At 39.0% G+C, this 144,179-nt stretch overlaps 1 protein-coding gene and 1 non-coding gene across 2 annotated transcripts; both read left to right on the top strand.

Moving 5' to 3' along the window:
• Positions 1 to 41,538: 41,538 nt before the first annotated feature.
• On the top strand, positions 41,539 to 125,809 carry KIF14 (kinesin family member 14). The gene is made up of 31 exons (XM_058274930.2): positions 41,539 to 41,604; positions 41,961 to 42,018; positions 43,481 to 44,679; positions 46,079 to 46,333; positions 47,055 to 47,142; positions 50,208 to 50,306; positions 51,282 to 51,334; positions 52,552 to 52,582; positions 53,430 to 53,537; positions 54,648 to 54,764; positions 55,053 to 55,168; positions 56,345 to 56,517; positions 57,485 to 57,632; positions 57,883 to 57,946; positions 61,039 to 61,223; positions 75,233 to 75,335; positions 76,776 to 76,936; positions 78,661 to 78,808; positions 79,923 to 80,075; positions 82,464 to 82,590; positions 95,348 to 95,441; positions 95,911 to 96,049; positions 102,325 to 102,425; positions 113,288 to 113,382; positions 115,347 to 115,571; positions 115,761 to 115,945; positions 117,936 to 118,094; positions 119,146 to 119,268; positions 122,334 to 122,408; positions 122,858 to 122,996; positions 123,383 to 125,809. The coding sequence occupies exons 3-31, from the start codon at positions 43,589 to 43,591 to the stop codon at positions 123,757 to 123,759; spliced, it is 4,932 nt and encodes a 1,643-aa protein (XP_058130913.1). The 5' UTR covers positions 41,539 to 41,604; positions 41,961 to 42,018; positions 43,481 to 43,588; the 3' UTR covers positions 123,760 to 125,809.
• On the top strand, positions 84,313 to 84,419 carry LOC131273172 (U6 spliceosomal RNA). The gene has a single exon (XR_009180331.1). It is a non-coding gene; the product is annotated as a U6 spliceosomal RNA (small nuclear RNA).
• Positions 125,810 to 144,179: the final 18,370 nt, after the last annotated feature.

Below are 144,179 nucleotides of genomic sequence, written 5' to 3'. Positions count from 1 at the left end.
ATTTTTAAAACCTCTATCAGATTTTAAATCATCAAAGGTCTTAACTCTCAAGAAAAGACTGTAAAAACTGAAATTGTTAGTCTGGATTTACTCTTAAAATTTATAGGGGAAAAGAGTTAAATAGTAAGAGATCCAGTAGGCAGATTGCCCAGGCTCTATCATACTCTAATTACTAGCTGTATGGCTTTGGATAAGTTTATTATCCTCCGTGCCTCAGTTTCCTTATCTGTAAAATGGGATAATTGTCTTTACCTCAGGTTGTTATGAACCATAAATAAGTTAAAGCATTTAGCACAATGCTTAATATAAAAGTGTTAGTAATCATTAATAGAGATAAGGACAGTTTTTAAATAGACTCAGACTTGTTTATAAATAAAAGCAGTATGGTTATAAAAATTAGACAGGTTTGCAAATCAGCATTTATAAGAGAGTATATTTAAACAAAAATAAATAATATTGGTCAATAATGTAACCTCAGAGGTCAGCTGCCTGGCCTCTGTTTCCACCACTGTGCTCACACTGGCCTTTCAGTCCGTTCTACTGACCTGTTGACCACAATTTCTGCCTGCTTTCACTTTGAACTTCTCTCTTGTGCTGGGAATTGTTGACCACCGTCTTGGAGACTCCCACTTCCTTGAGACCACAAGTGGGTGAGACAGTGATGGGGGAAAGAGCACCTAACCCCAGGCTCATTATGAGGATTAAAAGTAGTCACATACATCAAGCACCCAGAAGGAGAGAAGCCCCCTGTCAGCGCCCTTTCCCCTTACTTCCTTCTCACCGTGTCGTCTTCACACTCCTCCTACTATTTTTACTGCTTCTCTACATCTCAACTATTGGCCTTTTGCAGTGGTTTCCTCACTTCAGTATTTTGCAGACCAGAGCAGTAAAATAAAATTCTATGGAAAGCACTATGGAAAGCAATATGACAGTTCCTCAAAAAGTTAAATGGAGAATTACCATTTCACCAGGCAATCCACTTCTAGGTATATAACCAAAGAGAGTGAAAACAGGGTCAAAAACAGATACTTGTGCACCAATATTTATAGCAAGATTATTTACAATATCCAAAAACTGGAAACAATCCAAGTGCCCATCAACAGATGAATGGATAACAAAATATGGAATATACGTAATTAGAATATTATTCAGTCATAAGAAAAAATGAAGTTATAAGACATGCTGCAACATGGGACAACCTTGAAAACATTGTGCTCAGAGAAATAAACAAGACAATAAGGGCAAAAATTGTATGATATCCCTTATAAGAGATGATTAGAAATAGCATATTTGTAGAGATAGAAAGCAGGTTAGTGGTTACCAGGGGAGGTGAGGGGTGGAAGGAAGTGTTTGTAAAACTTTTAAAAATATATTAAAGGGACATGAATGGGGCTCAAGTGATAGAGCTTCCACCTACCACATGGGAGGACCCGGGTTCGATCTCTGGGACCTCCTGGTGAAAAAGAAGAAGAGAAAGCATGCCTGTGTGGTGAGTCAGTGCCCATGCAAGTGCCCACATGGCAAGTGCAAGTGCCCACGTGGTGAGACAGTGTCCGTGCAAGTGAGTCATGCAGCAGGATGATGACGCATCAAAAGAAAGGCAAAGGGGAGAGTCAAGGTGAAGCACAGCAGAAGCCGGGAGCTGAGGTGGGGCAATTGAGAGGGAACCTCTCTCCACATCAGGGGTCTCCAGGATTGAATCCCGGTGAATCCCAGAGAGAGAAAATGAGAAGAGAAGACAACACAGACAGCAAAAATAGAAGGGTGGGAGGAGGGGAAGGGGGAAAAATATTTAAATAAATAAATCTTTTAAAAATACATATATTAAAAATAAAACAATAAAATACATTCTTTTTGGAATTGGTTCCAGTAGTGCTAACAGTTTTTTTTTCCAATTAAAGAGTACTTTTTAAAAAAAGCCACCATGAACTATTATTATTTCATGAAAGGCCATGTAATAAAAACAAGAAGGAAGGACATACTTTTAAAATAGAGCCAGTTCTTCTCAAGAAAGGACAGATGGTAACCTTACACCAAAGTTATAAAATTTTATGTAATAGATTTTTGTAAAAACGTATTATACAATTTGAAATTTTAATTAGCTGAAAAAACTATATGAGAGGTACTGACTTAATGTTTTAATTCCTTTATTGACAGAGTGAAGCAAACATCTTTTACATAATACCTGAAATTATAAGTGGCTCTCAGACTCTGTAATATCCGGTGCCACTTTATAAGACATTTTCAATGCCATTTCTAACATCAAGCATATTTTTAAAAACTCAAGAATTTTTTTCAGAAAGTTAAAAAATTTGTCCTGGTTTCATAAACATCTCAACAAAGAACATTGTCATGCATTTAAACTATGACTCACAATGGATCAATTTAATTTACTTTCATACGTCTAGACTGGATCCATGAACTGTCATATTTTCTGATAAAAGTACTCTATTTCTCTTGGCAGACTGAATGTTATCCCGGTTGGGCCCACCTATGGAATTAGTACCAACATAGTCCTATTGCCCTCTGTATTCAGCTCAGCACCATCAACACAAAATTTACTTGTTAACTTAGGTAGTTAACGGTACAAGAGACGACATGTCATCTAAAGTGACTTTCCTGGTAGTCACAAGTAAACTGACTCTGGACAGAGGGGACTCTTCTGCTGCTTCCAAGGCACTCTTAAAAATGACCTCACAGGCTCTAAGGCCAGTGTGAAAGCCAACCAATGATAAGTAAGCATAGTTCTCTTGTTTACCTGTTAGTTAGTGTAAAGACCTATTTTACAGTTGTATTTTATAATGTATGGCTCATTTGTTGTCTTTTGACAGAATTACAAATAAACATAAGACAAATGTAATTTTTAAAATTGTCTATATTTTAGCTTTATGAAAAATTTGTCTATCATCCTTATTTTTTTTCATTTCATCTCAGAAAGATGAAACTTGACAAACTTATTTGCAAGTAACTGGGTTCCAGTAATAACTTCACTCGTTTTTTGAATTAGGGCAAATTAATTACTCATCTCTAGGCTTCAACTTGGCTCGTCTATAAAATGAGGAAGTTTGTCTTAAGGTTCTCTGAGGTCTTTTCTATGCTTCAAACTTTAAAATATTTCTCTCCATGTCTGGAATTTGCTTCAGAATAATACAAAGGGGAGAGGAGGATAGGTGAGGAATAGAGTAGAGGTGAAACAAGCTTGACCAAGAATTGATCATTATTGAAATAGTGGGTATATGGAAGTTTGTTATTATTTGGTCTATATTTGATGTATTTGAAAAAGTCCATAATAAAAACTATATATACATATATATATCCTGTAAATATCCAATCCTATCCTCTCACCTGTGCCTTTGTCACATATCTTCAACTTTCCACTGAACTTTCTGGCTCGAATGCTTACAATATCACCATAAATTCAGCCTGTCTAAAGGCAAATTTATCATCTTACAAAAAGTCCAATTCTGCCTTTCTGACTTCCCTGACTGCCTGTGGTGCTTCCACGCCCACGATCATGCTCAGAATTGTGGTGTCATCATTGACTCATTTCTCTCCATCCCCTTCGTATCTGCTTACTCACCAAGTCCTACCCATTTTTTCTTTCAAAATTTCCACATTTTCATGCTGCCATGAAGCTGGGGACTCTATCACCTCAAACCTAACTTAGAGTAGCTGTCTTCAATTGGCTGCTCTAGTCCTAGGATCCCTGGTCACTATCCCCTCAACATCTCTCCAATCCAGAGCAAGAGAGTATTTTTACAACATAATTTCACTCCTTCTCTGGTATTTGTTTCCCTGCTCAGAATCCCTGGCAGCAGCATCAAAAGGAGTGCTTCTGATGGGTATATGAGTCCCACCTTCTCCTGACTCCACTTCTCCCTGCTGCTCCCCAGTGTGAATCAGGTGCCTTGGCTCTCTCCACGTGCTAGAACAGTGCAGAACACGATTGCTGAAGGACTAAGGAGCTCGCCAGAATGTCCACAAACACATTCCCAACATAAATAAGTAACTGCCTGCAATCAGGACTTGATGTGTCACTGATGAGCTCTCAACTATTCAACACAGCTAAAGGAAAACAAAGAATCTGCTAATGGAGGGACAATTTTAATTAGGGAGGAAATGTTTTAAGCTTTTTTTTCTATTTTGAATCCCGGTGGTATTTGCATTGGAATTACAGGAGGATCTAAGTGCAGGGAATCAGGCTATAATAGTAAAGAGAATTCTAAAACCAGGGCAGCCTCTTAGAACTGATAAAGCTGCAATACGTGAATTAGGCAACCAAATCCATTTAATTAAATGTAGTGCTTTAGGGAAAGGAAATTGGGAAATTTATACACAGTTGTGATTTTCAAGAGACTTTCACACAGTGAGAGCAGTTTATGACTTTTATGAATGCAAAAATACAAAAGATGAAAAAGTCCAAACTGAAAATATTTTATATAAACACACAAACACACACAGAAAACAGAGAATATCTTTGAAAGGATATGTAAGAAACTGGCAAATGTGATAGCCTATGGGAAGAAGGTTTGGGAGACTTAACTTTCACTACATGTCCTTTTAAAATATTTTACAGATTTCATATTAATTCATTTACAGATAAATGGTAACTCAATTCCCTTTAAATTATTTAGGATTTTGCAAGGAGGGGAATGAGTTTCGGGTACGTATGTTCTATAAACAATATATTTCAGTATCATGTTATGGAAAAGTATAAAATTTTGTTAAGAAATTAAATAGTTTTTATACTCTGATACTAAATAGTACATATGATACTATAATTCATTCAAACCTCTACCAAATTAAATAAAATAATTTAGCCTAATGTTGTTAGAGAGACACTTTGGGTGGGAATGCATTTCAGAACTTTTTTAAAAATAAAAAGATCATTGCAAATGATTGAAGGAAATCCATATCGATTTTTAAAAATTATTAATCTATTTATTTATTCATTCATTCATTTATTTTTAGGAGATACTGGGGATTGAACCCAGGACCTCATACATGGAAAGTAGGCACTCAACCACTGAGCTATACTGTGACCTGTCATACGGATTTTAAGGTGTCCTGGGCACATCATTCCAGCAAGAGAGAAATCTGTAGTGCTCCCAGGTGAAGAAAGACTGACTTTTTCTACCATCTTCTCCTTGCTTTCAGTGTACAATGCAGATGGTAATAGAATCTAATTGAGCTGTATGTTTCCTTTAAAAATCTATAAAACAGGATTCTCAGAATTTCAATTTACATGTAATGAAGCTTCTGTAGCTTTTTTTAAAATTAAGTTTTGAGTATGGTTTCAATTTTGGATGCATATAGTATTCTCAAAGCACTAATTGAACTATTAATTTCCATTCTGTTTTGCAAAAGTCTTGCTTTTTCCAATTTTATTCAGTAACTATCGTTGTAGAAAACGTTTGTGAGACTAATGTCAACAGATTTATGTTGTTAAAAAAATGCAGGGAAGCAGATGTGACTCAAGTGATAGAGCTCCCATCTACCACATGGGAAGTCCCAGGTTCAGTTCCTGGGGCGTCCTGGAGAAGGTGAGCTGGCATGACGGGCAGGCACATCAAGCTGACACAACAGGATGACTCAACAAAGAGGCACAAAGAGGAAAGACAACGAGAGACACAGCAAACCAGGGAGCTGAGGTGGCTCAAGTGATTGAGGGCCTCTCTCCCACATGGGAGGTCCCAGGTTTGTTTCCTGGTGCCTGAAGAAAACAAGCAGACACAGAGAGCAGACAGGGAGCACAAACAATGAGGGGGTGCGGGGAGATAAATAAATAAAATAAACCTTTAAAAATAAAATACAAACACAGCCCAAGGTAGATATATACTATGAAAACCACTTTTTCCAATACAAAGATTTGGGTGCATGATCTTACAGAGGATTTTTTGCTTATATATAAATGCATTTATATGGTCAGTCTTACACAAGTTTAAAGTCAATAATGTCAGTTATACATTTATTAAATTGGCAGAAATCCAGGCCATCTAATTGCTGTATGGACTCAATCTACAATCTCTGATGGTGACAGTCTATGAGTTTCTAGAATTTAGAATCCCAACATATGCAAAGGCCTTTTATAAAGAATCCTGCTTCTTTTTTTTTTTTAAGACTTATTTATTTCTTTTCCCCCCTTCCCTTCCTCCCATCCTGCTGTTTTTGCAGTCTGTATTGTCTTCTCTTCTCATTTTGTCTCCTCTCGGATTCACCAGGATTTGATCCTGGGGACCTCTGATGTGGAGAGAGGTTCCCTGTCAGCAGCAACACAGCAGTTCCTGGTTTCTGCTGCGTTTCACCTTGACTCTCCCCTTCGTCTCTTTTCTTGCATCATCATCTCGCTGCGTGACTCACTTGCACGGGCACTGGCTCACTATGCGGCACTCATGTGGGCACTGGCTCACTGTGTGGGCACTTGCACTCACTGGCTCACCAACGTGGGCATAGGCATTGGCTTGCTGTGTGGGCATGCTTTCTCTTCTTTTTCACCAGGAGGTCCCAGGGATCGAACCCAGCTCCTCCCACATGGTAGGCGGGAGCTCTATCACGTGAGCCACAGCCACTTCCCAAGAATCATGCTTCTTTATGATCAGAAAGCTTCAGACCAACAACTTTTTTTAAAATTTATTTTTTATATTGATGTTACAAGTTACTCAGTTAACACAAGATAGCTATCGTTACAGTAAATCTGCTTTAGTCAGCAGTTATACTCCCCCCTTATCGTTCATTCCTCCATCATGATGATGGGAAGATGCCCACTCTGACTGCTTCAAGCTGAAAAGGGACAAAGCTATTATGGGGCAGAGGACTGGGACTGTTTTGCTTGCAGTTGAAGACTCTCCTAGTTTTTGAGATGGGGCTGGTTCATCTCCACTATTTTGTTAGTTGTCCAGGGAGACCAACAGCTTTCAAATACATAGAAAATGTGTCGGAGACTTGCTTGCACTTTCATTATCAACTTTTCTAACCTTGAGAAAATGGTACTAACTGGATGGTTCTGGTCAACTGCATTCCTTTATTTAGTCACTACAAAATCCAGAGTCACTACAAAAGCCAGATAGAGGATGGGCAATTGAGAGCAAGTTCACTGGGCTGCTCAGCAGCAAAATTGCGTGTATAGTGCCCCCTTAGGTTGTGCAATGAGGTGTCTGCAGGTTTTGAGGGTGTTTGTGAGAGCTGGTGAGAGGAACACTGTGGGTGCAGTTAATTCCCACCGTGCTTGGCATCCTTGGGAGCAAGGCCATTGTGAGAAGCAATGCCACAGTCCTTAGCCTCAGCATGGCCTTGTTAGCTCCTTGGTTACGGCGCTGTATATTCTCTGCATTTAATATTCATCATGCATCCTAGCATGCTAAACAGCCACAACACTGATTCCCTGTAAGCTGGTGGTGGGTATGGGTGTGTATGGGAAGGGCAGACATTATTTGACAATACCTAAGGAGAAAAATGAAGAAGTTTACCATGATTTCATGAGCACCAAGCCTTGATTTTGAGCTCATTATATTTTTCTTTTTTGAGAGAGAAAGCGGAATCCTCATAAATAAATGTGAAGACAATGATCATTTGGTTAAAAGAGCAAGAAAGTAGCCACTTACTGTAATGTTTTATGCTGTAAATGGAGGAACAGTATTTCATTACACTATTGCACTTAAAGTAAGCATGCTAAAAAGTAAAATGGTAATGACGAAAATGGATGTGTGAATTTAATTAAATTGTTATTAATCACAAATAATTGGTCAGCTAAGTATTTAGGTCACCAGTTTCTAAGCTTTTAATACTATGAAGTGAAACCAAAGATAAATATTTGTTTGAATACTGTAGTCAATGAAAGTGGAAGATGAATGAAGAAATAATCACAGGTCAAGGAAGAAAAGGCCATTAGCCAATGAAACAAACCAAATGATTCTTTTTGATTGATTTTTCTTACTCACACTAGTACAGAGGGGAAAAAATACTAGTCTAGATGAGGTTGTGATGGACTGAAGAAGATTGAAGTAATAGCACTATCTTCAGTTGACTATGGTTATTATACACAATGTAAAGTTACCACTGGAGATGACAATGATTATATTACTTCTCAACTAATAAACTTAAAATTCCTTTCTAACTATATCATAGGCACTGTTTCTTTAACAGTGAAAAGGAACAATTATAAGTCAAAAAATTATTTAGTAATTCTTTAAGGGACAAAATAAAAGCTCAGAGACTTCTGGGAAGATGATAAAGTAGAGGCCCAGCAATCAGTCCTTTTACCAAAACAACTTTTAAACATTCAGGAACTGTCTGAAACAACTATTTGAAATTCCAGAGGCCAGAGGAATACTGTACAGCACCGAGGGAGGAGCAAGAGGAAGACTCTGGAAAACTAATGTAAAGGGCAGCAAATTGCTCTCTGCATCTGGCAGTGACCAGCACCCATGCCACACTCTTGTGGCAGTCTGCCATGTGGCCCAGTCCCTGATTAGCTCCCTGGTGATGGAAAGACACAAAAACTCCCTTCGTCAAGAACAGGAGGGGGCGTGGCAGCTCATTGATCATGGCTTTTTTTATTTTTTAAGATTTATTTTATTTATTTATTTCTCCCCACCCTCTCATTGTTTGCACTTGCTGTGTCTGTTCAGCTTCCTTGTTTCTTTTTTTAGGAGGTACCATGAACTAAGCCTAGGATCTCCAATATGGGAGGGAGGCATCTAATTACTTGAGCCACCTCTGTTCCCTGCTTTGTTGTGTCTCTCATTGTGTTTTTCTTCTTACATCTCTTGTTGCATCATCTTGCCATGCCTATCTGTCACATCAGCTCGCCCTCTTGCTCATACTCTTTAGGAAGCACCAGGAGTCTCCACTCCCTGCTTTGTTGTGTCTCTTATTATGTTTTTCTTCTTCTGTCTCTTGTTATATCAGCTTGCCACATCTGCCCATTGCACCAGCTCACTCTCTTCTTTAAAAGGTACTGGGAACCAAACCACAGACCTCCCATGTGGTAGGCAGCAGCTCAGTCAGTTGAGCGACATCCACTTCCCTGATCATGGCTTTTGATTGGTGACTTTGGATCACTGGGGGCCAATCTCTGAGAGCAGCTATTGTTTCAACCCGTCCCAGAAAAAAGGCAGCAACAGCTATTGTTTCAACCCTCCTGAGAAAGGGGCAGAGATGATGGAGGTTTCAAGACACAGTGCTTCATCGGGGCTGCAGGGGACAGTTAGCTGAAGGGCTGTATTTGCTGGGAAAGCTCAGCTCTGGGAAACCTTCAGAGAAATTTTTGGCACCCTTCCTAATTTCCTCCCCAGAGTACTTTGTAATGGTCTGTGCCCCTTCATGGGTCCCTGGTCCTATTGTGACTGGGAAAGACAGAGTTGGGAAAGTCCTCTCCACAGTGACACTCCTCCCAGTATTTGCCCTCAGACAAAAGGAGCTTCAGACAATGAAAGGAAGGTAAAAACTATACAGGAGATCTGTCTCCTGGCAAACAGAGGGACAATCAAACTCCTGTAAACAGGGAAACTACAAAATAACAAACAAGCAAAAGCCCAGGATGAGAGAGAAGCCCAAATAGACAGAGAATGTCCTGCACATTGCATTTTCTTTGGAGGAGAATAGGAGGGCTGAAGCACAATGAAATCTCTGTCTTATCAACAGCTGGTTATAAAATCAAGAAACAGGCATCTAGGAATAAATTCCAGAGTTAAAATTTTAAAATATTAAAATGTTCAGTGTGCAAGAAAAGAGTACAAGACAAACAAAGAAACAGGAAATGATGGTCCACCCAAAGGAAGAGGATAGAAATACAGAAAAAAAAAAAACAATTTAGAAGATGAGAATGTGGATATATAGAACAAAGCCTTTAAAAAATGATGTTAAAAATCCTCGAGGAAATGAGAAAAGTACAGAAAAAGAACTAAATGAAAGAATGAATGAGCAATATGAGAGTCTAAGTAAAGGACAGAAACTTTTTAAAGGAATTGAAGACCACAATAACTGAAATGAAAAATACCCAGGAAGTTTTCAAGAGCAGATTAGAGTTGGCAGAAGAAAGAATCAGTGAATTTGAAGACAAGACACTTGAAATAAGTCAGGCTGAAGAGCAGAAATAAAACCAAAATATTAAAAGCAAAAATAGCTTAAGACAGCCATGGGACATCATCAGAAATAAGACCTGAGGTAAAGGTAATCATTTGGGTAATAATAAATGTCAGTATTACTGTATTGTTTAGAATCTAACTCTACCCCTTACTTCCTACAGGTGCTAAAATTCAAATGCATAAAAAGTTTTGATAAATCTCGGGTTTGAGGTATTCAATAAACAAAGATATAACTGATAACAAGTACAAAAAATGATGGGGGGACATACAGGTATATAAAAAGTATATGTGTATCTATTGAAGTTAAGTTGGTATCAAGCAAAAATTTGATTATTATTTATTTAGGATGTTGTATTAGTCAACCAAAGGGGTGCTGATGCAAAACAATCAGTTAGTTTTTATAAAGGGTATTTATTTGGGGTAGAAGCTTACAGTTACCAGACCATAAAGCATAAGCTACTTTACTCACCAAAGTCTTTTTGCCATGTGTTGGAGCAAGATGGCTGCTGACATCTGCCAGGGTTCAGGTTTCCTGGGTTCCTCTCTTCCCAGGGTTTGCTTCCCTTTCCTCAGAGCCATGCTCCTTTGTGTGCTTACTTCCTGGGGCTCCAGTCCAAAACTCCAACCTGAAAACTCCAACTCTCTTATTTTGACATGTCTTTTATCTGTGAGTCCCCATCTACCACCCTACTGACATGGCCCAATCAAAGCCTTCATCATAATTTAATCATGCCCAGATACAAACCAGTTTACAAACATAATGATTTTTGGAATTCATAACTATATCAAACTTCTACATATGTTAAACTTTAACTGCATAATAACCACAAGGAAAATAGATGAAAAAATGTATTCTATTAGAAATAAAAAGCACTCAACATGGTACAGCACAAAAAAGCAAATAAATGTAAAAGTAGGCATTAATAGAAGTGAGGGACAAAAAAGATATAAAACTTACAAAGGCTAAATAGCAAAATGGCAGAAAGGTGTCCTGTGTTATATTAATAATGACTTTAGGTGTAAATGGACTAACCTTGTTAATCAAAAGGCAGAGATTGGGGAGCAGATGTTGCTTAAGTGACTGAGCACCTTCAAAGATGGTCTTTACATAATTATAAAGGGGAAAATTCAACAGGAAGATATAACAACTATAAATATATATGCACTTAACAGTAGAGCTCCAAAATATATGAAGCAAATACCAACAGATATGAAAGGAGAAACTGCCAGTTCTACATTAAGAGTAGGAGACTTCATCATACTACTCTTAATAATATGTAGAACTATAGTCAGAAGATCAATAAGGAAATACAGGACTTGAGTGATACACTAAACCAACTAGACCTAACAGACATATATAGAACATTGCATGCAACAAAAACAGAATACACATTCTTTTCAAGTGCACATAGATCCTTCTCCAGGATAGACCATATGTTAAGTCATAAAACAAGTTTTAATAAATACAGAGCTATTGAAATCATACAATGTTTCATACAATGTATCTGACTAAAATGGATTGAAGCTGGAAATCAATAACAGAAATGGAAAATTCACAAATATATGGAAATCAAACAATAAAATCTTAAAAATCCAAGAGGTAAAGAGGAAATCAGAAGCAAAAATAGGAAATCTCTCAAAGTGAATGAAAATGAGAATACAACATACCGAAACTTAGGGAATACAGTGTAGGCGGTTCTGAGAGGGAAATTTATAGCTATAAATGCTTACATTAAAAATGAAGAAACACTTCAAATCAGAAATATAACATCAAAACTCGAAAAACTAGAAAAAGAAGAGCAAACTAAACCCCAAGGGAGAAGAAAGAAGGAAATAACAAAGATTGGAGTGGAGAAAAATGAAGTAGGAAAAAAAAAAGTAGAGAAATTCAACAAAACCAAAAGTTGGTTATTTGAAAAGATCAATAAAATTGACAAAACTTTAGCTATAATAAAAAAAGAAAAAAGAGAAAGAATATACACAGTGAAAATCAGAAATGAAAAGAGGGTCATTACTACCAACCCCACTGAAATAGGAAGGACTATATGAACAACTGTACATCAATAAATTAGATAATCCAGACAAAAATGGACAAATTCTTAGAACATGCAAGTTACCTACTTTGACTCAAGAAGAAATAGAAGATGTCAACAAACCAATTACTAATAAAGAGATTGAATGAGTAATCAAAAAAACTACCAACAAAGAAAAGTCCAGGACCAGGTAGCTTCACAGGGCAATTCTATAAAACATTTCAAAAAGACTTAACTACAATTCTGCTAAAACTTTTACAAAAAATAAAAGAAGAGAGAACACGCCTTAACTCATGCTTTTAGGCCAACATCACTCTCATATCAAAGTCAGATAAAGATACCACAAGAGGGAAGTGGATTTGGCTCAACTGATAGAGCGTCTACCTACCATATGGGAGGTCCAGGGTTCAAACCCAGGAACTCCTGACCCTTGTAGTGAGCTGGCCCACGCACAGTGCTGATGTGCACAAGGAGTGCTGTGACAAACAGGGGTGTCCCTGGCCTAGGAGAACCCTACGCTCAAGGAGTGTACCCCACACGGAGAGCCACCCCATGCAAAAAAAGTGCCACCTGCCCAGGAGTGGTGCCACACATACAGAGATATGATGCAGCAAGATGACACAACAAGAAGAGCACAAATTCCTGGTGCCACTGACAAGAATGCAAGCAGACACAGAAGAACACACAGCAAATGGACACAGAGAGCAGGGAGGGGAAGGGGAGAGAAATAAATTTTTAAAAATCTTAAAAAAAAAAACACCTAGCAGCTTAAAAAAAAAAAAGATACCACAAGAAAGAAAAACTACAGAACAAGATCCCTATGAATGTAGATGCATAAATCCTCAAAAAATATTAGCAAACCAAATCTAACAGCATATTAAAAGAATTATACGCCATGATCAAGTGGAATTCATTACTGGTATGCCAGGTTGGTTCAACATAAGAAAATCAATTAATGTAATACACCACATTAACAAAATAAAGGGGGAAACCATATGATCATATCAATGTAGAAAAGGCATTTGACAAAATATAGTACCTTTCTTGATAAAAACATTTAGAACACTAGGAATAGAAGGAAACTTCCTCATCATGATTAAGGGCATATATGAAAGGCACACAGCTAACATCCTACTCAATGGTGAAAGACTGAAAGCTTTCCCTCTAAGATCAGGAACAAGACAAGAATGCCTGCTGCCAATATTGTACTGGAATTTCCTGCCAGAGTAATTAGGCTAGATAAAGAAATAAGAGACATCCAGATTGAAAAGGAAGAAGTAAAACTGTCTCTATTTGCAAATTATACAGAAAATCCTGAAAAATCCACAAAAAAGCCCCTAAAGCTAGTAAATTAATTCAGCAAAGTGGCTGGATACAAGATCAACATCCCAAAATCAGTCATGTTTATATACACAAGCATTGAAAAATCAGAAGAGGAAATCAAGAAAAAAATTCTATTCATAATAGCAAGTAAAATAATCCGATATCTAGGAATAAATCTAACCAAAGATATAAAGAGTGTGTAACACAGGAAACTACAAAATATTGCTAAAAGAAATTAAGGAAGACCTAAATAAATGGAAGGACATTCTGTATTCATGAATCAGAGGACTAAGTATCGTTAAGATGCAAATCCTACCCAAAGCAATTTATAGATTCAATGCAATCTCAATTAAAATTTCAATCTTTGCAGAAATGGAAAAGCTCAGCATTATATTTTTATGGAAGGGTTAGGGGTCCCGAGTGGCTAAAGCCATCTTGAAAAAGAAACATGAAATTGGAGGACTCTCACTTAAATCTTAAAACATATTATTAATACAAAGCCACAATAATCAAAACAGATAGGGGAAGCTGGCGGGCTCAGTGGTTGAGTTCCAGCTTCCCAAGTACAAGGTACTAGGTTCAATCCCTGGCCCCAGTACCTCCAAAAAAGAAAATAAAACAAAAACATGTACTGGCACAAAGACAGACATATAGATCAATGGAACAGAATTGAGAGCTCATAAATCAACCAGCACATTTAGGGCCAACTGATTTTTGATAAGGTGGTAAGGATTACTCAATTGGAAAAGAATAGTCTCTTCAACAAATCATGCTGGGAAAACTGGATCTCCATTTGCAAAAAAAAAAAAAAAGAAAGGAGGAAACTTACTTTACACCATATACAAAAATCAACTCAAAATGAATGACTTTAATATAAGAGCCAGAACTATCAAACTCCTAGAATAAAATGTAGGAAAACATCTTCAGGAACTTGTGTTAGGCAAGGTTTCTTAGATTTTATAACCAAAACACAAGCAACAAAAGAAAAAAAAAATGGGGCGAGCAGATGTGGCTCAAGCAGTTGAGTACTTGCTTCCTATGTGGGAAGTCCCATAGGAGGCAAGTTCCTGTGCCTCCTAAAAACTGAAAAGAAAAAAAGAAAAAACTAGATAAATGTGACCTCATCAAAATTAAACCTTTTGTTCTTCAAAGGACTTTATCATGAAAGTCAAATGACAACCTTCACAATGGGGAAAAATATCACGTAGGATAAAGGATTAAAATCCAGAATATATAAATTAACTCTAATGACAATATGGCAAACAATGCAATTTTTTAAATGGGCAAAAGAATTGAATAGACATGTCTCCAAAGAAGATATACAAATGTCCAGAAAGCACATGAAAAGATGCTCAACATCATTAGCCATTAGGAAAATGCAAACTGAAATCACAATGAGGTGCCATTTCACAGCTATTAGAATGGTTACTATTACAAAAACAGTAAACACCAAGTGTAGGAAAGGATGCAGAGAAATCAGAACACTCATTCATTGCTGGTGGCAATGTAAAATGGTGTAGACATGATGGAAGACAGTTTGGCAGTTCCTCAGAAACCTACGTATAGAACTACTATATGACCTGGCAATCCTACTATGTCTGTCCCTGAAGAATTGAAAGCATGCATTTGAACAGATATTTGCATATTAGTGTTCATAGCAGTGTTATTCACAATTGCCAAAAGATGGAAGCAACCCAAGTGTCCATCAACAGATGAATGGATAAATAAAATGTGGTATATACATACAATGGAATATTATTCAGCTGTAAAAAGAAATGAAGTCTTGATACATGTGACAACATGTATAAAAGTTGAATACATCATGTTGAGGGAAATTTCAGACACAAAAGGATAAATATTGTACAATTTCACTGATTTGAAACAATTAGAACAAGCAAACTCATAGAGTTAAAATCTAAAATATAGTTTACCAGGGGACAGGGTGGGTATAGGGATTGGTAAACTAAGGTTTAAAGTGCATAGGGTTCCTATTTGGAAGGATAGAAATGTTTCTATGATGGATGGTTGTGATGGTAACACAACATTGTGAACACAATTAACATCAATGAAATACATATATGAATATGATTAAAAGGGGAAATACTAAATAGTACATATGGTAAGGAAATAAAATTTTTTTAAAAAATCCAGGGAACTACACTACACAGTGAACCCTAAGCTAAACCATAGACTTTAATTAATAATACAGTTATAAAAATGTGCTATCATCAATTGTAACAAATGTTCCATACCAGCACAAGGTGTTGATGGAGGGGTGAAATGTGGGAAGCCTATAATTTACACCCAATTGTTCTGTAAACCCACAACTTCTCTATTAAAGAACAAAAAATAAAGCACAAACTTTAAAACCATTTAACAAAGGCAATAAATAACTAACACGGGGAAACAGACTTGGCCCAGTGGTTAGGGCGTCCGTCTACCACATGGGAGGTCCGCGGTTCAAACCCCAGGCCTCCTTGACCCGTGTGGAGCTGGCCATGCGCAGTGCTGATGCGCTCAAGGAGTGCCCTGCCACAGAGGGGTGTCCCTTGCGTAGGGAAGCCCCACGCGCAAGGAGTGCACCCGTAAGGAGAGCCACCCAGCGTGAAAGAAAGTGCAGCCTGCCCAGGAATGGCGCCGCCCACACCTCCCTTGCCGCTGAAGACAACAGAAGCGGACAAAGAAACAAGACACAGCAAATAGACACAGAGAACAGACAACGGGGGGGGGGGGGGGGGGGGGGGGGGTGTTAAATAAATAAATAAATAAAAATCTTAAAAAAAAAAACTAACACAGCTCTTGGCTTTTGTTAGTATCCAACTGTGTTCTGAGTGCTTTAGATGATTAACTCATTTAATCCTCACAAGAGCCCTATGTTATAGGTACTTTTAAAATCATCATTTTATAGACACTCAGAAAGATTCCCTAGGATGCCCAAGGTCACACAGCTAGTTAAGTGGCAGAGCTTGGAATCGCACCCAGTCTGGCTCTAGCATCTGTGTACAGAACCACTGTCCTAGGCTGTATAGACAGGAGGACATACAAGTTCCTTACTCTGTGCCTTGAGCATTCCCATTTTTCTCAAAGTAGGATCTATATCCTCTACTTAGAAACAAACTTGATTGGCCCCTTCTTTCCTTCCTTTCCCCAAGGAGGGAAAGTGTGAATGAGCACGGCTGTGTTGAGGGCTGGGACCAGAGCCCAAGCCTTCTGACTTCCTCCATGGCATCGTTCCGCCTGCTTTATTAGCCCAGAGCCCGACACTAGGGCTGTGCCAGGCTGCCAGTGGATGCATGTCAAACAGCTCACAGTCTTTCTCCCTTTTTTAATTATGGATTTTTTGGTCATTAAAGAAAAGCTGGATATGTAATATTTGAAAATGCATATAGAACATCCATAAAATTGAATAATCATGTCATGAGACAGAAAAATAGAAAAGTAATCACTTCACATTTGTACTGTCCTTTATAGTTTACAAAAGACTTCTTTGTATTTTAATGCTTATAATAAAATGGATTATATCTTAACATGGATTCTGGATTGATTTCCCACCCTCCACTCCCAATTATTAGAATATTTATGGATACTTTTGATCTGGGTTTTCTATTCTCTTTTTGTATTGATACATGATTTAGAAACTTATGAAAATTAAATTCTCGGTTGTTGTAAATTAGATTAATAGTCAGCAAATAGTTACTTCCCTCCCGCTCCCCTTTGGGGAGAGTATACCTTCCTGCCTCCCCGACTTTGGGCTTGGCCGTGTGACTTGCTTTGGCCAATGCAATAAGAGGGATGTGACCAGAGCAAAGGCTTTAAATGAGCTTGCGTGGCTGCATGGCTTGGCCTGCTGCCCTGCAATCCTGCCATTCACCATGAAAGGTGCTTGCGCCTGGTAGCCGCTGTCCCTACAACCTGATCCCAGAAAGAGAGGCACACAGAGTAGACAAGAAGCTCGCCAGCGGCTGAAGCAGGCCATCCCAGTCAACTTGGGCCTGTGAACAAGAAAACGACTATTGCTGCAAGCCACTGAAATTTTGGGATTGTTTGATTTGCAACATTATTGTAGCAGAAATTGGACTACCATCTTTATAGAGGTAGAAAAAGGATGTCACATTTACTGACAACCTACTGTGTGCCAACTTTTTTATATTCACTAAGCCATTTATTTCTTACAACAATCCCAAGTGGTGGGAACTATTATTATCCCACTTTACAGATGAGACTAAAGCACAGAGAGGTTAGGTAACTTCCTGAAGATCACACAGCTAGGCTAACAAAGCCTGGATTTAAACCTAGGACTGTATGATTATAAAGCCAGTATTCTTTTTTCACTACCACTTCATATATTATTGCATAGCAAGGGTTTTTTTTTTCAATCCCATATATAGAATGAGAATTTTTAAAATAAAAAAATTAAGTTATATTCTAAGTGTATTACTATTCCAACAATAATATAAACTTTAAACAGAAAACATCACCCAAGAGAAGATGTAACATTAGGTTCTGTCTGAGTAATACTCACTCAGCATTATTTGTAAGAACAGAGGCTAGTAGCTCCCCAGGAGAAGTTGTTAGAATTCAGACAGCAGAAGCTACAGTGCTGGAGATACAGTGTTTCTTAATGGACATTATTTAAAGACAAACAAACCTAGAAGGACTGTTTCCAAATTTCTAGGAGCAAGGAGCAAAGGGTTTATTCTATTCTGTAATTATTTGGACAAACTGTAAATGCTTGTCTTGAGAGTTACTCATTTTTTCATTCATCCAAAGAGGTCTTGAGTAAGCGCCTGCTCCATCAATGACACTGCTGGATGCTGCGTAGACAAAGTTTGTGGCATGTCGTTTCTTCCCTCAAAAGTTTCCTATGATTTAGTACTTGCATTGTTACTGATTTAAGGTTTTTTCAAATATTGTAATGTCTTTTTGGAATTCAGAGGGTGGAGTGTAGCAGTTTGATATGGTTATGAATTCCAAAAATAGATATTGGATTATGTTTGTAATCTGGTCTGTACCTCAGCATGATTAAATTATGATTAGGGCTTTGATTGGGCCACATCATTAGGGCATTGAGTACCCAAGGGGTGGGGACTCACAGATAAAAAGGCATGGCAAAGGACAGAGTTGAGGGTTTTTGATGTTGGAATTTGATGCTGAAGCCTTAAATTGGAGCCAAGTAAGCTCACAGAGGAAAAAGAAGCCAGCCCCAGGAAGAAAGGAACCCTGAGCCCAGAGAGAACACTGAAGAACAGAGGAACCCAGGAAGCCTGAACCCTCACAGACGCTGACAGCCATCTTACTCGAACACGTGAAAATAGACTTTGGTGAGGGAAGTAATTTACCCTTTACGTCTGGTGTCTGTAAGCTCCTATCCTAAATAAATATCCTTTATAAAAACCAACCGATTTCTGGTATTTTGCATCAGCACCCCTTTGGCTGACTAATACACCTTGTCATCCCCAGGCATGGGCTGAGGCTTACTGTGTGGCTACTTGCCCGTCCCCAGTGGAGGGGCGGCAGTGGAAGGCAGGGTGCCAGAGCTACGGGACATGCTGCCCTCATTGGTGCTTTATTTAGTTTTCCCCTTAGCTGCCACTACCAATGTTTCCCCCTCTTTTTGGAACCAGTGAAAGAACAGTCTTACTGGAGCATAAAAGCAGGAGGGGAGGGGAGGGGAGGGGGGCAGCAGGTGCTCCCACCCTCGAGGACCTGTGACCAATTCTCCCCACACCTTCTCACATTGACTGGCAGGTACAGTGTCGGGCTGGAGAGCAGAGGGAGCCTCAGCCCCCTGCCTTTCCTGCCTTCCACGTTCCACGCCCTCTGCCTCAAGCCATCTCCCCAGGTAGGGGAGACCCCCCTCTCTGGCTGCCTGACTGCCTGAACCCCAAGCTCTGTCCTCCTGGCCTGCGTTCCTCATCGGCACCAGGGATCTACAACTATTTTTCAGCTTCCTCAAGATTAAAATTTGCTCTAGCTCACCTCAGGAGAATGCTGATGAGCTAATTTATCAGGTTTTGGGAAAACCTGTGATTTGGGGAAAATAACTGACTTTATTTCTTCTGTTGTTTTTTCCTTTCAAAGAAACAATTAAATGTCCCATTGGGATAAATCGTAAGCAGTGGACTATCAGGGATCAGGAAATATGAATTGATAATAGATAATATAGTAATGTGCCAGGTCAAGAGATTACCTTATATCATCCTTACAATTCAGTGGGGTAGTTACTGTTTTTAGCCCCATTTAACAGATGAGGAAACTGGGGCACAGAGAAGTTAATGAACTTATCTAAGACCATGCAGCTAATAAGGGGTGAGGCTGGAATTCAAACCGAGGCAGGCCACTGTAGGGTGCCACTCAGCACCTGCTGTGAACAAGGTGAGAGACTTCAGGGTGACTGCTCTCGTGGCCATCCACAGATCACATCTCTTGGAGAAAGTGTTTATCGCCCTCAAGTCCGGCCAAAGTCCTGAGAACAAAGCTTAAGTGGTGAGCCCTGCTTAACCTCTGCGTGATGAGGACCATCAGAGACATCTGTGAAAACCAAGGAACCCTAGCTCTAGAAGATTGTTTTGTACAACCCCATCAGTTTACAAATGAGGAAACAGGGTTAAAGAGGTTTGACTCATTTGGCTAAATCACCAGGTCCTCCAGACGTCAGATGACCTGCACAGTGGTTCTGAGGTGTCAGTCATTCGCCTCCCTCTTCCCCACCACTCATCATTCTATACTGACCCACAACTTCGAAATGTTTCTGACACATTTACTGTCTCCTTTCTCCGCCTAGTGCCAATCCAGCTGCTAATTGCCTCCCACCCGAGTCAGTGCAATGACCTGACCTGGCCTCCCTGCCTGTCTTTCCTTTCCCTTCCTTCTCAATTTCTCATTTGTCTCAATTGTCTGCCGATCTTTCTGCCGATCTTCCTAGAAACCAGGCTTTATCTTGAGCACAAACCTTCAGTACAAAAGCCTGCATACAAATTCCGGTTTTACCGTTCTCTCACTAAACAGACCCGGTTACTGTGGTTAAAACACAGAAACAGAAGTGAGGTGACTGAAGAGGGGGTGAAAAGCTCAGCGCGATGGCCCTGGGGCAGTGCAGCAGCCTGGCTAAGGCTAAACCAGCACCTAGGGTTATAACTGGCTACTTAAAACCAGCAACTACATCTTCGTTCTGAGCACACTCTGGGGTTGGGGCGGTGGGAAGTACGTGGAGGGGGTGAGGGTGGGAAGGATGGGAAGAGAAAGGGAATCCCCACATCCACTGCCTATTTCATTTCTCAATGAAAACCTCTCCCCTCCTTGGAAATGCAAGCAGAAATAAAACTTCAGGCAGGGCAGGAAGCCTGGAATTAGCAGGAAACTCTCTCCAAGAATGTGAAAGCCAATCTCCCCTCCCCACAAGCCTAAGGCACAGAGAGAAGCAGGAAAGTCCGGGAGCACAGCTCAGAGGGTCCAGGAGCAGGCACCCTGCACAGATGCACACCTCCACCCTAGAAAAGCAAGACCCCGGCCTCAGGGTGCCATTCTAATTACCCCATGCTAGCTACCTTTACCACAAAGGGAGAATTGAGTTCATTGTGTCCTCAGGTGTGAAGGTAAGTTTACAGATGAACCTGAGAAGGAGTATCAGTTGCTACACTCCAGGAATGAACCAGATTACTAAAGATTCAGACAGTTCAGGGAAATAGGCAGAAATGAGGCTAACGAAATTCAATCTCACCCTACTGGCAGGTCAAGCATTAAAGCAGAATCTATAATACATTTAAATGGAGGCTTAATAGGTAGAATCGCAGAAAATAATGAGCAAAGAGCCCTAGGGCTAGATAATAATGTCATCAAGAATTTAGTTATAAACAAGGGATTTCCATGTAGAGCAGAGGAACTAATTGTTCCTCTCTGCACACGAGTTTCTCACATCTCTTTTGGAATCCTGTGTGCAGTCCTGAGCTTCTTCCTAGGAACTGAACATTGTGTTAAAAAGGGGGTAAGAGACAAAGGCAAGCCTGGCCTGGAGCTCGGGAACTTGCCATAATATTTTTAAAAGGCATTTCTTACTCTTTAGCTGAGCTGAGTCCAAAAAGAAACATTCTTTAAACTTTGGCTCAGGGGGTCACTATTCCCCATAATTCTTTCACGCCTCTTTCTCATCCCCACCCTTTTTTTTTCTACGATCTCTTTATTTTACTTTTTTTTCTTTCTCACCCTTTTGCTCACCTGCCGCTTTTCTCTGTTGTTTGTTTCTGGGATAGGGCTTCTAAATTGAGTACAGTGAGAAAGCAGGGAGTGTGAAATGAAAAAAAGGAGGTTTGCATTGATAGGAGCGCAGTCAGATACAGAGATCAGGTTATCAGATTATCCTAGAACCAGCAGTTCAGGATGTGCTACCTCTTCAGGGGACCAGAAACAGCCTAGACCACAGAGCTACTGTCAGCAGAGGCTGACAAAAGTCCAGTCAACGCAGAGGCCCCAGAGCGCGTGGCTGGAGGGGTCAGGAACTGGCGACTTTAGGATTCACCTCTTTTTTGTCCAGTTGGAATGCGATTCTCTTGTAATTTGCTAAATAAAATTTGAACCCACATCCTAAGACTCTGCTCTCTCATGCCTATAAGCAATAAGAGCGTGAGCATCATCCTATGGACCTGAACTGTCTAATGCTGTGGCTGTTGAGCCCCTGAAATGTGGCCAGTCCTGTAAGGACTTAGATGTAGTGTAAAGTATGCAAAGGGTTTCAAAGACTTTGTCTGAATAAAGAATGTAAAATATCTCATTAATATTTTTATGCTTCTCATGTATTGAAATAATATTTGGAATATATTGGGTGAAATAAAATACAATATTAAAATGAATTGCACCTTTTTTTTTTTAATCCCCCCTCTTCTCCAGATGGTTCCTTCATCTGCCTGCTTTCTGTTCGCTCGCCTTCTCCAGGAGGCACCAGGAACCGAACCCGGACCTCCCACATGGGAGGTGAGTGTCCAACAGCCTGAGCCACATCTGCTGCCGGGGGGCCGTGGCATCTGCTTGTTTAGGCATCTAGCTTGTTGCAATGGGTGCAGAGTCTAACTCATCTTCTTTAGGAAGCCCTGGGACCTGAACCTGGGACCTCCCATGTGGTAGGTGGGTGCCCAACTGGTTAAACCACATCTGCTTCCCTCTTTTTACTTTTCTTAATGTCACTACTAAAAGATTTAATATTCATAGGTAGCTCACATTTTATTGTACAGTGCTGCTTTAGAGTTTCAAATAGTGGGACAGATTTCCAGTGTACCAGTTTGCATTCCCCTTATCAAATTTTTAGGACAGGAGATGGTGGGGAGAGTTAGGGGTGGGTAGCAGATAAACTGGGAGTTTGTTTTCATTTTCTTTATCCGGGAATATAATCTCAAACCTCTCAGTCTCAATTTGCAATTGGAGTGAATGTTTGTGTTCAGTAAATGCGAAATTTAATTAATAATATTTTAAGAAATGCAGCTGGGGGAAAGAAAGGAAATAGTGAATAAGATTAATTCTTTAGGTATAAATTCACATGAATTAAACCCATAAAGTCTAAGATTGTGAAAACACTGTTCATCACAGAAGACAGCAAAATGCTATCATTTATACATCTTTGTATACTAAAGGATATTCTGAAAATGTTAATCCAAATAGAACACTAAACTCTCTGTTGCACCCCAGACTGCTGTATATGGGGTAAAGAAAAAAAGCAGAACTCTTTCTGTTGGTGGATTTCTTTTTTTCCTGAATAAGTCAAAGAATAGACTGTGGTCTAAATTGGGGGGGGAAAAGCCTTATGTAAATGGATAAAGGCATGTGGATGAGCATGGAATTATTCATGAAACCACAGGGCTGGAGAAACACTCTCTTTTCCTACCTCTAGAAGGATTGATATGATGTATAATTCTTGAAATCCAGTTGGCTTCTTAGCAGCTGCTCTTTTATAACCACGGATATGAAAGCAATTATTTGGCACCATCTTTTTATGCTGTTCTTTAAACTTAGAAAACTGATTTATATGAATTCACAAACTAGAAAATGATTATAAAAAACAACTAATTGGGGAAGTGAATGTGGCTCAAGCATTTGAGTGCTTGCTTCCTACATGGGAGGTTCCAGGTTCAGTCCCCAGAGTCGCCTTAAAACAAAAACAAACAAAAAGCAAAATGAAAAAACCAACACAGGAGAGCCAATGTGCCAGCTTCCCACATACCAGGGCCTGGGTTCAATCTCTGGACCTGGTATCTAAAACAACAACACAAACCAAAAATACCCCAACAACAGCAAAAACAAAACAAAACGAAACAAAAAAAACAACTAGGGAAACGGACTTGGCCCAGTGGTTACGGCATCCGTCTGCCACATGGGAGGTCCGCGGTTCAAACCCTGGGCCTCGTTGACCCGTGTGGAGCTGGCCCATGCGCAGTGCTGATGCGCAGTGCTGAGTGCCCTGCCACACAGGGGTGTCCCCCGCGTAGGGGAGCCCCACGTGCAAGGAGTGCGCCCGTAAGGAGAGCCGCCCAGCACGAAAGAAAAGTGCAGCCTGTCTAGAAATGGTGCCGCTGATGACAACAGAAGCAGACAAAGAAACAAGACGCAGCAAATAGACACAGAGAACAGACAAGGGGAGGGGGAATTAAATAAATCAATAAATATTTTTTTAAAAAAAACAACTAAATGCATATCATTCTAGATAAGGGATTTATACAATTTAAATTGAAATTTACCAATGAAAATAAATGAGATTATAAAATATCAGGGCGTTAAAAAGGACAGCTGGAAGATTTCCATATGCTCAATATCTTTACTGAGACCATGTAAAACTTCTTATTAATCTTGTCAAAAGGTAAGTGATGCAAGATCATACATTCTCTACATAAAGAAAATAGCTACAATTCCACTTGGAGAAGTTAGCAACATTTTCAACAGGATGTCAGAAATGACCTTGGGGACTTCCAGGAAGACGGTGGACTAGAAAGGCACGGGACTCTCTTCTTTCCCAGAAAAAGAGCTAGAGGATGGGCAAAAATGGCCTGGGAAAAAACCTTCTAGAGTTCAGGACACCAGGTAAAGCCTGGGCACTGCCTGGAAGAAAGAGGGGCAAAGGAAAAGAATTGTGATGGCAAAACTCTGAATTAAAAGCGGTAGCTGCTACTGCTGACACCCTCCTCCACACTAATGACATTTAAAAAAAATTTCTCTCCTGTCCCGCCCCCCCCCCCCCGTTGTCTGTTCTCTGTGTCTATTTGCTGCATGTTCTTTGTCTGCTTCTGTTGTTGTCAGCGGCACGGAAATCTGTGTTTCTTTTCGTTGCATCATCTTGTTGTGTCAGCTCTCTGTGTGTGCAGCGCCATTCCTGGGCAGGCTGCACGTTCTTTCGCCCTGGGCAGCTCTCCTTACGGGGCGCACTCCTTGCACATAGGGCTCCCACACATGGGACACCCCTGCGTGGCACGGCACTCCTTGCACGCATCAGCACTACACATGGGCCAGCTCCACAAGGGTCAAGGAGGCCCGGGGTTTGAACCGCGGACCTCCCATGTGGTAGACAGACGCCCTAACCACTGGGCCAAGTCTGCTTCCCTAAAGACACTTTTGAACTCTCAAGCCTTTGGGCTAGTGGCTACAGAGGGGGGACCCCAGAGATCCAAATCCACAGGAAAAGGGAGAGAGAGGGACACAGCATAAAGGTGACTCAGCTTTCAACCCACAGATTTTGTCTGCTGTGTCCCACCAGGCCGGGTGTGGCTGTGGCATTCTTCGCCTTGGGAGCCAGCTTGAGACTAAAAAGACCCGACCTTCTCAATCTTTCTCTCTATTAACTGGGACTGATTGTCGAGGATGCAGAAGGGAATAGAATTATTTCCTTCCTGGGAAAAGGGAGGAGGCTGCCATCAAAAGTTGGAGAACTGTCTCAGCCTCCAGGCAGGATCCTATAACACACCGATCTGGGCCTGTTGCAGCAAACATACTCTGACCAGGCATTGAACTGAGGACTGCCAAAGAGCGCCATCTGCTGGGAAACCAAAGAAGTGCATGTGAGGAAATTTAAAGTAAGTAAGAGAACCTTTTTTCCCCCGAGCCTTTGTAGCCTCCTCCCAAAGGCCCTAGGAAGCTGTCTGAAACCCATTACTGGATCCAGAGTTCAGTTTTGAGAAATTAGTAGGGACAATCTTAAAGACCAAGGTTGAACCAAGAATCAAAGAACAGCAGTAACACACAGCCTCCCGCCTCTAAGTCTCTATAAGAGAGAGAGAAATTGGACATCTGAGTAAGCTCACCATCCTAATCAGATGCCTAGACATCAGCAAAAAATTATGAGCCATACTAAGAAAATGGAAGACATGACCCAAGGAAAGGAATACAACAAAGTCCCAGAAAAGACACAGGATTTGAGAGAACTAATCACAAACATGCACACAAATTTCCAAAATCAAATTAATGAGGGAAGCAGCTGTGGCTCAATCAGTTGGGCTCCCATCTACCATATGGGAGGTCCTGGGTTCATGTCCTGGGGCTCCTTGTCAAGGCAAGGCTTACCCACACGCTGTGGGGAGCCACCGGCTTGCAAGTGCCACCAGCCTGCAAGTGCCACAGAGAGCCAACTCAGTGAGGTGACACAACAAAAAGGGAGACAAGCAAAAATGCAGTAGAATGCACAGCAAATGGACACAGAGAGCAGACAGCAAGCGAAAAACAAAAGCTGCAAAGAGGGGAATTTTAAAAAATCACAATTAACAAGTTGAAAGACAATATGGTTAAAGAGATAAAGGACATCAAGCAGAAATTGAGTGAGCACAAAGGAAAATTTGAAAACCTGAATAGAAAAGTAACAGAGCTCATGGGAATGAAAAACACAATAGGTGAGATTAAAAAAACACATTAGAGGCATACAAGAACAGACTCAAAATGATAGAAGAATGAATATGTGATGCAGAACACAGAACAGCTCAAATTGAAGAAAGAAAAAAACAGAGAGAAAAAGAATGGAAAAGGTTGAGCAGGGGTTCAGGAAATTGAATGACAACATGAAATGTAACAACATACATATCATGGGAGTTCCAGAAAGAAGAGAGAAGGGAAAAGGGGCAGAAAGAGAATTTGAGGAAATAGTAACTGAAAATTTCCCAACTCTCATGAAAGAAATGAACTTATAAGTCCAAGAAGCACAGCATATCCCAATCAGAATAATCTGAATAGACTGAATACTCCAAGACACATACTACTTGAATGTCAAATGTCAAAGATAAAAAGAAAATTCTGAGAACAGCAAGGGAGAATCAAATCATCACATACAAGGGACACCCAGTAAAACATAGTGTAGATGCCTTCTCATCAGAAACCACAGAGGCAAGAAGACAGTTGTATGATACAATTAGGATACTGAAAGAGAAAAAAATGTCAGCTGAGAATTATTTGTCCAACAAAAGTATCCTTCAAATATGAAGGTGAGTATGAAATATTCACAAACAGAAAGTAAGAGAGTTTGTGAGAAAGAATCTACTTTTGCAGGAAATAGTAAAGGAAGCCTTACAGCCAGAAAGAAAAAGTCAGGAGAGAGAGGCTTGGAGGAGAGTATAGAAGAAGGAATATGAGAAAGGATGACCAATAGAGTAAAAAGACAGACAAAAATAAGATATGACATATGAATACAAAAGAATAAAATGGTGGAAGTAAATAATGCATTTATAGTAATATCATTGAATGTGAATGGATTAAACTCCCCAATCAAAAGATATAGGCTGATAGAATGGATACAGAATATGAGCCATCCATATGCTGCTTACAAGAGACTCACTTGATACCCAGGGATACACACTGGCAGAAAGTGAAAGGTTGGAAAAAGATACTCCATGAAAATAGTAACCAAAAAAGGGTAGAGGTAGCTATACTAACACTAATAAGGGAAAAACAGACTCTAAGTGCAAAAAAGTTATGAGATACAGAAGGCTATTATATATTAATAAAAGGGACAATCCACCAGGAAGATATAACAGTCATAAATGTCTATGCACCTAACGAGGGTGCCCCAAAATACATGAGGCAAACGCTGGTAAAACTGAAGGTAGAAATAACATCTCTACAATAATAGTTGGAGACTTCAACACACCACTCACATCCTTAGATAGAACAACAAGAGCAAAGATCAACAAGGAAACAGAGAACTTGAATAATGTGACAAATGAGCTAGAACGAACAGAAATACATAGAACATTGCACCTAAACTCAGTGGGTTGTATAACCCATTTCTCAGTGGGTTGTGAAGAATGTATATTCTTCTCAAGTGCTCATGAATCTTTCTCTAGGATATACCACATTTTAGGTCACAATACAGCTCTCAAAAAATATAAAAAAGATAAAAGTTGTACAAAGCACCTTCTCAGATCATAATGGAATGAAACTGGAAATCAACAATAGACAAAAAAGAAGTAAATTTGCGAATGTGTGGAAGTTAAACAACACACTCCTAAAAAATCAGTGGATAAAAGATGAAATTGCAAGTGAAATCAGTAAATATATTGAGACAAATGAAAATAAGAAAACAACTTATCAAAACTTCTGGGATATAGCAAAGGCTGTCTTGAGATGGAAATTTATAGCCCTAAATACTTATATTAAAGAAGAAGAAGGAGCTAAAATGAAAGATCTAACTGAACAACTGGAGAAACTAGGAAAGGAACAGCTAACTAATCCAAAAGCAAACAGATGGAAAGAAATAATAAAGATTAGAGCAGAAATAAATGGAATTGAGAACAACAACAACAACAACAATGGAGAAAATTAACAAAACCAAAAGCTGGTTCTTTGAGAAGATCAATAAAATTGACAATTGCCTAGCTAGACTAACAAAGAGAAAAAGAGTGAAGATACAAATAAATAAAATCAGAAATGAGTGGGGGAAAGTTATGACTGACTCCACAGAAATAAAAGGATCATAAGAGGATATGAGAAACTGTATGCCAACAAACTAGACAACCTAGCTGAAATGGACAATTCTTAGAAATGCACAAATTACTTAAACTGATGCTAAAGGAAATACAAGAAATTAAGAAACCAATCACATTTAAAGAGATTGAGTCCCTAATCCAAAATCACCCAACAAAGAAAAGCCCAAGACCAGTGATTTCACAGGTGAATTCTACAAAGCATTTCAAAAAGAATTAACATCAATTCTGTCTAAACTCTTCCAAAAAATTAAATAGGAGGGAAAATTATCCAGCACATTTTATGAAGCCAACATCACCCTAATACCAAAGCCAGATAAAGACACTAGGAGAAAAGAAAATTATAGACCAAACTCTCTAATGAACATAGATACGAAAATTCCCAAGAAAATACTTGCAAATTGAATCCAACAGCATATCAAAGACTTATACATCACGACCAAGGGGCATTTGTTCCTGGTATGCAAGACTGGTTCAACATAAGAAAATCAATTAACATAAATATACCACATTAACAAATAGAAAGAAAAAAACACATTATCATCTCAATCAATGTAGAAAAGGCATTCAACAAAATCCAGCATCCTTTCTTAAAACACTTCAAAAGATAAAATAGAGGGAAACGGACTTGGCCTCGTGGTTAGGGCGTCCGTCTACCACATGGGAGGTCCGCGGTTCAAGCCCTGGGCCTCCTTGACCCGTGTGGAGTTGGCCCATGCGCAATGCTGATGCACGCAAGGAATTCCGTGCCACGCAGGGGTTTCCCCCATGTCGGGGAGCCCCATGAGTAAGGATTGCGCCCCAGAAGGAGAGCCACCCAGCGCGAAAGAAAGGCAGCCTGCCTAAGAATGACACCACCCACACGGAGAGCTGACACAACAAGATGACGCAACAAAAAGAGACACAGATTCCCATGCCACTGACAACAACAGAGGCAGACAAAGAAACAAGACACAGCAAACAGACACAGAGAACAGACAACAAGGCGGGGGTGGTGGTGGAATAAATCAATAAATTAAAAAAAATAAAGATAAAATAGAAGAAAAGTTCCTCAATATGATAAAAAAAAAAAAAAAGGCATATCTAAAAAACCCACAGCCAACATCATACTCACTGGGAAAAGGTGAAATCTTTCCCTCTAAATTGGGAACAAGAGTAGGATGCTCACTGCCACCATTGTTATTCAACATTTTGCTAGAAGTTCTAGATAGAGCAATTAGATAAGAAAAAAAAAATTAAAGGCTTCTAAATAAGAAAAGAGGAAGTAAAACTCCCACTATTTGCAGATGACATGATCCTATATTTTAAAAATTCTGAAAGGTCTACAACAAAGCTACTTGATCTATAATGAGTTCAGCAAAGTGGCAGGATACAAGATCAACATGAAAAAATCAGTAATGTTTTTATACACTAATATTGAACAATCTGAGGAGGAAATCAGGCCAAAAAATTCCATTTACAATAGCAACAAAAAGACTCAAAACCTAGGAATCAATTTAACCAAAGAAGTACAGGACCTATATGCAGAAAACTACAAAACAATGTTAAAAGAAATCAGTGAAAAACTAAACAAATGGAAAGACATTCTGTGTTCATGGGTTGGAAGACTAAATATTGTGAAGATGTCAATTCTACTCAAACTAGTTTATAGATTCAATGCAATACCAATCAAAACTCCAAAAGCCTACTTTATAGAAATAGAAAAGGCAATGACCAAATTCATTTGGAAGGGAAAGTGCACCCAAACAGCCAAAAGCATTTTAAAAAAGAAGAGCAAAATGGGAGGAGTTCCACTGCCAGACCTCAAAACATTACAAAGCTATAATAGTTAAACAGCATGGTACTGGCATAAAGATAGACACATCGATCAGTGGGATAGAATTGAGAGTCCAGAGATAAATCCTCACCTCTATGATCAACTGGTTTTTGACAAACCTACCAAGTCCATATTAATGGGACAAAATAGTCTCTTCAACAAATGGTGCTGGGAGGACTGGATATCTATAACCAAAAGAATGACAGAGGACCCCGATCTCACCCCCCATTCAAGAACCAATTCAAAATGGATCAAAGACCTAAATACAAAAGCCAGGACCATAAAACTACCAGAAGAAAATGTAGGAAAACATCTTCAAGATCTCGTAATAGCTGGTGGTTTCTTGGATCTTATACCCAAAGCACAAGCAACAAAAGAAAAAATAGATAAATGGGAACTCATCAAAATTAAACATGTTTGCACCTTAGTGCTTTGTCAAAAGGGTGAAATAAATTTTCTCAATAGGAGAAAATATTTGGAAATCACATATCAGATATCTCTATCTATATCTATCTATCATCTAAAGAGATGTTATCATTCAACAATAAAAAGACAAATGACCCAATTAAAAAATGGGCAAAAGACTTGAATAGACATTTGTCCAAAGAAGAAATACAAATAACAAAAACACGTGAAAAAAATGTTCAACATCACTAATAATTAGGGAAATGCAAATCAAAACTACAATGAGATATCATTTCACACCTGTCAGCATGGACACCCTTAAAAAGACATTAGATCTACAAGTATTGGAGAGGATATGGATAGATAGGAACACTTATTCACTGTTGGTGGGAATGAATATGGTACAGTCACTGTGGAGGAATGTTTGGCAGTTCCTAAAGAAGCTGAGTATATGTTTGCTATACAACCTGACAATACTACTACTGGGTATATACCCAGAAGAACTGAAAGCAGTGACATGAACAGACATATACACACTGATGTTCATAGTGGTGTTATTCACGATTGCCAAAAGTTGGAAACAACCCAGGTGTCCATCAACTGATGAATGAATAAACAAACTTATGTATTCACATGATGGAATATTATGCAGCTGTAAGAAGGAATGAAGTCATAAGGTGTATGACAACATGGATGAACCTGGAGGACATTTTGTTGAATGAAGCAAGCCAGACACAAAAGGACAAATACTGGGAGCAGATGTAGCTCAAGTGATGAGCACCGGCTTCCCCTATACGAGACTCAGTTCAATTCCCAGCCCTTGTATCTCAAAAAAAAAAAAAACCCAAAAAACAAAAGGACAAATACTTTATAATTGGTACTATGAACTAAATAATGTAACATATTTTATGATTCCATTCATTTAAAATAAAAATATGAATCAATTTATAAATATGAAATAGATTAGTGGTTATGTAAGGTTGGGGAAGGCATGCTAAGAGGTATGGAGTTTTTCTTTTTTGGAGTAATGAACAAGGTTCTAAAATTTTTTGTGGTGATGAATGCACAACATTGTGATATACTAAATGTCATTGATTATACACTTTGGATAGATCATATGGTATGGGAATATATTTCAATAAAACTTCTAATAAATAATTGTGCAAGAGGAGCCAGAAATATCAGCTATGTACAGCAGGGGGAAACAGAGATTGAGAGGTGAAGAATTTTCTTGTTTGTTTGTCTAGTTTTTTCTTTATTATTATTGTTGAAATAATGAAAATGCTCTAATAATGATTGAAGTGATAAATGCTCAACTATGTGATTATACCAAATACCATGATTGTATACTTTGGAGTGACTTGTAATGCTTTATTAATATGTATCAATAAATAGATTTATTTGAAAAGCATGATGTTGGACCATTTGGCAAAGCACAGTGGGAGGAAGACCCTTGGTTGGAGGACAAACTTGGCCTTGAAACATAATTGCTTTTCCTAAGTGAAACCTAGAGCTCCCTTTAGGCTAAAATAGATTACCCAATAGGCTTTGGGACTGACAATGGCTTTTAAATCTTACTAATCTTCCCTGGAATGAAACCAGCATGATTCAAAAGGAAAAAGAGCTTTCTGTAACATTTATTAATCCCTGAGTTCTTTTCGTTTTATATTTAAAAAAGGATTAGTAGCTTAATGTAATTAGTTCTTTTAAAATTACTGGCAATATTGCCAAATATATTCATTGTCACTGAGTGATCATAACCAAATTCATAAAGATTGCATCAGCCAGGCCAGATCAGGAAGCACAAGCAAATTAATAATGCATACTTCCAAACTCATGATTTGACATGTATTAGAATCGAGAAAGATTTCAAACTGTCTTTATATTCATCCATTTTGTTTAACTGTGGCGTTTATGAAAAAGACACAGAAATTTGAAAACAAGAAAGAACCTTTGGAAAACAGTAGTACAGGGCAGTGGTGAGCGCACAGGCAAGGGCACCCAAAGTTCTGAGTTCTGAGCCTGGGTCTGCAGGTTACTAGATGGATAATACAAGGCAAGTTATTTAACTTCTTGGATTCTCCGTTTCCCTCATCTGTAAACAGCCATCATCATAATAATAGTACACATCTTATAGGATTATGGAAATCACAAGAGACAATGTATATACCTGGCACAAAAAAGGACTCAATAATTGCTAGCTATGGTTATGTTTGGTTATTTTCACAGGCAAGGAAATTGCAGTAAAGGGAGTTGTCTATGGCCCCACAGCTAGTTGTGACAGAGCCACAGCTAGAATTCAAGTGCAGTGCTCTGACCACTTCACCACCACTTCAGCTTTGTCCTTTGGACTTTCAAATTATTAATTTCCACAGTCCTGTGGCACTTTTCTTTTAAGGGGGGTGGGTATAAACCTCAAATTCAAATAAATACGAATACCTACAAAGCAGGAAAATACATCCCAAATTTTAAAAGTTAAAAAATTAAGAACTATCTAAGTTGTAATAGTATTGTATCCCAGAGGCCAGTAATTGTCAGGAGTTAATCATTTTTCTTCAAAATTTAGGTAACTGGAAGGCTTCACATCACATGTGTTTCCTTCACTTCTGAACTCTTTCTACATGCTTTTTTTTTTTTTTAGTTTGTCTCCCTCTGGTGGATTTTTTAAAAAAGACTTGCTTTTATTTTCAGCATTGCTGTATTTATTTGAGATTATTTGGGATGGGCTTTGCTCAAATTAAGAGCTCTCAGTTGTCAACCTGGTTGATGTTTTGGGACTTCCATGAAACTGTCTTGGGTAGATGAAAGTCTTTGCAGAGGCTCCAATTCAGAAAGAGTAGAAGTAGGAGATGGCATCTGCTCTAGCACTTTGTACACTCAAAGGCCTTGAGGTATGTTCAGAGAACTACATGTGGTTTGAAATCACTGAATATAAAGTATATGGCAAGAGAAGTGTAAAGGCAAGCAGCAGATGGATCATGGGAGCCTTTAGAATCATGTTTGAATTTTACTTTGTAGGTAGTAAGAGTTGTACCAGTTAGGATTAGGCTGCAAAAACAGAAACCTAAATAAGTGACTTTTATTTTAGAAATAAACAGAAGTTTATCTGTCTTTTATAAAAGAAGTCAGGAAGTAAGTGGTCTAGGGTTTGAGGTGGAACTTTCTGACATCAGGGATCCAGTCTCCTTCCAATTCCCCACTCCTCTATCCCTAGGGTATAGCCTTTATCCCCATAGTCCAAAATAGCTGCCAGAGCTCTAGTCATCATATGCATTTATCTCATTGAATATCTATACTGACACTTTAAATTCAACTTTTCCAAAGAATAAATTCATTAATTTCTACCCCCAAATCAGTTCTCCCCCTTTTTCTCTAGCACCCCATTTCAATGGAAGAAAGAGAAATGAAATGAGACTGAGATGGAGGGGTCAGAGACTCTGGAGCCCAGAAGAGAGAGTGGTGCCTCAGAAAACAAGCAAGGGGTGCTTTGAAATCAAGTGGTGAACAATCATGTCCAGTGCTGCAGAGAGATCAAATCACATAAGGTCTGAAGGTCAGTTTTTATTAGATCGGGCATTAAGATCATTGTCTGCAGATGGAGCTGAGCCCTTTCAATGGTGAAGCCCATGATCCAAAATTGCACCACTCTTGATACACACTATTATGAAAATGGTGGCATGGAGCGGGGAGGGGAAGGTACAACTTAGCTGGCAGTGACCTGAGAAGTGAAGAGAAGGGTAAGGAAGAACAGAAAGTGAGTGCTGGCCTTCAAGACACTTAAACAAGGAGAGGAGTGTCATGTCCTAGCCCCATATGTTTGGTTAACCCAACACATACCTTGAGGTTGGCATTTAATAAGAAAGATCTGTGGACATCTCAGCTCTGTTCACAGAAAAAGTCCCGCCATCTCTTACCCGGCTCACACCTAGGTTCCTCTCCTCCAGCTCCATTCCTGTGTTTACTGGGATCCTGATATTTTGGGACCTTAAAGGCCCCTGCTTTTCCCTTTATCTTAGTGACAGCATTAACTTCTCAGCATTCTCTTTAGGATCCAATGTGCTTCGAGACCCTTCTAGGCCTGTTACTTGCCTTTCCAAGGGGAACCTGGACATGAAGAGAGGTGGAGAGATGAAATAGGTGCTAGAGGGCAAGAGGCAAGGTTGGGGGAGGGGAGGCATCTTTTCTTTTCTTTTTTTCCCCATACCAGAGAGATGCTAAAGATAGAAGGAGGAAAACAGGGATGTTTGATGTAAGGAGGTCCCTGGGAAGATGGAGAAGATGAATGCAGGACGCATGTGAAGGACTGGACCTAACTAGCAGGAGGAACACCTATTTCTCTGAGGCCAGAGCTAAAGGAAGGGCTTAAATGAAGGTAAGTTTTATTTTGTTTTTTTTTTAAAGATTTATTTATTTATTATTTTTTAAAATTATTTATTTATTTTTAAAACTTACATTCAGAAGATATGAGGTCCCATTTAACCCCACCGCCCCCACCCCCCACTCCCCCCACAGCAACACTCTCTCCCATCATCGTGACACATCCATTGCACCTGGTAAGTACATCTCTGAGCATCACTGCACCCCAGTCAATGGTCCACATCATAGCCCACACTCTCCCACATTCCATCCAGTGGGCCCTGGGAGGATCTACAATGTCCCGTAATTGTCCGTTAAACACCACCCAGGACAGCTCCACGTCCCGAAAACGCCTCCACATCTCATCTCTTCCTCCCATTCCCCAAACCCAGCAGCCACCATGGCAACCCTTCCCACACCCATTCCACATTTTCTCTGTGGACATTGGATTGGTTGTGTCCATTGCACATCTATGTCAAGTGGGGGCTTAGATTCCACATGGATACTGGATGCACTCCTCCTGCTTTCAGTTGTAGATACTCTAGGCTCCATGGTGTGGTGGTTGACCTTCAACTCGATGTTAGCTGAGTAGGGTAAGTCCAATAAATCAAAGTGTAGGAGCTGAAGTCTGTTGAGGCTCTGGGCCTGGGTGTCATATTATCAGTCCAGAGATTCAAATCCCCTAAATATATCTAAAACCCCAGCACCAACTACAATTCCAATAAAGTAGCATGCAAGTCTTGTGAAAAGAGATCCCCTCTGAGTCCAATTCCATCATGCAGAAACACCAGCTCCAAAGAAGGGCCATCTGCCATGGCAGTGAACCCCATCTGCCATGACCATAGAACCCGTGGGTCTCTTTATTCCTCAAAAGAACCAATACCTCGCATTGTATCTACTTTATCTGTCTCTTAGACTCTGCTCAGTTGTGCATAAGGGCATTCCTTCTGACAACCTCCAGACTCTTTTTTAGAGACTCATAGCCTTATATTCTCATTTCCCCTTTCCATTTCCCCCTTACATTAGGTCAAACAGCATTTTGAAGTCATGTTATTATATGTAGACAGGGATATTCTGCTGATCCGTATTGAACCTTTAATTCAAGGTCATTTTCTAGTTGCATCTTCAGCTGGTATGTGGTAGTGATCCCTCGGTGCCAGGGAGGCTCATCCCCGGGTGTCATGTCCCATGCTGGGGGGAATGCACTGCATCTACATGCTGAGTTTGGCTGTGAGAGTAGCCACATTTGAGTAACATGAAGGCTGTCAGGAGGAAACTCCCAGGCACAGTGCTACTCTAGGCCTTATTCTTATTGCAGATGTATAGGCTCAAAAGCATAGCCATTAGTATCAGGAGCCCACTGTTGGGCCCTCCTTCCTTCCTGGTTCTTGCCGTTGCACCTGGGGGACTGCTGCTGCTCCCCCAGGGTCCACGACAGTGACCCCCCGGCCAGGGGCCCAGTACCCCCCCCAGCTGTTGTTTTTAATTGTTTCCACTATGAGTATATCTAGACATTACTATATACCCTGGGCATATGCCCTGTATAACTCCCTGTCAACCATATATATCCTGTCAGTAACATCCTATATCAGTATTCCTCCACTGCCATTGTTGAACCACTCTGTGATCCAAAACTTCCTGTAAAGTGAATCCCAACATAATGTCAGCTTCACAAGAGTCTTAGATCACCGAAAGTCATATATACAATATACAGTACTTCCTCAGATATTGTATATTTATTTATTTTTAATTCCCCCCCCCCCCGCTTCCCTGGTTGTCTGTTCTCTGTGTCTATTTGCTGCATCTTGTTTCTTTGTCCGCTTCTGCTGTCGTCCGTGGCACGGAAGGGTGGGCGATGCCATTCCTGGGCAGGCTGCACTTTCTTTCACGCTGGCCAGCTGTCTTCATGGGCGCACTCCTTGCGCGTGGGGCTCCCCTACGTGGGGGACACCCCTGTGTGGCAGGGCACTCCTTGTGGACATCAGCACTGCGCATGGGCCAGCTCCACATGGGTTAAGGGGGCCCGGGGTTTGAACCGCGGACCTCCCATGTGGTAGACGGACGCCCTAACCACTGGGCCAAGTCCGTTTCCCGTAATGAAGGTTAAATTTGCAGCTGTGACAAATGAGACAGGGAATTTGAAAATACATGTTATCGTCAGTAGTGTTATCTTAGAGGAATGAAGATGCAGTTGGTTCACAATTATGGAATCTCTTATCTTCCATGCAATGTACTTGGCATTTTCATACAATATCTATTTTAATCCTCACAGATGTTTGAGAGTTACCTGTATATATTCAAAACATGTATCAAGTTAAATTTATATACAGTAGTGTGTCACACTTTTCAAATCAGTTTGCATATATTTTCTAATGTGATTTTTCCAGCAATCATTGAGGTGTTATCTCCTCATCTTACAGGTAAAGAAGGTAAAGTTTCGACGGGTAATGTAACGTGAGTGGCCATTAGGTCTTCTGATTCTATTCTCTGAAAAGATCTATTATTTTAATACATTACATTTCAAATCAGGTTTGAGGATACAGGACATTTTAAACAGCTGGAGTGTTGGCAATAACAAAATGCCGTCTTAGCCTAAATGGGAGAGCAGAGCTTTGGGGTGTTGGAGTGGGTGCCATATCCCCAAAGTCAGGTGGAATGCTGGCCACTATCTCAGGGGCACTGAAGCTTGCAATGAATTGAGGAGTGTCAGGTTTCCTGCCCCATGACACTTATACTGGTCAAACCTGCATTTTCCAGATTGCTTTTCTTCTTTCAAAAGATCTGAAGTCCTAAAATATTTAATCAAATTGGAGCAAAATTGAGATTAGTACCACCACCACCCCCACCCTGTAGAGACTGTTTCATTGTTCTCTCCCAATTTTTAATAGGGTACAGAGTCCATTACAGAAGGGATCACTACTTCTAGCTTTTCAGTTATTTCTATGGATTAAATCATAATCCTCATCCTTCATAAAATAAGATGTGATATTATCATTTTAATAGAGAGCCCATAAAATGCATAATCCCAGTTCCTTAGCACTAGCCTTGAAAAGGCTTTTTGAATGCTTTGGAGAGTTACATTAGAACATGCAATTTAGTAACTAATGTTTCTTGAGCACAGATCCTATGTCTTTTGCTTAGCACTTTGGCTACATTATCTAATTTAAACATCACCACAATTCTTCAGGGTAGGTGCTGTTATCATCTGATATTTCCAAATGAGGAACCCGAGGTACCCAGAGGTTGTTTCCCTGCAGCTCACTGCAGATTGGCTTTGAAGAGAGAACGCAGCATCTCAAGGTAATAAATGAAGGGTGTTTTGAGATGACCGGCTTAGAAATAGTTTAATCTTTGAGTATGTGCAGATTTATTATACCCTTAGTTCACTCAAATTTAAGGTTTAGGCTCTTGCGCATATCAGGCTGGCTAATTCTGATTCGAATTGGCTTGATTAGTTCTGGCACAACTCAGGATACTTCATAATAAACATTGAGGGGTACATGCAGGAGTATCAGACTTCAGGGTTGCAAAATAAGATAAGGAGATACAAGGGGGCGGGGTTGGTTCATTACTAGTCAGTTACAAGTTAAAGATCATGCAGTTTACAAAACATAACATCAGCATCTAAGAAACAAAGTATCTAGGTTACAGTTAAGTGAGTCATAATAGTTACAGATATTTGCTTCTGGCTCTTTAAAAAGCTTAACATACATTAAGGCTTTATTGCAATATATCATAGGGCTAGCAAGTGCCTAAAATACAGGCTAGTGGGCTAAAACATTTGTTAATTTATGATAGGTTACAATATGCTATGAGCAGATATGGTCCTTGCTCTCCAGAAGCATACCAGTTTATGTTACTAGCAATGCAAACTCACTAGCACCAAAATTTTATTTCTTTTACTGGCATCTAATTTTCACTTGCATTTAATACTTGTGTGATTGCATTCTATTTTTTCATGAATTATATTTTTTAGTGTAAAACATCTGTCCATTTTTATATTCTTTTTATTTTCTTATTCTATTATAAGCTTATTTTCCTTATAAAATTGAAAGAGACTTTTATAACCTCTGTTATATTTGATGTATTTTTCTGGTTTATCTTACATTTTGCTTTTACCATATTGAACTTAAGTTTAAAATCTTTATGTATTTTAGTCAATCTTCTTTGTGATACCTTTTGCTTATAAACTGAATTTCATTTTCCCACAGACCTGATAAATATTATATTGTATTCTCTAATAAGTTTTCCCACAACTTAATTTTAATTACATTTAAGGATGAGTTTTAGAGAGAATTTCGAAGGACTACTTTATCACCCTTTCAACCTCTCTATATAGGTGGGGCTACTTTTGGTCTCCCTTTGTGAATTTATAAAAACAAACATGCATATCATCATATAAGGTACCCACACATGGCCCTACCACCAACACCTTGCATTGTTGTGAAACATTTGTTACAAACTATGAAAGTGCATCCTCAAGATATTACTAACTGCAGCCCATATCTTACATTTGGTGTATTTCCCCCAACCGACCCAATTATTAACACCTTATATTAGTGTTATGTATTTATCATTCATAAGAAAACACTCTCATATTTCTCCTTTTAACCACAGTCCATCATCTACCACTGGATTCCCTGTGTTATACAGTCCTATGCTGTAGCAGTTTGATATGGTTATGAATTCCAAAGATAGATATTGGATTGTTTGTAATCTGACCTGTACCTGGGCCTGATTGGGTTATGATTAGGGTTTTGATTGGGCCATGTCATTAGGGCATTGAGTCCCCAATGGGTGGGGATGCACGGATAAAAGGTATGGCAAAGGACAGAGTTGGGGGTTCTTAATGTTGGAGTTTTGATGTTGGAGTTTGATGCTGAAGGTTTTTTTGTTTTGTTTTTTTGTTGTTTGTATTTATTTATTTATTTTCCTCTCTTCCCACCCTGCTATTTTTGCTGTGTTGTCTTCTCATTTTCTCTCCTCTCGGAATCACCAGGATTCAATCCTAGAGACCTCTGACGGGGAGAGAGGTTCCCTATCAATTGCGCCACCTCAGTTCCTGGTTTCTGCTGTGCTTCGCCTTGACTCTCCCCTTGTCTCTCTTTTATTGTGTCATCATCTTGCTGCGTGACTCACTTGTGTGAGGCACTAGCTCTCCATGGAGGCACTCATGCAGGCACTAGTGTGGGCACTGGCTTGCCATGTGAGTATGCTTTCTCTTCTTTTTCACCAGGAGACCCCAGGGATCAAACCCAGGTCCTCCCATATGGTAGGCGGAAGCTTACCACATCCGCTTCCCAATGCTGAAGTCTTAAACTGGAGCCCCGGGGAAAGACACAGAGCGGTTCACCTGACAGTCTACAGCTGACCTCGTGGAGAGAGGCAAAGCCTGAGAGCCTCATAGTCTACAGCTGACCTTGTGGAGAAAACAGGGCCGCTGAGCCCAGAGGAACCCAAGAAGCCTGAACCCTCACAGATGTCGGCCTCCATCCTGTGCCAACATGTGAAAATAGGCTCTGGTGAGGGAAGTAACATGCTTTATGGCCTGGTATCTGTAAGCTCCTACCCCAGATAAAGACCCATTATAAAAACCAACCAATTTCTGGTATTTTGCATCAGTACCCCTTTGGCTGACTAATACACATGCTTTATACAACTTATTCAGAGTATACACTCAGTGGCTCTCATTATCATCACAGTTGTGCTGTTGTTACCTCAATTTTAGAACACTTTCTTTACTCCAAAAGTAAAAATCCCATACCCCTCTTATACCCCCTTATTGGTATTGGAATATCTTCTTGCCATTGCTGCAAAATATTTCAATATTACTAACATCCATGAGTTACATTAGTTGTAATTTTCCTGGGTATTACCATATTCTTAACACTTTGTTAAAGAAGAGCATTCTTATATTTTTACTATTAACCACAATCTTCATCCACCACCGAAACCAGTTATACATTCCCTAGATTACCCTCTAGTTTCCTTTCAGCTGATATTGATGTCCACAGGTAACCACTTAATGGAGTTCCCCTTGGTAGCTGCATGATCTTGAACAAATGTCAACTCTAAACCTCAGTTTCTCCTCTGTACACTGGATATATTAGTGTTTATATCATAAGGTTTTTCAGGCTTAAATGAAAAAAAAACTCCACGTAAGACTTGTACAATTTCTATTTCAAGTTAGTGCATAGAAAATACTAGAAGAGTGTTAATTATTCTGATTTACTTTACCTTGGGGGCAAACAGCCAATTTTACCACGTCTTTGCTGTAAGTTACACAGGCTCTGTTTCTTTTATATTAAGGAACGACAAGCGAGTCTTTATCACCATCACCTACACTATTTTAGCGGATTGCCCGCAAAGACCCACCCCTTCCTCGCGACCGACTAAACACCGCCCAAAAGCTATCAGAGCGGGTGGGAAGGGCGGGCCCGGGCCAGGGGAGGAATGCACAGCGGGACTAAGTACTTCACCACCGCGACCTGAAACCAACCCTCGACGCTTCCGGGAGGCAGGAGGAAGTGGGGGCGTGGCGCTCGCCGCGGTCCCAGCAGCCAATCACCAGGCGGGGCGCCCATTCGAATCGCCGCCATCGCCGTAGCGGGCGGCCGGGCGGTGAGTGGCGTGGGGACGGCGTCGAGGTGGGTCTTCAAGGTGGGGGCTCTGCGTGGGGCAAAGGGCGGGTGCTGAGGAAGAGGACGTGCCGTCTCCTTCTATGCGGGGGCCGCTGAGGTGCGGCCGGGTGCTCTTAGCGCCCGTGCCCCTTCTAGCCCGGAATTCCGAGTCGGCGGCGAAGGGATCCCCGAGAGGAAGGGCGCGGGGACAGCCCCTTTGGGGGGCCCCGGAAGCGGGGCTTTAGGGTTCCTTCCCCCGTTGGGTCTCGCCGAGTCGTTTGCACTCGCTGTCACAGCCTCATAGAGACCAGCTGAGGAAGAACCAGGGTCAGCGGGATGTTTTGGTTTGAGTTGTGACTTATTTTCCTTTGTTTTCATTCCAGTCCTATTTAAAATCTGATGGCAAAACTCCCCAAACAAGCAAAAAACTTATTCATTTGTGTAAGTAGCAAATGATTTTTAGTTGCAGTAGAATTCTCAGAATTTTTCCATGTCTTTAAATTTATTCATCATAGGACATTTCTGTACAGTAGTTGAAAGGTTGGCTTTCAACGACTTTCAACAATGCTCATAACCTGACGAAATTTTTGTAATGATGACTGTTATTTATGTAGAACTTTAAAAGATTCATCTAAAAATTAACTTCACTTAATTTGTTCCTTGATAGCCATAACCTATGGAATAGTTTGAGCAAGTGCAGTTTTTTGTAAGTTTGAACTAGGCATGCAAATTTAGAACTTGTTTACATCAGTGTAACAGGATTGATACAGAGCTGACTAGAAGCTAGACCTCTTAGCTGTTACTGCTGTTCTCTTTCTTTTAAATTTTAATATCTGGTAGATACTGTGACTCATATCTAGCATATTTTGTGTTGAAAAGCAGACTGTCTACTTGTCTAATCTTTCATAGTTCTCACTGCAAACAACTTACAGCACTTATATTTCTTGTCTGTGGTACTTATTTGGGAATAATCTGCCTTGGACACCTCTCATTTTAATCTCTATGATGGAGTCCTATATTTAACACATATTCAGCAGGTATTTATAAAAATGCTTTGTTCCTGACTCTGACTTAGGCGCTAGGGTTTCTTTTAGTCTTCCCAGTCCCAAATCTGTAGATATTTTTTAAAAAACAAACAAAACTTTGCTGACATGCACTTTTTACATCTCTTAAAGCACTTTGCACGTTTGGTCTGATAGAAAGGTTAATGTGTATATTCCTAGACTAAGGAAATAAGAACAGGGGTTTTGTCTTTGAAACCCCCATTAGTAATTAGGGCCTGGCACTTAACGGGGACTCAGTAAATATTTGTTGAATAATGAGTATAAGCTCTTTGAGGGTGGAGATTTGTCTGAAGCTATTTGGAAGCAATATCTGAGCTGGAGATTGGGTCTTGTGGGGAGCCATATTCACATTGAGTGGGTAGACAGAGGAAAAGGACTCCTCCAAAGATAAAGAACAGAAAAATAGAGTGTTTGAAAGAGACAGTGAGTGACCTGGACTGTTAAATGTAGCAGAAGTGTTAAGTAGGAAAGGGATTAAAAAGTACTGCTGAGAGTGGATGTGGCTCAAGCAGTGGGGTGCCAGCTTCCCACATTGGAGGTCCCGGGTTCCGTTCCCAGTGCTTCCTGAAAGAACAAAAACAAACAAAAAGCAAAACAAACGATAAAACCAACTCAGGGAAGCTGATATGGCTCAGTGGTTGAGCACTGGCTTCCCACATAAGAGGTCCGGGGTTCAATCCCCAGCCCCCAGTACCTCAAAAAAAAAAAAAAAAAAAGTCATTCCCACTTTATTCTAGTGTATTTCTCTGGGAAGTTACTTACATGATGTGAGATTCTCTGTAGGTTTTTACAGCTTGTTTGTTATCTGTGCAATCTAAAATTGTGTGTGTGTGTTTTAGGTATTTTTGGGAACTGATACTTAAGAAATGTCTGGAAGTCAAATGAATACCCCAAGAAGATCTTAGATTCATCAACAACATTCTTTATAAAAATAACTTGCTCTCAAAATGTCATTATATGCTGCTGATAATCGAAATAACAGTGATATCCTTGGTACTCCTTCTTCCCAAAAAAGTTCATCTTTGAATGTCCTCACCCACAGTAGCAGACTTAATCTGCCTTTGAAATCTGGTGTGTCAGAATATGAAAACGACAATCAGTTATTGAGATCTGCAAGTAAAACCAGAGACCTAAATAGCACTTACGTTATTTCTGCTTGTACAAAAACAGGAGATAGACCCCCTATTTCTAGCCCTGCAGGTAGATTGGCACTTCAGAGGAGAGCTACCAGAAATAAGGAATCATCTTTGCTTGATAGTGAGTTGGGAGACAATACTGAAAAAACAGCAGAAACACGGCTTACGTTACAACGTCGGGCTAAAACAGATTCTGTGGAAAAGTGGAAAACAACACAGAATGTAGGAGGTAAAACAGAAAATAACGGTGCTTCACAGGAAACTAGTAAAAATATAAAGATTGTAAATACTGATATAAATTCTTTTGTTGCATCTTCTGTACCTTTGGCTGAAGATCCAAAAGACATCCAAATAATGACTGGTGAAAAATACAAAGAAACATTTTCTGTCCCCAGTAGGACAAATGAAAATGTTGTCCTTAAGTACTTGAGTAACAGAGCACCCATTGGTTCCCAGAATCAGAATGAAAGTGCGAGATCAGGACACTTGGTAACAAAACCTATTCAGAGTAACCTGGATATCAAAGTGACTGAAACAGAAAGTTTACATCATAGAAGTGTTGGAAGAGACATTGTGAAAAATTCAAGTAATAAATTTGGAAGCTTAGAAAAAGGAAGAACACCCACAAAATGTGTAACAGAACACCAATCAACACCAAAGCGCAGTGTACCTCAGTTTAGGAGCCCAGCCTCTTTTATACCAAAAAATAGAATGTCTAGCTTTCAGGTGAAACAAAGCCCAAAAACTTCTCTTCTTGCAAATAAAAGGGAGAGGTCACAAGAAAATGCACTTCATCCTGAAGAAGAAACTGCACTTCAGAACACCTTCACAGAAAAAGATTCCTTAAAAGTGGAGAATAGTCAAGTAACAGTGGCAGTCCGTATAAGGCCTTTCAGCAGCCGGTAGGTATGCCTTTTAAAATCTCAGGCCAAGCCAGTGCTTCTCTGCCTTTGGAAAGTCAGTATATTCATGCATCTTCCAACTTGTTCCAATATTTTTATATAGAGAACTTTTAGGTTTAGTTGTAGTCATTGGTTATTTTTGATGATTGACTATAAAATGAAAAACTTGAAATCACTTTACATAGGTAAATTTTTCTAGATACTCTGCTTTTAAAAAGTGTCACAAGTCATCTAAATCTCTAATGCAGTCTGCTTTCAAATCTGCTACATATGGTGGAATCATCTACCTTTCCCTTAAAAAGTGCCCTAACAGGTCACTCATTCCCCAAAGAGGTCTTCCAAAACCCTTTCTAGAATGGTAATCATTTATCTCTATCATCATTTCCATTGATAAATCATGGCTGTTAATGCTGTAATTTGTTAGATTAGATTTTTTTTAGGAGGTACTGGGGATTCAACCCAGAACCTCATACATGGGAAGGAGGTGCTCAATCACTGAACTACATCTGCTCCCGTATTAGATTTGATTTTGATAGCAAAGTCTCTCCAAAAAATGATTGTGGGTGGGACAGTCACACATTGGGGGTAGGGCTGAAAATTTTTAAAAATGGGAATGTGGCATCTAATTATTTTGAAATATTATAAGGGAAGACAGTGAAAAACAGGGTCTAGTAGTTTTTAACTCGGTGATGGGTATCTAAGCAAGTTAAAAGAGGACACTGCTGTGGGGAAGGAATCTCCAGTAATTAAAGGCAAGTCATCCAGTGGGATATAGGCTAATAGTGAAAATATGGGGTTGGTGAGAAGATTGAAAGTGAGTTGCTATGGAGAGGGTGGAGAAACTACCTAACAGGAAAGCCTTAAGAACTATATAGAAAGAGAGGCCACAGAAAGAACAGAACCAGTAAGGGCAAAACCCAAGATAGTGACTACACAGAAAAGCACTTAGGAAGGGACCTGGTGCATGATTCCAGACTCATCAGGCAAACTCTGAAAGCAGGGTCAGGGTGGAGAGGCACTTGTCAAATGGATGAGGCAGATGGTTTCCAGGTTAAATTCTATTCAAATGCAGAGTCACGGGGAAAGGGTCTCTGATTCCAAAGACTGACACTGCTTTTCTGAAAATATAGAGTTAAGTGAAAGATTTCATCCAAAGTTTGAGGTAGAAGAAAGATGAACATGCAGATCCATGACTCAAGGCAGAGAATCTAGAGGAGGAAGGGACTTTTGGATTGATAGTGACAATAGCTAATAGCCAGAGATTTTTTATGGATCAAACTTATGTCAAAGTTTATTGAATTACATATACTAGTTTAGATGTCCCTATTTATATCCTTTGGGAATATTATCTAAAATAATTACAGTAATTTAGTTATTTTCTTTGTATTTCTTTTTAAAGAGAGAAGATTGAAAATGCATCCCAGGTGGTCTTCATGAATGGGGAGGAAGTCATTGTGCAACATCCTAACATAAAACAAATTTATAATTTTATTTATGATGTTTCATTCTGGTCTTTTGATGAATGTCATCCTAACTATGCTAGCCAGACGACTGTTTATGAGAAGCTAGCGGTACCACTCCTAGAAAGAGCCTTTGAAGGCTACAATATCTGTCTCTTTGCTTATGGTCAGACTGGCTCTGGAAAATCATATACGTAAGTTTTATTGCCAATATAATTATCCAGAAATGTTTAAACCTTTTATTGCAAGAAGCAGCATGGCGTGGTAGAAAGAATATAGGTTTTGAACCACTCAAATCTGGCTTGAATCTCATCCACCTTACTTCTTAGCTTTGCAAACTTGGGCAAGTAACTTAACCTCTGGGCTTAGTTTGCGCATGAGATATAATTTACATTGTATGAATCATGTACCCATTTTACTGTAAATTATATCTTTTGTGTAAATTGATGTCCAGAGAGATTATCTTGTATTATTTTGAAAACTTAAGATAAGGCATCTAATATATGGTCGCTATGATAATCTAGAAGGAAATACTCAGAATTTTAATAGTAGTTAACGTTTATTGAATTGTTACTGTATTCTACAAGGTACTATGCTAAAGGCTTTGCTTGTACTCTCTTACAACTCCTCTCTGAATTAGATACTTCTGTTTTTTCCATTTTACAGAAGAGGAAATTGAGGTTTAGTGAGGTTAGGTATCTTGTCCAAGGTCACAGTTATTTAGTAATGAAGTCAAGATTTGAACTCAGGCAGATTTTGCTTCAGTTCTCTGGTTCTTAGCTATTAACAATTAGATTTAATTAGCTTGATCCCTATTCCTTCCCCAACTCATTTCCCAAAAAGAGACTTACAAAGAACAACAACAACCCTACTTAATGAATTTTATTTTCCCTCTATTCATAATATATTTTCCAGGATGATGGGATTTAAGGAAGAACCAGGAATAATTCCAAGATTTTGCCAAGATCTCTTTGCCCAAGTAGCCAAAAAACAAACCCAAGAGGTAAGTTCTCAGAGTGTTTGCAAGCCTGCATATTAGGTTAGAAAATAGTTAAATCATGTTAGAGTTAGAGTCATGGCCATGAAGAACATATGTAGCAGAGACATAGTTCTAATTCTTGCTTTTAGAACAATGGTATACACAGGGAGGGTGGGGATTCTAAATTCAGAACTGATTCCTGCTGGTGGATGGTAATAGAGGGATCATCTCTTCTGTCTTCTCTCTCTCTCTGCTTTATTCCTTTCATGTGTATCTAGTGGCCCACAATGTGGTGGTTGTATACCACTATAGGTGTCTCTGTATTCAAGTAGGCATACAGACTTAGCTAAGGACAGCAAGCTCAGCTTTTAGACAACATGAATTAGGAAGAGTATTGAAGCTGGAATGTAAACTCTGATTAGACTTCAAAGGCCATGCTCCTTCCACCATACTACATCTGAAAAACCTGTGCTAGCTTCCCTTTACTCCTAGTCATTTATACATTCAACAGATATTTACTGAGCATATAGTGTTTGCCACGCGGTCTGTTAGATTATTTTTCCCCCAAATTTGCTTGGTCATAAGAATCACCATGATATAGCAGGGCAGTTGGTCTAGAATAGAGCCTGGGAATTTATAATTTTCATTCTTTCTCCTCAAAATTCTCTAGTAAGAGAAGTTGGAAAAACATTGTGGTAGATTTGGGAGTATAGAGTTAAAAGACTCAGTCAAGGGAGTGTAATGGGAGAAACAGGTTGGTAAACAGCCAGTTACAGTCGATAACATGCTAAATAAATTGAAGTAAATGCTATGATAGAGTAAGAACAGGGTGCTGTGTGACCATGTAAGGCTGGAGGGAGATGGATTCCTTAGAGGAAGGAGTAGCAGTTTTGAAGACTACGTAACAGTGCCTAGGTGAAGAAGTGGGGAAGGGCATTCCAGGCAGAAGGAGCAACATGCGCAGGATGCAAAAGCAAGAACACGGAACCTTTGGGAGTCTATAAACTGTTTTTTGTTTTTGTTTTTGTTTTTGAGGTCCCAGGACCAGGGATTGAAACTAGGACCTTGTGTGTGGGAAGCCGGTGCTCAGACACTGAGCCACATCAGTTCCCCTGAGTTGGTTTTTCTGCTTGTTCATTTTTTTATTTCAGGAGGCACTGGGAACTGACCCCGGGACCTTTCCATGTGAAGCAGGTGCTCAACTACTTGAGCCAAATCCACTCCCCTGTTTCCTTTGTTTTAAGCATGGAATTTGAGGATGACAAGAGGTGAAACTAGAGAGGTGGGCAGAACTCAGCTCCTGAAGGGCTTTATGAGCTCTTTATGCTCCCAGGAAACTGGAGAGCTGTGGAAGGATTTTAAGCAGGGAAGTAACACAATCATATTTGCTCTTTAAAAAAAAAAAGATTTACCCTTTCCCCTTTCACTCCCCTCCCCGCCTTCCCCCCAAAAAAGATTGCCTTGGCTGCTATGTGGGGAATGAATAAAGCAAAATTGGACTAGTAGGACTGGATGCAAAGAGGACAGCTGGGTGATTTATAAGCTGCATAAGAAATGATGAGCTAAGTTAAGGTATGACTGAAGGAAAGGGTGAGAGTGTACACCTTTGAGAGATCTTAATAAGCAGAACTGATAAGACTTGGTGACTATTGTAAATGGAGGGTGAGGGAGAGATAAACCAGTGTTTCTTGTTAGAGAACCAGAGTGGATGCTGGTGGCATTCATCAAGAACCTAAGAGGAAAAGCAGTCTCTTCCTGTGGATATGCTGCTTTTCCTCTGCCTCCTTCTCTTCCCTCTAATCCCCACTCTCCTCCCTCCAGTAATTAAGTTGAAAATAGGAGGAGGAGGGGCCTAAGATTAGGGGGAAACATGGGGTTTGGAGGCTACAGGATGAAATGTGGTCCAAGTCCATGTTTTGTGGGATTTAGAGAGTGAGAAAGTTGTATGCTTGTTGGTCAGTGTACATTGTTGGGCATTTTAAGATTTTAGTGTTGGAGTAGACTAAAGGTGGTGGAAACCAGAGAGATAAAATGAAGTAGAGGCAGAGGTCTTTGGAATGAGGTCACAGAACTGTGAGGCTCAGACTTTTCGTGGAATGACTGTTTCACTGAGGTGAATGTAGTGTAACAGTTCATGGACTTTGATTGTTTTCTGTCCTGGTTAGGAAGAATTAGTGATTTTAGGTCCCATCCACTAGATCGATTGCCAACACACTGTGTCTTTTTCCTGGCTGAGCACATCCATGCTGAGTTGCTGCTGTCTTTACGTAAAGAATGCCCTGTTCTTTCAGTCCGGTCCAATCTATCCCATCTTTCATGCTCATATCCTACTTTCTTCTTCCTGAGCTTCTCTAGTCACCCGTTTCTCCCCTCTCTGATTAGTCATTTTATTTATGGTCATTTGTTTTTCATTTTGGTTTGTTATTTTCTGTTGCTCTGTGCTTTCTTTATTGAAAGGTATGATGTATTTCTCACTGCAGGAACCTTGATTTACAATTCCTTCTGTCCTCCTAACTATAGCCTAAAGCCATACACGTAGTTACTTAGGTAGATAGGTACTTAGGAAAAGGAAATGCTTATTGGCTTGAATTGACCCTTACCAAGAAGTTGATAAGAAGAAATGCAAAGACTTTTGTTGTTTTCAAATTAAAAGAGTTTCTTATTGAGGTATAATTCATATAGCATAAAATTAACCATTTTATAGTGTGCAGTTCAATGGCATTTAATATATACCCCATGTTGTGCAGCCACCACCTCTACCTAGTTCCCCAAATTGTTTCATCACTTCCAAAGGATATGTTAAACCCATTAAGCATCACAATCCATTCCTTTCCTTCCCCCCAACCCAACAACTACTAATCTGTTTTCTGTATTTGGATTTATCTATTCTGGATGTTTCATATAAATGGAATATCATGCAATATGTGTCCTTTGTGTCTGGTTTCTTTTGCTTAGCATAATGTTTTCAAGGTTCATCCATTTTGTAGCATGTATCAGTACTTCATTCCTTTTCATGACTACATAATATTCCCTTGTAGGGAATGCAGGGACTTTAAAAATCAATTATATGCTGTTTCTATTCCTACTAGGTCAGCTATCACGTTGAAATGAGCTTCTTTGAAGTATATAATGAAAAAATTCATGACCTTCTGGTTTGTAAAGGTGAAAATGGACAGAGAAAACAACCTGTAAGATTAAAACAATTTATTCTTTGTTTTTAATTTCTGGTTTTAATAAATGCTTATAATTATGTGGATTCTTAAGATGATAAGGCTTGAATTTTTACTAAAAGGCTCTTATATGATAGTAAATGCTTGGAATGTATAGTGTAACTACTATGTTATTAGGTGAATGAGCTGAATATTATCATTAGTAGAAATTGAATTAGTTATTAAAATTTAAGCTCATTATTTTAATCGAGTGTTGTGTAAAAGTTAAAGATGAAATATTTGTTCTAAGAGTAAGTGGGTCCTTTAAATCAAACACTAAATCCTAATAGTCTGTAAACCCTAAAAGCAGTATAAATTTTTAAAATCATATATTTATTATGAATATGTATTTAAGTGGATTATTTAACAAATTAATATTTTGTAGAGAACATTTTCTGTGAAATAGAAAGTTTTACAAATATATAGGCTTTTTAAAAAATTGCTTCTAGAATTTAAAATTTAAAATTTTGGAAAGAACCTTGGAGCATAAGAAACTCAAATCTAAAGAGGCCATTTGACTTGTCCAGGGTCATGTAGCATACTTTGGCAAAATTGAGGAACTTAAAGAATTAAATCTGTGACTTTGTTTTTAAATTTCTGGTCACTAAGTTTAAAATTTATAATATAAAAACAAAGACAATTTTAAATGCCTGAAATTTAGTGAATGTGCTTAGAGAAATACTTAAAAGCATTTAAAGAGTAGCTATAAGCAGGATTTAATTTAAGAAGAAGAAACTAGTAAGTGATTTGGTGCTATAGGATATTGTGTTGCAGCAGTTTCTTCATGCCTTATGGATTTGTTTTTGTGAGAACTTGTATATTTATTTCTGGGTAAAATAAAGACATCTTTTTACATTACACTCAAAATATAGAAAAAAATTTGATCATTTAAAGTTATATTTTATATGACATATTTGTCATACTCTTAATGATGCTAATGTTTGTTTCTACTAGTTGAGAGTGAGAGAGCATCCTATTTCTGGACCATATGTTGAAGCTCTGTCAATGTAAGTGGCTCAGCAAGAGCAAGGAGGAAACAAATGAATAGAGTAAATTTTGTTCTATTATAATTCTTTTTTTTTTAAGATTTATTTATTTCTCCCCTTGTTGTCTGCTCTGTGTCCATTCGGTGCATGTTCTTCTGTGTCTGCTTGTATTCTCATTAGGCAGCTCTGGAAACCGATCCTGGGACCTTCTGGAGTGGGAGAGAGGCGATTACTCTCTTGTGCCACCTCAGCTCGCTGTTTTGCTACGTCTTCTTATTTTCTCCTCTGTGTTTCTTGTTGCATCATCTTGCTGTGCCAGCTCGCTGCATTGGCTGGCACTCCTGCGTGGAACAGCTTTCCTGTGCTGTGCAGCACTCCCGCACAGGGTAGCACTCCTGCGTGGGGCTACATTCCCACGTGGGCCAGCTTGCTCTCACCAGGAGGCCCTAGGCGTCGAACCCTGGACCTCCTGTATGGTAGATGGGAGCCCAATTGGTTGAGCCACATCCGTTTCCCTCTTATAATTCTTATTTTATTCTCATTTGCCTCCCTAACTTTGAACCCCTTTCTACCCTTACTAATATCCCTTTAAATTTTTCCTCTTTCCAAATAGTGTTATTAGCTCCTTGTTCTTATATTTGTATCTTTGAGCACTATATGGTGTTTGGCATAGAGTATTTATTATACTAGGTAGGAAATAAATATTTGATTTTTCTCCCCTTTACTCCTTCCTTTCCCCATTAAGTTAAATCTTCTCCTTCAACCTGCTTTTTATACTTATTGCTTTAAGCCGAGAAGGTGAAAATGTGGTATGATGAGCCAAGAGTTAAGAATTTGATACATGCTAAGAGGCATTTGTCTTTCAACACTCCAGATGCTTTTCTTAAAGGAAAGGAAAAGTAAATAGGTGTGAGTTCAGTTCCATTTAATAAACACAGGATTGTGTTGAGACGGTCTTTTGGTCTCATGACTATAGATTTGAGTATTATAATGTTAAGATGATAAGGCACTTTATTGTATAAAGAAGAATCATAATTTTTGGTAAAATTAAAACATTATTGCCTGCCCTTGAAGAATGAGAAAAATGAAAGATTCTATGAGAATAAGTATAATAATATGTAAGTTATTCCATTGTTAACTTCAGAAACTAATAATGTAATTGAAAAGTTATTGTTTTATGAGAACAAGTATATAATCATCAGTAAAACCTATTTTGTCTTTTTACTTTTTAAAAATAGGAATGTTGTCAGTTCTTTCTGTGATATCCAGGTAAGATTGATTATATGCATTTTGTCTACTTTCTAACAGATAAAAATATTATAATAAATATTCATAAGAATTTTTCTCCCTACTTGCTGTTTGCATAAATAAAAAGTTAATCTTATTAATTTATAATGAACTGATATTGTTTGTTAAACTGTACTCAAAAGGATTACTATTCCAAGTTAACAACAAAAAATTGATCATCCTGTCAGCTTAGAGTTATGGAAATTACTTATTCCATGCCTCTGCCATTGTTTTCATGCTCACTGTCTGCTCTCGGTGTCCATCCACTTGTCTTCTTTGTTTGCTTGTTATCTCTTTAGGCAGGCGGCACCAGGAACCAATCCTGGGACTTTCTGGAGTTGGAGAGAGGTGCTCAATCTCTTGCGCTACCTCCCTGGTTTGCTGTGTCTCTTATTGTCTCTCCTCTGTCTCTCTTTTTGTTGCGTCATCTTGCTGCACCAGCTAGCACTCCTACCTGGACCACTACTCTGTGTGGGCTTGGGCCCGCTCACCATGCAGGCCAGTTTGCTTTTCCAGGAGGCCCCAGGAATAGAACCCTGGACTGCTTATATTTTAGACAGGAATCCAATCACTTGAGCCATATCCACTTTCCTGGATTAACTTTTTAATGATATTATTTCCTGATTCAGATTTCTGTGAAAGGGAAAAATAGACATTGGGGATACAAATTGTTAAAAGACAAACATTTATAAATAATTTCATTTTATAAAATAATTATAAACGTATATATATATTATTAATGTGCTTACTTAAGTTTGTTGTTCCTTAATTTGTTGTTGTAATGCATTATAATCTGCAGATCTGACGTACCTCCCTTCTCCCTTGTTAGAGTTGGCTAGAATTGGGAAATAAGCAAAGAGCAACTGCTGCTACTGGTATGAATGATAAAAGCTCCCGATCTCATTCAGTTTTTACCCTGGTGATGACACAGACGAAGGTATTGTGTATGTGTATGTGATTATATTCTAAGATAGTATATGCATTTATGTTTTTCTTCTTTAAATCTAAAGGTAAGGGTATAGTCATATAAATATATAAACATAATTGGATTTTAGGTACGTGTATCTCTGAATGACTTTTGGTATATATGGCAGTGTTAGTCCTATTACTTTAAAAATCAATAATATATGGGAATTTATAGTATTTGGAAAAATATCAGAAAGTAAAAATATTTTTTAACAATTCAGCCATAGGTTCCACTATTCAAATAAAACTCCACTAAAATTTTTGGTATATAATCTTTCAGTTGTTTTATAATGTACATACTTAAACACATGGTAAAATCTGCAATAATTTTAAGGTATTAAAATTCTTTAAAAGGACTATTTTTAAAGTTTGGGTAATATTTCATTAAATATTCTAGTTCCTCAAGATTTTCCCTACCTTTGGACCTTTATGTTGTTTTTAAATGTTTTTCTGTTATACTAGGATAAACAGTATCTTTGTACATAAAACTTTTTCTTAATTTATGATTATTTCCTTAATATAACTGATTAGTTGTGAGCTTTTATCCCGTTAAAGTCATTTCTTTATTTTGGCATAATCCAACCACTGCTCAATGTATGCTTTTTAGTGGAAGATGTGAATATTTATGCATTATGAAATTATCACATATTCAAGAAAGAGTGTTTTTTGTTGGTTTTAAAATTTTTTTAGTAGTAAATTTCACCAACATTTATTGAGTAATTACTATATGTCTGGGGCCCCTTTTAGCCATCCCAATAGTCCTATGCAGTCTATTCTTTTTTTTTTTAATAGACTTTATTTTTTAGAGTAGTTTCAGATTTACAGAAAAATTGTGCAGAAAGTATAGTGTGTTCCCATATACAACACCCCACCCCTTGCAGTTTCTCCTATTAATTTACATCTTGCATTAGTATGGTTCACTTGGTATAATTGGTGAACCAATATTGATGCATTATAAGAAGGAATGCTTTTAATTTAGCATAAATGAGTGGTTTATAATCTTGTATAGTTTTCCTTTTTGAAGACTTACCTTGATAACAAATAATAGAAGAACTTACATTATTTTAATATTTTGCTACAGACAGAATTTGTGGAAGGGGAGGAACATGATCACAGAATAGTGAGTCGCATAAATCTAATAGATTTGGCAGGCAGTGAGCGTTGCTCCACAGCTCATGCCAATGGAGACCAACTGAAGGTAAATATGCTACTTTTCTCATTTTGATGAATTTTATTCTTGTTGGCATTATTTTCAGGAGATAATAGAAAAAGATTTTTTTTCTGCAGTTTATAGGCTATATTGCTGTGATTTAAAGAGGAATAATATATAACATAATATTTTAATACATTTTGTGTCATGAAAAAGTTGGTAGTTTATGGAAAAAAATTATTTTTTCAGTAATTATATAAAATGAGAAATATACTTTGTGAAATTTATTGCTGGTCAGTTATTTAAAATTAAAAATTCTTTTTATCTTGTTTGTAGGAAGGTGTGAGCATTAACAAGTCCTTGCTAACTTTGGGAAAAGTTATATCCGCGCTCTCTGAACAAGCAAATCGAAAGAGAGTTTTTATTCCTTACCGTGAATCTATTCTTACATGGCAAGTATCTTTTGAACTATAAAGAATTGTATCAAATATAATGAATACAATGGAGAAAATAAGAATAGACTGACTTTGTGTAATATTGGGACACAGAAGGAATATAGCATAGTGATTAACAGTTAGGGCTCTGGATCAAACTGACTGGATTTGAATCTCAGCTCTGTGTGTTGCAAGCTGTGCAACTGTGGTCAAATCAATACTTTGAGCCTATTTCCTCATCTGTAAAATGGGAATAATATCAATACCTTAGATTTTTGGCAAAGATTAATATAAAACTCTTAATACATAGTATGTGTTATGTGAGCCTGAACAACTATTATTATACTCATTGTTACTCATGTGCTATATGAGCATATATGTTATCACCAAACATATTGCTATGTTTTTAAAGTAAAGTTAAATAATTTTGATTGCTTAGCACACACTGGCTACCAGATAGGTGCTCAATAAATATTTTAATGAATATGTTTAATTTCAGATACATTCATTCAAGTTATACCCATGTAGATTTAGTATCCAGTTCTGATAAGTATTACATCCCTACATGACAGTATTTTGTCATTATCATTGTTTTGTTATGATGTGGTTGAACCATCAAAACCTGTACAGGAAAATCTCTTTGTTTTCTATGCCTTTTGGGAGTTAAGAATGGTGAAATTCATTCTGCACTAAGAAATTATATGCTTTTTATTCTCAAACTCTCTTTTCCCCCCTAAAATAAGACTTTTGTGTATAGTAGAACACAAAATTTTGTTTTATGTGTCCATTCATTATTGCCCATATTCATTGAGCATCTGCTTCAAAAGGCTGTGGTAGCACTAGAAGTACAAAGATGACTAAGAAACACAATCTGTTTGCTAAAGTAGCTCGTGGTCTAGTAAGGCGAGGTGTAATGTACTAAAAATTTGATCATTAACCCTATTTTAAAATCTCTGCACAGATTATTGCTTTGTGAAACAATATAAAAAGTATAAGAGACATTTAAAGCATTTATGAGATTGGAAAATAGCTACAAATACCAAAAAAAGTTTTAAATGCTATTTGAGTAAAGACTTTTGTATTTATATACGCTATTAGTTTGTTTTGTACTTTCTAGATAATTGCTGTCTAGATAATTACTGTAATTAGCTTTCTGTAGAAGCAAAGTCTAATTATGACTATTTTTCCTTGAAGGCTGTTAAAAGAAAGTCTAGGAGGAAATTCAAAAACTGCAATGATTGCTACGATTAGTCCTGCTGTCAGCAACATAGATGAAACACTAAGCACACTTAGATATGCTAAACAAGCCCGTTTGATAGTCAACATCGCCAAAGTAAATGAAGATGTCAATGCTAAGTTAATTAGAGGTGAATATATTAATAAAATTTTAAAAATTATTTTGCAGTAATTTAGTCTCAAATTCCAGTCTTGAAAATACACAACTTCAGAAAATTTAAGTTTTTTAAATGATGGAAGAAGATAGGTAGAACAATGGGAAAGAAAATAAGTAATAAGGGGGAAACTATCAGAAAAGGGGAAATAGCAGGCATAGAAAAATAATTTTACAGATGAGTCACAGATGTGTGCTGTAAAATAACAAAGTTATTTGTTTATTATTTTTCCTCTTAAGACCTTTCCTCCATTGTCATCCTATTTACCAGATCAGCTCTTGCTTATTTTATCAATCCATAAGCTATTTGATCTTGAGTTTCTAGCATAGGCTAGATGCTAAATACTACTTCCTATTTATCTCTTGTTAATCACACACCTAGGATAGACTTTATCTACCTTCAGGGAATTTTGATTTGTATAGTTTTATCTTTGCTTATGTGGAATTATCATCTTTGTCCTTTGTCCTCTGGTCTTTTTTAGTAGTAGAAGATGAATAGATATTTCAGAGGTGTGGGCCAGCATAGAATCAGTTTTCTGTATAAGGGTCCATCCCTTCCTTTTTGGATCCCTTGTCATTAAAATTAAATATTCTGAATTCCAGGTTGAAAAATCTTTTATCTTTATCCTTTGCCTGGGACAATCCCAGTTTATGTCTGTCATCCCAGTATAATTAATAGTGCCCTCTTTTCCTTCTCAAAGTGGCCGGCTTTGGACAATACATTATTTGGCCATCCTCCTTATTTATGGAGAAAATTCATTAATATGAGGGAACTTTTTCAAGTTAAGTGTGGGTAGAGATTTATAGGTCATCTAAGTAAAGGAAAACTGATTTTTACAAATATTCTATTTTAATAATGTCTAGAACTTCAAATAAAATAGAAGTTTGGAAGGTTTTACCTGATGTGGAAATTATTAATCTTGCATATTTTTACAAATATTTAGAATTGAAAGCAGAAATTGCAAAGCTGAAAGCTGCTCAAAGAAGCAATCGAAATGTTGACCCTGAACGATATAGGCTCTGTCAGCAAGAAATAACATCCTTAAGAATGAAACTGCATCAACAGGAGAGAGACATAGCAGAGATGCAAAGGTGGAATGTAGTCGATATTTTAAATTTTAAATTTGTTGCTTTGGAATCAGGACTGGTGGGGGCCTTAAGAGGAAGCTGAGTCTTATTTTTCTCCCTATATTCATTATGAATTGATCACCCACCCCTGGACTATCATATTTTTAATGTTCCTGGGTGGTTCCCTAATCTCTATTGATGATCTAGTCTCTTGATTCCTAATCCTATATAATAGGATGTTTTTAACTTTATTGTTTTATTTGTCTTTGGAAAGAGTATGGAATGACAAGTTTGAACAAGCTGAAAAAAGAAAACTTCAGGAAACAAAGGAATTACAGGTACCATTTTTAACTTTCTAAACTGATTTGAAAATAAAAGAAATTATTTTCAATAATTAATATGCAAATTTAATTTCTTAAGTACTTATTGGATACTGATTGAATAAAGCAATACATAAGGTAAATTACTATAAAGAATATTGAGATCAGTTTTATGATTGCTTAGAGCCCATAAGCTAGTTGGAAAGTGAAAATAGAAACAAACTGTCTGGTTTTATTCACTTTGGTTCAACAGACATTTATTAAACGTTTATGCTGTGCCTGGCATAGGGAGATGCCAAGGTGAATAAGATGTGGTTCCAACCCTTAGAAGATTGTATGAGCTAGAGGGAGGATTACAAAATGCAGTTAGATGTCTGAAATACGGTGTGACTTAATGAGGTTGAACCATGTGAAACTGCCATTTTTGTAGGTTAGAAAAATGGTTTTCTACGGGCAGTTTCATATGGTTCAACCTAATGCAATGAAAACTATATAAAAGGTAGAGAAGCAGGAGAGAGGAGGGAATAATTAACTTTAAGGAAAGTGGTTATCAAGGAGGACTTCAAATAGAAAAGGACAACTAAGCAGGGCTTTGCACAATGGGCAGGAATTTGCTAGGCTAGCAGAGTAGAAATTCCATGCAGAGGAATTCTGTGTTCAAAGTTATGGAGATACAACATAGCTTGGATGTTCAGAGAATTAAGATGTTTGGTATGGCTGGAAATTAGAGCTAGTAACAGATTAAACTAGAGTGAGATATAGGGTGCAGATCATGATGGCATGAAGAAGTTGGACTAAGGTGATTGTGAGTCATTGAAGGGTTTTATTATTTTTTTAAATTTTTAAAAAAGATTTATTTATTTATTTATTTATTTATTTATTTATTTATTTATTTATTTATTTCTCTCCCTCCCCTTCCCCCCCCCACCCCGATTGTCTGTTCTCTGTGTCCATTCGCTGCGTCGTCGTCTTTGTCCGATTCTGTTGTTGTCAGAGGCACGGGAATCTGTGTTTCTTTTTGTTGCGTCTTCTTGTTGTGTCAGCTCTCCGTGTGTGCAGCGCCATTCCTGGGCAGGCTGCACTTTCTTTCGCGCTGGGCGGCTCTCCTTATGGGGCACACTCTTTTCGTGTGGGGCTCCCCTAAGCGGGGGACACCCCTGCGTGGCAGGGCACTCCTTGCACACATCAGCACTGTGCATGGGCCAGCTCCACACGGGTCAGGGAGGCCTGGAGTTTGAACCGCGGACCTCCCATGTGGTAGATGGACACTCTAACCACTGGGCCAAGTCCGCTGCCTGAAGGGTTTTAAATGAAGGGGACTGCCATGAGTAATTTTATGTTTTAGACCAATTCCTCTGGTCATAGTGTGAAAGTTGAATTTAAAGGCAGAAAGACTGAAAAGGCAGGGGAAGTTAATCCTTCAGGAAGCTGTTACTGTGGTTGAGGCAAGGGATGATAAGCGAGTAGAGTAAGGCAATGGCAATGGATAGGAAGGGTGTAAGATTCAAGAGACAGAAAGGAGGTAAAATGAATATGATCAGGCATTTTTTCTACGTGCAAGAATTGAGAGAAATGGAAAAGCCAATGACTCCCAGTTTTCTGATTGCATTACATTGTGAAGTTATGGGGTCTTTGTGGTGGTGAAGGTTGAAGCTGGAAGGCAGTGGCTTGAGGAATGAGTAAGAGATGAAGAAACAGTCACACATATAGACTCTCTGAAAATCTTGGTTGAGAATTTTAGGGGTCAGAGAAGCAGGGCTGTGATTGAGGAAAAGGTTTTTTGGTCTCTTTATTTATTTGTTTATTTTTTGTTATTTTTTGTTTTTAGTTTTGGTTAAAGGCCAAAAGAGACTTGAACATTTTTATATGAATCAGAAAAGTCCTTGATGGAGTAAGACTTTTTTTTTTTTACTTATTTATTTCTTTTCCCCACCTTGTGGCTTGCTTGCTGTCTGCTCTCTGTGTCCATTTGCTGCACTTTCTTCTGTGTCTGCTTGTCTCCCTTTCTTGTGTTATCTTGCTGCGCCAGCTCTCTGCAAGCATGGGCTGTCAGTTCCCCATAGGCGCGGCCAGCTCGCCTTCACAAGGAGGCCCAGGGACATGAACCCAGGGCCTCCCATATGGTAAACGGGAGCCCAGTCAATAGAGCCACAGCTGCTTCCAAGTGAGGCTTTTTAAAAATGACTTATTTTATTTATTCCCCCCTCCTCATTGTTTGCACTTGCTGTCTGCTCTGTGTCTGTTCATTGTGTGCTTGTCTTTTTTTTTTTTTAAGGAGGCACCGGGAGCTGAACCTCACCGCCTATGTGGGAGGGAGGCGCCCAATTGCTAGAGCCACCTCTGCTCTTTGCTTGTCGTATTTCTCATTGTTTTTCCTCATTGTGTCTCTTTGTTGTGTCATCTTGTTGCATCAGCTTGCTGTCTTGCTTATCATCTTTAGGGGGCACTTAGAACTGAATCTGGGACCTCCCATGTGGTAGCTGGGTGCCTAACTACTTGAACCATATCTACTTCCCTGGGGTGAGGTTTTAAAAGAGATTGGAGAGAGTATAGGTCAAGAGCAAAGGTATTGACCGTAAAGGAAACATTCAAATATGATTTCAGAGGAAGGGGGGAAATTCCATGGGAATAGCCAGTCCAGCTTCATGGACAAGATGAGATTTGAAACCTGGATAACATCATGATAGGAAGAGAGAAGGAAATTGTTGCCAGGGCAGTCACAAGTCTGCTGCCATAGTTCAGATGTCAGTTGATGAGGACTTGAACTAAGGTGATGGCAGTGAGGATGCAAAAAAAGGAACTGATCCATTCTAAAGATATTGATCAATAGGAATAGGTACAATTTGGTGATGGATTGATATGTTAAAATGGTGAAAGACAGTGAAGGGTCAAGATAATTTTAAGTTTCTCAGTATAATGAGAAAGTCATAGAGAAGTCAGGGAGGAGAAATTCTAAGAAAATGAAGGAAGGAGAGATTCTAAGAAACCTTTAATTCATTGAGATCTCACATAGAATGATTTTAATATTTATTTATTATTTATTATTTTAAGTGAATTTAATAATTTTTTGTTTGTGGTTAAGGTTAAGTTTTTTTCCTGACTTCTCCCAGAAAGCAGGTGTTACATTTCAAATGGACAATCATTTGCCAAATCTTGTCAATCTCAATGAAGATCCTCAGCTATCGGAGATGCTACTATATATGATAAAAGAAGGAAAGACTACAGTTGGAAAGTATAAGCCCACTTCAAGCCATGATATCCAGTTATCTGGAGTGCTAATTGCTGATGATCATTGGTATGTTAATCTTCTAAAAAAAAATGTTCATTTTTCAACAGGTGTCCATATCTTGATAATGTGTAGTTTCTTTTTTTTTTTTTTTCCGATGATGTGACCATAGATCATGGCCATTCTTTTTTTTTTTTTTTTTTTTTTTTAAAGATTTATTTATTTATTTAATTTCCCCCCTCTCCTGGTTGTCTGTTCTCTGTGTCTATTTGCTGCATCTTGTTTCTTTGTCCGCTTCTTTTGTCGTCAGCGGCACGGGAAATGTGGGCGGCGCCATTCCTGGGCAGGCTGCACTTTCTTTTCACGCTGGGCAGCTTTCCTCACAGGCGTACTCCTTGTGCGTGGGGGCTCCCCCACGCGGGAGACACCCTTGCGTGGCACGGCACTCCTTGCGCACATCAGCACTGCGCATGGCCAGCTCCACACGGGTCAAGGAGGCCCGGGGTTTGAACCGCGGACCTCCCATATGGTAGACGGATGCCCTAACCACTGGGCCAAAGTCCGTTTCCCGATAATGTATAGTTTCAAACACATCTGTGCCAGAAAACACAGACATTCTGAATGTTTTATAAGGAAGCTAGATACATCTGTGCCAGAAAAAACAGACATTCTGAATGTTTTATAAGGAAGCTAGATCGGTTACTCTCAATATAAGGTACAATGTAATATTCTCTCTGTTTCAGTGTACTTGATCTATTGGTTGAGGGACTGTGAATTGGTTTATTCTAATTATTTCATATCAGTAAGCTCATATAATATTCGTCCTTTTGTGTGTGGCTAATGTCACTCAACACGGAATTCAAGGTTTCCTTGTCACATGTACCAGAATTTCATTCCTTTTCAAGGCTGAATAATAGTCTATTATATGTCTATATCACATTTTATCCATTCATCTATTGAACACTTATGTTGTTTCCATCTTTTGGCTATTGTGAATAATGCTGCTATGAATATCAGTGGGCAAGTATCTGTTTGAGTCCATGCTTTCAGCTCTTGGGTATATGCCTAGAAGTGGGTTTGTTGTATGATATGGGAATTCTATACATCACTTTCTGTGAAACTCCCAAACTGTTTTCCACAGTGACTGCATCATTTTACATTTCCACCAACAATGAATGAATGAACTTGTTTCTCCACATCCTCTCCAACACTTATTTTCCATTTTTAAAAATAGCAGCCATTCTTGTGGGTGTGAAATTGTATGTCATTGTGGGTTTGATTTGCATTTCCCTAATATCCAATGATGTTCAGCATCTTTTCATGTATATATAGACCATTTGTATATCTTCTTTGGAGAAATCTCTATTCAAGTCTTTTTCCTATTTTTAATTGGGTTTTGAGTTGTAGGAATTTTAAAATATATATATATATATTCTGGGTATTAAACCCTGATCAGAAATGTGATTTCCAAATATATTCTCCCAATCTGTACTTAGTCTTTTTACTTTTGTGATAAAGTCATTTTGGTGTATAAAGTTAATTTTGATCAAGTCCCATTTAACTATTTTTTTCTTTTGTTGCTCATACGTTTGGCATAAAGTCTAAGAAACCATTCCCTAACACAAGGTCCTGAAGATGTTTCCCTGTGTTTTTTTTCTATGACTTTTATAGTTTTGTTTCTTATATTTAAGACTTCGATCCCTTTTGAATTAACTTTTTCTTTTTTAATATATATTTTTGGTAAAGTATATCATACATGAGCATGCATAAGCAATAAGTGTATAGTAAAGATTGTGAACTTAAAAAATAAATATGCATAACATCATGCAGGGGTCTCGTACATCACCCCTCCACCAACACTTTGCATTGTTGCGAAACATTTGTTACACACTATGCAAGAGCTTTACTACTAACCATAGTCCCTATCTTAACATTTCGTGTATTTTTCCCCCAACCCACCCTATATTTTAAAAATATATTTTCATTACAGTGGTTGTGAACTTGCAAAACAATCATACACATGTATAGAATTCCCACACAACACCCCTTCACCAACACACTACACCGTGGTTGAACATTTGTTACAGATTATGAGGTAATATCATCAGACTATTACCACCAACCATGGTCCATAGCATGTATTTGGCATATTTCTTCCGTACTCCTCCATTATCAACACAGTACATCTTTGACGTTAATGCAAGAATATTACAGTATTGCTGTTAACCACAGTCACACCAGCTATAGTTTTCCCATGCTTCTCTACATTACCACCACTCTGCAATAGTGATGTACATCTGCTCTAGCTCACAGAAGGACACTCTTGCATTTGTACCCTGAACCACAGTTCTCATCCACTTCTGGGTTCACTGTGTTATTCAGTCCCTAGATTATTCTTTAGTTTTCTTTCAGTCAACATTTACTCCCCCAGACTACCCTTTTCAGTCACAGTTCCATTTATAAACCAGTTGCTACTCACTTTTTTAATAATAATTCTTTGTGGTATTAGATTATATGTCATTGTTGTTTTAATTTGCATTTCCCTAATAGCTAGTGATATGGAACATTTTTTCATGTGTTTTTTGGCCATTTATAATTCCTCTTCGGAGAAATATCATTTAAATTTTTCACGCATTTTTAAATTGGATTGCTTGCTCTTTTATTGTTGAGTTGTATGATCTCTTTATATAGAATGGAAATCAAACCCTTATTGGATATTTGGTTTCCAAATATTTTCTCCCATTGAGTGGACTGCCTTTTAACCTTCTTGATGAAGTTCTTTGAATCACAGAAGTGTTTGAGTTTGAGTAGGTCCCATTTATCCATGTTTTTTCATTGGTTATGTTTTCATGTAAGATTTAAGAATCCACCACCTACCACCAGGTCTTGAAGATGTTTCCCTACATTTTCTTCTAGGAGCTTTATGGTGCTTGCTTTTATATTTAAGTCTTTGATCCATTTTGAGTTAATTTTTGCATCAGATGTGAGATAGGAGTCTTCTTTCTTTCTTTTGGTTATGGATATCCAGTTCTTCCAGCACCATATGTTGAACAGACTGTTTTGTCCCAGATGGGTGGGTTTGACAGGCTCGTCAAAAATCACTTGACCATAGATGTGAGGTCTATTTCTGAACCATCAGTTTGGTTCCATTGGTTTATATGTCTATCTTTATGCCAAAGCATGCTGTTTTTACGACTGTAGCTAGGTAATATGATTTAAAGTCTGGAAGTGAGAGTCTTTGAAATTCGCTTTTCCTATTCAGGGCCTCTTGCCCTTCCAGATAAATTTGATAATTGTGTTTGCCATTTGTTTAAAAAATGCTGGTAGAATTTTTATCAGGATTGCATTCAATCTGTATATCAATTTGGGTAGAATTGACATCTTAATGATATTTAGTCTTCTAATCCCTGAGCATGAAATGTTCTTCCAATTATCTAGGTCTTTTAAAATTTCTTTTAGCAATGCATTATAGTTTTCTGAATGTAAGTGCTTTACATCCTTGGTTAAGTTTCTTCCTAAATATTTGATTCTTTTAGTTGCTATTGTAAACAGAATTTTTCTCCTGACTTCCTCCTCAGATTGCACATTACTAATATATAGGAAAAACCACTGATTTTTGCATATTGATTGTGTATCTTGACACTCTACTGAAAAAATTTATTAGCACTAGCAGCTTTGTTATATATAGATTTTTTGGGACTTTCCAGATAAAGGATCATATCATCTGCAAATAGCAAAAGTTTTACTTCTTCCTGTGGGCTTTTCATATATGGCCTTTATCATGTTGAGAAAGTTTCCTTTAATTCCTATCTTTTGTAGTATTTTTGTGAAGAAAGGATGCTGTATTTTGTAAAATGCCTTCTCTGCATCAATTTATAAGATCATGTGATTTTTCTTCTTTGATTTATTAGTGTGGTGTGTTATACTGATTGATTTTCTTGTGTTGAACCATGCTTGGTATAAAACCCACTTGCCATGATAAATAATTCTTTTAATGTGTTGTTGGATTTGATTAGCAAGTATTTTATGAGGATTTTTACATCTGTATTCATTAGAGAATGGGTCTGTAGTTTTCTATTTTGTAATTTTTTATTTGGCTTTGGTATTAGGGTGATATTGGCTTCATAGAATTTGTTTAGCAGCGTTCCTTCTTGTTCAGTTTTTTTTTTTTCAATAAAGATTTATTTATTTATTTCTCTCCCTATCCACCCCCACCCCGGTTGTCTGTTCTCTTTGTCTATTTGCTGCATCTTCTTTGTCCACTTCTGTTGTCAGCGGCACGGGAATCTGTGTTTCTTTTTCTTGCGTCATCTTGTTGTGTCAACTCTCCGTGTGTGCGGTGCCATTCCTGGGCAGGCTGCACTTTTTTTTGTGCTTGGTGGCTCTTCTTACGGGGCACATTCCTTGCGCGTGGGGCTCCCCTACACGGGGGACACCCCTGCGTGGCAGGGCACTCCTTGTGCACATGAGCACTGCGCATGGGCCAGCTCCACACGGGTCAAGGAGGCCCGGGGTTTGAACCGCAGACCTCCCATGTGGTAGACGGACACCCTAACCACTGGGCCAAGTCTGCCGCCCCCTTGTTCAGTTTTTTGGAAGAGCTTGAGTAAGATTGGTATTAAATCTTCTTTGAATGTTTGGTGGAACTCACCTGTGAAACTGTCTGGTTCTGGGCTTTTCAATTTGGGTAGCTGTTTGATGACCATTTCAATCTCTTTACTTGTGATTGGTTTGTTGAGTTCTTCTATTTCTTCTAAAGTCAGTGTAGGTTATTTGTATGTTCCTAGGAATTTTCCGTTTTGTCTACATTGTCTAGTTTTTTTGGCATAAAGTTGATCATAGTATTCTCTTATGTTCTCTCTTTCTGTGGGGTCAGTAGTAATGTCCCCATTTTCACTTTTTATTTCATTTATTTGCATCTTCTCTCTTTCTTAGTCAGTCTAGCTAAGGTTTTGTTGGTTTTGTTAATCTTCTCAAAGAACCAACTTTTGGTTTTGTTAATTCTATTGGTTTTTTTGTTCTCAATTTCATTTATTTGTGCTCTGATCTTTGTTATTTCGTTCCTTTTACCTTTGGAATTAGCTTGATATTCTTTTTCTAGTTCCTCCAACTGTGTCGTTAGGCCATTGATTTTAGCTCTTTCTTCTTTTTGAAAGTAAGCATTGAGGGCTATAAATTTTCCTCTCATCACTGCCTTTGCTGCATTCCATAGGTTCTGATATGTTGTATTCTCATTGTCATTCATCTTGAGATATTTATTGATTTCTCTTTGAAATTTCTTCTTTGACCCACTGATTATTTAAGAGTGTGTTGTTTAATCTCCAAATATATGTGAATTTTCCTTTCTTCTGCCGCTTGTTGATTTCCAACTTTACTCCATTATGATCAGAGAAAGTGCTTTATATAATTTCAGTTTTGTTGAATTTACTGAAATCTGCTTTGTGACCCAACATATGGTCTATCCTGGAGAAAGAGCCATGAACACTTGAAAAGAACATATATCCTGCTGTTTGGGGGTGCAGTGTTCTGTATATGTCTATTAGGTTTAGTCCATTTATCATATTATGCAAGCTCTCTGTTTCTTCATTGATCCTCTGCCCAGATGTTCTGTCCAATGCTGAGAGTGGTGTATTGAAGTCTCCAATTATTATTGTAGAGATGTCTATTTCTCCCTTCAATTTTGCCAGTGTTTGCCTCATGTATCTTGGGGCATCCTGGTTAGGTGCATATACATTTATGATTATTATTTCTTCCTGGTCCATCATCCCTTTTATTAATATGTAATGTCCTTCCTTGTCTCTAATAACAACTTTGCTTTTAAAATCAATATCTGATTTTACTCTGATTTTACTCTGATGTAAGTATAACTACTCCAGCTTTTTTTTGGTTACTGCATGCATATCTTTTTCCAACTTTTCACTTTCAATCTCTTGGTATCCTTGTGTCTAGTGGTCTCTTGCAGACAGCATATAGGTGGCTCATATTTTCTTATCTATTCCACCAGTCTGTGTCTTTTGATTGGGGAGCTTAATTCATTAACATTCATTGATGTTGCTGTAAAGGCAGTTCTTATTTCATCCATTTTGATCTTTGCATTTTATTTGTCATTTTAGTTTTGACACTTCTAGTTACTGTTACTGATAACAATCATCATTTTTAGACTCTCTTCCAAACCTCTCTCTCTTGTCTGGCTGTAACACTCCCTTTAGTATTTCCTGCAAAGCTGGTCTTTTTGTTATAAACTCTCTCAGTTTCTGTTTATCTGTGAATATTCTAATCTCACCCTCATTTTTGAAAGATAATCTTGCTGGATATAAGATACTTGGCTGGCATTTTTCTTTTGCAGTATCTTAAATATATTATTCCACTGCCTATTTGCCTCCCTGGTTTCTGATGAGAAATTGGCACTTAATCTTATTGGGTATTCCTTATATGTTATGCTCTGCTTTTCTCTTGCTGCTCTCAGAATTCTCTCCTTTTCTTTGGCATTTGACATTCTGATTAGTATGTGTTTTGGAGTTGGTCTATGTGGAATTTTTCAGATGGGAGTACATTGTGCATCTTGGACATGAATATCTATATCCTTCAAGAGGGTTGGGAAATTTTCTACCATTATTTCTTCAAATATTCCTTCTCCCCCTTTTCCCTTCTCTTCTTCTGGGACACCCATGACACGTATGTTTGCACATCATTTTTTCTTGTATGTTCGCTTTTGGAGGCCATGTCTTTGAGCTCACCAATCCTTTCTTCTGCTTCCTCAAATCTGCTGTTTTATGCCTCCAGTGTATTTTTAATTTCATTTATTGGCATTTCATTCCCATAAGGTCTGCTATTTTTCTATGTATGCTTTCAAATTCATCTTTGTGCTCCCCCAGTGTATTCTTAATATCCTTAATTTCTTTAGCCATCTCATTGAATTTATTGAGATTTGTTTGAACGTCTATAATTAGTTGTCTCTACTCCTTTATATCATCTGGAGGCTTCATTGTTCTTTTAACTGGGCCATATCTTCCTGTTTCTTGGTATAGATTGTAATTTTTTGTTGGTGTTTTCACATCTGGCTTGCTAGATGTATTTATTCTTAGTGCAGTTTCTCCCTTTAGGGCTTTTTTGTCTTTTCTGCCTTGCTTTTTGTGTAGTAGGAGTTGAGGATGTAGTTGGTGCTGTAAGCTAAGGAGACTGAAGCTGCCCTCTTTGCCCCAAGAATTGAAGAAGCTTCTCTCACCCTTGTCTTCTGTCAAGGGTAGGGACAGAGCTGCAGCCATGTACAGTAATCCAAGTTGGGCAGGACAAGACTACCTGTAGTTGCCTGGAGAGACTGATGAAGCTTCACGCCCCTTCTTTCCCTGCTATAGTTGTGGGCAGCAGTCTGTGCTGGGTGGGTCCAAAATGACCGTAGTTGCCCAGGGACACTGGCATAGCACCAGACTCCCTCCCCACCGGGAGTGAGAATGGACCCTCTGGAGTGCCCAGCAATCTAAACCATGTGGTTTGAAAATACCTGCAGGTGCCCTGAGAGGCTGAGGAAGTACTGTCCCTTCTGCCCTTTTGAGAGGTAGGAACAGAACCACCAAAGCCCAACATTTCAGTCCCTGTGGGCTGAAAGTACCCACCATTGCCCAGAAAGTCTGAGAAAGCACCAGCCCCCTCCTATCCTATTGGGTGGTGGGGTAGTTCTACTGGTGCCCAACAGTTCAGTCCCATTAGGCTGAGAATACCTGTCATTGCCCAGAAAGACTGAGAAAACACCAGCCCCCTCCTATCCTAGTAGGGCATGAGGTTGGATCCATGGGCACCCAACAGTCAGTCCAGGCTATGTGGGCCAAAAGCACCTGCAGTTACCCAGAGAGGCTGGGCAAACGCAGTCTGTCTTTTGTCCTGTTGGATATGGGAGTGGAGCCACAGGTGCCCAAGGTTGGGTTTGTGCAGACCAAAAGCACCTGTAGTTGCCCTGAGTGGCTGAGGGAACACCAACCCTCTCCTATCATATGAGGAAGGCAGAGGTAGAGATGGACTCAAAAGCTCTCAACAAACCAGTTCGTGTGGGCTGAAAATGTTTACCATTGCCCAGAGAGGCTCAGGATACCCAGCTCTCTCCTATCCTATTGGGGTATAGGGATTCAGCTCCAGGTAACTGACCCTTCAGTCTCTGCTGGTGGAGAGCACTTGTATTTGCCTAGAGAGCCTGGTGCAGGTCCCACCAACTTCCTTTCTGCTGGAGGTAGTGCTGGAGCCTAGGCTAGGGCTATGGTCCAGTCTTGGTGGAAAGAAGCTGATCCCTAACTTCACTGGATTTTCAGCCAGCCAGGCTTTCCCTCATGCCAAGGCAGAGTCAAAATGGTAGCTACTGGGCTCTTTCCAACTTGGACAGTCTCAAACCCTAGCTGATCCTAGGATTATACTTTAATCAGCTGAGTCCACTAATCCGTAGCTGATGTCCGCAGACAACTGTCTCTTCCTCCACTGTTTATGGGAAATGGAGCTTCCAATTCTAACCACTGAATAGATTCTGAGTCGGCTTGCGCCGCTAGAGTAGGAGAAGCACCAGCCTCTGGTGGCGTGGCTTGCAGTTTCCTAGAGAGGTGGTGCAAGTCCCTCTAGCTTCCTCCCTGCCAGAAGTGGGGCTGGGGTTTAGGTTAGACCTACAATCTGATCTGGGTTGAAAGAAGCCAGCCCCTACCAGCACTGTGGTTTTCAATCAGCCCCACTTCCCCTTATGCCAGGGGTGGAGTCAAAATGGTGGTTACCAGCCTGCTTCTGCCCCTACAGGCCTAAAGTTTAGCTGTTCCTAGGATTATACTTTAGCCCACCAAATTTATTCATCAGTAGGTGAAGTCAGTGCTACACCTTTACTTCCTCCCCCGTGTTTTGGGAAATGGGTTTTCCAACTCGAGCCACGGAATAGCTCCCGAGGTGGCTTGTGCCATGGGCACTGACTACCACAGTGTGGAGGACTCTACTCACGAATCTTCTCTGGACATGGGCAGTCTCCTCCTTCCATACTTTAAAGGATGTTGCTGGATATGCTTCTGGTTTCCTGGGGTCCCCAAACAGGTGCTTTAGATATCTCTGGGTGATTACTAACTGGCCTGTAGCACAAGCTGACTCCAGGAGCTCCTTACTCTGCTGCCATCTTGGCTACTTCCCCGCCCCCGAATTAACTTTTGTATATGGTGTGAGCTAGGAATCCGTCTTCATTATTTTCATATGGATATCCAATTTTCCCAGCACCATTTGTTGAAGAGACTATTTACCAATTGAGTGGACTTGGCACTTTTGTTAAAAATCATTTAGTGATAGATGGGAGAGTTAATTCCTGAACTCTCAATTAGATTCCATTTGTCTATACATCTGTCCTTGTGCCTATAACCATGTTGTTTTTATTATTATTTTATTATTATTTTACTATTACTGTAGCTTTGTAATAAGTTCTAAAATCAGAAAGTGTGAATCCTCCAACTTCATTCTTCTTTTTCAAGATGGTTTTGGCTATGCAGGGTCCCTTACCCTTCCATATAAATTTGATATTGGGCTTTTCCCTTTTTGCAAAGAAGGCTCTTGGAATTTTAATTGGGATTACATTGAGTCTAGAAATTGCTTTGGGTAGTATTGACTTCTTAATAATACTTAGTCTTCAATCCATGACATGGAATGTCCTTCCATTTATTTAGGTCTTCTTTAATTTCTTTTAGCATTGTTCTGTAGTTTTCTGTGTACAGCCCTTTACATCCTTGATTAGATTTATTCCTAGACATTTGCTTCTTTTTATTGCTAGTATAAATGAAATTTTTTCTTGGTATCCTCATCAAAGTGTTCATTACTAGTGTATAGAAACACTACTGATTTTTGCATACTGCTCTTGCACCCGCCACTTTGTTTAATTTATTTATTAGCTCTAATACCTTTGTTGTGAATTTTTCGGGATTTTCTGTATATAGTTTCATGTCATCTGTAAATAGAGGAAGTTTCACTTCTTCCTTTACAATGTTTTTTTAAAGATTTATTTATTTTTCCCTCCTTCCCCTCCCACCCTCCCCCTCCTCTTCCCCCGCCTGCTGTTTTTGCTGTCTGTGTCCATTTGCTGTGTGATCCTCTGTATCTATGTTTGTCTTCTCTTTTTCACTTTTTCTCCTCTAGGCTTCACTGGGATTAGATCCTGGAGACCCCTGATGTGGAGAAAGATTCCCTGTCAGTTGCGCCACCTCAGTTCCTGGTTTCTTCTGTGCTTCACCTTGACTCTGCCCTTTGTCTCTCTTTTGCTGTGTCGTCATCTTGCTGTGTGACTCACTTGCATGGGCACTAGCTCACCACATGGGCACTCGGCTTGCCACGTAGGCACTGGCTCGCCATGCGAGCATGCTTTCTCTTCTTTTTCACAGGAGGCCCCAGGGATCAAACCCGGGTCCTCCCATATGGTAGGTGGAAGCCCTGTCACTTGAGCCACATCTGCTTCCCCTTCCTTTACAATTTGGATGCTTTTTATTTCTTTATCTTGCCTAATTGCTGTGGCTAGAACTTCTGGTATGATGTTGAATAACAGTGGTAACACTGAGCATCCTTGTCTTGTTCCTGATCTTAGAGGGAAAGCTTTCTGTTTTTCACCATTGAGTATGATGATGGCTGTGAGTTTTCATGTAAGCCATTTATCATGTTGAGGAAGTTTCTTTCTGTTCCTAGTTTTCTGAGTGTTTTTATCTAGAAGGTGTGCTAGATTTTGTAAATGGCTTTTCTGTGTCACATGAGATGATCATGTACATTTTCTCCTTTGTTCTATTATTGTGGTGTATTACAATTGATTTTCTTAGGTTGAACCACTCTTGCTTACCTGGGATAAATTCCACTTGATCATGACTTTTATATTTCTTTAATGTGCCATTGGATTTGGTTTGCTAGTATCTTGCTGAGGATTTCTGCACCTATATTCATAAAGGAATATTGGTCCCTAGTTTTCTTTTCTTGTGGTATCTTTGTCTGGCTTTGGTATTAGGGTGATGTTGGCCTCATAGACTGAGTTAGAGAGTGCTTCCTCCTCTTCAACTGTTTGGAAGAATTTGAGCATGAAAGGTGTTAATTCTTCTTGGGATATTTGATAAAATTCACCAGTGAAGCCATCTGGTCCTGGACTTTTCTTTGTTGGGAGGTTTTTGATGACTGATTCAATCTCTTTACTTGTTACTGGTCTGTGGAGATCTTCTATTTCTTCTTGAGTCAGTGTAGATAGTTTATATATTTCTAAGAATTTGTCCATTTCATCTAGTTTACCTAATTTGTTGGCATACAATTATTTATAGTATCTTTTATAGTCCTTTTTATTTCAGCAGGGTTGATAGTAATGTCCCCCCTTTCATTTTGATTTTAGTTATTTATATTCTTTCCCTTTTTTTGGTCAGTCTAGCCAAAGGTTTGTCAATTTTTTTTGTTTTTTCAAAGAACCAACTTTCGGTTTCATTGATTCCAATTTTTTTTTATTCTCTATTTCATTAGTCACTTTAATCTTTTTTTCCTTCTTTCAGCTTGCTTTGTGCTTAGTTTGTTCTTATTTTTCTAGAGCCTCCAGTTTTGAAGATAGGTCTCTGATTTGAATCTTTCTTCTTTTTTAATTTCAGTATGTAGCACTATATAAATTTCCCTCTCAGCGCTGCCTTTTCTGCATCACATAAGTTTTGGTATGTTGTTTTCATTTTCATTCATCTCAAGCTATTTTCTAGTTTCCCTTGTGATTTCTTTTATGATCCACTGATTGCTAAAGACTGTGTTGTTTAATATTTTTCATTGAAAGCACTCTTAAAATCTTATGTCTAGTAGAGCTTTTTAACTGTGGAATATGTGTATCTTCAACCTTATTAGACAATTTCAAAATGCTTTCCAAAATGATTATCAGTTTCTACTCCCATTGGCAGTGAGGGTACCCATTGCTCCACACCCTTGCTAACACTTGATTCTGTCACACTTCCATTTATGCCAGTCTAATGGATGTGAAATGGCATCTCATTGTGGATTCATTTTGCAATTCTTTGATTAATAATGAGCATCTTTTCATTTGGCCATTGGCCGTTTTTGTTTGATCTTCTGTGACTTACCTGTTCATGTCTTTTGTTCATGTTTCAATTGTGTTGTTTGTCTTTCTCTTAATAATTTGTATGAATTCTTTATGTATTTTGGTTACTAAGCCTTTGTGAGTTTTGTAAATATCCTTTTTTCCTTTTTTTCCAGTGTCTGACTCATCTTTGGTGCTTTTTGATTGATAGAAGTTCTAAATTTTATTGTAATACATGTCATCACTATTATACTTAATGGTTGCCCATTTTTGTGTATTGTTTAATAAATCTCTCTGTATTGGGGTAATAGAGATGTTCTCCTAAATTTTTTTCTAGATGTTTTGAAGTTTTACTTTCACATTAAATCCTTAAGTTGTCTGGAATTTTTTGTTTTTTTCCTTGTAAAAAATTTATATTGAATAGAATGTTGCTTCTTTTGCTATCCATGATGTGCATACAACAAATTTCCAAAAAATATGGGAGTCTGTTTTTTCTCTCTGATACCCCATAGTCTTTACTACTTTAGTTCTATAAGTCTTTCTAACTGGTAGAGCATATCATCTTGTTCTTTAGGTCCTTTCCTCTTTTATTGTTTTTAATAACAGAAATATGGTTTTCTTTATATTGGTGGCAAAGATACTGAACATGCCCCCAAAGATTTAAGAGTCTAGTAGGGGACTAGAACTTCCCTGCTTGCCTTGCACTTTGTACCTCCCTTTTAGTACACTTATCAGAGTTTGTCTTACTCACTAGACTATAAACTCCTTGAGGGCTGATTTCATGTTTTCACCACTTACACATACCTGGCTCAGTGAATAAAGGAACTTAGTATCCTTCACCATATATTAAATATGAGATGAGTACTGCATACTTAGTGCTTAAATGTCAAGAAGTGTTCACTTCTCACTTGAACTTTAAAGAATTCTTGGATGAGTATAGCATTTAAGTTGGGCCTTGAAGATTAATAGAGTTAAGAGAGAGGATGTTCTACACTGAAGGAATTACTTAAAAGAGGAAAGCTAATACTAAGGCAAATTCAGGATACTGATGTGTTTGATTGAGGGCAAGGTGGCATTTTTTGGGGAATTAGTGGTGGATAAGAGAGGTGGTAGTCAAAGCCAGGCTGTGGAGGGAACAGAATGTGAGGCCAAGGAATTTTGATGGCAGAATAGATTGAAATAGGACTGGGAAGAGATTGGAGTAAGTAGTCATTTTTTAAATCTTTGCCTGGTTAAGACAGCAGACAGATGGGAGGGATATATTATCGGGGGGGGGGGGGGGAGGCTCTTTTTCTCTGATACTTTTTCCCAAGATACTTTAATTGAACTATTACTCTTTAAAGATAATAATAGCTAGAAGTTTTTGGTTAGGATTCAGCTTTTACTGTAGTTTCCTCTTTTTATCTAGTTATTTCAAAGAGGAATTGGACTTTGGCGTTTCCTAGTTGCTGAATAGAAAGTCTCAAAGGAATATGTAGCATTGTGGCTAATTTTCTATGGTATCCCTTATGGTGAGAGTTCAGTTATTTAGATGACTAAGGAATATCATTTTATCTCTGTACTTTTCTTTCCTCTGGATTCCCCTACTTTTCATGAGAGTAAAAATGTTTGAGCTTCCTTTTATTAAAGCTCAGATATAAAAGCAGAAACAGAAAAATGAAAAAAAAAAACCACTAAAAACTATTTAATTCATAGGTAATAACTTAATATTTTAATGATTTTCCCTTTATTTTTCATTTTTAAGGAAAGAGGTTGATATATATATATTTTTTTTATTTTTATAATCAAAATACATACAATGAATGTTTTTCCTACCACTGGTGGATAGAGTTGCTTCACATGTAGCTTAGAGGGACCAAGATTTTTAACCAAAACTTCATAATCTTGTTGGAGCAAAATAAAATAATTTTAAATTATTTTGTTACAAATTGACTTGAACCTTAAAACCAAAGGAATAACCTAAGCAGAATTATCCCATATTGTCTTTTTCTTACTTTTAACATGTTCTGGAATTTTAACAATATGCTTCTTACCTTAACAGTATTATCAAAAATTTTGATGGAATAGTGAGTATTGCACCAGTTGGAGAAGCAAAAACATATGTAAATGGGACACATATTTTGGAACCTACAGTATTACATCATGTAAGTTAACTGGTCCTAAAATATAAGAAATTGTTTGACCTTAGAGCAGTCATTTAATTTTTTTGAGTCCCAGTTTTCTCCTCTGTAAGATAAGGGAGTTAAACTAGATTAAAGACTTTTCCAGTTCTAAAATTCTCTGTCCTCTTAGTCAGTACCTGTCTTCCTTTGTTCAAAGCAGAAGTTATGTTACAGTGAACCAATACCTGAATTGCTGATCACTGACAACATCATTATGTGTCAGGAAAGAGCTGGGTTTTGGGGTTGGGCCAGGTTTGGCCATTATTTAACTAGGATGATGGTGTAATATCACCTGAGCTAAGAAAAATTTGAAAGCATTTTGAATAATTACACCAGGAGAACAGGCATAAACCAGTCTGTCACAGGCAAACTGAAATAAATGGTTACCCTTTGTAGTTTACCTTTCAGGAATAGAGGATGATTAGATAAAGTAATAATTCATATATAGCTCTTAGCATAGTTTTTTGAATAATTCTCCATGAATGTATTCTCTATGAATGCTTATTATTGTTATTACTAAGCTCTGTGCTCTTTAGTTTCCTTGTTCCTAAAAGAGGAATAATGTGTATTTCATTGGGTTGAGATATAAATGAGAAAAAATCTATGTAAAGGCTTAATGCAATGCTTGACATACAGATAGTATTTAATAAATGTTAGTTGCTATGATTTTTACTACTAAACTGTTACTAGACTATAATTAATAGTTAATAATTATCAGACTATATTGAATTTTTTAATATAATGGTTTGTCCCATGTAATTTTTAAAAAATTAATTTATTGAAGTATATCACTCATACATTAACATACATAAACAATAAGTAGTGTGTAATAGTTGTGAACTTACAAAACAAATATATATAACATCATACAGGACTCTCATAACTCACCCCTAGTAACTCGCACTGTTGTTAAACCTTTTAAATGATTAAAGAGCTTTGTCAAAATATTACTACTAACCAAAGTATTTTTTCCCCAAACAACCCTATTATTATTTTTATATCATTTATATATGAACATACATAAACAGGTATATAGTAAAAGTTGTGAACTTATAAAGCAAACATGCATAGCATCATACAGGGGTCCCATACATCAACCCTCCACCACCACCTTGCATTGTCGTGAGATGTTTGTTACAAATTATGAGAGAATATTGTCAAAATCTTACTACTAATCATAGTCCTTATTTTACATTTGGTGTGTTTTTCCCCCAACCCACCCTATTATTATTTTTTAAATATATTTTTTATGGCAGAAGTTGTAAACTTATAAATCAATCATGCACGTGTGCAGAATTCCCAAACAGCACTCTTCCATCAACACACCACACTGTGGTGGAACATTTTTTGCAGATAAGATAATATCTATGTAATTTTTTAATTCAAGCTCACCTCAAGTAGTAATTTTTTTCTGTGCTTTAGGGTGATCGGGTAATTCTTGGTGGAGATCATTATTTTAGATTTAATCATCCCATAGAAGTCCAGAAAGGGAAAAGACCATCCTGTAGAGATACTCTTGTAAGTGAGGGACCAAAAGACTTTGAATTTGCAAAAAATGAATTGCTCATGGCACAGAGATCACAGTAAGTATTATTGTTTTTATAAAAGAATAAGTATATGGGAGAAATCAACAAGGGAGAGGTAGTTGTGTTAGTCTCCAGTAGTTAACAATTTGGGTAGCTGGGTTGTAGTGCTATCATCTTTTCTCTTGGTACAATGGATGCCTTAAGTAATGGTCAGTTAATTTTGCAGGTATCTGGTAGGTGCTTTGTCTCAATCTTTGCCTCTGACCTTTCATTCCTTCTTTTAGTAAGAGTAATAGCAATCAAATGTCATTCCTTGTTAAATTAGCCACAACATTTCTAATAGTGCTTCTGACTGTAAGGATGTCAATATAAGATAATTCTTGATCCTCAGTGTCTGTCTTATTCATTCGTTCTGTCATTCAACAAACATTTATTGAGAATCTGTTATGTACCTGTCATTGTACTAGGTGCTAGAACTATAAACATGAATAGTTGAAATGTAGTTCTTATCCAGAGGAATTCATCATCTCATGAGGCTGATATCTAGACAGACAATTGTGACATAGTACTATTAAAGAGGACCCTAATAGAATCCTGCACTGCATGGTATGGAAGCTCATGGGGAGACATTTGGTCCAGAATAGTGATCAGCAAAGGTCTGGAGGATGAGGAGACTCTGTCTCCCTGGAACAGAAGTTAGCCAGGACAAAACTGAGGAGCACACCATATTTTTCTTTTCTTCTTTTGTCCCAGTTTTAGCTCATGCAATATTGTAGGATTTCTAACTTAAGCAGTATCCTTGTAGAGTATAAATAAAATGCTAAAGAGTTTGGGCTTTAACTTAAAGAATATGAAAGTCATTAAAGAATTTTTAAGTAGGAGAAAGACATCATCAAAATCACGTTTTTAGAAAGATCACCATTACCCAAGTCATGGGTTAGAACAGATGAGAGATTGAGCAATGTTGGAGATTGCAAACCCAGTTAAGAGACCAGTCAAGCAAGGTATTTAGTGTGACTGAGTAGGAGAAATTGAGAAATAATAAGGAGATAAAATCACTATAGGCTGCACTAACCCTGCACATCATCTTTTAAAAAGCCTCAAATCGTGCTGACCCTCCTTCCTTAGACCCTCCTTCAGTAAAATGCAGTTATGAAAGCATTACTATTTACTGAGAAGAAAGGAACTTTTAATTTTCTGTAATCATTGGTGCTTTCCCCCTGTGAATTGAGAGATGACAAAGCTGGTTTAATGTTTTTACTTATGAAGATGTCAAATTATTATAAATGTTTGAAAATGTATGGTGCAATCTATCAGACTTTTTATTGTATGCTTTAAAGTCATTTCATTGTTTTCCTAATCTTTGACCAGAAGATGAAAGTTATTGATATATGAAATATAATTTCCATTATTAGTTTGACATTAAATACCCTTATTTTTGTGTTTTACTGTGTTAACTACAATATTTATTGCATTGTTTCCTATAAGATCGTCTTTTATGTAATTTATTTTCCTTAAGCATTAGAAAAATATTTACCTAAATATTAAGCATCTCCAATAGTAATTAAATTACAAATAAGCAAGTTTTCATTGCATTATATTTTTTATTTATTTCAATAATTGTATAACCAATAAAAATTTAAAGACAATGTAGAAAGAATATCAGAAATTAAATTTTGAGATAGATTTAAATTTTTGTTCAATGGGAAATAAGTTAATAAAATTAAGAAGTATTATGGAATATAAAGAATTCTTGACAACATACCCTGTACACTTTACAGACTTGAAGCAGAAATACAAGAGGCACGACTGAAAGCAAAGGAAGAAATGATACAAGGAATCCAAATTGCAAAAGAAATGGCTCAGCAAGAGCTTTCTTCTCAAAAAGTTGCTTATGAAAGCAAAATAAAAGCACTGGAGGCAGACCTGGTAAAAGGCAGAATTGGCTTATTGTTTCTCTGACAGTATACCCCAAGTGATGTGTTGTTGGTGGTAATGTCCCTGCATGGGAACTGGGAGAGAATTAAATATTAGAGAGTCAAAACCATACTAAAAATTATTCTCTCCTTTGAATGAGTATCTACTATGCTAAGTCTCATTATCCCAGGAGTAGGATCATTAACTTCTTCTGGTACCTGGATGTCTTAGTTTGCCAAAAGGCTACCGATGCAAAGTATTAGAAATGGGTTGGCTTTTATAGTGGGGACTTTTTGAGGGTAAATCTTACAGTTCTTGGAAGTGGATTTGACTCAACGGATAGAGCGTCCACCTACCACATGGGCTGTCCAGGGTTCAAACCCAGGGCCTCCTGACCTGTGTGATGAGCTGGCCCATGCACAGTGCTGATGCGTGCAAAGAGTGCCATGCCACGCAGGTGTGTCCCCTGTGTAGGGAAGCCCCACGCGCAAGGAGTGCGCCCCATAAGGAGAGCCACCCAGCGCGAAAGAAAGTGCAGCCTGCCCAAGAATGGCACCGCACACACAGAGGGCTGACACAACAAGATGATGCAACAAAAAGAAACAAAGATTCCTGGTGCCGCTGACAAGAATGTAAGTGGACACAGAAGAACACACAGCGAATGGACACAGAGCACAGACGACTGTGGGGGGAAGGGCGGGAGGGTGGGGAAGGGAAGAGAAATAAAAAATAAATCTTTAAAAAAAAAAACCATAGTGAGTCTTGGCCTTGAATTACTTTAGGAAGCAAGTTGGTAGTAGACAATGGTTACCGAAACAAGAAAACTAGACCGAAAAGCTTCTGTCCTTTGGCCATTAGAGCCTTGGCTCTGTCCATGGTTAACCAGTCATCTTGCATTCCCAGAACCCCTTTGAGAGGAGAGTACTCTAAAAGGTTTGACTAGTGATATTTATTTATAGTTATATTAGTCAATCAGAATGGGGGAGAGAAGCTATCAGGCAACTTTTTCATTAGTAAATAGATTTTGGGGGCAATAATTAAAGAGGGGACTTTTATACCTGATTTTGATACTATTTTTTTTAATGCTTTGCATTTTTTCCTGAGTTATTTTTTTTATTCTTTAAAGAAAGAAGAGTCTCAAAGGAAGAAAATGCAGGAATTAAATAACCAAAAGGCCAATTACAAAATTGAAGAATTAGAAAAGGCAAAGCAGCATCTTGAACAGGAAATATTTGTCAACAAAAAGCGATTAGAAATGGAGACTTTGGCTACAAAACAGGTAATTTCATTCTATAGCTAGTTTGCTCAATTCTGAGGAACAGATGGATTTGGGTTCTTTTAAAAAAGGTTTCATGGTATCTTGATAGGCAATAGTCAATTACAGGTCTCTAAATGATAAGGAGTATTGCCTGAAACTTATATCCTGGCTACTGCTCACAGATCTACTCATTACAGATGTTTTATTTTTTATTTTTTATTTTTTTAAAGATTTATTTATTTATTTAATTCCCCCCCCTCCCCTGGTTGTCTGTTCTTGGTGTCTATTTGTTGCGTCTTGTTTCTTTGTCTGCTTTTGTTTCTTTGTCCGCTTCTGTTGTCGTCAGCGGCACGGGAAGTGTGGGCGGCGCCATTCCTGGGCAGGCTGCACTTTCTTTTCACGCTGGGCGGCTTTCCTCACGGGCGCACTCCTTGCGCGTGGAGGCTCCCCCACGCGGGGGACACCCCTGCGTGGCACGGCACTCCTTGCGCGCATCAGCACCGCACATGGCCAGCTCCACATGGGTCAAGGAGGCCCGGGGTTTGAACCGCGGACCTCCCATATGGTAGACGGACGCCCTAACCGCTGGGCCAAAGTCCGTTTCCCTCATTACAGATGTTTTAAAGGGGTTCAGAGCTATTAATTCTAATTGGTTCCATTCCACAATTTTCTTTTTATACATGTGCATTATCCTGTGGTCAGTCATGACTAATAGCTTAAGTAAGTGAAATAGTACTGGGGTCTAGTATTTGGAAGAAAAGCAAAGCTCTTATGCTGAGTCACATTCTGATATCAAAATGAAGCATTATCTGCCTGTGGAAAGAGAAGCAATATGGGCTGTTTCCTAAGAGAGGTTTCAGTAGAGCATTTGTTACCCCAGTCTTGTGGTCTTGGGCCTCTAACTCTTGCTGATTAAGGGCAGAGGCACTTTTCAGAGGCAGACTCACATTAACCAAGTTCAGAAGACTGAAGTGTAAAACCAGAATGTCAATATATTAATGACTTCAATCACTTTATTATCAACCTCTTTGATATCTTTCTATTAGTGATTCTTAAAGTGTGCACTGGACCAGTAGCATTAGCATCACCTGGGAACCTGTTAGAAATACAGATTCTCAGGCCCCAGCTACACCTACTGAATCAGAAACTCTGGGCATGGAATCTAGAATCTGTTTTACCAATCTGTCGAGGTGATTATGATGAGTACTGAAGTTCATGAGCCAGTGTTAGAATCTGTGCTTTGATCCCTTATGTCTCAGTCTTAAAGTTTAACTCTTAAATGGCAGTTTTCTTTTGCTTTTTCCCCCAAGCTGGGGACTAGGGTGGAAGAAAATACTCTTAATAACTCTGATGTGATAATACAGCTACAACCTAACTCTAAAATATAAAGTGGTTTTCACCTCAAAGATTTTTCAGAGAAAATCATGGAACTGTATTACTCAATTATAAGTTAAATTTTGGAAAAAAATATTATTGGACTATTATATAGCTTATTTGCATCAAACTATGATTTTTTGTCTTTTAAATTTAACTTTTTTAGTCAATAAATATTCTTGAGTATGGGCTTTTTTGATCAATTTTCCCCTTTTTTGTTACTTTTTAGGCTTTTTTACTTCCTGTCAATGGGAAGAAAAAGATTAATCTGTGTCATCAAAAATTCCTAATCACTTTGTTGTTGGGGAAAAAAATGATTTCATAAAACATGTTTAGGGAAGCGGACTTGGCCTAGTAGTTGGGGTGTCTGTCTACCACATGGGAGGTCTGCGGTTCAAACCCCGGGCCTCCTTGACCTGTGTGGAGCTGCTCCATGCGCAGTGCTGATGCGTGCCAGGACTGCCGTGCCACGCAGGGGTGTCCCCCGCATAGGGGAGCCCCACACGCAAGGAGCGCACCCCGTAAGGAGAGCCGCCCAGCGCAAAACAAAGTGCAGCCTGCCTAAGAATGGCACCACCCACATGGAGAGCTGACAAGACAAGGTGACACAACAAAAAAGAAATTCCTGTGCCACTGACAACAACAGAAGCGGACAAAGAAACAAGATGCAGCAAATAGACACAAACCAGGGTCGGGGGGGGGAGGGGAGGGAAATAAATAAAATAAATATTTTAAAAAAAAGTTTAAAAACCTTTTATGCTTAATAAAACATAAGTACTCTCTCTGCCCAGAGGAGCCCACACCAAATATTGGTGTGTATTTCTCTTTCTCATTTCTCAGCAAGCTCTGCTCTTTTTCCCATTTCCAAAATAAATTCTTTTTACTGGCTTAACTAAAATTTAAAAAAATAAATAAAATAAAACAAAACATAGTATAAATTGAGGTTTAATTATAATGTGTTACCATTATCAATCTGGTTTTCCAATTTCTCAGCATATTCTCATTTTTGGGTTCCCTATCAATGAATATCTTTAGGCTTTAGAAGACCACAGCATCCACCATGCAAGGATTCTGGAAGCTTTAGAAACTGAGAAGCAAAAAATTGCTAAAGAAGTACAAATTCTACAGCAGAATCGGAGTAATAGGGATAAAACTTTTACAGGTGAGTATATTATGATTTTAGCAGACTTTTCTAAAAGTTATTCCGTACTTACATGAATGTAATGACTAAAATGTTAGAGTTGATTACTTTTATATATTCTAGGTGTTGCTAACTTTTTAAAAATTTGAATACATGTGTAGGAGTGACTGTTTCAGATGTTTGTTACATAAGTAGAATAGTAAACAAAATTCCAAGACTTATTTTAATATGTACCATGGTTTAAAAATGTGATTTCTAGTTTTAATCCTTATTTTATATCTAGTTTGTACTTTATCATTGTGTGCTTTTTCTTTTTCACTTGGCAATTTCTCCATGTTTCTTTGTAGACCTCAAGGTTTTTTTTGTGTGTGTGTTTGTTTGGTTTGGTTTTTTGAGGTACTGGGGCTGGGGATTGAGCCAGGGATTGAAGCCAGCACTCAACCATTGAGCCACATTGGCTTCCCTGAATTGGTTTTTTCATTTGTTTTTTTTTTGTTTTTTTGTTTTTTTTTCAGCAGGCACTGGGAACCAAACCCATAACCTCCCATGTGAACTGCTTGAGTCACGTCCAGTCCCTCAACATGCTTTTTTGTTTGTTTTGTCTTTATTTTTTTAATGTTACATTCAAAAAATATGAGGTCCCCATATACTCCCCACCTCCCTCACCCCACTCCTCCCCCCATAACAACAACCTCCTCCATCATCATGAGACATTCATTGCATTTGGTGAATACATATCTGAGCACCGCTGCACCTCATGTTCAGTGGTCCACATCATAGCCCACACTCTCCCACAGTCTACCCAGTGGGCCATGGAAGGACAAACAATGTCCGGTAACTGTCCCTGCAGCACCACCCAGGACAACTCCACGTCCCCAAAACACCCGCACATCTCATCTCTTCCTCCCACTCCCTACCCCCAGCAGCTACCATGGCCACTTTCTCCACTCCAGTGCCACATTTTCTTCAATTACTAATCACAATAGTTCATGAATAGAATATCAGTAAGTCCATTCTAATCCATACTCTATTCCTTCATCCTGTGGACCTTAGTTTACAATGTTCACCTTTTTTTTCCCCCATTATGGAAAATTTTAGACAAACTACAAAAGTAGAGAGATTAGTACTAGAAACCCATATGTATTTGTTATCCAACTTCAGCAGTTATTGATACATGTTCACTTGTGTGTCAGCTATATTAAGTCCTTCTACCTTCTTGGACTATTTTGAAGTAAATCCCAGACATTAAATCTTTTCATCTGTAAATACCTGTCTAGCTCTAAATTAGATGAGGACTCTCCTCTTTCTCTTTTTCTCTCATTCTTTTTTTTCTTTTAACTTTTTTAAAGTATAGCATTCCCATACATGAACTTATATAAAAATAAGTTTATAGTAAAAGTTGTGAACTTACAGAACAAACATGCATAGCATCATACAGGGGTCCCAGGTATCAACATATCACCAATACCTTGCATTGTTGTAAAACAGTTGTTACAAATTATGAAAGAATATTGTCAAACTCTTACTACTAACTATAGTTTATATTTTACATTTGGTGTATTTTTTCACCAGCCCACCCTATTATTGTTATTTTTGATATATTTTTATTATAGAAGTTGTGAACTTACAAAATAATCATGCAAATGCACAGAATTCTCACAAAACACCCCTTCATCAACACAATACACTGTGGTGGAACATTTGTTACAGATTGTGAGATAATGTCATAAAAATATTACCACCGTGCTCGCTTCGGCAGCACATATACTAAAATTGGAACGATACAGAGAAGATTAGCATGGCCCCTGCGCAAGGATGACACGCAAATTCGTGAAGCGTTCCATATTTTTAATGGACAAAGGGTATGGGGAAAGGCAGGAAGAGATGAGAGGTGGAGGCGTCTTTGGGACATGGAGCTGCCCTGGATGGTGCTTCAGAGGTAATCACCGGACATTGTAAATCCTCACAAGGCCTACATGATGGAATAGAGGAGAGTATGGGCCATGATGTGAACCAATGTATATGAGGTGCAGAGGTGCCCAAAGATGTACTTACCAAATCCAATGGATGTGTCATGATGATGGGAACGAGTGTTGTTGGGGGGGGGGGGGAGAGGGGGGGTGGGGGGGTGGGGTTGAATGGGACCTCACATATATATTTTTAATGTAATATTATTACAAAGTCAATAAAAAAAAAAATTAAAAAAAAATAAAAAAAAATAAAAAAAAAAAAAAAAATATTACCACCAACCATGGTCCATAGTGTACATCTGGCATATTTTTTCCATATTCCCCCACTATTAACATAGTACATCTTTGGCATAGATACATGAATATTACAGTATTGCTGTTAACCACAGTCCATAGGTCACTCTAGTTGTATTTTTTCCATGCTTATCCACATTCCCACCACCCTGCAATAGTGACATACATCTACTTGAGCTCACAGAAAGACACTCTTGCATCTATACCATCAACCACAATTCTCATCCACTTCTGGGTTCACTGTGTTATTCAGTTCCTAGATGATTCTCTAGCTTTCTTTAAATTGACATTTACTTCTCTAGACTACCCTTTCCAGCCATATTCCCATTTATAAACCAGCTGTTATTCACTATAATGTGTTATCATCAGCTCTATACATTTCCACACTTTTACAGTAAAGTTAATTAAAACTTCTACATACATTAAGCATCAGTAGTCCTTCTCAGCCCTCTTCCTATCTCCTTTAAGACTCCACCACCTACCACCAGGTCTTGAAGATGTTTTCCTACATTTTCTTCTAGAAGCTCTATGGTTCTTGCTTTTATATTTAGGTCTTTGATCCATTTTGAGTTAATTTCTGTATCAGATATGAGACAGGGGTCCTCTTTCTTTCTTTTGGCTACAGATATCCAGTTCTCCCAGCACCATTTGTTGAATGGACTGTTCTGCCAGAGCTGGGTGGGTTTGACAGGCTTATCAAAAATCACTTGACTTGGAAAAATTTCTACATCCTATCTTTCCCCCCCCCCCAATTATTGAGCTTCTCTTCACAGGAGCCCTAGACCACATCAATGCATATATATAGTACAGAGCACTCCCATACATCCACCACAAAACCTTTCCCTTCCACAGCGATACTCTTACACCCTATTCACATCATATTTACTTAACGTAATGTACAGAGTCTGAGACAATAGCTTTCAAACAAGGTGACATTTGTGCTTACATTGTGGTGCATACTTTAGGATACACAGTTTTTTACATTCTTAGTTATCCTATGTTTTACATTATGGTTTACATTATCAGTCTGTCATCTCCTATATGTTATGCTGTAATATTACATGTTTTATATCCATCCTTGTGTACTCTCACGAAACTCCTCTCTTACCCCCCATTTACCTTGGTTACACACATTTAACGTCCATTTTCCCTTCCACCTTGGTGCCCACGGTGACAGCCAGCCTCCGTTTCCCGAGGAGCCACTTCCAGATATAGATGGAATAGTGTTCAGGGTCTAACTTGCTCAACTGCCCCAATGCCCTGGGAGCCACCCTTTCTCTCGAGGGATACAGTTCCCTCTATTTGATGGCATTAGTCCTCCCCAGGATGTGGGTCCACCCCCACTCTCACTACTTGGGTTTCTACCCCATGGTGTCACCCACTCTGGCAGAATGAGCATTTAGACATTCCCCAGGAGCCCGTCCTGCATCAGACCCTCCCCTCCGAGCATTCTAAACAGGTAACCCTCTTTATTATATTTTGATATGATTTTCTTGGCATTTTACTCTCCACCAACACCTGACCCTCTCCTGTGTTCGTATGCTACCTCTCCCTCCCCCCACTTTTGGGCAATGTTACCCATCCGCCCATCCCCAGCCTCCCTCAAACCCGCAAAGCCCAAACCAAAGGCAACCCCTGCCCCCCTTTTATCTCTTCTTTGTGTTCATACTTACCACCATCTCGTCTTAAGTTCCACCCCTGTAGACATCGGCTCACATCCTTCCTCCACCCTCCGATTTCCTGTAAGCCTATCGTTCAGTCTCTTGCTATCTAGGGCAGCTTGGTTATTTCAAATCATTGAGGTCATGTAGTATTTGTCCTTTAATGTCTGGGTTGCTTCACTCAACATAAGGTTCTCAAGATTCATCCATGTTATCACATGTGTTTGTAGTGTGTTTGTTCTTACAGCCGAGTAGTATTCCATTGTGTGTATATACCACATTTTATTGATCCACTCATCTGTTGATGGGCATTTGGGTTGATTCCAACTTTTGGCAATAGTGAACAATGCTGCTATGAACATTGGTGTACATATATCGGTTTGCGTCCTTGTTTTCAGTTCTGCTGGGTATATACCCAGCAGTGGTATTGCTGGGTCATATGGCAAATCTATGGCTAGTTTTTTGAGAAACCGCCATACTGTCCTCCAGAATGGTTGGATCCTTCTGCATTCCCACCAGCAGTGGATGAGTGTTCCCCTTTCTTCACATGCTCTCCAGCACTTGTATTCTTCTGTTTTTTTCATAGCTGCCAATCTTATGGGTGTAAGATGGTATCTCATTGTGGTTTTGATTTGCATTTCCCTGATAGCTAGAGATTTGGAACATTTTTTCATGTGCTTTTTTGCCATTTGTATTTCTTCTTTGGAGAAGTGTCTGTTTAAGTCTTTTTCCCATTTTTTAAATGGGTTTATCTTTTTATTTTCAAGATATAGGAGTTCTTTATATATGCAAGTTATAAGTTTCTTATCAGATATATGGTTGCCAAATATTTTCTCCCACTGTGTGGGTTCCCTTTTTACTTTCTTGACAAATTCCTTTGAGGTGCAAAAGGCTTTAATTTTGAGGAAGTCCCATTTATCTATCAGTTCTTTTGCTGCTCGTGCTTTTGGTGAGATATTCATAAATCCATTTCCTATTACAAGGTCCTGTAGATGTTTCCCTACACTGCTTTCTAAGGTTTTTATGGTCTTGGCTCTTATATTTAGGTCTTTGAGCCATCTTGAGTTGATCTTTGTATAAGGTGTGAGATGGTAATCCTCTTTCATTCTTCTACATATGGCTATCCAGTTCTCCAGACACCATTTGTTGAATAGGCCACTCTCTTCCAGTTGAGAGGGTTTGGTGGCTTTATCGAATATTATGTGGCTATATATGTGAGGTTCTATATCAGAGCTTTCAATTCGATTCCATTGGTCTATGTGTCTTTCCTTATGCCAATACCATGCTGTTTTCACCACCGTAGCTTTGTAGTATGTTTTGAAGTCAGGTAGTGTGATTCCTCCAATTTCGTTTTTCTTTTTCAGTATGTCTTTGGCTATTCGGGGTCTCTTTCCTTTCCAAATAAATTTCATAGTTAGTTTTTCTAGTTCCTTAAAGCAGGCTGTGTTGATTTTTATTGGGATTGCATTGAATGTGTATATCAGTTTTGGTAGGATAGACATCTTAATAATGTTCAGTCTTCCTATCCATGAACAAGGAATAGTACGTATTCTTTATATAACCTTTAAACCCATAGCTATATGCCATTTTCTAGTAAGGGACCCTGACATTATATTGGGCTTCAAATTTCAGGGAGTTCTGGACCACAGAGTGGTTCAACAAAGGCAATGGAGGAATACTGGTATGGGATACTATTGACAGGGGATATATGGCTGACAGGGAGCTGTACAGAACATATGTCCAGGGTGCATGGCAATGTTTGGATATACTCATAGTGGCAACAATTAAAAACCACAGCAGGGGGGATACTGGGTTCCTGGCCAGTGGTGCTCTGTCGTGGTCCCTAGGGGAGCAGCGACAGTCTCCCTGGTGCAGCGGCGGGGACCGGGAGGGAGTGAGGGTTCAACAGTGAGCCCATAACGCTAATGACTATGCTTGGGAGCTGATAAGCCTAAAAAAAGAACAAGGCCTAGAGCAGCATTTTGCCTGGGAATTTCCTCCTGTCAGCCTTCATGTTACTCAAATGTGGCCAGTCTCGAAGCCAAACTCAGCATGTAAATGCAATGCCTTCCCCCCAGCGTGGGACATGACACCCGGGGATGAGTCTCCCTGGCACCGAGGGACCACTATCAACTACCAACTGGTGATGCAACTGGAAAATGACCTCATACGGAAGGTTCAACGCGGATCAGCGGAATATCCCTGTCTACATAAAATAACATGACTTTAAAATGCTGTTTGACCTAAAGTAAGGGGGAAATGGAAAGGAGAAATGAGTTTATATGGCTACGAGTTTCTAAAAAAGAGTCTGGAGGCTGTCAGAAGGATTGCCCTTATGCACAACTGAGCAGAGTCAGAGAGACAGATAAAGCAGATACAACCCCCAGATATCGGTTCCTTCGAGGGCTAAAGAGACCCATGGGAGTTATGGTCATGGCCGATGGGGTTAACTACCAGGTCAGGTGGCCCCTCTTTGGAACTGGTGTTTATGTGTGACGAATCTGGACTCAGATGGGATCTCTATTCATAAGACTTTCATGCTAATGTGCTGGAGGTACAGTTAGTGTCGGGGTTTAAGATATATTTAGGGGATTTGAATCTCTGGACTGACAATGTGATAGCCAGGTCCTGAGCCTCAACAGACTCCAGCACCTACAATCTGACTTATTGGGCTCACCACACTCAGCTAAGATGGAGTTGAAGAAGGACAACCACCACACCATGGAGCCTAGAGTGATTACAACTGAAAGTGGGAGGATTGTATCCAGCATCCAGGTGGAATCTGAGCCTCCTCTTGACATAGAGGTGCAATGGACACAACCAATCCAATGTCCACATAGAAAAGGTGGCATTGGATTGAGAAAAGTGGACATGATGGCTGATGGGTATGGGGAAAGGCAGGAAGAGATGAGAGGTGGAGGCGTCTTTGGGACATGGAGCTGCCATGGATGGTGCTTCAGGGGCAATCATCGGACATTGTAAATCCTCACAGGGCCCACTGGATGGAATGGGGGAGAGTGTGGGCCATGGTGTGAACCGTTGACCATGGGGTGCGGGGGTGCCCAGAGATATACTTGCCAAATGCAATGGCTGTGTCATGATGATGGGAGGGAGTGTTGCTGAGGGGGGGGGGAGAGGTGGGGTGGGGGAGGTAGGGTTCAATGGGACCTCATATATATATATTTTTAATGTAATATTATTACAAAGTAAATAAAGTAAAATAAAATAAAAATAAATAAATAAATAACAAGAAAAAAGTAAAAAAAAAAAAAAAAAATCACTTGACCATACATGTGAGGGTCTGTTTCTGAAGCATCAATTTGATTCCATTGGTCTATGTGTCTGTCTTTATGCCAGTACTATGCTTGTTTTTACAACTGTAGCTAGATGATATGATTTAAATTCTGAAAATGAGAGTCCTCCAACTTCACTTTTCCTTTTTAAGATGTTTCTGGCTATTTGGGACCCCTTACACTTCCAAATAAATTTGATAATTGTATTTTCCATTTGTTTAAAAAATGCTGGTAGAATTTTTGTTGGGATTACTTTGAATCTGTATATCAATTGAGTAGAATTGACATCTTAATGATATTTAGTCTCCCAATCCATGAGCATAAAATGTTCTTCCAATTATTTAGGTCTTTTAAAATTTCTTTTAACAATGTATTATAATTTTGTGAATACAAGTGCTTTAAATCCTTGGTTAAATTTATTCCTAAATATCTGATTCTTTTAGTCACTATTGTAAATGGATATTTTTTTCCCAACTTCCTCCTCAGATTGCACATTATTAGTATCTTTTAAAGTCTTTTTCCTCTAACATAAATTTAGACTCTGGCTTTTTTTTTTTTTTTTTTTTTTTTGGTTACTGTATGCATGGAATATCTTTTTCCAGCCTTTCACTTTCAATCTATTGGTATCCTTGGGTTTAAGGTGAGTCTCTTACAGACAGGATATATAGATAGCTCATATTTTCTTATCCATTCCACCAGTCTGTGTCTTTTTTTATGAGGGAGTTTAATCCATTAACATTCAGTGTTACTACTGTAAAGGCAGTTCTTATTTCACCCATTTTGACTTTTGGATTTTATCTGCCATATTTTATTTTCACCACTCTTTTGTTACTTTTACCAATATAATCTTCATTTCTCGACTCTGTTCTAAGCCTCTCTCCTGTCTTTTCTTTTCAGGCTATAGCACTCCCTTTAGTATTTCCTGCAAAGTTGGTCTCTTTGTTATAAACTCTGTTTCTGTTTATATGTGAATATGTGAATATTCTACACTCCTTCATTTTTGAAAGACAGTCTTGCTGGATATAAGATTCTTGGTTGACATTTTTCTCTTGCAGTACCTTAAATATATCATGCCACTGCCTTCTTGCCTTCCTGGTTTCTGATGAGAAATGGGTGCTTATCTTATTGGGTATCCCTTATATGTTATGCTTTGCTTTTCTCATGCTGCTGTCAGAATTCTCTCTGTCTTTGGCATTTGACATTCTGATTAGTATATGTCTCGGAGTTGGTTATATTTGGCTTTATTTAGATGGGGGTACATTGTGCGTCTTGGGCATGGATATCTATATCCTTCAATAGAGTTGGGAAATTTTCTACCATTATTTCTTCAAATATTCATTCTGCCCTTTTTACCTTCCTTTCTCCTTCTGGGACACCCAGGACATGCATGTTTGCATGTCTCTTGCTATCCTTGTTCAATTTTTTCTTTTTTTTTGAAATCTTGTTCAATTTTTTCCATGTTTTTTTCTTCATCTGTTCTTTTGTTTGTTTGCTTTCAGAGCCATGTCTTCAGACTGACCAATCCTTTCTTCTGCCTCCTCAAACCTGCTGTTATATGACTCCAGTGTATTTTTTATTTCATTTTTTGCACCTTTCATTCCCATAAGATCTGCTGTTTTTCTGTGTATGCTTTCAAATTCTTTATGCCCATCCAGTGTCTTTTTTTTTTTAAGATTTATTTTTTTATTATTTCTCCCCCCAGTTGTCTGCTGTGTCCATTCACTGTGTGTTCTTCTGTGACCGCTTCTATCCTTAACAGTAGCACCAGGAATCTGTGTTTCTTTTTGTTGTGTCATCTTGTTGTGTCAGCTCTCCACGTGTGCAGCACCATCCTGGGCAGACTGCGCTTTCCCTCGCACTGGGCGGCTCTCTTTATGGGGTGGACTCCCTGTGCATGGGGCCCCCTACGTGGGGGACACCTCTGCATGGCACAGCACTCCCTGCATGCATCAGCACTGCGCATGGGCCAGCTGCACATGGGTCAAGGAGGCCCGGGGTTTGAACCATGGACCTCCCATGTGGTAGGCGGATGCCCTATCCATTGGGCCAAGTCCACTTCCCCCAGTGTCTTTTTAATATCCTTAATCTCTTTAGCTATCTCATTGAATTTATAAAGGAGATTTGTTTGAACATCTATGATTAGTTGTCTTAATTCCTTTATGTCATTTGGAAGCTTATCTTTTTCCTTTGACTGGGCCATATCTCCCTGTTTCTTAGTGTGTATTGTAATTTTTTATTGGTGTCTTAGCATCTGGCTTACTAGATGTATTAATTCTGGGTGCAGTTTCTCTCTTTAGTTTAGGGCTTTCTTATCCTTTCCCCCTTGCTATTTGTATTGTAGTAGCCGAGGATATAGTTGGTGCTATAAGCTATGGAGGCTCAAGCTGCCCCTGTTTCCCCAGAGAGTGATGAAACTTCTCTCACCTTTTTCATTTGCCAGGGGTAGGGACAGAGCCACAGCTGTGTATAATAATCCAAGTCATGCAGGCCTAGGCTGTAGATGCCTGGAGAGACTGATGAAGCTTCCTGCCCCTTCCTCTCCTGCCTTGGGTGGGGATTGAACTGCAGTCATGGGCTCTATGCCACATAGGTCCAAAATGACTGCAGTTGCCCAGGTAGACTGGTGTAGCACAACCCCCTCTCCCTGCCAGGCATGGGATGGACCCTCTAGACTTCCCATCAATCTAATTCATGAGGGTCAAATGCGCCTGCAGTTGCCTGAGAGGCTGAAGGAGTACTAGCACTTCTGCCCTTTAGGGGATGGGAACGGAACCACCAATGCCCAACAGTTCAGTCCATGTAGGCTGAATGTACCTGCTGTTGCCCAGAGAGGCTGAGGAAGCACCAGCCCACTCCTATTCTATTGGGTGGTGGGGGTAGGTCCATAGGTACTCAACAGTTCAGTCCCTGTAGACTGACAGTACCTGCTGCTGTCTGGTGAGGCTGAAGATATCCCAGCCTCCTCCTATCCTATTGGGGGGTGGGGGTAGATCCACAGATACCCACCAGTCCAGAACTTGTGGCCAAAAGTGCCTGACATTGTCCAGAAAGGCTGAGGAAACACAGCTCCCCTTCTGTCTTACTTGGGGGCAGAAATGGAGCTATAGGTTTCTGACTCTTCAGTCTGTGTGGTTTGAAAGCACCTACAGTTACCCAGAGAGGCTGAGGAAACACAGCTCCCCTCTTATCCTATTGGGGGCAGGGATGGAGCTACAGGTACCTAGTATCCACACTGTGTGGTCTGAAAGCACCCACAGTTTCCTGGAGAGGCTCAAGAAACCCCTCCTATTGTAGGGGTGGAGATGGAATTGAAGGTGCTCAACAAACCAGTTTGTGTGGGTTGAAAGTGCCTGCAGTTGCCCTGAGAGGCTGAGGAAACACAGCTCCTCTCCTATCTTATTGGGGTGCAGGGATGGAGCTCCAAGTGTCTGACTATTCAGTCTGCACCGGCCAAAAGCCCAGAGATGCTGATGCAGTTTCCGGCCAGCTTCCTTCCTGCCAGATGTGAGGGTGGAGCTTAGGCTAGGTCCTGCTATCCAATATGGGTAGAAAAAGCCAGTCCCTACCATCACTGGCTTTCGGTCAGGTCTGCTTCACCTCATGCCAGGAGCGGAGTTAAAATTGCACTACCAGCCTCTTTCCAACTTGGACAGGTTCAAACTTTAGCTGTTCTTAGGAATATACTTTAGCTAGCCAGATTTACTAATCAGTAGCTGAAGGTGGTGCCCAACTGTCTCTCTTCCCTCCTGAGGGAGGCTTGTGCTGCCAGTGGAAGATGGGCACCAGCCTCCACAGCGTGGAGTGTTCTACTCACAAATCTTCTCTGCAGATGGGCAGTCTCCTCCTTCCATTCTTTCAAGGATATTTCTTTCAAGGATGTTCTTCTGGTCTCCTGGATCCCCAAACAGTTGCTTTAGATAGCTCTGGGTTATGACTAACTGTTCTGTAGCACACGCTGACTCTTGGAGCTCCTTAATTCTGTTGCCATCTTGCTGGTTGTTCTCTCCTTCTTTTATACATAACCATGATATTATCATGACACCTAAAAATATTAAAATAATTTCCTACACTCCTCAAGTATCTAGTCCATATTCAAATTTCCTGGATTGTTTCATAAATACTTTTTTAAATTAATACATTTGATTTGTTTGAATCAGGATACAAACATAATCTGCACCTGGTATTTCATAGATATGTGTCTAAAGTTTCTTTTAATCTGTAAATTCTTCTCTTCTCTCTCATTCCCCTTGTAACTTATTTGTTGAAGAAATTTGTCCTGCGGAGTTTCCCAGTTTCTGCTGGTTGTATCTCTGTGGTGTCACTTAAGACATTCCTCTGTCCCTATAGTCCCCTATAAAGTGGCTGTATCTGCAGGCCTATCAGGTTCAGGTTCAGTTTTTTGGAAGACTACTTGGTAGTTGGATTTGTGTGCATTCTATAACTTCTGCTTTTAAGTAACTGAAAATATTAATACTCTTTATATCTGTTACAAGATATAAATAATATATTGTATTAGTACTTTTTTTAAAAAATTTCACTCAGGGACTAGAACAATGTCTTCCAATAAACACTTGATTTTTTTCTCCATATGAATATAAATTTTATGCTTCAAAAAAAGTGTTTTTTAATGAAATACTGATTATAAATTTGAACAATATAGAAAATATTTATGATGAAATCTTAAATTAGGAAACATGGAATTACAGACCAAATTGTTTTCCTTTTCTATTTTTAATTCTGGCAAAACATATTTTTTAAGTTTTCAGGCAAAATAAAAAATGGATTATCCTATATAAGTAAGGAATTTACCTGAAACTTTAAATAACTAAAATTAGGGAAGGAAAATTTTTAAAGAAGTTAGAAAGAAAAGCATTGTTGTTGGTGTTTCCTTGTTTGAAAAAAATCTTTTTTTTTTTTTTTAAAGATTTATTTATTTAGTTTCCCCCCCCTCCCCTGGTTGTCTGTTCTTGGTGTCTATTTGCTGCGTCTTGTTTCTTTGTCTGCTTTTTGTTTCTTTGTCCGCTTCTGTTGTCGTCAGCGGCACAGGAAGTGTGGGCGGCGCCATTCCTCGGCAGGCTGCTCTTTCTTTTCACACTGGGCGGCTCTCCTCACGGGCGCACTCCTTGCGCGTGGGGCTCCCCCACGCGGGGGACACCCCTGCGTGGCACGGCACTCCTTGCGCGCATCAGCACTGTGCATGGCCAGCTCCACACGGGTCAAGGAGGCCCGGGGTTTGAACCGCGGACCTCCCATATGGTAGACGGACGCCCTAACCACTGGGCCAAAGTCCGTTTCCCTGAAAAAAATCTTAATCCTCTCAATATCATTTTCAGTTTTCTTCCATTCCTCCATAGGTGAAAGGCCTCATTTTATATGAAAAATATTTTATTTTACCAATAAAAGGTTGAAGAAAAGTTATTCCTAATCTTTCTGCAATGTAGGGTTAAAACTATTTGCTTAAAATCAGTAATTTTTTTTTTCAGGAATTGATCTGCCTTTTACTGAAATATGTTAGTATTCATATATATATTTTGAATCTTCTCTATGTGCTTTATATTAGTTCAGCCAAACTGGAGTTCCATGAAACTCTCAATGATGATTCAGGAAGCCAATGCCATCAGTAACAAATTAAGAACATATTATGTTTTTAGCAGGTAAGTAATTATCTTAACTGTAAAGTACTTCTTTGTTTTAAACTCTAAAGTCAAGTCTATCTGAGAAAGAGCTGTTGTCAGAATCTGCAGTGAAATGTCAGCTTCTCCCTTCAGAGCTCACTCTTGAGTAAAAAAGCTTTCAATAGTTACAATACTAGTGCTTTTTATAAACAAAATAATTTTAGATGTTTTAGGAATTTAGTAATTTTCTTCTAAATTGACAATGTATTTATTTATATTCTACTTTTTTAAAGAACATAAATTATTAGATTATTTTTAAGTTTTTATGTAATAAGGTATTTTTAAATAGTATGTACGAAACATGATTATTACTATAATAAATATACTCATCTATGGAAAGATTTACTGAGTGAGCTAATTTTTATGGAAGTTATTCTAATCTGAAAACCTTTAGCATAAATGAGTAGGTTTTAAGATAAGCTTTTGTGTGTGTGTTGTTTTCTTTCAGACATGACATATCAGATAAAGAAAGTAGTTCTGAAACTTCTGTTCAGGTTCAGGTCCGTAACCTGCAACTAGGGATCTCAACTTTCTGGAGTCTGGAAAAGTTTGAATCTAAGCTTGCAGCAATGAAAGAACTTTATGAGGTTTGGAATTTTAATAAAACCTTTATGACCTTTTTAAAATAAAAAAATAGAAAAGTAACGTAGTCTCCATAAAGAAAATTTGGCACATAAAAGGTAATACATTACCTAAACCAACAAATTTTAATAATTATGTATATTTGCTTTGATTTTGATATACATGGAGTTTTATTAATATACTTATAACTGTAATAGAGAAAGTTGGTGCTGAATCAGTTCAGTTATAATTATGTAGTTTTAAAAATTTACATTTAAGCTTATGGGAAGAAGAAGCCCAATAGACATAAAAGCAGTTTGCATCGTTTGAAATGAACTTCCTATGACTAATAATGTGTATTTGTACATTTTAATATATTTTACCTATTTACATATACGTGTCCCTATGGCTGATCTTTTGTTTGCTTTTTTTTTTAAATGAGGTACTGGGATTTAACCCGGGACCTTGTACATGGAAGCAGGTGCTCAACCCCTAAGCTACACCCTCTTCCCTATTTGCTGTTTGTTTTGTTTTTAATCAATTTATTTATATATATTAATAAAGCATACAGTTCCTCCAAGGTGTACAATCAATGGAATTTGTTATAATCACATAGTTGTGCATTCATCACCTCAGTCATTATTAAAGCATTTTCATTATGTCAATATTAATAATAATAAACAAAAAACCAAAGAAACAAACAAGAAAATTCCCCACTTCTCAATCTCTCTCTCTGCTGCCCCCACTATACATAGCTGCTGTTTCTGGCTATTCCATCCAACGTATATAATCAATGGCTTTTACTATAATCACAATGTTGTATATTCATCATCTTAAAAATTCTAGAACAGTTTCATAACTCCAAGAAAGACTCCAAATCCCTTTGCATTCCTTCCTCAGACCTGCATAACAACTTATCTTTCATCTTCATGGATTGATTTATGTTTATGTTTTATATAAATGGAATCATGCAATATGTGGTACACTGTATCTGGTCTCCTTCACTTTTAGTATAGGTGGTGGTTTTTTTGGTCTGATATTAACATTGTGTAGTATTAACTTCCATTTGTTCAGCTTCAAGGGAAACTGGTCTTATATATACAATTTTATTTCTCATAAAATATTTAGTTCATAATATGGCAATCATATGGTATTTTTCCTTTTGTGTCTGGCTTGTTTCACTCAACATAATGTCCTCCAGGTTCATCCATGTTGTCATTTAGCTTTGTTGTGGATTTTTCAGAATTTTCTAGATACAGGATCATGTCATCAATAAATAGTGGAAGTTTTACTTCTTCCTTTCCTATTCAGGTGCCTTTTATTTCTTTGTCTAGCCTAATTGCTCTAGCTAGAACTTCTAGCACAATATTGAATAATAGTGGTGACATTGGGCATCCCTGTCTTGTTCCTGATTCCAGCAGGAAAGCTTTCAATCTTTCACCATTGAGGGTTTTTCATATTTGCACTTTATCATATTGAGAAAGCCTCCTTTTATTCCTATCTTTTAGAGTATTTTTAATGAAAAAAAAGGTGTTGTATATTGGCAAATGCCTTTTCTGCATCAATAGAGAGTATCATGTGATTTTTCTTCTTCAATTTATCAATGTGGTGTATTACGCTAATTGACTTTCTTGTGTTGAACCACACTTGCATATCTGGGATTAAACCCACTTGATCATGGTGTATAATTCTTTTAATGTGCTTTTGGATTCTGTTTGCAAGTATTTTGTTGAGGGTTTTTGCATCTATATTCATTAGAGATATTGGTCTGTAGTTTTCTTTTTTTGTGGTGTCTTTATCTGGTTTTGGTATTATGGTGATGTTGGCTTCATAGAATGAATTTGGTAGCATTCTTTCCTGTTCAATTTTTTGGAAGCACTTGAGCAAGATTGTTATTAATTCATCTTTGAATGATTGGTAGACTTCACCTGTGAAGCTACCTGGCTCCAGGCACTTCATCTTTGGGAGGTTTTTGATGACAATTTCAATCTCTCCACTTGTGATTGTTTTGTTGAGGTCTTCTTTTTCTTCTAAAGTCAGCTTAGGTGGTTCGTGCATTTCCAGGAATTCATCCATCTCATCTATGTTTTCTAGTTTTTTGGCCTACAGTTGTTCATAGTATCCTTTTATGATCTCTCATATTTCTATAGGGTCAATGGTAACATCTCCCCTCTCATTTCTGATTTTATTTATTTGTGCCTCTCTTTTTTTCTTTGTCAGGCTATAAATTTCCCTCTCAATACTGCCTTTGCGGTATCCCATAGGTTTTGATATGTTGTGTTCTCATTTTCATTTGTCTCAAGATATTTGCTGAATTCCCTTGCAATTTCTTCTTTGCCCCACTGGTTATTTAATAGTGTGTTGCTTTATCTCCATATATTTATGAATTTTCCCTTTTTCTGTCCATTATTGATTTCCGGTTTCACTCTGTTATGATCAGAGAAATCATTTCAGTCTTTTCAAATGTATTGAGACTGGTCTTGGGACCCAACATATAGTCTGTCTTGGAGAAGGATCCATGAGCACTTGAAAAGAATATATATCCTGCCATTTGGGGTGCAATGCTCTATAGATATCTGTTAGGTCTAGTTCATTTATCATATTATTCAAATTCCCTGTTTCTTTATTTAGCCTCTGTCCAGGTATTCTATCCAATACTGAGAGTGGTTTATTGAAGTCTTCAACTATTATTGTAGAGACATCTGTGTCTCTCTTCAGCTTTGCCAGTGTGTGCCTCATGTATCTTTAAGCACTGAGGTTAGGTGCATAAATATTTAGAATAGTTATTTCTTGTTGACAATTGCCTCTTTTATTAATATATAATGATCTTCTTTTCATCCCTTATAACAGTTTTGCATTTAAAATCTATTTTGTCCCATATTAGTATTGCTATTTCAGCTCTTTTTTGGTTACTGTTTGCATGGAATATCTTTTTCACTTTTAGCCTGGTTGTGTCCTTACATCTGAAGTGACTCTCTTTTAGACAACATGTGGATGGGTCATATTTTTTATTCCATTGTATCAGTCTGTGTTTTCTGATTGGGGAATTCAAGCCATTAACATTCAAAGTTACAACTGTAAAGGCATTATTTACTTTATGTATTTTGACTTTTGACTCTCAGTTGTCGTATCATACTATAGTCTATTTTTTTTCACCCTTTCTAATACTCTTCACATCTACACTCTTCAAGTTTCTCACCCTTGTTTTTTCCTTTCAGGCTGCAGTAGTCCCTTTAGTATCTTTTGTAATTCTGGTCTTTTGGTAACATATTCTATCATTTTTTCTTTGGCTATGAAGACTTTAAACTCACCCTTATATTTGAAGGACAGCTTTTCTGGATACAGAATTCTTGGCTGGCAGTTTTTCTCTTTCAATACCTTAATTACATCATACCATTTTGTTCTCGCTTCCATGGTTTCTGATGAGAGGTCAGCACTTAATCTTATCAAGTTTCCCTTGTATGTGATGCTTTGCTTTTCTCTTGCTGCTTTCAAAATCTTCTTTTCATCTCTGATATTTATCATTCTAAATAGTAGGTGTCTTGGGGTAAATCTGTTCCTATTCTGTTTGGGGTGTGTTTCCGTCTTAAACATTGATTTTTTTTTTTTTTTTTTTTAAAGATTTATTTATTTCTTTAATTTCCCCCCCTCCCTTGGTTGTCTGTTCTTGGTGTCTATTTGCTGCGTCTTGTTTCTTTGTCCGCTTCTGTTGTCATCAGCGGCATGGGGAGTGTGGGCGGCGCCATTCCTGGACAGGCTGCTCTTTCTTTTCACGCTGGGTGGCTTTCCTCACGGGCGCACTCCTTGCGGGGACACCCTTGCGTGGCACGGCACTCCTTGCGCGCATCAGCACTGCGCATGGCCAGCTCCACACGGGTCAAGGAGGCCCGGGGTTTGAACCATGGACCTCCCATATGGTAGACGGACGCCCTAACCACTGGGCCAAAGTCCGTTTCCCAAACATTGATATTTATGTCTTTCATAAAGGTAGGGAAGTTTTCAGTCATTATTTCCTCATACATTCTTTCTGCCCCCTTTCCATTCTCTTCTTCTTCTGGGATGCTGGTAATGTGTATGTTTTTGCATTTTGTGCTGTCATTCAGTTCCCTGAGACCTTGTTCCATTTTTTTATTCCTTTCTCTTTCTGTTCTACTGTCTTTTCCAGTTCAAATGTTCTGTCTTCAAAATCACTAATTCTGTCTTCAAGCATTTCAGATCTACTCCTCTGTGCCTGTAATGTATTGTTCATCTCATCCATCATGTCTTTCATTCCCATAAGTTCAGTTATTAATACTTTTCTTTGCAGACTTTCAAATTGTCCCTTATGCTCACCCAGTGCCTTCTTAATATCCTTTATTTCTTTAGTCATATTTCCTTCCAATTCTTTAAAATGATTTATGAGAGTTATGTGATTATCACTGATTAATTGTCTCAAATCCCAAATGTCTTCAGGATATTGGTTTGTTCCTTTGGCTGGGCCATCTCTTCCTGCTCTTCCTGTCTCCTAGTATGGCTCATAAATTTTTACTGATGTCTAGGCATCTGATATGTTGGTGAATTTGCTCTGATGGACAGTTTCTCTGTCTTGCCTGTTATTTTTTCACAGCTCTTTGATATTTGTTTCAACTTATCCTAAGTCTTTAAAATTGCCCAGCTTAAGTTACCAAAAACTGTGCCCAGGACTCCCTAATGGGGTGTAGACTTTCTCCCAGGGTTGGGTAAAGAGAGCTCTAAAAGCAATTTCTGTCCATGTAAATTCCATACTGGCCAGCAGATGATGCTTGTTGGCACACATTTTCACAGAGGTTTGTCTCTCCCGGTATTCCCTTGTTTTAGTCTGGCCAGAGCCAAGATTTCAAGTGGCCTCTTCTGACCAAATTTACTGAAGAAAGCCCCCTGAGACTCCCCCTCCCTTTTCCCTTGTAACAGCTGGCAGGGAAGAAGAGGTCTGGTCTCTCAGTCAGCCTCAGTGCACAGTGCATTTTACCACCGCTACATATATCTGGTGGAGAAGGGAAGTCCTTCCTGGTAGGCGGAGGTTTAGTAACTCATGGGTTGTAGTTTCAGCTTCTTTGTCTCTCTGTCTCTCTGTCCCTCAGCCTCCTGGAAGTTGTACAACACTGTCCTGGTCAGCTGACCTCAAAGCAGTTCCCTCTGGCAGTTTTAGACATTTTCTCCATTGTTTTTGTGAGAGCTCTGAGCCTTATACGCTAACTGATGCCATGTTCCCATGAATCCTGTTTGCTGTTTTTACTAATCATAACTAAAAATATTTCTACACATATTACTTTCTTGTGTTCTGTTTTCCAAAACTGTACCCCAGAATAGAAACTTTTAATAACACTTTGATGTTCATGGACAAATTGCTTGCCAGAAATATTGCCCAGTTGCCAGTGATATCAATTTGCTTTAATTTGCATTTCAATTCCTAGTGAACATGAAAATTTTTTACCAGAGTGCTGTCCAATCCTTGTCATTTTCCTTTAATTTTTTTGTCTTGTTTTCTTTTGTTTTTTAACATTTGCATCTTTGAGTCATGTAGAATTTATGGTGGTGTTTTATGACAGGTGTGAATATAAAGTTAATTTTTCTCATTAATATCAGGTTATCCCTAAGGATTTTATCACTTTCTTTTACTCTGTCTCCTAAATCCCAAATTTATTTCTGATTTAATGATTTTTAAAAATTGATAGATCTCAATATTATAATGCCTAGCATCATGTGGGTGATTTTTAAATTTAATCAGATAACCATTGATTTTGCTAATTTTATATATATATTTTTTAAAGATTTATTTTATTTATTTCTCTCCCCTCCCCTCCCCCCCCCAGCCCCAGTTGTCTGTCCTCTGTGTCCATTTGCGTGTTGTTTTTGTCTGCTTTCTGCTGTTGTCAGCGGCACGGGAATCTATGTCTCTTTTTCTGTTGCGTCATCTTGCTGTGTCAGCTGTCGTGTGTGTGCCGCACCACTCCTGGCAGGCTGTACTTTTTTCACGCTGGGTGGCTTTCCTTACGGGGTGCACTCCTTGTGCTTGGGGCTCCCCTATGCAGTGGACACCCCTGCATGGCACAGCACTCCTTACGCGCATCAGCACTGCGCATGGGCCAGCTCCACATGGGTCAAGGAGTCCCGGGGTTTGAACTGCGGACCTCCCATGTGGTAGACGGACGTCCTATCCACTGGGCCAAGTCCGCTTCCCTAATTTTATATTTTAAATGTAACAAAGTATTTAAACTTTTTTCTTTGTTGCCAAACATTTTTAAACTCATAATTAATGGAAATTTTATTTTGTTTTTCTTAGAGCAGTGGTAGTAACAGGGGTGAAGATGTCTTTTGTGATCCCGAAGATGAATGGGAACCTGATATTACAAATACGTCAGTTTCTTCACTTTCTAAAAGGAGGTAAAGATGTTTTTGTGATTGGTTTTCTTTTTCTGAGTATACATATATATCATTTCCTTATTTTAAAAGAACTATCTATGATCATGATGGATATGTCTCTGAAAGGAACCCAGAGATGTAAAAATAATAGTATGTTATTGATCAAATTACAGTGGGACATTAAATTGTTTATCAGTCAGTTGGAAGAAGAATAAAAGTCTTCAGTATTTCATCTTATAAGTCTTAAGAGCAACTTATAATAGCATAAATCTAATTTCCTATAAAAATGAACAGTATTTATTACTTTTAAATTACCCTTTCTCAAGAACTTGGCATATTCAATATTTTATTGTAAGCTATAGGATTTTAAATGCAGTAAACGTTAGATGAACACCACAAAAGAATAAATCATGGTGATAGAGAACTTCTGAATATGACAAATGTTGTTTATTAACTAAAAACATAAAAGACTTCTACAATGAATAGATGGTTTTCAAGGAAAAACTAGTTATGCTTAGACCTCAGATGCTTAGATTATAGAGAGGCAAGTGGTATAATGAAAAGACCTTTGTCTTTGGAACCAATTTAGCCCCTTAGTGTGGTTTTTGAACAAAAAGTTCTTTGATGACTACTGTCTGCCATGTCCTGAGGCTACAACGATGAATAAATAGTGGGGGAAAAAAATCCTTGTCCTGAAGGGTTAGGAATTGAGGAAACTAGAGGCAGGAACAGTTGATAAAGACCTGAAAAAAATGAGACTGGAAGGCCTGGAGAGGAATCTGGTTTCATATATCTTTAAGACACAAAATCTTTAGGACTTACTGCCTGGTTGTGGGGTAAGGGAGAGGAAGGGCTCAGAGGTGACTCCTGGTTTTAAATTGGGGGACTGACTAGAGGAAAGTGGTGTTCGCTAAGGCAGTGGGGGGTAAGATGAGTTTATTTCTGAACAGAATGAATTTTAGGTGCCCAGGGGACATCCAGGTGCATAGGCAGGTCTATAACTGATGGGGGATTTGGAAATTTTCAGATTGTAAGGGCCAGTGATATTAACCTATCAACAGAAGTCTCATCATTATCAAGAAAGCTTACTGAATGTTTCCCAAGCATTGTCTTGTTTGGTACTCCCACAAACTTATTAAGTAGGTTCTATCATTATTCCCATTTTAATGATGAAGAAACTGAGGATTTAAAGAGGTTAAGTAACTTGTCTAAAGTTATAGAGCTGATAAGATTTGATACTCAAATCCAGGGTTGGGTAACTCCAAAACTCCTGGTTTTCTTAACTGTTATGCCATATTCATCATCTGTTGGATATGAAAAAGTACATCTTTTTGTTTAAATATTCAGTTGTGGGGTTTTTTTTTTTTTTTTTAATAATGTCATCACCATCAGCTGCAGTTCAGAATCCATTTCACCTTTTTAGGTCTCTTTTATTGGTTGTGACTGTCCTTATTTTGAGCTCATTTATAAAATTTTCTCAGAGATGAAACTACTTCATAGTAGCCTTTACCCCTGTTACTTCTGCTTTCTTTGCTGCATGCTAACTGCTGAGCTACAGTAAGAAGTAACTGGGGAGTGGAGGTACCTCAGGTGACTTAGTGCCTGCTTACCATATGTGAGGTCCCAGGTTCAATCCCCAGTACCTTCTAACAACTAAAATGAACAAAGAAACAAACAAAGGAAAATATAAATTCGGGGGAGCTGGTGTAGCTCAGTGGTTGTGTGCCAGCTTCCCACATATGAGGTCCTGAAATTTTACCTAGCACCTCAAAAAAAAAAAGGAACCAAGGCCTAACAAGCATTATCCAGAAAAATATAGAGCATGTCCTTTAAACATATTCTGAGCTCCTGAGTGTAGGGAACATATCTGTATCCCCTGAATGTAGTATTGTGAAAAAGATCAGAAACCTCATATTAGAATCTTCTGCTGTATGCTCAATTTGGCCATGGATGTGACATTTTATCTCTAGGCTTCAGTTTTCTCATCTGTAAAATGACAACAGTAATATGTACCTATTCTGCAGGGTTTATCACGATAATTAAGTGAGATTGTATATAGAAAGCAGCTGCTGCTCCTGCTACTTCTACTACTACTACTGTTTTCTAGATAGAACATGGAACCAATAATGATGATGTTGCAGAGTTGTTATGAGGATTAGAAATAATGTATATAAAGCTCCTAGTACAATGGATGGATGTCCAGTAAATGGCAGCTCCTATTATTACTGGGTGCTAAATAAGTATTGAATGAAGATTATATCTTAGAATACTGGGAGGATATGATTTTTGGTCCAATAACAATAAACGGATGGTAAGATAAGATCTTCATGTGATTTATCTTGGGAACTTCAAAATAGAGTTTTGGGATATGGTACTAAAATGAGCTAAAGATGGTCATTGGATGGAATTGAGTAGAGAGGACTTGGCATATATAGGCCATTCTAGAGTAACTAAGCTCCAAAAATTTAAACCAGACCTACAAACTCATCAGAGAGTGATTTATAGATTCTTTAAGATTTTAGAATTATTGATTTCTTATTATTTTTATTATAAACAGATATAAACTTTGCATACTTAGGATAGTGGATCACAATCTGAGTGTTAATCATTAACAGGCATTAAAATTCTACCCCACTGAATATTGGTGACTTACATCTTATTTTCCTCTGACTTTTAAGTTAATAATTAGGGAACCAACAGAAGTTTACAATGTTACTGAAAAATCAAAACTTCTTTTGAATATTTTTTAAGATTTTGAAACTGGCTGTTTTCATTTGGCAGAAATGTTTGGGAACTTCTATAATTTAAAAGTATCATATTTGAAAAAAGAATAGTGAATTGCTGAGACCTTGTGTATGAAGTATCAGCCTTGTAAGAATGTTTATGACAGAATTGCAAACTTGAGAATGTTGGCATGTAATGGAAAACTGACAGACTCTTAATTATAGAACTGCTACTAGGCAATGATATGCCACAGTTCTGCAATAAAATAGACTAGGTTGGCTGCTATAAATTTTCATCTGTACTGTTGACAGTTAAAAGTAAATTTTCCCCTGAGGTTAAGTAAAAACTCTTTGAAAGGAATGTGACAAGCATTTTATTTATTTGGGCTTAAGCATTGTTTAACTAAGATAGTGCTGAAAGAAAAACAGTTTTCCTAATTTACAATTACCCTAACAATATACTCTTTCCTTTTACTCCTAAGTAAAAAACTATAAGCTTTGAGAATTGATATTTTCTCTCCCTTTTATCAGTTAAATTTCTGTGGGTTTTTTGTAGGTGTCTATGGGGAAAATTGATGTTTGAAACATTGAGGCTGTTACTGATAGACTCCTTTTATTTGATAATTTTTTCAGCAAATGGTATTTTTCTTTTAAGTGGCCAATGGCAGTGGAGAGGTCTGTTAGGAAAAAGACTTTAAAAGATCCACTAGTTTTGGATCTAGGTCGCTGCTTGAGTAGTTACAGTGATATGATGGAGTAACTGTTGGGTCTTAGGAAACTGATAGATCGTTTTTTTTTTTTTAATTTATTGAAGTATATCACTCATATATAAGCATACGCAAACAATAAGTATATAGTAATAGTTGTGAACTTACAAAACAAACATATACACCATCATACAGGGCTCTCATAACTCACCCTACCACTAATACCTTGCATTGTTTTTAAACCTTTTTAATTAATTATTAAATAGCATTGTCAAAATAGTACTACTAACCAAAGTATTTTTCCCCAACCCACCCTATTATTATTATTATCTTTATATCATTTCTATATGAACATATATAAACAATAAGTGTATAGTAAAAGGTGTGAACTTTCAAAGCAAACGTGCATAATATCATACAGGGGTCCAATACATCAATCCTCCACCAACACCTTGCATTTTTATGAGACGTTTGTTAGAAATTATGAAATTGTGTTGTCAAACTCTTACTACTAATTATAGTCCTTATCTTACATTTGGTGTGTTTTTCCCCAAACCCACCCTATTATTATTATTATTTAAGATTTATTTTATTTATTTATTTCTGCACGCTCCCCCCCCCACCCCTCCCCACCGCTTGCTTGCTGTCTGCTCTCTGCATCCATTCACTGCACAATTGTCTGTGCTCGTCTCACTTTGGTGCATCATCTTGCTCGCCAGCTCACTGCAGGCTTGGGCCCTCAGTTCTCGATAGGCATGGGGGCCATCACCTCTCCATGGGTGCCCAGGCTGTCAACTCTCTGTGGGCATGCAGGCTGTCAGCTCTCCATGGGTGTAGGCCAGCTTGCCTTCACAAGGAGGCCCTGGGACACAAACCCAGGGCCTCTCATATGGTAGACAGGAGCCCAATTGGTTGAACCACATCCGCTTCCCCCAATTATTATTTTTTTAAATATTTTTTTTTTGTGACAGAAGTTGTAAACTTATAAAACAATCATGTACATGTGCAGAATTCCCAAACAACACCCCTCTATCAACACACCACACTGGTGGAACATTTGTGACAGATAAGATAATATCTGATTGTTACCACGTCTATCATGTACATTTGGCTTACATTTTCCACACTGCCCCATTATCAACGCAGTACATTTTGGCAGAGATGCAAGAATTTTATATTATTACTGCTGACCACAGTCCACAGGTCACTCCAGTTGTATTTTTCCCATGCTTCTCCACATTCCCACCACCCTGCAGTAGTGATGTACATTTGCTCTCGCTCACAAAGGACATTCTTGCATCTGTACCGGCAACCACAGTTCTCATCCACCTCTTGGTTTACTGTGCTATTTAGTTCCTAGATTATTCTCTAGCATTCTGTCAGTTGGCATTTACATACCTACACTACCATTTTCAGCCACATCCCCATTTATAAACTAGCTGTTAATCACTATTTGTTACCATCTACTCTGTACATTTCCATACTTTTCCAATAAAGCTAATTAAAACTTCTACATACCTTAAACATCTGTAGTCCATCTCAGTCCTCCTCTTACCCTTTTAAGAATCCACCACCTACCACCAGGTCTTGAAGCTATTTTCCTACAATTTCTTCTAGAAACTTTATGGTTCTTGCTTTTATTTTTAGGTTTTTGATCCATTTGAGTTAATTTTTAGATAAGGTGTGAGATAGGGGTCCTCTTTCCTTCTTTTGGGTATGGATATCTAGTTCTTTCAGCACCATTTGTTGAATGGACTGTTCTGCCCAAGCTGTGTGCGTTTGACAGGCTAGTTAAAAATCACTTGACCATACATATAAAGGGCCTGTTTCTGAACAATCAGTTTGGTTCCATTGGTTTATGTGTCTGTCTTTATGCCAGTACAATGCTGTTTTACCACTATAGCTAGGTAATATGATTTAAAGTCTGGAGATGAGGGATTGCTTTTCCTTTTTATGATGTTTCTGGCTATTCAAGATGCCTTACCCTTCCAAATAAATTTGATAATTGTGTTTTCAATTTTTAAAAAATGCTAGTGGAATTTTTATTGGGATTGTGTTGAATCTGTATATCAATTTGAGCAGAATTGACATCTTAATGATATTTAGTCTTCCAATCTGTGAGCATGGAATGTTCCTCCAGTTATTGAGGCCTTTTTAAATTTCTTTTTACATTGAGTTGCAGTTTTCTGAATACAAGTGCTTTACATCATTGGTTAAGTTTATTCCTGACTGAGTTTTATCTGTCATATTTTATTTTCACCATTCTTTTGACACTTTTAGTTACTTTTATTGATAAATCTTCATTTCTAAACTCTCTTCCAGGCCTCTCTCTTCTCTCTTTTCTTTTCAGGCTCTAGTACACCTTTTAGTATTTCCTGAAAATCTGGTCTCTTGCTTAGAAATTCAGTTTCTGTTTATTTGTGAATATTCTAATCTTGCCCTCATTTTTTAAAGACAGTCTTGCTGGATGTAAGTCTTGGCCAGAAGCTTTTTTCTTATAGTATCTTAAATATGTCATACCACTGTCGTCTTGCCTCCATGGTTTCTGGTGAGAAATCAGCACTTAATCTTATTGAGTATCCCTTATATGTTATGCATTGCTTTTCTCTTGCTGTTCTAAGAATTCTCTTTGTCTTTTGCATTTGACATTCTGATTAGTACGTATCTCAGAGTTGGTCTATTCAGATTTTTTCATATGGGAGTACGTTGTGCTTCTTGGACATGGATCTCTGTGTCCTTCAATAGGGTTTTCTACCATTAGTTCTTCAAATATTCCTTCTGCCCCTTTTCCTTTCTCTTCTTCTAGGACACCTATGACATGTATGTTTGCAAGCCTTTTGCTATCATTTAGTTCCCTGAGACCTTTTCAATTTTTTCCATTCTTCATCTGTTCTTTTGTATGTTCACTCTCAGAGGCCATTTCTTCAAGCTTACCAATCCTTTTTTCTGCCTCTTCAAATCTGCTATTATATAATTCTAGTGTTTTTTTAAAAATTTCATTTATTGCATCTTTTTATTTTTCTGTGTATGTTTTCAAATTCTTCTTTGTGTTCATCCAGTGTCTTCTTAATATCCTTAGTCTCTTTAGCCATCTCATTAAATTTATTAAGGAGATTTGTTTGAACATCTATGACTAGTTGTCTCAACTCCTTTATGTCCTCTGGAGACTTATCTTGTTCCCTTAACTGGGCCGTATATTCCTGTTTCTTGGATTTTTTGTTGGTGTTTTGGCATCTTGCTTACTAGAGTATTTATTCTGGGTAAAGTTTAGGGCTTCCTGCCCTTTCTCCTTTGCTGGTTGTGCAGTAGGAGCCAAGGATGTAGTTGGTGCTGTAAGCTGTGGACGCTCAAGCTGCCCTCATTGCTGCAGGGACAATGAAGCTTCTCCCAACTTTCTCCTTTACCAGGGATAGGGACAGAGTCACAGCTGTGAGGAATAATCCAAGTCATGCATGCCTAGACTGTAGTTGCCCAGAGAGACTGATGAAGCTTCACACTCCTTTCTCCCATGCCTGGGGCGAGGATGGAGCTGCAGGTGTGGGCAGCAATCTATGCAGTGTGGGTCCAAGATGACCTCAGTTGCCCCGGTAGACTTCCAATTATTCAGTCTGTGCCAGGCAAAGGTATCTGCAATTACCTGGATAGGCTGGTGAAGGGCCCACCAGCCTTCTGTCTGCCAGATGTTGAACTGAAACCTAACCTAGGGCTGCAGGCCAATCTGGGTAAAAGAAAACAGTTCCTGCTGTCACTGTGATTTTCGGTCAGCTGGGCTTCCCCTCAGGCTGGGGGCAGAATCAAAATTGGGGCCCTAGGCCTCTTTCTGACTTACACATTTCAAACTTTAGCTTTCTGATTTGGATAGTTTCAAACTTTAGCTGTTCCTTAGCCAGGTGAGTCTACTAATCAGTAGCCAAAATCAGTGGCCAACTGTCTCCTCCTCCCCTGTTTTTGGTAAATGGAGCTTCAAATTTAAGCCACAGAATACCTCCTGGGGTAGCTTGCGCTGTCAAAGTAAGATAATCACTGGCCTCTGCGGGTTGGCCAGTAATTTCCCAGAGAGGCTGGGCACAGGTCCCCGTAGCTCCCTCCCTGCCAGAGGTGGGGCTGGGGCCTAGGCTAGAGCTGCAGTCTGACCTGGATGGAGAGAAGCCAGTCCACTAGCACTGTGATTTTCAGTCCACCCTGCTTTCCCTCGTGCCAGGCGCAGAGTTAAGATAGCAGTTACCAGCCTCTTTCTGACTTGGATTAGCTCAAACTTTAGCTGTTCTTAGGATTATACTTTAGCCCGCTGAATTTACTCATCAGTAGCTAAAGTTAGTGCCCAACAGTCTCTTCCCTGTTTTGGGGAAGTGGAGGTTTCAATTCCAGCCGTGGAACAGTTTCCGAGGTGGCGTGTGCCTCCAGTGGAGGATGGGCATCAGCTTCCATGGCAGGTAGCGCTCTAATTACAAATCTTCTCTGCAGGTGGGCAGTCTCCTCCTTCCATTCTTTCAAGGGCATTGCAGGATGCTCTTCTGGTCTCCTGGAGCCCCCAAACAGGTGCTTCAGCTAGCTCCAAATAACTCTGGATGTTTATTAACTCTCCCATAGCAGGAGCTGCCTCTGGGAGCTCCTTACTCCGCCACCATCTTGCTGGTTCTAAATCAATTTTAATTTGGAAGTAGCCCCTTTCTTCAAGTAGCAGAAAGGGTAGGCTCCCTTTTCGAGAAGAAATTAAAAAGAACAAATAGTATCTAATCAGCCTATGAGACTCAAGGGAGAGATCTGAATGCTTTTATAGACTGAGGGAAAGGAGGCAGCAAAAAGAAAGATTGAAGTTAGAATTATTTTCTCCATATTGTGCTACTGCTATATGTCACTGGTATTACGCCATTCACACTGTGTAGCAAATATTTACTTAAATGTTTATTTACCTATCACTTCCCTGTTTAAAGTGGAAAAGTTTTGGTAATGGACAGTAATGATGGTAGCACAACATTGCTGACATAACTAACAGCACTGAATTATATATTTGAATGTGATTAAAAGGGGAAATTTTAGGTTGTGTATATGTTAGTTAGAATAACAATTTTTTTAAATCCATGGAATTGCGCTACACAAATAGCGTCCCCTAAGTTAAACCATGGAACAGTTAAGAGTACAATTAGGGAAGTGGACTTGGCCCAATGGATAGGGCTTCTGCCTACCCATTGGAGGTCTGCGGTTCAAACCCCAGGCCTCCTTGACCTGTGTGGAGCTGGCCCATGCACAGTGCTGATGCGTGCAAGGAGTGCCCTGCCACGCAAGGGTGTCCTCCGACCCTCCGCGTAGGGGAGCCCCACGCACAAGGAGCGCGCCCCGTAAGGAGAGCCGCCCAGCGCGAAAGAAAGTGCAGCCTACCCATAAATGGCACAGCACACATGGAGAGCTGATACAGCAAGATGATGCAACAAAAAGAAACACAGATTCCCAGTGCCGCTGATAAGGATAGAAGTGGTCACAGAAGAACACACAGTCAATGGACACAGAGCAGACAACGTGGGGGGCGGGGGGAAGGAGAGAGAAAAAAAAACCTCAAAAAAAATAAAATAAAGATAATTACCAAGAATTAAAAAAAAAAAAAGAGTACAATTATAAAAGTGTGATTCCCTCAGTTGTAGGAAATGATCCACACCACTGCATAGTATTAATAGGATGGTGATATGTGGGAATCCTGCATTTTATGTATGATTGTTCTGTAAACACACAACTTCTCTAGTTTAAAAAAATAAAATCCTTCTCAGAATAATTTGCTCACGATAAAATCCAGGCTGCCTTAAATAGCTCCTAAAGTCAAACTGGGGAATTGGGTATGTCTCAAGTGATAAGGCCTCCACTTACCATATGGGAGAACCTGAGTTGGATCCCTGGGGCCTCCTGGTGAAAAAGAAGAAGAGAAAGCATGCCTGCGCCATGAGCCAGTGCCTGCGTGGCAAGCCAAATGCCCACATGGTGAGCCAAATGCCCATGCAGTGAGCTGAGTGCCCACATGCTGAGCCAGTGCCCAAACGGTGAGCCGAATACCCACGTGAGTGCCCGCGTGGCAAGCAGAATGCCCACATGGTGAGCCAGTGCCCACATGGCAAGCCAGTGCCAACGCAAGGGAGTCATGCAGCAAGGTGATGATGCAACTAAAGAGAGCGAAGGGGAGAGTCAAAGTGAAGCGCAGCAGAGACCAGGAACTGAGATGGCACAATTGACTGGGAACCTCTTTCCACATCAGAGGTCCCCAGAATCAAATCCCGGTGAATCCTAGAGAAGAAAGACTAGAAGAGAAGACAAAAAGAGAAACAGATACAGAAGATCATACAGTGAATAGATACAGCAAAAACAGCAGTGTGGGGGAAGGAGAGGGGAAGAGAAAGAAAACAAAAAAGGAAGATCAATCTGAAGCTGGCCTCTGCACACCTCCCAGCCTCATTCCTTGCTATTCTATCACATCCTAGACTACAGTCCTGAATTTCTTTGGTTCTTTGCGTGCAATTCTTTATCACTCGGTCTTCCCACATCCTCGTCCTTGTGTCTGAAACACTTATTCCCTTTCATCCCTAGTTGGCCTCCCCATTTGGCTAACCCCTACATGTCTTTCAGGGTCACTGCTCCAGGAGACCCCCACGACTCCTTGGGCCACGTTAAGTTCTCCTTTGTCCTCTGTAGCACTCTATGCTCTCATAACATTCACTACTTTATTGTAATTATTTGCCCAATTTCTTTGTTTTTCTCTGGATTGTAAGCCCAGTGGGCCCAGAGACCATGTTTGCTGTGTTCCCCACAGAATCTGGAGCCTGTAAATTGCTCAGTAAATACTTACTCTATTTAACTAACTAATTATGTACTTAGAACAGTGCCTGTACATAGTAAAATTCTTCCTCAGTGAACCAAATGAATTTAACTAGCTCTTTTTTTTAAAAAAAAGATGAGTCATTGTTTTTTTTAAGATTTATTTATTTATTTAATTCCCCCCCCCTCCCCCAGTTGTCTGTTCTCTGTGTCTATTTGCTGCATCTTGTTTCTTTGTCCACTTCTGTTGTCGTCAGCGGCACGGGAAGTGTGGGCGGTGCCATTCCTCAGCAGGCTGCTCCCTCCTTCGCGCTGGGCGGCTCTCCTCACGGGTGTACTCCTTGCGCATGGGGCTCCCCTACGTGGGGGACACCCCTGGGTGGCAGGGCACTCCTTGCACGCATCAGCACTGCGCATGGGCCAGCTCCACACGGGTCAAGGAGGCCCGGGGTTTGAACCGCGGACCTCCCATGTGGTAGACGTATGCCCTAACCACTGGGCCAAGTCCGTTTCCCTTAACTAGCTCTTAATGAAAATGTTTCCATGGAGAACACACCGATGCATGTGCGTTTTCTTTAGAGAATTTTGAAACAAATGTTCTTAATATACTCCATGTGGTATATAACTACTAATTGTATGGTTTATCTCTTTCTAGGAGCAGGTGTTTGATGAAGAATAGAAGAATTTCTGGGTGTTTACATGACATACAAGTCCACCCAATTCAGAATTTGCATTCTTCACATTCATCAGGTATTTTTCCATCATATCTCTTTGTATAGTGAGAAAAAGCATCAAGGTTCTAGTCCTGGTTCTGTCACTACATGTTTTGTGACCACATGCAAATCTTTTCATCTAGAAGTTTATTATTTTCTCTATAAAAAAACAGTAGTGAAGGATGACCCCTTCGCTTCTAAAATTCTATGCTGTGTGATTTCTTTCAAAGCCTTTTATTAGAATGGCTAATTCAAATGTGGAGGACATGTAGATATTCAGAGATGGATAAGCACACTTATTTTCATATAATAAGTGAAAAAAAAAAAAAAAACAATAGAGGCGGCGGACTTGGCCCAGTGGTTAGGGCGCCCGTCTACCACATGGGAGGTCCGCAGTTCAAACCCCGGGCCTCCTTGACCCGTGTGGAGCTGACTCATGTGCAGTGCTGATGCGCGCAAGGAGTGCCGTGCCACACAGGGGTGTACCCCGCATAGGGGAGCCCCACGCACAAGGAGTGCGCCCTGTAAGGAGAGCCGCCCAGCGAGATAGAAAGTGGAGCCTGCCCAGGAATGGTGCCACACACATGGAGAGCTGACACAACAAGATGACGCAACAAAAAGAAACACAGATTCCTGTGCTGCTGACAACAACAGAAGCGGACAAAGAAGAACACGCAGCAAATAGACACAGAGAACAGACAACCGGGGTGGGAAATAAATAAATAAATCTTAAAAAAAACATTAGAGAAGAGTAGATATTAAATACTATCATTTGTATGAGCAGGAGATAAAGCAGACATATACATATATGTTTGTAAGTGAATAAGATGTCTTGGGAGAACTACACCATAACCTGGAAGTGGTGGCTGTCCGTGGACGCGTGGGAGATGGGGACAGGAGAATGAGGAAGGCTTTCTTTTCACAGCAAATTGGTTCCTTTTGAATTTTGTGTAATGTGAATGTATCATCCATTTCTAAATGGCTTTAATTTTTTTAAATATTAAGAAAAGTTAAGGGTACTATTCCTCTGAACAATTATTTTTTAATCAATATTGATTATAATGCTAATTTCACCCACAAAATGGGAGATACACTGTAAATGTGTACGTGTAACTACCTGTACTAATTAAAATCACTATGTGGTAATAATGGATCACTGCACAGCAATGAAATAAATTACTGATTCACACAACTTGAATGAATCCCAAAAATTTTATGGTGAGTGTAAGAAGCCAGATACAAAAGAGGACAAAATGTATGATTCCATTTATATGAAATTCAAGAACAAGCAAAACTATGGTGACAGCTATGTACTTTACTGTATATTAATTATACCTCAGTAAATAAAAAGCTTAAAAATTATTATGTAATGTAATTTAAATGAGAAAGATACTCATAGAATGTGAGTAGCCAAAGAATTATGTTCTTTGAGTTTAAATTAATTAGGGTTTCCTTTTTTTTAATTTTTATTATTTTTTCTTTATTTTCTTTTAAATGTTACATTAAAAAAATATGAGGTCCCCATATACCCCACACCCCACCCACACAACCCCTCCCACATCAACAAACTCTTCCATCATTGTGGCACATCCACTTCCTTTTTTTTAAATCATAAAATTATCTTCTACAAAGTTAATTATTATCCTACTACTTATTTAATCTAAAGTAGATCAAAAGATGTGGTAAGTTTTCATTTTCCAGTAGACTGAAAGGATGTATATCTTTGGTAACAACTTATTTCTTCAGCATTATTTGAGAGTAAGATGTTTTACAAAGTAACAGTTGCAAATAATTGAAGCTGTCTTCAAGGGTTGTTTGTTAAAGGCTAGTTTTTAAAATTAAATTCATATATTAAGGGGAAATCAGAGAAACAAGAGTTTATTTATTTGCTGTCTTTGAAGAGGAAAATGGAAATATTAATGCTTGCATTAATGCATTTGTTTGAAAGAGAGTATTTGTGCCCAAAATTAGGCTTAAGATGGCCATTTTCTATTGCTATAGGCTTAATGGAGAAATCAAACACCATTTATTCAAATTCAGCAGAATCATTTCTTCCTGGAATTTGCAAAGAATTGATTAGTTCGTCATTAGATTTACTTGGACAGAATTATGATGATGAAAACTCTATGGCAGACAGCCTGATTAATAATTTTCTTAAAATTTATAATGGGCTGTTTGCCATTTCCAAAGCTCATGAGGAACAAGATGAAGAAAGTCAAGATAACTGTAAGTAACCTCAGTGCTTTTATTAAATAACTGCTGTGAATGATTGTTTTCTGCAAATTTCACTTTGTTTTGAATCACTGTCACATCTAGCATGCATTTTCAACTATGTTAAAGTGTTTTAATGGTGTTCATATTTGAGTTCCTTTATTTGGAGATTTGCTTCTTTCAATCATTTTCCTTCTTTCAAAGTGTTCTCTTCTGATCGAGCAACACAGTCACTTACTATCCAGATAACTTGTGCTTTTGAGCAGCTTGTGGTGCTAATCAAACATTGGCTGAATGGTTTTCTGCCTTGTATCAGCACAGTAAGACTTGAAGATGAACTGAGAGAAGAAGTTAAAAAACTGGGAGGCTACTTACAGTTATTTTTGCAGGTAAATTGATCTGATAATAATCATTTGAAGTATTCATTTGATCAGTAAGAATTATTGACCTCCGACTACCTCTTACCTAAAATTAAATCAATAGATTTTTCAGAAGACATTTCTGTTTTCAAGACTTTGGGTGCCTATAATTGATTTACTGAACCAAGATTTACATGTGCCAGGCACTGGAGATTCTAAGTGTATTACAAATATTAACTGTAACAAGCCCAGAAGTAGCTACTGTTATTATCACCACTTTATAGGTGAAGAAAAGGAGGCACAGAGAGAATAAGTAGTCTGTCCAAGATTATATAACTAGTAAGTAGTAGATTTCGAATCTGAACCCAGGCCGTCTTGGGCATAATTCATGCTCCATTATACAATGCTGGCCCTCAATAAGGGGTAGTGGGAAGAGGCAAAGTCAAGTCTTATTCTGATTAGGGATTGGGTGTCAGCTTCTGCTGAATGAGTCACAAGCCTGCTGACATAGAGACAGGAAATTAATTTTGTTTTCCTCGTCTGTACCAGGTAAAATTAGGTTTGGCTGTGAGTAAGAAGTCAGATAAAAGCTTATTTTTCTGTCACATAGAAACTGGACATAGGTAGGATGGCTCTACTCAAAATCCTGAGGACCCAGACTCCTTCCAGTGCACCACCTTGCCATGCCAGATGCCTGGCCCTCGCCCTCATTGTAGTGGTGGTGGAGCTCTGTCTGAGTTCTGTTGGTGACTTCTCAGAGGAAGTGACAAAGGAAGACAATGGCCAAATGAGCCTTCTCTTAAGAGAAGTTTCTGGAAATCACCATTATGACATTTCTATTTGTATGTCATTGTCCAGAACTTCACCACATGGCCACATTTGGGGACAAGTATCATTGGAACATGTAGTTTTTATTCTGGGCAGCTGTGTGTCAAGCTCAAAACCATGGGTTCTGTTATGGAAAAGGAGGAATTGATATTGGAGAATACTTGGTAATTTCTGCCATACAGCCAACTCCTCTGTAAGAATTCCTTGAAAATATGAGTGTTGCAGATATGAAAATGCCGAGAAAGATAGATTTCACTTCTAAAAATAGATAATTAAACCTCATCTGGAGAACAAAAAGAGCTTTACTTGCCTGACAGGATTGCTGTGTGGATCATATGAGTTAATGTTGTAAGAAAGTACCAAAAAAAGAAAAAAGAAAGAAAGTAAGTAGCTATTAGAGTAATTGGTATATAGTTTCTTTCCTTCCTTACATTCTCTGGGGAAAACACTGAACTTAACTTAGGGGTTTTGACCTATATCCCTATGAGAAATATTTTATATAAAAATCAAAGATGGAGAGACAAGGTGACTTGGAGGGGAAATTAGGCTCAGCTGAGGAGAAACTTATGCAAAGCTGGCAAAACTGGATTTAGTGATTACGCTTTCTGATTAAGTATGGTTTGAGAATCCTTAACTTGTAGCAGCACAACTAGCATATTCCAAAAAGCAGACCGAGAGAAATATTCTGAAGAGTCACCATCCTGGACAAGTAACAAAAGGAATGAATGCTCGAGACAATTCTCCATGTACTCTGACATGTGGGAAGCCTTTTATTTAAAGCCCATCCCTCCTTCCCCTTCCTCTCCTCCTTTTCCTTCTGTCCTGATAAGAGAAAATTTCTTTATTAACCATCTGTCAAATGCTTATCAGGATAGGAAAAGGAATAAGAGCCTCTGTTTGTTCCTTTCTTTTGGCATCCATTTATCAGTTCTGTCTTACATCTAGTTAGTTGCATACTTGCCTTATGTCTTCTGTTAGTAAGGTTGTTGAGGGTAGAAAAGATAATCTTAACTCATTTTTTCACCTTCAGTAACTACAGAGTTGCATGTTTTCTATTGGTGACTGAGACTTTTATGAAGTGTGGTCATTAAGTCAGTGAATGCAGAATTTATTTTCTTCCAATTGTTTTTCTTGCCTTTACCACCCTTTCTAATCTCATGTATCTGATGTATTCACCCATTTTCTCTCACAGGGATGCTGTTCAGATATTTCATCAATGGTAAAAGAAGCTCAAAATAAAGTAATTCAAACTATACAACACGCTTTAAAGTACGTGGGACAGTTAGCAGTTCTGAAAGGGAACAAGCTACCTTTTCTGGAAAATAGTAACAATAAGGCTGTCATTCACCAGGTAATTTGGTGACATTGGTTGATTAGGTTTTTTGTTTTGTTTTGTTTCGGGTTTTTTGTTTTTCTTTGTCTTTTCATTAGTTTTGAAAGACTTCATTTGTGGGAGCAATAAACTTTCCATAAGTTAGTGTCATTACACATGACCTTTTCTTTTCACTTGCCAAAATAGCATATACTTTTTTTTTTTTTAAGATTTATTTATTTATTTAATTCTCCCCCTCCCCTGGGGGTCTGTTCTCTGTGTCTATTTTGCTGCATTTTGTTTCTTTGTCCGCTTCTGTTGTCGCCAGCGGCATGGGAAGTGTGGGCGGCGCCATTCCTGGGCAGGCTGCGCTTTCTTTCACACTGGGCGGCTCTCCTCACGGGCGCACTCCTTGCGCGTGGGGCTCCCCTACGCGGGGGACACCCCTGGGTGGCACGGCACTCCTTGCGCGCATCAGCACTGCACATGGGCCAGCTCCACACGGGTTGAGGAGGTCCAGGGCTTGAACCTCAGACCTCCCATGTGGTAGACGGACACCCTAACCACTGGGCCAAGTCCGCCGCCCAGCACATACTTTTAATAGTTTCGCAATAAGATTTAAAATGGTTTCGATCTAAATTGGTTAAATGTATCTGATGATTTTGGAAACCTCACTTTAGCTTTTGGACCTTTGATTTGGTAATAGCCATTTACTGTGGAGGGTGTACTCAGCCAATCAGCACACAAAGAACTCTGCAATTCTAACAAATTAGTATTTGCTTGTTTTAATGACTTCTGCTATTGAAAACAGTATTATAATAGAATGTTTGTGTAATTGTATTCTGTCACCATAGGGCCCTGCCTAAGGTAATAGACATTTTTTACAACATATTATATGTGGAATACATAATTATAGATTTGTTCTTTTTCCATATATTCTGTTAGTTCTTATTCCGACATCAGCTGAATTTAGTAAACTTGGAACACATTATAGTTCTAAAAGAAGCATAAATCATAACTTAATTATTTGATAAGTTAAGAAATATATAAACCCAGACTTTGCCTATTAATGCTTGAAAACATTTTCTAGGAGGATTTCATGGATGCTCTTTGTGATGGTATAGCCTTGGGAATGAAGATTCTATTAGATTCTGGACTGGAAAAAGCAAAAGAACTTCAGCGTGAGCTCCAAAAACAGTATACACAAAATGAGGTAAGAAATATAAAAGAATGTTCTATATCGAACCAGATAGTATATAAAGACTTCATAAAATAGTTTAACTCAATGAATTGGATTTTTATAAACTTTTGTATTTTGTGTTGAATTATTTCATACTCTGAAAGAACAGACTTATCACAATGTCATGGTGAGTGACATTTCACAAGTTATTCTTGAGTTTCTGCAACTACTGTTGTCATTAATATTTTGCTAAATCCTTTCACAGTGGAAATTTAGTCTGGATAAAATCCTAAATCAAGTAGAATGTGGTAGTGACACCTAGTGTTCACTTTATGGCTGCATTTTTTCCTTGACTTATCTTCTCCCATCTAGAAATGGATACTAACATTTATTAATCCCTTATCTTCACCTAAATATGTTGCTGGGGCGTTCTCATCAATTATTTCATATCAAGATATAGAGCCAATGAATATTTGTGTGTCTCCTTCCTCACTCCTAAATAACATTAAAGCATAAAAGCAATGTTGTCTTAGTGTGGGTTTTGACGTTAGCAGACCTGTGTGTGAAACCTCGCTTTATCACTTTCTAACTATCATTTAGCAGGTCTCTTATGTTCTGATCATGTTTCTTTACCTGTCACATGTAATAATACCGGTTTCACAGGTTCGTTGTGTGCTATTTATTAATAATTTCCTTGTGACAGTTACTGGACTAGACACTATATGTAATAGTGGTGAACCTCACAACTTTGCAAGGTAGGAATTACTCTCATTCTCAGGAGTTTCAGAGAGTTGAAACATCTTGTCCAGTCATACAGTTTTAAAGCCCCAAACTTTCTGCCTGTTTGACTCCAAAACCCGTCATGCTATATAAATGCATTTTGTAAATCATTGTTCAAATATTTTTATTTCTTTTTTTATTATTTCTCTCCCCTTCCCTTTCCCCCGCCTCCCCGAGTTGTCTGTTCTCTATGTCTATTTGCTGCGTGTTCTTGTCCGCTTCTGTTGTTGTCAGTGGCACGGGAATCTGTGTCTCTTAGTTGCGTCATTCTGCTGCATCAGCTCTCCGTATGTGCGGCGCCATTCCTGGGCAGGCTGCACTTTCTTTCGCACTGGGCAGCTCTCCTTACAGGGTGCACTCCTTGCGTGTGGGGCTCCCCTACACAGGGACAGCACTGCGTGTGGGCCAGCTGCATACATGTCAGGAGGCCTGGGGTTTGAACCGCGGACCTCCCATGTGGTAAGCGGACGCCCTAACCACTGGGCCAAGTCCGTTCCCTCATTATTTTTATTTCTTGAGAATAATTGTTAGTGAAATAGTGGTTAGGAAGCTAAAAGGTCAAATCTTGTAACAGTAGATTTCAGAGTCTTGTCTGTTCTAGAATTTTGTTGCTGTTAAAATTATCTTGGTGTGAGGAGCATATGCAGCTCAGTGGTAGTGACTGAGCACCTGTTTCCCATGTACAAGGTCCTAGGTTCAATCCCTAGTACCTCTTTTCAAAAAAATCATCTCAGTCCATCCCCTTTTCTCTTTCTGGAGCCAGGCAGCTAGGAGTGGAGCTACACTAGGGGTGGAGCACAATAGGGGGGAAGCTGTATGATACAAGGATGTTTAGGGTCCCGAGATCAGGCCCACTAGTCTATCTACTCATTTAAATACGTATAGATTGATCTGGGAAAGTAGAGCATGTGGACAGCTTTTATCCCTCTGGGTAGTTGTTTCCAGGAAGGTATGGAGTAAGCTAGATTTTTTTTTTTCTTTTAAGGAAAATCGTATTTCTATCCTTATAGTTCTCCTCTTTACTCTGCATGCGCCTTCCTCTCACACTCTGGTTTTGTTTTGTTTTTAAGATCAACACTAATCTTATCACAAGTCAAGATCTGTGGGTCTAATCATATTCCAATAGACATGAGGCTGATTTCTGTTCTGTTAGAACCCATCTAAACCACCTCTGATATCTCAAACTGATTTTGCCTAGCAGTACCATTTATCACTAATGCAGTTTATCTGTCACTATTTGCGCAGTAGAATTTCTGCTGGGAATGAATGTAAAAGGGTATTGAATAAATTAACGAAAACTGGAGATGAAATAATGTGAATGTGCTTCATAAGTTGTAAAGCAGGGTATAGATGTTGTCTTTGGGATTGTTTCGATGAAATAAACTGCAGATGGGTCTCATCCATCTTGTATACAATTGATATTACCTGTATCTTCTTGCAGACCTCTGCCCTCCGTCTTCTCATTTTTTTCCTACACTGTCTTAGCTGCACTTAGTTACTCATGGTGGGTTTTTAGCTTATTATAGTCTGGTAAGTTGAGACTAATAAGAATCTACAGAAGGAGAAAAAATACATCCAAAGTTACAGTAAATAGGCTCAAAATAAGGAGTTGGGTTATAATTTTAAAGCTGGCATCAGGAAAAAAATATAGAGAAGACTTTGGTTGTTCATTTTTCTACCACACTGAGGAAATTCGAATTGAATCCAGAGAAGAACTCTTTGAGTCTTTGGGTAAGGTCAATGAAATACTTAAACAAAATCCCTGGCAGAAATAAGTGAGGATACTCCTTAGGGGGCAACATTGAGCAGTACAAAAGCAAAGACTTAGAAGTTAGGCTGGGATTCCCACCCTAATTCTGAGTCCTACATGCCAACACCTGGGATCAACTGCCGTGAATCTGTTTACTTATTTGTAAAATGAGGACAATAGCATATATAGCATGGGGCTATTATTGGGTATCAAATAATAAAAGTTAGGTAAAGTTCCTAGAGTATAGTATTTACTTGATATGTGAATCCAGGAGAAGTTTTAGAAATATTATTCCTATAAATATTTAAATATAAATCAAATCCTGTTGTAATTACAAACATTGGAGGGAATCCATATTTAATGTAGAAATCAGTGTGCAATTTATTTTGAAAAAAATTTCCGCTTACATGATTTAGGTACTTTAGTTATTAAATATAGTTCCAGAAATAGAACTCCATTCTTCTGACTTCTAGACTAGAATTCTTTTTCCTGTCTGGACCCTCTCCAGTTTTAGGATTTTTATACATCTAATTATTTGTAAAATAAAATATTTTAACATTCTGTATAGGTTACTAAACAGATGAAAGCTAATGCCATGGGATTGATTAGCTATCTTGAAAATGTCTATGTGGAATGGAAAACGGTAAGGGAAGTTTTAAATTGTTCTTATGTTTAATTTTATCTATTTTATATTTCACTTGGTTTAGTTATAGACATTTGTATTTCACTTTGTATCCTTAGCTAGTCTCCCTTGTGCATGTTTAATTGAAATATGTCAATGTGTTAAAAAAACAAAAGGTTAATTCCTATAGCTTGAACATGTTTTCCTTAAATGGGAGATTTATGAAGTTGCACCATTAAAAATGAAATAAATTTATCTTTTGTGATATTGGATAATAGATGGTACTGTTGCTTTATTCCATTCTCATGTCATAGGGTTATAGGACTTTGATTTAAAATTAATTTAATATCCTATTCTTATTTCTTTTGAAAACCAGTCAAGATATGATTCTGGCAACTGAACTCATAATGGCTAAGCCTTACCGCCATGTAGTTTAGTATGCATTTTAAATAATAACTTTATTTACACAGAAAAGTTTCAGAACTCAAGTGCAGGAAGAAAACTTTGGATACCAAGGTTCAAAGATGATGACTAATCTTGCCCCAGAATTCTTGAAGTTAAAACATTGCTTAGAACAAACTATTCAAATTATTATTTCTACACTGAGAGGTATGTACTTCAAATGGAATTTGTAGTTAATCAGAATTTTACATTTAAAGGAATGGCAAAACAGCTTCCTTTCCCATTTCTCCAGGTTATGTACAAAGCCTAATGAATGTTACTTCACTGATGTTAAATTCTCAATATAGGAACTTGCATAATTGAATTTTCACTTAATATATATGAGTACTTCTGCCTAAATAACTAGATCCTGAAAAACCAAGTGCTTGTCCAGCAGAAAGGCACATTAGCTGAAGAGTCTTAAGTAGATTGGAGTTGTCTGGATAGGATCACTTTGACTTAAAAGATACCTAGTTAGAGTCATATAATGCTAATATTGATAAATACCTGATAAAAACTGAAAAGATAAATTAACTTTTTCTCTCCTTGCATAGGATCCCACAGTGATACAAATCTTCTCAAGAAGTGTGTTGAAAGTATTTGCAACTTGGCTGGTAATTTTCATGATTATGTCAGTGTGCCCTCTACGTTGGTTAACAGCTATGAGGACAGAAAACCTCAAGTTGGCCGTGGGGATCTAGAATCTCTAGCCAAGTCACTCCTCCTATGTTTTGAATCTGAAGAAAGACCTGATTTGCTGAAATCCTGGGAAACTTGTAATCAAAATACCAAAGAAGAAGAAGAATATAAATTAAGTAGAACTGAATCCAGTAGGAATAAAGGTGTACCAAAGCGTGTCTATGAGCTTCATGGCCCATCTCCAGCAGTGAGCTCAGAGGAATGCACAGCCAGTAGGATTCAGTGGGTGTGAATACCAATGAGTAGGTACTTTATGTCCATCTGTTAAATAGAAAGAACACTTGATAAGTAATTTCCCTTATCCAGGAGAATATAAAAGGCAAGAAATCAGCTTAAATATTTCAAAGAAGTTCATATAGATTGGTGACCTTCCACTTGTTGTGGGCATTATAAGCATTATGTGGTTTTGATTTCAAAATGCTTGAATGTGTGCTCAGAAGTTTCTCAGTAGGCAATTTTAAATAGGATGTTGACAAAATCAGAACACTGTGGCAATGAAATGAAATTAGGATTTCAAAACTAAGTGAATGCTCCTTTCTCTGGTTTATCATTGCCTTGAATTTTAAATGTTCATCTTTGATATGCTGTCTCTGGTTGGTTCATTAGCCTGTTTGTACATGGTTAAGTTATTTTTTTCATGAGTTGAAATCTGAATAATCAATAGAATTTATACCTGTGCCTTCTGACCTCTGTAAATATATAGGATGAGGCTTATGGTTGAATTGTCATTTCAAGTTTAAATAAGTCCCCTTAACCTGCATTGTTAAATTTAAAACTCTTTTCTTTACTAGTTTTCTCTAACTGGTTGCCATTTTGAATAGTGTACTCAAGGATATAGTTTCCTGTTTCCTTCCAACTTAAAAACAGCTACCAAAATACAGGAATATTTTGCTTTTTAATTCAGTACTTGGTAGCTATTTCCCATTGGGATTTTAAAATTTTAACTAATTTTCAATATATTTTCTGGAAAGAGTGATATGCCTCTATAATGTTGATATTCAAATTACTTTTATGAAAACTAATGTCTGAATTTTTCCTCATATACTTCTATTAAATCTCTCATCACTTTGTAGAGTCATCATCGCCTTAGACCTCCGTTTTGTTATTTGTTTTAAATTGGCTAGCAATAAAACTTCCCATACCAACTTAAGTCAATTCTTAAAATTATCAACTTTAATAATCAATGCTGTCACTTTCTCCTGCCTGAGGATATAGTGTAATATCAAATAATATAATTATATGTCAAATGGTAATATGACTTGCTGGCAAAATAGTTTTCTATATTAGCTATGTTTCATAGTGGGTGCTGTATGAATATAATTTGAACCAATTAAATACTGCCAGAATCACATTTGGTGTTGGATGAGGTTGGGGGTTCAGAGACTGGGCCTTTTCTTAACATTGCTTTCTCTGTTAAAGTTTTTAGGGATGGGTTTATAGATGATTTCACAGTTTAGAAAAACCTTTTGGTATGAGTAAGCAATAAAGCTAATATGATTCTACTTGGGGGATTCTTACATTAAGGACATAGTTTGACATTTTTCACCTACTCAAGAATATGTGTAATTTCAAAAAATTCTTAGTGATTCTGTTTGGGAGATACTAAGCAGATCCTGGAGAACAATTTCTTTAAATAATCCTATCACTTCCTTTGCTATTTTCCCTTGAGATACCACTTGTGCATTTGGCATGACTAGTCGATATTGGCTGTTAATAACATGAATAAATTTGATTATTTCCTTGTTAGGAGAAGAGTGTAAATAAATACTGATCACTGTAGTCAGCACAACCTTAATGACCCTTTTCAGGGGTTATAAAATGGAGCAGCTCAGCCAAATTGCTTTCATTTTTCCTTTTGTCTTTTTGGCATTTGAGCTTGTATCTTTCTGAAGTTCTATATGTATTTTTAAATAATCAATGTGCTGTCAAATAGCACTTTTGCTATCAAGTGCTATGATGAGTAGATGTACATAAAAGGGTTGTTTCCTGAAGGTAGCACTTCTTTGAAAGACTTCCTGAAGTATCAGTATGGTAGCTTTCATCTTAATGTTCCGTATTTAATGTTTACTTTCTCCTTTCTAACCTCATGACTTCAGTGGTCAGAAACATTTTAGTGTCTTTGTAAACATCTGTATGTGTATATATATATTTATTCTCTGAAGTACATTGTTATACTATATTTGAATGAATGGTGAAAAATATATATGCTAATAGAATCATGTGCACCTTTAAAGGCGTTGTAAAGAGAATGCCTTTAATAAACCTTGTCAGCTTCAGAATTGTCTCTTGGTCTAAGGTTTTTTATTTTATGTTTTCTTCATTTTATTTATTTCTGACTCAAAACTTTTTAAATAGCTCTGCCTCATAATAACTGTGCTAGTATTACAAATCAAATAAAAAATTAGGACACTCTAAACAAATACTAATATTAATAATTGACAACTACTTAGTTGGGTTTTTTTGGTTTGTTTGTTTTGACATTTCTCTGCCTCTTTTATCCTCTTTGCTGTAGTGGAAGAGCACAAGCTTTGGAGTTTGACACACTTTTCACACATTTGGAGTATAAATTCCAGCTAGGCTACTTACTTAATAGCTGTATGACTTTAGACAAGTTACTAACCATCTTCAAGCTCATTTCCTCATCTGCAGAAAGAAAAATAATACCCACCTCATGGACTACCTCTGAGCACTATAAATGAGAAAAATGTAGGAATAATTCCTGTCAAGTAGGGTCTGTCAGTGGGTGTTAGTGTTCTTCCTTCTTTTCATTACTAGCTACAAAACTCTTGTCATTATACATACTAGATGGCACTTGATCATGCATATGCTATTTATAATATCCTGCCAATATACCAAATTGTATTGCAATCCTTTAAATCTAGCATATTTGGAAATATATGTCACCCTTTTGTTCCAAGGTAATAAACTGATACTAAAGATAACGGTATCTTATTGCCGTTAAGTAAAGAAATAGAGTGATGTCGGTATGTCTTGCATTGGGTCCATCTGAAATTTTTAGCAAAAAAATGCCTATTTAGCTCAGTAGCCCCCTTGAATTTGGAAAGCCTAACTATGGGCCAATAAACATTTTGAGGCTTTGCCAAAATATGGAAAGTAAGCATTCACTTGTCTCAGATGAGAGAAAAAGGCATTCAGTGTAAAGAAGGTTGACGTGCTCACCTTCTGTGTATGATTCTTCAGAGAAGTTGTGTTCTGGATTTTGCAAGTTACAGCCATTGCATGATATAATCAAAACTGAAACTTTTTTCTTCTTTTTTCCTTTAGCCACTATTATTAATTTATAGAATTTTTGAGGTGGAATATGGGCATTTAGTTTGTTTTAACAGCATCTGATGTCTCATTCATTCATTCCAACAGTTATTTCTTTAATGTCAGGCACACTTGTAGTGCAAAGTCATAGAGACCTGAAAAAAGATTAGATTACCTCAAATCATGGACTTTTAAAAGTCCCAACTTGTTAAATCCCCAATTTTCTTAACATTAGACTTTCTAAGCACACTAAACCTGAACCTACAGGGGAACTACAAAAACAGTGCCGATTTATTCAGGGGAGAATTTAGAGGTAAACTGTTTTTAGTAAGTAGATGTGTAGCAGTTTGATATGGTTATGAATTCCAAAAATAGATATTGGATTATGTTTGTAATCTGATCTGTACCTGGGCATGATTGAGTTATGATTAGGCATTGAGTCCCCCCCCTTGGTGGGTGGGGGAGAACAGAGTTGAGGGTTTCTGATGTTGGAGTTTAGATATTGGAGTTTGATGCTGAAGACTTAAGCTGGAGCCCTGGGAAGTAAGCTCACAGAGGAAAGAGAAGCCAGCCCCAGGAAGAAAGGAACCTTGAACCCAGAGAAAAGCAAGCCCCAGGAATGTAGGAACCCAGAAAGCCTGAACTCTCGCAGACATCGGCAGCCATCTTGCTCCAAATAGACTTTGGTGAGGGAAGTAACTTATGCTTTATGGCCTGGTGTCTGTAAGCTCCTACTCCAAACAAATACCCTTTATAAAAACCCAACCAATTTCTGGTATTTTGCATCAGCATCCCTTTGGCTGACTAATACAAGATGGTACTCATAAACTATGCACATTTCCTGTTGCTGAATGGCCCTAAGTTCAGAGAATCATAGGTTTTTAAGAATTTAAGGGAAACGGACTTTGGCCCAGTGGTTAGGGCGTCCGTCTACCACATGGGAGGTCCGCGGTTCAAGCCCGGGGCCTCCTTGACCCGTGTGGAGCTGGCCCATGCGCAGTGCTGATGCGCGCAAGGAGTGCCATGCCACACAGGGGTGTCCCCCGCGTAGGGGAGCCCCACGTGCAAGGAGTGCACCCATAAGGAGAGCCGCCCAGCGCGAAGGAGGGAGCAGCCTGCCCAGGAATGGCACCGCCCACACTTCCCGTGCCGCTGACGACAACAGAAGCGGACAAAGAAACAAGACGCAGCAAAAAGACACAGAAAACAAACAATCGGGGGAGGGGAGGGGAATTAAATAAAAATAAAATCTTTAAAAAAAAAAAAAGAATTTAAAAGCTGTTATGAGGAAATTCACAGTCTTTACTGAAAATGAATCATGTTTTAATTACTTTGGCTAATTTTCAGTGTAAACCTCTGAATTTGTCTAGTTCATCAAGCATTTGCCCTTCAGAGGACCTCATTTTCAAAATGAACAGATTGAGCTGCCTCACCTCTCAATTTCTCTATGCTTCCCTCACCAAACATAGCTGCTGTTTCTGGCTATTCTATCCAAAGTGTTTAATCAATAGCTTTTTGTATGGGAAATCTCAAATTTTGGAAATGATATCAGTACTTATGGCCCTCCTTCTCCTCTATGGCTCTCATTTTGTCTTTCCAAGCTCCAATTTTGAATGCTGTAGTGTGCAATCCCCCTTTTCCTGTCCTTTGCTTTCATTCTGACTTCTCCTCCAATACCCTGTCAAAAATCTCCTGAAGGTCAACAGTGACCTAACTGCAAAACCCAAAGGAATCTGTCATTATCTTGTCTGATTGCTCTCTTTCTTTAAAAATTTTTCCTCCCATGGCTTCCATGGCAGAAAATGCCTGTTCTTCCACCTCTCTGAGTGTTCTTTCTTCCTCTCTTTCATGGGCCCTTTTGTCTTCTACCTGCTCTTCCAAACATTCATGTTCCTAAAAATTCTGTACGCAGGAATCTGCCCTTCACAGTCTACAGATGTGAAAAGTAATTTCTGTTAATAATCTCCTTTGGTTCTCCCAGGTCAGCAGGAGGGTCTAAGTCCTGTAATGCTCTCCTCTTCTCCCCCTGCACACATGCCTCCTTTGATGTCCTTTCTGGGCCCATCAGCTACAACAAGCCTCCCACAGCCGCTCTCCCTGGTCCCATGTGCTTTGCTGCCCTGAATTTGATGCCTCTGGGAGCAGCCAGAACAGCATCTTCTGTACCCTCTGGTGACTTCCCTGCTGAAGACCCCTTAGGGGTCTTAGATAAATCTACTCAAGTAGAGAAAAGGGAAAAGGTTTCTTCAAGCTTTTTCATTTGACTTCCTGTTATTTCCCAACTTTCTTTGAAACTAAACCCTCCTGCCTGCCTCTTAATCTAAGAAACACAAGCTGCTCTGAAAGTACAATGAAGGAACTTAAGTAAGGAAAAAGAAAGGTTCCTCAGACACAGCAGAGGGCAGAATTTTTTTCCATCATGTAATTTACAACCACCTTCTGGGAAAAAACACTTGGGCACTGTTCTGATGTTACTAAATGAGATTATGGACTTCTGGGAAACTAGGATTATTCAGCTGGCTGGCTAAGTACTCTGGCTAGATTTTTAAAAAGATAACCCAAAAAGGATTCACTAACCAGTCTTTCCTATTAAATGTCTCTGCCCAATAGAACTCTTTGAACTAACTTGCTCAAAAGCCTTTTTTCCCAGGCAGCAACAAAGTTGAGGTTAATATTACTTTTTTTTTTTTTTTACAAATTTTAAACATTTAACAATTTTTTAAAAAGTGTTTCCTTGTCTTCATTCTCTGTTAAAAGGTGAAAATACGAGTTTAGGAGGAGCTAAAAAGACTATAAGAAGGGTTGGAGCAGAACATAGTTCTTGGAACTCTGCTCACGGAAAGAGCTGATAAAAGAAAAAACTCATGCAATTTAGGATCTCACACATGAATCAGGGCAGGATCCCACTCAGAAAGTAGAAGGGAGCTCCACCGAGGGGCTGGAAAGGGGAAGCTCATACAGGGCCGACATGGAAGCAAGTAAGGAAATGTTCTGATTGGCTGATGCTAAGTTTCCATTTTACATGAGGGGGTCTTACAAAGTGGGGAACAGACGTATGTTGATTAGCAGTATGCTTGTACCTTCTGGTAAGCTCTCTGAGCTGCCCTGAAACTAGTTTTATCACCTTGTGTTATCAGCAACCCTATAGGGTGTGTTCTGTTTTCTTGGAAAACCCCTGCAGGTCAATTGTTTTTGTCTTCTGGACTGGCCCTTCTTGGAAAGGGGCCTTCTCCCAGCAATGTGCAAAGCAGGTGGCCATTTTACTTTACTTAACACAGCTTATGAGGAAAGCTAGAAAGAAGCATAAAGTAAAAAGCAGGTACACATAATCACAAACAGGCAAAGACAAGAGCGCAGGATTTCAGACCAGCCAGACCTGAGTTCAAGTTCTTGCATTTCCCTTAACTGTGACTCTGCATGAGTCACATCTTTCCTGTGCCTCAGTTTCCTTATCATACCCAGAGAAGATAATACATATGCATGGGGTTGTTGAATTGTTAGGACATGTGACTTGCTTAGGACAGTGCCTGGCACACACGTTTCAATGAAAAGCAGTTATCACTATTATCCACAATTCCACCCCCAGACCTGGGTGCTCCCTCTTCTGCTGCTGGTGCAGCTTCACCCAGGTGCCCTGCAGGCAGCAGCTGTGCCTCACCACCCCGGCTGTGCTGGGGAGGCCCAGCATCTCCAGATGCTCTTCTGGGTTTCATTCTCTTCACTCTGTTGGTTCTGATTTCTTTAAGACTACACCTTGCTTTCCCTTCAAGTTTTTTTCTGACAGGCTTGTTACCAGATTTTGTCTGGGTTCTTGGCTATGCTGCAGAAATGAATTTCAAGAGCCGTTGGGTGAGTTAGGCCAGTAATTTATTAAGGTAGGGAGGGATGAGAAATGGGAGAAAATAATAGATCGGGGGTCCCAGGTAGAGAGGAAGGGGCTGAAAAGTGATAAAGAGGGCTGATTTACAGACTATAATTCCCCATTATAGGTTATAAATGCCCAGGTTTACTTGCATGGTGATCCACGCAGGGGAGAAGGCAGCCAGAGTCAGGGTCCAGAGGCAAGAGAGAGCGCAGGCCTCCGCCTGCTTTTTGAACTGTTAATTGTCCCACCCCCTTGCTAATGGCAGGGGAGGAGTTCCAGCTGTTTACTGTTTTGATTGATTATCTTTCCTGTCAATCTTCCCATGAAGGCCCAATGATAAAGTCCTTGGGGAATAGCTAGGGCTTCTCCTGGCTTTCCGGGGACGTCTTTTTTTTCTGGATGGCAGAATCTTGGGGAGGGGCTTCCAGCAGCTATCTTGGGGTTATTGATGTGTCCGTGGACCCTCTGCCAGGTTCCAGATCCTTCTATTGATTCCTTATCTTACTAGCCGGCTTCTGGCAGAGTCCCAGTCTCTCAATTCTGAATTTATATTTTGTTTAGTTTTTAGGGTTTTTAACCCAGAGGAAGCATTTTAAGCTCCTCGCAACTTCTCCAGGTGACTTAGCCAGGCTCAGTCCAGAATGTCCAAATGCCTGGGGCATTTCTTCCTCATCTTAGGAGTCACAGGCCACATCCTCATATTAATAATATTTACCTTCTGGTCATAGCTCCTCCCCCACAAATATACTCTACCACGTCCTGTGAGCTTACGCTGTAACTTTATTGAGTACTTCCACTGGGCTTAGTTCTCAGGAGCAGGATCTCACTGAATGGTCACAATATGTTCCCAATAACAAATAATGTAGCCTTATTGCCATCACTTTACAGATAGCAAAATTAAGGTTCAGAGATGTGAAGTAACTTATACAAGGTCACACAGCCAGAGGAGGTGCAAGGATTGAAATTCTGGTTTGTTGAACACCACAGTCTGCACTCTTTGCCACTACCTTATATGCCACAGTTTATGATTTGTATTTGTTGTCAAGTCTGGCTCCTGTCCTTTCTCCCCTGTCACAATGACATTTTAGAGAGAAGAGTATAGTTTTGTAGAATCCTTAAGCTAGTATGAGTGTCTAGTACAAGTCTGAAATTTTTGCCTATGTGATAACTTCTTTCTCATTTCCCTCAGTTTCTATATTCTCCCTAATCACTTGGAATATCACATCCCTTGTTTATCCTGAGACTAAGGCATTCAGGAATGGAAAGAATGTAACCCCACTGCCAAGTTCTCATTGGCCCAGAATATGTGACCAGAAACGTAATCAAAACTCAAGCATTCTTCTTAGATTAGGGGAAATTCCATCTGAAATAAAAATAAAATGTACCAGACACCGAGGAAAACGCGCAGCAGAGCAACCCAAATTGCTAAGAAGCCATACGCAAATGAGCAAGGAATTTCTGGGACGTTCAATAAATCCAATATTCAGTGGCACTTTCAATAGGGTCTTAAAAGGAGTGAGTATTCTCTGGGTTTCTCTTCTGCCCCTTGACTTTCTGCAGCATTAAATGCTTTAGTTATTTCCACCCCCCTCACTCCCCCCCCCCCCCCCAGTGCTCCCCTGAGCGCTGCAGTAGTCCTTTCCTGTTCTTCCCCCTACTTGTCTCTGCTGCTGGCGCTTTCTCTTCCCTCACTCTGGGCAGTCAGTCCCCAAGATTTGGGGCTTGGGCTTTCGCTGTTTTTTATCCACACACTCTCCCTCAGAATTTTTAACTGCCTGAGAATTTCGTATTGTTCAGCCTGACTGGCTGACACATTCCAGGTTCTCATCTCAACCAACCTCTCCAAACAAATTTTTCTTCCCCAAAGTTCTTTGCTCTCCTGGCTGCTGTGTTGATCACTAGCTCAAAGTTGCAGAATCTTAGTCATCACTCACCTCTCTTACTCCTCCCACCATCCAATTTAGATAACAACTCCAGTTGACAACTCCTCTGCAGAATTTCAGAATTTCTCCAGTCTGCCGGCTTCTTTCCATTCCCATCGTTGAGGTCTTTATCCCCTTGTGCCTAGAGGCTACTTGGGAGTGTGTTTCTTCCTGGATTCTCCCAGTTTCATTCTATCTACCATGAACATCTTTTTTTATTTCCTCCTCTCCTTCTACTCAAGAACTTGCCATGTTTTCTTTCTACCTGCAGAATGAGACCCAAATACAGAGCTTGATATTTTACTCCTTTTACAAGCATCCTCCAAACTATGATCTCCTCAGTGTCCCTAAGATGGTCCTTGTGCATTCTGGCTTCCAAGTTTGGGTGACATGAGAAAAAGCATCTCTTCTCATCAAGTCTTTTTTTTTTTTTTTTTTTTTTTTTTTTTTAAAGATTTATTTATTTAATCCCCCCCCTCCCCTGGTTGTCTGTTCTTGGTGTCTATTTGCTGCGTCTTGTTTCTTTGTCCGCTTCTGTTGTCGTCAGCGGCACAGGAAGTGTGGGCGGCGCCATTCCTGGGCAGGCTGCTCTTTCTTTTCACGCTGGGCGGCTTTCCTCACGGGCGCACTCCTTGCGCGTGGGGCTCCCCCACAGGGGGACACCCTTGCGTGGCACGGCACTCCTTGCGCGCATCAGCACTGCGCATGGCCAGCTCCACACGGGTCAAGGAGGCCCGGGGTTTGAACCGCGGACCTCCCATATGGTAGACGGACGCCCTAACCACTGGGCCAAAGTCCGTTTCCCCTCATCAAGTCTTACTCATCTTTCAAATACTACTTCCGTTATGAAAATCTTTCAGTAAAAAATTGTAAATGCCTGTGGTGTGGCAGGCAGGGCATGAGACACTCAGAATACAACAGCAAAGAAGACAGCCCAGGACTGCCTCTCCCAGAGCTCACATTCTAGGGGGAAGAACGATGGGTCAATACAATGGCAATGCTTTGACAGGGGAAGCAGCTGGGGCGTGACCTATAAACTCAGACCTGTAGAAGGAGGGGAAGTTCATCAGGTAAGGAGGTGAGAAGTTGGACATCTCAGACAGAGAGAAGAGCCTGCACAAAAGCCTGGAGGACAGAGAGGTGGAGCCCGGGGCATGGCCAGGGTTAGAGGCTGATGGAGACACGGAGCCCCCGGGAAGGCCAGGGCCAGCGATGTTCTCAGGAGCATCAGCACGGAGCGTCTTGTGAGCCACATTAAGGAGTTTGGTCACTAGAAAGTGACTTCAAATTTGGATTCCAGAAAGATTCCTCTGGCTGCAGCATGGAGAACGGATTGGAGAGGAAACGACTGGTTGGGAGGTGGTCTCTCAGTGACCTGAAGTAGGAACATGGAAAGAAGTGTGTGGATCCTAGAAATATTTATGGGGGAATGGATACAATTTGGTGACATGGTGAAGGGAAAATTGAGAAAGATGGAGGAAAAAGAATGATGCCCAGATATTTGACTTGAGCAAAGAGATTGATGGTGGTACAAATGCCTGAGATAGGAAATACCAGAGAAGAGGAGGGGGCTTAGTTTTAGATCTGTTGATATGAAAGATCATAGTGCATCCAACGTGTAAGATCCAATAGGAAGGTGAAAATAGGAGTCTGAAGTGTATGAGGGTGCATTTTCTAGTCCTTTTTTATTTTTGTCACTATGGTGTGTCTTTCCCTTTGTTGTATAGTTCTTGTTACTCCAAGTAGATAAGTTGCTTGTGGGCAGTTTATCGAATCATTTAACTCTCGTAGTAATTTTATAGAGTGGGGATAAAGTCTCTCCTCCATTTTACAGAAGATTACGCAAAACATTTTAGGGAATCTGAACTATTTGTCCAAGATCATGCAAGGAGAAAGAATTAGACCTCAAATCCAGGTTTATAGACTCCAGCTACCACACTTTTTTATAAATCTTCATGCATAGAGGATCAGAGAGAGGAAGAGATGGATGCTGAATAGAGGAAGGGGTAGGTAGGTGGGTGGGCAGATGGATGGGTGGGTGGATGAGGGGATGTGTAGTTAGAGGGATGAATGGGTAGATGTATGTATATGTACATATATGTTTTTATGTGTGGGTAGATGGATAATAACAAGAATTCACATTTGTTGAGCACTTACTATGTGCCAGTTACTAAGTATACAGTGTATATGAAGCTGCTCATTCAATCATTAAACAACATTGTGAGGGAGGGATTATTGTTACCCTTACAAGCCCAGCTGAAAAACCTGAAATTTGGGACAGCTGAGTAATTCTAGGATTACAGAGTCTGGAAGTGGTAGGACCAAGATTAAAACCCAGGGCTGTTTGAGCATTTTGAGACTTTATGCTTACTAATGCAGTGTCCTGGAAGTGTAGATGCCACTCCCAGACTCAGATCCTCCCTGATTTCATTGAGTCCGCAAGCAGGACTAAAGAATGTAACTAGACTCCCTGAGGGAAAACCCTTCCTTTCTTTGCCTCTCTGTTGTCACTACATGCCATCATGAAATCATGTATGTGCTTATCATGAACTTTATTTTTTTTAGTGCTCAGAATAATTCAGATCTTAAATAAACACCCATACATTTGATAGCCACTTAAAAATGTGACATAGAAATATAAACAGGGAATTATGTTCAACAATATAGTTATTAAAATAATTAGATTATAATATATAGTAAAACTCAATTTTATAAATCTGCATATGTATAAATATGCATAGAAAAATTCTGAACTACTGTAAAATGTTTTTTGTGTTTTTTTTTCCCACTCTAATCCATATTTTATTCCTCCATCCTGTGGGCCCTGGGTATCATGAACTTTAGAGTAGTCACATTTTAAATGCTTTCTCATTGCTTAATATCTTCTTATTTTTTATCTGCATGACATACTACCTGGCAAGTTCACTTTATTAATTGAAGTGGAACAAATAATATGCACAAATCATAATGCCTTGCAAGAACTTTCACTACCTGAACACATCAATATAGCCATATCCCCAATAAAGAAACAGAACATTATAAATACCCTGCAGCCCTCCTCATGCCTGCTACCACTCACTGCCCCCCTAAGAGTGACCTGCACCCCGACTTCTAATACACTGTCAGTTGTGCCTGTTTTTGAGCTTTATGTAAGTGGAATTATACCTATGAATTTTTGGGGGTCCGGGTTTGTTTTTTTCATCTTTTTTTTTTTTTTTTGCCTTTTGAAAAGCTTCTTTTGCTCAACATTGTGTTTATGAGATTTAGGATGTGAAAAAAAGTCATTTGTTGATTTTCATTGTTGTATAGTATTCCATAATATGATTATACTACAATTTATTTGCCCACCTGTGGGCAAATTGCATTTTTGACCAAGCTCCCTGTACCCAGACTGTTTGTCAAATAGCTTTGCAGTGCCTCTCCACTGTGGGCAAGGTATAATTCCCTGCCTTGGCTTTGGCCATGTGACTTGCTTTGGTTAAGAGGATTTTAGTAGAAATGATGCAAACAGAGTCTTGGAAAAGTGCTTTGAAGATTGGGCTTGCTGGATTTGTGCCTTCGCTATTGCCATGAGACAAGCATGTAGGTTGGCCTGCTGGGCCTAGGAAGAGGGCAGGCATGTGAAGCAGTGTCTCCTATCCCCGGCCCCCGTCCTCGTCCAGCCTAGGTCACTGGCCAGTAAGGGGCTGCTGGAGTTTCCTAGGCTGCTTAAGCAAACACTGTGAAATGGGTCAGCTTAAATAATGGGAATTTATTCACTCATGGTTTTGAGGCCGGAAAAATATCCAGATCAAGGCATCATCAAGGCGATGCTTTCTCTCCAAGACTGATGTTCTGGGATGGCTGCTGGGGACCCTCAGTCCTTAGCTTGTCACATGGCAAGGCACATGGCGGCATCTCCTGGACTCATCCTTCTCTTCTGGCTTCCATTTTGGCTTTTTGTTTCCTTTGGCTTTTCTGTCTGAATTGCATTCTCTTACAAAGGACTGCAATGATAGGATTAAGACCCATCTTGATTGAAGTGGGTCCCACCTTAACTGAAGAAGCCTTGTCAAAAGGTCCTACTTATGACGGGTTCACACGCACAGAAATGAATTAAATTTAAGAGCATGTTTCCTTGGGATACATACAGCTTCAAACCAGCAAAGAGGCCATAGCATCTTGAGCTGAAAAAATGCTTCTGGCTGTATGCCATGGAAATTATTATGGCCCTAGCTAATTGACACCCCATTCTATAGTTGCTAGACATTTGTGTTGTTCTCTGTTCTTGGTTATTATAAGTAATGCTGATACGGACATATTTTTGTATATATTTTTTGGTGCACACATCTGTAGTTTCCCAAATTGCTCGATATTTTTTAAAAAATTAATAGAATGGATGTCCTTATACAATCGCCTTTAACAATTTTGCTATAAAATATATTCACAAAAAGGAAAAATAACAGCTAATTCTTTGCCCTTGTTTTCATTCAGACTTCTAGGGAGTTTTAAAGTAATCGGGGGAAAAAAAATCCTAAAGCAAAACCTGAGTAAGCTCTTTAACTGTGTGGTGAAGCTGTGAAGCTGCTTACTCTCCTGGGGCCTGGGGAGGCCCGTGCGAATGTGGCCTGGTGGAGTCCAAGCTGTGCTTCTCTTGGCCTCTGGTAGCCAAACCGAACCCACTTTGAACTTGTTCCCTCCCAGCTGGGGCCCTCGTTAAGGCCATCCATCCCCAGCTTGCTTCCCCCAGACGACCATTTCAACCATACATCACCCGAGTGAGCTGGGGCTTTCCTAACATATTGCTCTTATACATCAACAAAGTGCGCTGTGGCTTCAGTAATATATTAGTGTAATTCACCATCAGGGTGAGGCACATTGATAGAGCCAGCTGGTCGATCTGTGAATTGTGGATATCTAGGAGTTTGGGTCAAGAGAGTAATGTAGATTTCAGGTTGGATTGATGCGGCTATGAATGGTATTTTATGATATAAAGTTTACCTCTGATTTAGAAAGTAATTTAACGTGGGTGACAGCTCAGTTCAGGTTAAGAGAGGTCGACGTGGCAGATAGCTGTAGCTCTTGGAAGATGTATTTCAGGAATAAATTACTGTTCTTGATACTTTTATTTCATTTTGTGATATGTCATTGGGGGCACCAGAAAATTGGCTTGGGAGGAAAGTTTTGCACATAAACGTGTGCATTCTGCTGCTTGCCAGTAAATAAATATGAGAGGAGAGAGGTGCCTGGAAGGCTCGATTGCCATATGTTTCAATTGGTCAGAGCTGCATTCTCACAGGGTCTTGCTCTTGAACTAATTTTATATAACAAAGCAGCAGTTGCAATACGTAAATTGTTACCAATTCCTATGCTACTTTGGAGCTCAGAATGACTGTAGTTTTTAGGCAGAGGAAGGAGAGGCATAGAAAGTGTCAAGACCAGACTTCAGTAGGTGGTTCAAATAAACTTGTTCTCGGTCTCAGGGGACTCAGAGCTCCCCCTTGTTGTTCAGAAAAGAAGGGTCTCTGTTCTGTCCCACACAGGTATAACCAACAGCTTCAGACCAGACATAGAAGAAATTTTCTGGCTACTCTCAAGAATTGTCTACAACTTCATTAAATATAAAAATAATAGCCAACACATTAAATAATTATCCATTCATTCACTTAATTCTCACAACAGCCTTACAAATTAGGTTAGTATTATGTCCATCCTGAAGATGAGGAAAGTGAAGCACAGAAAGGCTAAGTGACCTGTCCCGGGACACACAGCCCATACATGATGGAGGAATGAATCCAGACATTCTGACTCCAGCTATTCTGCTCCTGACCAGCAAGAACAGAGAATCTCAAACCTGGCTGCACATCAGCATCACCTGGGTAGCTCTTTAAAGCTATCAAAACCTGAGCGCTTCCTAGAGATTTTGACTTAACTGATCTGGGGTGAGGAGGGTCAGTAGATCTATTCTGAGAACTCCTAGATATTCTAGCCTGTGGGCACAGAATGAGAATTCATAACTCAATATTTTTAAAATGGCACTTATTTTTATTACGCTATTTTAATGTAAATGCATGCCTAAAAAGGTCAGAGCTCACTTTTCAATTGGCAATAGAGTGGCAAAGCATTCCGAGAGCCCTGGGCCTAAAAGAGGTGCCGCTTGGGAAGAGGGCCGCAAATGACTCAATGGCGGCACCTATAGGCAAAAAGGACAATTGCAGAGGTTCCGGTGAAAGAGCGGAGCCTTCCGTCTTAGTCCCAGAGCTAAGGCTGCAGCCGTCAGCCGCCGCACGGCGCCTCCAGAAACTCAGGGGTCTTTTTAAAAGTAGAAAGCGCTCCCTTACTTGTAAACCTCAAAACAATTTTTAGAAAGATTAAAAGAATTACCTCTTACCTCAAAGGCAATGAGTATTTCGTGCCAGCTGAGAAGCTTTACACGGTGCATAGCAGCCAGGACAAACAGAGCTGTGTTCTGTCCTTGCAGACAGCTGAGACAGGCCGTGTGGCCCTCGCGTGGGGCGCCCTTTCCTCCCGTGCGCTCCCTCCGCCCGTGCAGGGGCTCTTAACGCTGCGTCTGTTCCAGGTTTCCTTGGCTGAGGCCTCAAGGCTGCACTGCAAGCCAGAATGGAAAATGGCACAAAACCAACTCATCCGCACATCCATTGGGCATTTGCAATGAAACTTGGTCATACTTCCACGAGTTTTCTATTTAATGAAGGCAGACAACAGGTAACAATTAACAACTTAATACTGCAAATTCTTCTGAATAATTTATTAATGTTTCTAACATAGTAGAGACATGTGAAATCACTATATACTGACCATTCAGGTTTTCGGTACTAAAACAGATTGTAGATCTTTCTGGGGTGTGGGTATGACATTGGCAATGCCGATTGTAGCACAAAGCTTTTGAACTTGTTAACAACTAAATGCTGAATGAGGCCATAAAATACATATGTATAATTGAGGAACTGATAAGCTCATTAAAATATAACTGAATAAATCTATTATGCCTGTGGAATATTAATTTCATAACAACCGAAAGACAAGGTATTACATCAAATAATAAGTGCTATGGAAAAAAATCAAGTAGATTAAAAAGGGTAGAAAGTGCATGTGCAGTCGGAATGGGGATTGCTATTTTATATACATGGTCAAGGAAGGCCTCAATGATATAGGGACATGTGACCAAAGACCTACAAGAAATGATTGTGCCAGCCATGCAGATCCGCAGGGGCAGAGCAGTCGAGGCAGGGGAATCAGCAAGTGCAGCAAGGAGTCCTAAAATTAGGTGAGCAAGGGAGCAGTATGAGATGTGGGTTTTACTAGTGAGAGTCTGAATATCCAAATACACAAGGGCCAGATTGTCTGTAAAAATAGAACTCTGACCTACAATCAGCAGCTCGTGGTCCCGGAAACCCAATCACAATCTCTGTAGCAATCAGTCCCCAAAGTCAGAATTTAATAACTGCCAGTTTCCCTCATTTTTGCCCCTACTTCTGAATTAGGACTAACAAGAGAAAGCTAAATATCCTCCCATACGTAATTACATAGCATTCCCTACTTCCAGTTAGCCCATCTCTAGTTCTCCAGTCACCCTTTTTCCATTATATAGGCTTTTACACTTCCCTCGCTGCACTTGAGTCTCTGCCAAGTGCAAATGATGGTAGCTGACTCCCTTGCTATAGCAAACTCTGACTAAATAGGCGTTACTTGTTCTCACTGAGTGGTTTATGTTTATTTCCACATTAAGGAGAAGGAGCATAGTATGAAGAGCCTTATAAAGATTTCTAAGGACTTCGGGTTTAAATCTGAGTGGAGAAATGTCGTTTTTTCTTTGCTTGTTTGTTTTCTTCCATTTTCTCCTTTAATTTTTTTTTACTAGAGATGTTGTAGGTTTACAGAAAAATCATGTAGAAAGTACAGAGTTTCCATATGTCCCTACTTACACACATATATACTTTTCCTTAGGCTTAACACTTTGCATTAGTGTGGTACCATTGGACGGTTTTAAGGAAAGAAATTTGTGATCCAATTTAAATCTTGAAAGGTTCATGCTTTCTACTGTATTGAGAATAGACTGTTGGGGATGTAGCTGTTTGATATAGTTATGAATTCCAACAATAGATATTGGATTATGTTTGTAAACTTGTCTGTACCTGGGCATGATTAACTTATGATTAGGGCTTTGATTGGGCTACATCAGTGGGGTGTTGAGTCCCACCCCTCACATTTTGAACTGAACAATTCTTCGCTGTGGAGGGCTGCGATATGCATTGCACTGTATGGTGTTTAATAACATCCCTGGCCTTTACCCTCTAGATGCCAATGCCATCCCTACCCAGTCATCACAATAAAACATGTCGCCAGACATTGCCAAATATTTGCTAGGGGAGCAAAATCACCCCCAGTTGAAAGCCACTGATCGAAGGAGATAATAGGAAAATTGGGAGGCAGGGAGTAACATTTGAAGAGATAATGGCTGAGAATTTTCAAGATTCTATCAATCCCCAGTTCCAGGAATCCCAATAAATAGCAAGTAGCAAATTTAAAAGGAATCCACACATGACACATTGTAATGACACATTGTAATGAAATGTCCAACACCAAAAACAAAAAGATTTTAAAAGCAGGAAAAAAATGTTGGTCTATAAAGAAAGGAAAATTAGTCTGACTCCTCAGCAATTTAAATGGGAATACTAACTTCAAAGTCCTGAGAGGGAAAGCAACAACCACAACAAAACCCTGTCAATCTAGAATTGCATATCAGCAAATCTCTCTCTGGAGAATGAAGGTTAAATAAAAATATTTCAGGCAAAGAAAAACTGAAGCCTTTACTAGCATCAGGTCTATATTAAAGGAACTGATAAAGGACCCGATTCAGAAAGAATGAAAATAATAACAGAAGGATGGTCTGAGATGTAAAAAGAATAAGAAAACAGTGAAGAAAAAAGTAAAATAGTAAATTCAAACAAATATTGATTGAACAAGCAGCAATAACAACAATGTCTAATTTTGTGAAAATAAAAAGATAGAATAATATATCAGATGGGAACAGCAGATAAATTTGAGGGGTGTGATTGGAATTAAGGTATTACACATTATTTTAAAGTGCCCTTATATTATTTGAGAGGAGAGTAAAGGTATTAATTAATTTTGAGAAAAATATGGGCATAAAAATGTTAATGGTAACCACAGAAAGAATTTGATCATCATCAAACCTTTAATGATAGTTATATGGATATTTATTTTATTAGTCTTTAAACTATGCACCCTCATATAACTCCCTTTTTTATGTGTGACATATTTTACAATTTAAAAAGAAAAAGAATTGAGAAGAACTGAAAATGACAAGTATATATAACTTTTTAGAGGCATTTTGCTATTAAGGGGACCACTGAGAGTAAAACAGCACGTATAATAGAGGGGTATTCAGGGGTTGGCTATTTGGAATCAAAATAGTTGAGCAAAAAGGGGACATTTATTATAAAGAGTTCAAGAGCAGACCTCTTGGGGAAGACAGAACCAGGAGAGGAGAGCCACTGTGAATGGATACTCTCTCTCATATATACTTTGAATTTTTTTAATAAAACTTTTAAAATTAAAGTTAATAGATCACATAGAACATTACATTAAAAAAAAAAACATGAGGTTCCCATATAACCCATATCCCACGCCCCCACCCCCATCATTTTTGTAAACTGTATTTTTTTTAAGATACATACATCACAAAAAAGGTTACATTATAAAAAAACATGAGGTTTCCATATATCCTCCATCCCCCCACCCCCTATACTTTGGATTTAAACAGGTCTTTCCTCCAAGGAATTTAAAGTGCTTTGGTCATAAATTGTCAAAAATGCCTCATAATCTCCCTATCAGGTGGGTATAGAACTGGTATTATTAGTCACTCTATTCTGCAGGCAGAGAAATTGTACAAAGGATTAAGAAGCAGTCCTAGGGAAGCAGACGTGGCTCAACTGATAAAGCATCCACCTACCACATGGGAGGTCCAGGGTTCGAACCCAGGGCCTCCTGACCCGTGTGGTGAGCTGACCCATGTGCAGTGATGCCGCATGCAAGGAATGCTGTGCCACGCAGGGGTGTCCCCTGCATAGGGGAGCCCCTTGCGCAAGGAGTGAGCCCTGCAAGGAGAGCCGCCCTGCTCAAAAAACGCGCAGCCCACCCAGGAGTGGTGCCACACACACGGAGAACTGAGGCAGTGAGATGACGCTACAAAAATAGACACAGATTCCCAGTGCCACCGAGAATGCAAGTGGACACAGAAGAACACACAGCAAATAGACACAAGAGAGCAGACAATTGGGGGTTGGGGGTGGGGAATAAATTTTAAAAAAGAAGCAGTCCTAAGTTACACAGTTAGTAAGAATTTAGTTTGTTTTGCTCCACAAGATTCCTAAAAGGATTTAAAACAGCCAAACATTCAATAAAAGAAGGTGAAATGAATTGAAAAGGAGACCAAGAAAAAATATAAGGAGAAAATGGGGATAGAGTCAGGACTGAGGTTAGAACAGAAAATGCATTGCCATTCATGAGATATAGACAATTATTTCTGATTCTGAGATCAGAGAGAAATTTCCCTCTTAGAGAAAACATTATACAGTATGTACAGTGCTGCTTTTCATGGAGCTCTGTTTTAATGTCATGGTATAATCAGAAAGCATTGCCCTAGAGTGAGGGGGCGTGGGTGTGCCATGTGCGTGCGAGCTGATGGAGCTGGCCTATGAAGTTCACTGACGGTCTGATTTTAGCTTATCCTGAAGAACGGATGGGCTGCATGTCCTGCAGGCAACCTGTCGGGTGCATCCTGCTGACCCTGCAGCAGGACTCACCCCAAAAGAAGAGCTAGAAGACCCAAACCGCCCTACTACCGGACCGGTTGTGATTCTGAAAAGAGGCATCAAATGCCAAAGTAATCAGTCTAAATGCATTTATTAGGGGAACTTACAGAAAGCTGCAGCTACCTCGTGAGGGACAGAGAGACGGCGAGAAGTGCACTCGAGTGCGTCCTCACTTACAGGCTACTGCTCTTTAGATTATATAGCCCTGGGGAACAAAGATGGCTGAATGCCAGGAGCTAGCATGCAAGTTTTGGGAAAACATCTGGGTATGTGCTTCTTTCTCAAAACAAGATGCACTCTAGGCAGGCAGTGTTCAAGGTTACAGCAGCCAAATGTGGCATGCTTCCAGAGAGCTGTGGGAGGGATGCTTGATGGGAGGGAGGTCAATCCTCGCCAGCCGAGGCCATCCCTTAGGAGGGGAGCTGGGGATTCGCTGCCCCGTCCTCACCCTCCTTGGCGTGTGCCCGCAGGTCAGAGTGCAGTGGAAGAGGACGGGGCTTAGACCCTGAGAGGCAAGTGACCTCAGAGGGTATTTGGGAGTGTGAAGGAAATGCTCTTTCTGTCCTCTGTCCCCCTGTGACCGCCCCCCAATCAGAAGGGGGATTCAGGGAAGTGGACTTGGCCCAGTGGTTAGGGCGTCCGTCTACCACATGGGAGGACCGCAGTTCAAACCCCGGGCCTTCTTGACCCGTGTGGAGCTGGCCCATGCGCAGTGCTGATGCGCGCAAGGAGTGCCCTGCCACGTAGGGGTGTCCCC

Source organism: Dasypus novemcinctus, chromosome 13, assembly GCF_030445035.2.
Source record: "Dasypus novemcinctus isolate mDasNov1 chromosome 13, mDasNov1.1.hap2, whole genome shotgun sequence".
Taxonomy (NCBI): domain Eukaryota; kingdom Metazoa; phylum Chordata; class Mammalia; order Cingulata; family Dasypodidae; genus Dasypus; species Dasypus novemcinctus.
The sequence above is the reverse complement of the archived record's forward strand: the minus strand, read 5'-3'. Positions and strand labels throughout refer to the sequence as shown.

Coding starts and splice junctions, on each gene's coding strand:
- KIF14 (XM_058274930.2), top strand. CDS start 43,589: ATGTCATTATATGCTGCTGATAATCGAAATAACAGTGATATCCTTGGT. Junction 61,224..75,232: donor CTAATTGCTGATGATCATTG/GTATGTTAATCT, acceptor TTACCTTAACAG/TATTATCAAAAATTTTGATG. Junction 118,095..119,145: donor ATAAGGCTGTCATTCACCAG/GTAATTTGGTGA, acceptor AACATTTTCTAG/GAGGATTTCATGGATGCTCT.